At 46.2% G+C, this 142,443-nt stretch overlaps 4 protein-coding genes, 2 long non-coding RNA genes, 12 other non-coding genes and 1 pseudogene across 41 annotated transcripts; 4 read left to right on the forward strand and 15 right to left on the reverse strand.

Moving 5' to 3' along the window:
• Positions 1-1,888: 1,888 nt before the first annotated feature.
• LOC135256138 (uncharacterized) lies at positions 1,889-7,990 on the reverse strand. Its single transcript, XR_010330403.1, has 3 exons — positions 7,820-7,990; positions 6,824-6,901; positions 1,889-1,992 (listed from the first exon to the last, which is right to left on the reverse strand). It is a non-coding gene; the product is annotated as an uncharacterized LOC135256138 (long non-coding RNA).
• Positions 7,991-11,509: 3,519 nt separating this feature from the next.
• LOC135255869 (zinc finger protein 260-like) lies at positions 11,510-27,866 on the reverse strand. 6 transcript variants are annotated; one of them, XM_064337616.1, is made up of 7 exons: positions 27,490-27,866; positions 27,234-27,361; positions 19,157-19,277; positions 18,297-19,008; positions 15,091-15,218; positions 13,883-14,003; positions 11,510-13,732 (listed from the first exon to the last, which is right to left on the reverse strand). In XM_064337616.1, the coding sequence occupies exons 4-7, from the start codon at positions 18,781-18,783 to the stop codon at positions 12,378-12,380; spliced, it is 2,091 nt and encodes a 696-aa protein (XP_064193686.1). In that variant the 5' UTR covers positions 18,784-19,008; positions 19,157-19,277; positions 27,234-27,361; positions 27,490-27,866; the 3' UTR covers positions 11,510-12,377. The 6 variants fall into 6 exon arrangements, with proteins under 6 accessions (XP_064193686.1, XP_064193685.1, XP_064193687.1 ...); XM_064337615.1 differs by having other exon boundaries at positions 27,234-27,373; XM_064337617.1 differs by lacking the exons at positions 19,157-19,277; positions 27,234-27,361; positions 27,490-27,866 and adding an exon at positions 23,253-23,373.
• Positions 27,867-30,382: 2,516 nt separating this feature from the next.
• On the reverse strand, positions 30,383-65,624 carry LOC135255870 (zinc finger protein 391-like). Of its 4 annotated transcripts, none has more exons than XM_064337623.1 (5): positions 34,546-34,647; positions 33,237-34,373; positions 32,981-33,108; positions 31,885-32,005; positions 30,383-31,735 (listed from the first exon to the last, which is right to left on the reverse strand). In XM_064337623.1, the coding sequence occupies exons 2-5, from the start codon at positions 33,517-33,519 to the stop codon at positions 30,585-30,587; spliced, it is 1,683 nt and encodes a 560-aa protein (XP_064193693.1). In that variant the 5' UTR covers positions 33,520-34,373; positions 34,546-34,647; the 3' UTR covers positions 30,383-30,584. The 4 variants fall into 4 exon arrangements, with proteins under 4 accessions (XP_064193693.1, XP_064193692.1, XP_064193694.1 ...); XM_064337622.1 differs by having other exon boundaries at positions 32,981-33,120; XM_064337624.1 differs by lacking the exons at positions 32,981-33,108; positions 33,237-34,373; positions 34,546-34,647 and adding exons at positions 36,307-36,442; positions 64,912-65,624.
• trnaq-cug (transfer RNA glutamine (anticodon CUG)) lies at positions 35,919-35,990 on the reverse strand. The gene has a single exon. It is a non-coding gene; the product is annotated as a tRNA-Gln (tRNA).
• On the forward strand, positions 37,156-37,227 carry trnae-cuc (transfer RNA glutamic acid (anticodon CUC)). The gene has a single exon. It is a non-coding gene; the product is annotated as a tRNA-Glu (tRNA).
• trnaq-uug (transfer RNA glutamine (anticodon UUG)) lies at positions 37,967-38,038 on the reverse strand. The gene has a single exon. It is a non-coding gene; the product is annotated as a tRNA-Gln (tRNA).
• On the forward strand, positions 38,690-38,777 carry trnay-gua (transfer RNA tyrosine (anticodon GUA)). The gene is given in 2 exon segments: positions 38,690-38,726; positions 38,742-38,777. It is a non-coding gene; the product is annotated as a tRNA-Tyr (tRNA).
• trnaq-uug (transfer RNA glutamine (anticodon UUG)) lies at positions 39,460-39,531 on the reverse strand. The gene has a single exon. It is a non-coding gene; the product is annotated as a tRNA-Gln (tRNA).
• Positions 39,857-55,485, reverse strand: LOC135255867 (uncharacterized). Of its 10 annotated transcripts, none has more exons than XM_064337610.1 (7): positions 53,754-55,253; positions 53,498-53,625; positions 52,357-52,477; positions 44,614-45,116; positions 41,954-43,835; positions 41,612-41,725; positions 39,857-41,494 (listed from the first exon to the last, which is right to left on the reverse strand). In XM_064337610.1, exons 1-7 carry the CDS (start codon positions 54,034-54,036, stop codon positions 41,289-41,291), a joined length of 3,237 nt encoding a protein of 1,078 aa, XP_064193680.1. In that variant the 5' UTR covers positions 54,037-55,253; the 3' UTR covers positions 39,857-41,288. The 10 variants fall into 10 exon arrangements, with proteins under 10 accessions (XP_064193680.1, XP_064193676.1, XP_064193677.1 ...); XM_064337606.1 differs by having other exon boundaries at positions 53,498-53,637; positions 53,754-55,250; XM_064337607.1 differs by lacking the exons at positions 52,357-52,477; positions 53,498-53,625 and adding exons at positions 45,249-45,369; positions 47,523-47,662 and having other exon boundaries at positions 53,754-55,249.
• On the reverse strand, positions 50,146-52,201 carry LOC135255872 (gastrula zinc finger protein XlCGF57.1-like; annotated as a pseudogene).
• Positions 53,033-53,104, reverse strand: trnaq-cug (transfer RNA glutamine (anticodon CUG)). The gene has a single exon. It is a non-coding gene; the product is annotated as a tRNA-Gln (tRNA).
• Positions 65,625-65,880: 256 nt separating the features above from the next.
• On the forward strand, positions 65,881-65,968 carry trnay-gua (transfer RNA tyrosine (anticodon GUA)). Its single transcript is given in 2 exon segments — positions 65,881-65,917; positions 65,933-65,968. It is a non-coding gene; the product is annotated as a tRNA-Tyr (tRNA).
• A 251-nt stretch (positions 65,969-66,219) lies between these two features.
• trnaq-cug (transfer RNA glutamine (anticodon CUG)) lies at positions 66,220-66,291 on the reverse strand. Its single transcript has one exon. It is a non-coding gene; the product is annotated as a tRNA-Gln (tRNA).
• A 99-nt stretch (positions 66,292-66,390) lies between these two features.
• On the reverse strand, positions 66,391-66,462 carry trnaq-uug (transfer RNA glutamine (anticodon UUG)). The gene has a single exon. It is a non-coding gene; the product is annotated as a tRNA-Gln (tRNA).
• Positions 66,463-67,980: 1,518 nt separating this feature from the next.
• trnaq-cug (transfer RNA glutamine (anticodon CUG)) lies at positions 67,981-68,052 on the reverse strand. Its single transcript has one exon. It is a non-coding gene; the product is annotated as a tRNA-Gln (tRNA).
• A 411-nt stretch (positions 68,053-68,463) lies between these two features.
• On the reverse strand, positions 68,464-68,535 carry trnaq-uug (transfer RNA glutamine (anticodon UUG)). Its single transcript has one exon. It is a non-coding gene; the product is annotated as a tRNA-Gln (tRNA).
• A 1,063-nt stretch (positions 68,536-69,598) lies between these two features.
• Positions 69,599-81,986, reverse strand: LOC135255873 (uncharacterized). Of its 6 annotated transcripts, none has more exons than XM_064337630.1 (10): positions 81,826-81,985; positions 80,758-81,016; positions 80,433-80,545; positions 79,390-79,504; positions 78,707-78,963; positions 75,965-76,012; positions 75,093-75,305; positions 74,688-74,756; positions 71,115-71,212; positions 69,599-70,721 (listed from the first exon to the last, which is right to left on the reverse strand). In XM_064337630.1, the coding sequence occupies exons 2-10, from the start codon at positions 80,918-80,920 to the stop codon at positions 70,502-70,504; spliced, it is 1,296 nt and encodes a 431-aa protein (XP_064193700.1). In that variant the 5' UTR covers positions 80,921-81,016; positions 81,826-81,985; the 3' UTR covers positions 69,599-70,501. The 6 variants fall into 6 exon arrangements, with proteins under 6 accessions (XP_064193700.1, XP_064193697.1, XP_064193699.1 ...); XM_064337627.1 differs by lacking the exon at positions 81,826-81,985 and adding an exon at positions 81,164-81,190; XM_064337629.1 differs by lacking the exon at positions 80,758-81,016 and having other exon boundaries at positions 81,826-81,986.
• Positions 81,987-86,463: 4,477 nt separating this feature from the next.
• Positions 86,464-86,535, forward strand: trnaq-cug (transfer RNA glutamine (anticodon CUG)). Its single transcript has one exon. It is a non-coding gene; the product is annotated as a tRNA-Gln (tRNA).
• An 11,319-nt stretch (positions 86,536-97,854) lies between these two features.
• On the reverse strand, positions 97,855-103,178 carry LOC135255874 (uncharacterized). Of its 2 annotated transcripts, none has more exons than XR_010330304.1 (4): positions 102,991-103,178; positions 101,689-101,916; positions 99,249-99,371; positions 97,855-98,235 (listed from the first exon to the last, which is right to left on the reverse strand). It is a non-coding gene; the product is annotated as an uncharacterized LOC135255874 (long non-coding RNA). The 2 variants fall into 2 exon arrangements; XR_010330303.1 differs by having other exon boundaries at positions 99,320-99,371; positions 102,991-103,176.
• Positions 103,179-142,443: the final 39,265 nt, after the last annotated feature.

Consider the following 142,443-nt stretch of genomic DNA (forward strand, 5'->3'; position numbering starts at 1 on the left):
CGCAGCTGCTGGACCCAACCAGAGGAGCGGTGACATCCCCTCAGTCACAGGTCAAAGGGCAAAGGTCAGAAGGGAAAGCGAGCCTCGCTGTGGGAGGATGATGTCAGTCTTTATTTGTGCAAGTCTGTGTAAATAAGCCCCAAGCCCATGCCTGACTGGCCTGACGTCACTGGGTGTGGGCAGGCCAGCGGCGGAGGGCAGGAAGCGCTTAATTAAAGGGAAATAAATGAGAGAGCACTCTCAGTGCGTTTTTGGACCGTTCCAGGGGTCAGGGGGGGGAGGGACATTCTGAAGGGGAGAACTCAGACCGCGGACAGCCAGCCGGCAGGGAATAAGCCAATCAGCGGCTAACTCCTGGCTCTCCTGAATGTTGGAGTCCACAGCACAACGCCCGGCACTTCTTACACTGAGCCACAGAGCACCAGCAGCACTCATCACACTGCCCCATTCAAACTCCCCACAGACCATCGCCTCCCCCCGGCCCCCTCTCTCCCGCGCTGACACCCTTTCGCCAAAGATGTCGCCACGGGAGCACGCCAGCAACAGCCGCTCGTCCCTTTCGCCAGACATGTTTTTAAAAAAAACAACAACAACAAAGCGCTTGTGTGCTCTTTCCCCTTTCACCAAAAAAAAACCACGAGAGAAGCTGGAGGTCACAACAGACAAAGTGTTTTCAAATACAAGTGTGCCTATCATTAGAGGCAGAACACAACCTGAATCCATTTAACACCAGACCAGTGTCACACAATTGGAGTTATTCATGCCTGCTGTAACACTCCACTCAGGGTTGGAACCTGCAACCCTCTGATGTACAACTGACCTTTCTTAATCTAACCACTGTGGTGCTGGGGGTAATGGTGTCTGTCCGTACGATGTAGCAGAAACACTTTGAGAGTGTTACTGGTGACCTCTCTCTCTCTCCCTCCCTCCCTCTTCCCTCTCTCCCTCTCTCCCTCTCTCTCTCTCTCCCTCCCTCCCTCCCCCCTCTCCCTCTCTCTCTCTCTCCTTCTCCCTCCCTCCCTCCCTCCTCCTCCCTCCCTCCCTCTCCCTCCCCCCTCTCTCCCTCCCTCCCTCCCCCGGTCCTCCCTCCCTCCCTCCCTCCCTCCCCTGGTCCTCCCTCCCTCTCTCCCTCTCTCCAGACGTGGGGACATTCAGAGCTTCAGGACACTCCGGTCTCATGGGCTCGGGAGCTCAAGTCTGAGCTCTTCTTCTGGAATTCCGCTCCCTTGTTGGAGCGATTAGCGGGCCCAGATGCTCCAGCTGGGGTTTCCCGCCATCGGATACGCCTCGCAAAACGACCGCAACAGTGCATCAACTTCCCGGTATCTGGACAGTGTCATCACAGAGCTGCGAAGAGGTTATGCGTCAGGCAAAGACTCTCTACACTGCGAGGATGCTGGATGACTCACAGAGTTCCCACAGGCACAGTTCATTCAGTGCAGGTTTTTTATTTATTTTTTATTTTTTGGCGTGAAGAGGAGCAAAGCTGACATTCGAAACGAACCCTTGTGTTCATTTGCAGAAAAGCTAACAGTCTAATAGTGAAACTAAGAGACTCTTGAAACAGCAGAAACACTGCTTTGGGGGGGGGGGGTACAGCATGTACTCAAATCTGTAAAATACCTGGAACCCCCACCCCCCGATTAATATTTGTCCTCTGTGTGACCTTGCAGAGCAATCAAAAAAAAAGCTCTGCGTTAATACAACTCTAATAATGTTTAGCCCCCCCCGCCCAAAAAAGCCCAAAAAAAAGGACTCATCTGCAGTCCATCAGAGTTCATTTAAGCGCATAATCAGCCTTTTCTCTCGTCTCCATGCCTTATAAGAGGGCAAGCCACCCTGCAGAACAGTGTTCACCCCCCCCCCCCCGAAACGCGCGCCGCCCCCCCCCCCCTCTTTCATCTCGGGCGCTGCAGGCCAGGAGGGAGCCGGCCACATGTGCGGGGGAACATCTGGATGAACTCCCGGGCGCATCCTTCACGGAAACTTCTCCTAAAACAAGAAACGTAATCCCTTCCAATTACGTCCCCAATTAGTCAGAGCAGCAAAAAAAAAAAAGAAAAAGAAAAAAAAAGAAAGAAAGGAGAAAGCCGCAGCTCTGGCGGAAACATCTGCGGGCGCGCGGGGTGGGCAGGTCCGACCCCGCCGCTGAGGCAGATAAAGACGCGGTTATCTGTTATTGTTTTTAAAAGGGTCCGCGCCGCGAGTAATTGATGAGGATTCCAGCCGGGCCGGGGGGTTAATCCGCTCGGCCGGCCCCCACACGACGCCGCCAATTAGCGGCTGGCCACCGGCGGCGAGCGCCCCGCCCGGTCCGCGATGCGATGCGATGCGATGACGGGGTCGCGCGCTGGCACAGTCGGGACGCCGAAAATAACGGGTCCCAACGCGACTGTGGCTCGGTGGCGTGGCATATCGACTTCACACGGGGAGGGGGGGGGGCACTGATGGGCTTGGGGGGCGTGGGTAATTACCAAAGCCAATCGTATGAAGGAGAATCGACTGTGTGACTTTGTGTGCTGGTACACAACAAACGGAGGGGTCACTCTGTCGTCACGTCACTCCAGTGGTCACTTTTTTGGTTTGCAAAAATCAGTCCCGCTGGAGGCCACCCAAGGAAAACACACTCTATTATAGTCCTGTTACAACTTAAAATGCACGTCATTTTCTAAAAGACTCCTTAAATAATTAAACAAATAACTTCCTAACAAATTACATAAATATGTCACAGAAGAGCTTTATAAAAACATATTTTACTATTTGCTGGTGACTATAATTTGTAGTCGTAGTCCACATGCCCATATTTTATGCATGATCATTTTTTTCTGTATGTTGCTGTACATGGCATGCCTGAGACAGAAATGGAATCTAGTATAGTACTTACAACAGCGTGGCTTTGTAAAATTATTTAGAAATAATAAAAAATTATATATATATACCTAAAAAATAGGCTACACACATAAAACGAAATGGCCGAGTTGGCAAACAGCGAGGATTACGGAACCTCAGTCTATTTCCTGCCGTGGCCGTCCAATCAGGCGTGAGGAACAGAGAGGCAACGCGTTCGCTGTGAGTCCCCGCGTGCACCTCACCTCCGGAGAGCTGCGGGGCCGCGCGGGCCCTCTGCTGATCTCGCGGACGGGATTAGGGCCGCCGCGGTAATGCGGAGGGCGGGAGGGAGGGCTAACGCCCCCCGGAGCTTCAGGGCGAGCTTCACGCGGCCGTGCTGGCCGGGGAGTTACGCTCTCTCTCTCGCGAGCGGCTAGCGGGTTCGAGAGGGTCCGGAGGAGTAGCAGGATTATTGGCCCGGGACGGGCAGACGCTGGTGGACGTGGGCCAACGGCTTCCGGTTCCATCAGAGAGAGCCATCGCCAGCTCGAGGCCTGATCTGGTCCCCTGGTCCAACTCTCAGCGCACGGTGCACTTTGTGGAGCTCACAGTCCCTTGGGAGGATGCTGTGCGGGAAGCCTTCGAAAGAAAGAAGTTGCGATATTCAGAGCCTGCAGCGGAGGGAGAACAGTGGGGCTGGAGAGCAAAGATCTGCCCTGTAGAAGCTGGATGTCGGGGCTTCGTGGCAACATCAACTGTAAGACCGACGAGGGACCTGAGGATCAGCGGACAAGCCCTACGCCAGGCCATCAAGGAAACATCAGGGGTGGCAGAGCGGAGTAGCCAGTGGCTCTGGCTGAAGAGAAAAGACCCCAGCTGGTGTCCCAAATAAGCCGGCTAGGCAGATGCAGAGGGGGGTGGTTCTGGGACACCAGAACGCACCGCTGAGCCTACTGGAGACGTCGTGGGCCCAGTCAGCAAAACGTTGATGAAAGTAGGAGCCCACTTTACAACCCCAATGACGTGTCTGGACAGCCTCTCTCAACATCGGAGTAGCGTAGATCAGTGTTTAAGTCTTCCATCACCACCGGGAGCACAGGGGGTTTAAGAGGTGGCACTTTGGATTTCAACATCACGTCCTGTGTATTTGAAAACATTTGAAAACAATAATGCACAATATCAATGCGGATAGCTTTGCAGAAATAGTGCGATGGTTGAGGACAGTGTTTGGTTTGAGCGTTCGCAGTAGGCCTACGCTATTCTGCAGGTTGCAACCAGGTAGTGAATAGCCTAACTTTTCTTCATATTCAACACTTTCCAGCTCGACCATAAGTAAAATCCTAAAGTGACTACAAGCACTGTAGATTTGTCTGTTGTCTTATTAATAGGCTTGTAAGTCATCGTGGAATTTTATTTATTTTGCAGTTTATACAGCATGCAAGTGGCACTGATGGCTCATTATTATCAATCATCAGACAGCATTACATTGATTCATTTTCTGCTGGTGAGAGAGAGAGAGAGAGAGAGAGAGAGAGAGATGTTATGAATTTATTGCTGCTTCTTATGGCGAAAGTTCTTATACAAAAGCAGCGCATTGCCAGCTCCTGATTGGAGCGCGTCCTGGAGAGAGCCAGGAGAGATACGCGCAGCCGGTCACAGACACGCCCCCAGCTGCCAAGGCGCTAATCTCGCGCCTTACATACTCCACCGTTGCTGATATTCGAGGGCATTTACCTGCCAGTGAATCTCAAGGCGGTGTGACGGCGCCGACAGCCAGCCAGCTGTTCGCCTCGCTGGGGGCTTGTTAACAGAATATCACGATCCCGCAGACTCCCCGCGTGCAGACTCGCCATCCGCGCGGATCTGGGGATATTAGACGCGCGAGTTAAGCTTCTGCCGGCGCGCTGTTCAGGGAGCGCGGAGATAACGCCGCTATCTCGCCGGAGCAGACGCTGCACCCGCGCATTTCAATCCCGAGGTCCGCCTCGTCGCTCGTTCCCAAGCACAGCTGTGTCCTTATTAACGTGCGAGAAATCAAAACAAAGTAGGAAATAAAATAGTATAGGGTATTGTTTCATCGGTTTTAGTTATTTATTTATTATACATCAACGAGTTCTGGTCTTGCTGCACTGAACTGGCTTTAAGTCATCAAGGGTCCAAGGTTTCAAATGAACCTCAAATCACTGTGCTGCTGTGCAGTAGGTAGCATTGTTTCTCCTGAATATTTTTTCCATTGAGTTCAACAGGAAAATTAATCAGGAGAAACAATGCTTGTAGTATCTACTGCATATCCGGCAGCAGCACGGTGGTATGAGGCTCATTTCAAACCTTGGACCCTTGATTACTTAAAGCCAGTTCACTGCAGCAAAAGTAAATGAGAAAATGGTGGCACAGGGGGTCTCAGGAGTGCATTTGTTTAATTCTTGCTAATTTTCTGACCAATGTTTTGTTGTTAAGACCATTAAAAGCTTAATATTTGGGCTTGGCCCATTTTTTTTTTTGCCCAGGAGTGTACTGTACTATAGGTCATGCTTAAGATGCACTCAATGGATATTGTTTGATCTTGCATAAGTTACAGTTTTAATTGCCTGACTGAAAACAATTTTTTTTAAAACTGGGAATGAGCCATCGTTGTGTAACGGCTAATGGCGGGTTAATTGCCCATAGCGTCCCTGTGGGGCACTGCCGACAGATTCGCAAACAGGTTACGAACAACCGCACGTATCCTTCAACAATGAGAACCTCTCGTCTTTCCTTTTTTCCGACGTGTCAACGGGATACGAAACAGGTTATATCTGCGGTGGGATCATGAAGCGGACGCTTCCCCAGAAGGGAAGCAAATCATTGCTTTGATAAGACACAGCTAGGCTGCCTAGTGGAGGACACGGATTCTCCCACAGTCCTCTCTGTTCTCATAGCCGACGCCCCCCAAGCTATGAGGTCACACCTCACGGTTTGAGGTCACTATACTGCACTGCCACCCCGACCCCCTCAACATAAACCGTCCCCCCCCCCCCCTCCCCCCCCCCCAAGGCCGCCGCCATCACAAACAAAACAGTGCCGCCAAAAATAACAGCTGGACCCGCCGTCCCGTTAAAGCTGTCGGGTGTCTATTAAGGAGGGCGTGTCAAATGTCGAAAATTGAGCCTTTTCCACAGAGAGGCAACGTGGATTTGTCCCTGCCCGTGGTGCTTTAGAGGACAGACAGAGAAAGGCTGGTCCAGATTCAGGAGCAAAATCCCCCCCCCCCCCCCCCCGCACATCTCACTCACACACACACACACAAGAACCGACCTGTACAGGTGTCACGTTTCATAGCTTCCAGGTCCGGGAAGGCAGGTCATATCCTCTGTCAGACTACAAGGGCTGCATTCATGTCCTTTAAGAGCTTAATTATGTTATCCTGTTTCTTGGTCTCCCAGGCAACTACCCCTGAACCCTAAAGTGAGTGCACAGAATCCACCCCCATTTTTTAAATTTCTTTTTACCAGAGTAGCATCTTTTAAATTTTTACTTAAGTCCCACTGTGGTCTGGAATCTCTTTTTCAAGAGGGACCTGACCAATAGGGCAGCAAAGATTTAAAAGCATGTTAACTCTCAGAGAATGCACTCAAGTAATGAACACAGGCATTACAACATCTGGACCTGACAGTGTCCAGTCCAGAGTTCAGTTTGTGGAGAGATTTTGAACAAAAGAAAAGTATGAATCTGGCTTTCCACATTGTCTAAAACCCCTTGGGGGGATGAGGGGCTCTCTGTCCTGCTGATCTGGTCAGAGTCTCTCCTGATCCAATCCCATGTCTCTAATCGAGCCCCTGCCTGACATTCTTCAGAGAGGCAGGCATGGAACTCTTGGTACTCAAGGGTTCCAGAGTGACCCAAACCCCAGACTGCACTGTGACATCACAATCAAACTTGACTGACCTCAGATCAGCGGTGGGTGAGTATCCACCAATCACCTTCGGTGTTTATCCATTTGCTGTTAACAACATACCTTGTGATTGGTGGGGCTCCTCTAGCGTCTCTTCCAAAGGAGATAGCCACGACGTGTTCGATCCAAATGTTATCACCCCTGAGCAAAATACAAAATCAATCATGATCTCGCCTTACTGGTAGAAAATAGGAGCTCCACCAGTCAAGGAGCACATTGGTTACAACTAACAGAAAAACAATGATGGCAATTGGTAGATACTTTCCGTGACAGCATATGATTCCGGGCCAAATATGATTGAGTTTAGGCACTTTAGGCAAGTGTGCTTTGGGCCCAAACCCAGCGAATGTACTCAGAGCGCTCGGAGGAGGAGACGGGTGAGAGCCCTTCTCATTTATCTATGAGTCGTGTGTGGTAATGTGTGTGACCACACACTGTCTTATCCCAATTTAGTTGTCCCTGGTTTTAACATACACGCAGAAAGTGTATAGAATTGGAGAAGCAATTCACTTGTGATAAAGTAACGTTTAGGTCACTTATTTTAGTAATTGCATGACCAGTTGGTGAATGCGTTTTTAAGCTTTTGGTATCAGTATCGGGACTGCGGAAATGGGCAAAGGCATTTTCACAAGATCAAACACTTAAAGTCTTGGGTCCAAATTGGGGACAGCTGTCCCGCGGCAAATTGATTCATATGTACGGCTTTCAACCAGGCAAAACTCTGCCTGCTGTGTCTCTTGAAAATTGATATGAATGTTACGTTTTGTCGAGCAAAACGAGCATTTGAATTCACACATCACCCTCCACAACGTAAGTACAGGCTGCTAAATTTATTTATGAAGAACTTGCACCCTCTAGTGGAATATTATAGAAATGTGTTTAACAGATGGAACAGAACTTCAGAAATCTCGTGCGGCCTTCCCGAGGAATGCAACTGGGCTGTTAACATGTAGTGCAAATGTTTGTAAATATCAATGTGAAGTTACGTATTAAGGTGCAAGACCACCATATTTTTTAATTCAACTGCTCCCGCCACAAAGTTATAGTTACGGCACTTACCATTACGGATTTGCGGTTGATTGCCTGTTTTTTCCTTGGATTTAGTATTAACGTACGGACTCCATGATGCTGGAGAACACCCTTCCACTCTGTCAGCCCTTTGCTGATGACGTCTTTCCCCCGGAAATACGTCATGACTTGACTTCATATGTCAATTGCAGTGTGCTTACCTGCAGTTCAAACCTCTAGACCACAGAACTGCATGTCGGCGGAATAGCTAATCGTTATTCCACATCTTTGGACAGCCACTCCAGTTGTTACGCAGTTCTGTGGTCTGGAGGTTTAATTTCCTATCAGTACGCTGCAGCTGAACCCATTAGTTCACCTTGTCTGTGAAACAGCATGTTGAGTCGTCTTGGACAGATAAAACGCCTGGAAACATACCCCCAAAATTTCTCCTGTTCATAGACACTGAGCCTCTTTGAGCATTTCTAGCAATAAGTACAGGCAACCAGACGTGTCCCGCATTTAAAAACGTGACCTTACGCATGTTTTTTTTTACGCTTCATTATGAATTGAGCCTGTGTGGTGCTCTGTTTGCTCGTTGTCCTTATTGTGCAACCGCAGGATCAACCTACAAGTAAACAATCGGCAGCTCTGAGATTCTTGTTCTTTGTGAGGTCCCATGTTTCATTAACGACACCATGTTCTAATAATAATAATAATAGTTTTGTATAACGTTTTTCAAAAGCGAACTCAAAACACTGGACATCACGCTGGGGTGGGAAAGACAACATGGGAAATAACTGGGTTATGAAGCGAACGTAAGGAAAGTTGGCAAAGATCTGGTGCGTATTCGGTAACTGATTGTACGGGGCACCATTACATTACATTACAGGCATTTAGCAGACGCTCTTATCCAGAGCGACGTACAACAAGGGCATTAGTTCAAGGTGCAGAGGTGCAAAAGAAACACACTAGAGTGAAGTAAAGATCGTAGTGCCAGAAGTGACCACATAGATCAGGGCTCCAACCCTGTAGAGGGACCACTTCCACAACTTACCCAGTGGCTTACCCAACGACGTCAGTTGAAGAGAGGATAGGCCTATTTCACAAGATGGCTATCACAACCGGATGTAGGGATACTTTGTTTTCGGTTAGCGTTGCTGCCAGAGACTGTAAAAAATATGGACAAAGCTACTGTGACGTCACCCATTAACTCTCCGTGGGTCTCTAAAACACGTTTTGAAGCTCAATGGCGGGCGCGGCCATTTTCTCGATTTGGAGCCAAAACCATAGAGTTAAGCGGTCTTGTGTTTTTTACAATTTGATTGACAGTCCGGTGCGGAAAAGCCCATCAACCTGAATGAACGATTGCAGAACGAACTTGAAGCTAGCTGACTGTCTGCCGTTATGTTTTAAAATATATTTCCATCCGTGACTGTACTGTGTCATGTAATCACGTTATATGTATAACATAAAAAATACAACTAGGCTATGTTCAGTTATCTTCAATTTATGTTTCTCAGCAAAACGAATATGCTTAGCTAGCATATCAGCTTGACAGTGAGCTAGGTAGGCTATCCGTGGTTAGCTCACGCATTAGCAATATGAACCACAGGGGAAGAACATTGACTACACTGATGGTCAATCAATCAGAGATGTGTGGGCTACTGGTGATTTGACTAGGCTAATTTTCGTATAACTGTCTGGTAGACCTGCTGTTAACCGAGCAAGTTATCGTCGTAGGTTTTCGCCACAGTCAGTTAATGAGCCAGTAACTGCCACTAGCTACTCCATCGCCGTTTGTGGTGTTCACTTGCTGGGTGACGCAGGCTGACCGATCGTTCGCAAATCACTTTCTACCGAATAAAAATTAACACTTTCAGCGGTGATTAACAAATCTACCAAGTATTTTAATAACTGATCTGCAGGCGTGTAAATATGACAACGCACTTTGTACAGCAAGTTTTCCACGTTGTGCATGAAGACAAAAATAATGTAGCCTACATTGAATTTATAATTATTATTATATTAGGCTATTATTTTTTTCTTGTAAATCATCAAAACCAATGGAGAAAAACCAAAATACGCAAGGAGCCCCCAGGACCGATTCTGAGAACCACTGTCTTAAATGCCTAGCTTGTCGGTCTCTTAAATGCTAAAAACATGTTCCTTTCTAAATGCCAAGATGGTTAATTTCGTTAAATTCTGTGTGTGTGATTTCATCGTGTGTTGTATGTTATTCAGCAAATGAACCTTGAGACTCTTAATTCGCTTCGTGAAACTGAAAAAGTGTTTATCCCAAAATCGGGATTATAGTAGCTTTGTCACGCGTGAAGCATGGCCCAGGTAGACATTTACGGAATGTACACGACTGACAAGCCGTCAAACACGTCTGATAGATTGAATGTTTGCCGGTTAAGGTTAGCTAGCTAGTCAAATGGCTTGGTAGCCGAAGTTGCGAACTGTTTTAGCATAGGCTACTACTGGACTACCAAATATAGCAAGCTGATTACGCTTTCTGCCAAGTAATTATTTGGTTAAGTAGGCTAAAGGAAATAGTAAAAATGATTCGGCTACCGAAAAACTTGAGAGGAGGATTATTTTATGGTCGTCTAGTGCAGCTGTAAATAGCACACGCCATAATGAAATCACCACGAAATGGGATGCCTGCATTTTCAGACTTAGCACAGGCGGACCGTGGCCGGAGCCGCAATGTCAAGGCCAAGAGGCGCCACCGCCCACCCCAGTGACCATAGACTGTAGCCCCTACTGTAGCTCAGTCCTCTGCAGTGATCCGGAAGTGACGCAAACTGTACCTCATTGGTCCAGAACAAATATTGGCACTGTGCCCAAATGACGCAATAAATCATGAAATCTACCCATGGACAGTCATAAGACGAATAAAATACACATATTATGACTATTTGTTCTCGTGAGAAAAAGTTATTGACTTTGTATTTTGATCGCATTTGTACCGTAGACTTACATGGAAACCGGATATGAAAACACCTATACTGGAGCCATCCGTAGTGGCGCTAGTGAGCAACCAGGAACTACAACACTAGGAAATGAGCTTCAAAAACGAAGTCTGGTTTTGGCCGCTTGGTTGCTACGGACGCAAGTCCATTTCTGACAGCGAAAAATTGAGCCTAAACAGCGACGTGTTCTCACAGTCCCTAATAGCTCTGCCAAAGTTCACTATTGGCGAGAAAAATGTTCAAATGTACTTTAACACTACGCTCCTCTTCTGGGCCCCCGATCTAGTATCACTTTATGTGAAAACTATCGATTTTCTCGCACTCATGTTTCCATAGTATCATCGAGTACTTTCATGCTGCATTCGTATATCTTCATGCTGATGCTGTAGCTCTCATACAGTATCTCTTGCAGTCGTGCCGCAATTCTAGTTTACGATTTGCCAAATCTTTACGGAATTAGCCAGGGCTTACCCAGTGAACTAGACTTGATGCTCACGGCTATGGGTAGCTGATAAGCTGTACATTATGTGACCGGTGTTCCGTTCACCGGAATTTACTTCAACATAATGGGCAGTAGATGTCAGCGATAAGCAAATAGTGGAAGGGCACGCGACGGCCACATCGAGTTCCGTGGTTTTCTCCTCCAGACATGTAGGACTTCTTAACGTATGTAATTGCGACACCAGTAGCCTACGCAGGTCACAGTGCCCACAGTGAAGTGGCCTCTTTAACTTCACAATATCAGACGCAATTCTGAACGACAATGATCGTTATGAAAAAACACGTTTTATTTCTCATCCAAATGCAAAGACTTTTCATTTTGTTTAAAATCACTCCGTACACACAATAAACTGACCTTGAGAAATATATTTTCGCTGCATCCAGTTACAATGACAAAGAAAATGGACAAGGAAGATCTCAGTCAAAAGAAAAGTTAACATGTCATGCGTCATTACACTGGAATCCAACACGTTTGGCATTTAGTCCTCATCCGCATTTCTTTATAAATAAAACCAGCTAATGTCTACCAAAACAAGCTTATTTCCAATGAAAGCAAACAATATTGTTGGTCGTTCAATTCTCCCTTTGATTGAGCCCAAGAGTGGGCTTTGATTGACAGGTCACTCACAGGTCAGAACTGTAGTACTGGTTTTTGCTTCCTGGAAATGTACAGCAAGCTGCGGGGGCCCAGTCTGTACTATAGCAGAGCCCAAGCTGCCAGTTCTGGCTCACTGGGGAGAGTGATGCTTGCATGCCAGTTTTACTAAAACATAAAATCCAAATCCAATTTATTGATGGTCATTGGTAACAGAATTTTTTTTTTTAAAAAAAAGGTCAACAGTTATACAATAAAAATCCATGCCAAATATTATTTCTCAAAATACAGTGAGCTCTATAATACTTTTTGGGACAAATTGCCTCACAGGTGTGTCTGATTATGGAGGAGTGTGTTCAACTGCCTTCTCAGTGCAGGTATGTGGTTCTACGATTCCCTGAGCTGAGAAGGCCAGACTAAGTGAGCTCTGTGTAAAATGGGGTCCATGTGTTCTGCTCTGCGGCACATAAAGTGGAACTTGCTCGCCGAGGAGGAGAGGTTAAGATCTTTGATTTTCGCTCAAAGGTCCCATAATTTTTTACACCGCGCTGTGAGAAAGTATGTGTCTCTGAAGGCCGCGGTTTCGGGAGAAACGGCGGCCGCACAGCGAGCAACCGTACGGTCTCTCCCCGGTGTGGACCATTTGGTGAGTCTTGAGGGTGGACACTTGGGCAAAGCTCTTCCCACACTTGTCACAGCTGTGTGGTTTCTCTCCTGTGTGCACACTCTGGTGAGTCTTGAGGGTGTGCAGATGGGCAAAGCTCTTCCCACACTCATCACAGCTGTGTGGTTTCTCTCCTGTGTGCACACTCTGGTGAGACTTGAGGTTGGACAGATAGGCAAATCTCTTCCCACACTCGTTACAGCTGTACGGTTTCTCTCCTGTGTGCAACCTCTGGTGAGTCTTGAGGGTGGACAGTTGGGCAAAGCTCTTCCCACACTCGTTACAGCTGTACGGTTTCTCTCCTGTGTGGACCCTTTGGTGAGTCTTCAGTCTGCTCAGTTTGGCAAAGCTCTTCCCACACTCGTCACAGCTGTGTGGTTTCTTTCCTGTGTGGACACTCTGATGATGCTTAAGATCATAGAGATGGGCAAAGCTCTTACTGCACACCGTGCAGCGGAAGCATTTCTCTCTGGTGTGAGTAATCTGGTGAGTTTTAAGATTGCTGATCTGGGAGAAGCTTTTACCGCGCTTGCTGTGAATCCGCTGGTGCTTTTCCGGGACGCTGGAGCAAGCGAAAGCTTTGCCGCTCTCTGAACAGCCGAAACGTTTCCCTGTGCCGTGCTGCTCCTCTTCGTGCGTCTGCAGCTCGAGAGCATCCGGGAACGTCTTCCTGCAGCACGTGCAGATGAACTCCTCCCGTCCCTCGATTCCCCAGCGACTCTCTGCTTCTGCTGACGTGTTGAAACTCTCCTCGCACAGGGTGCTTCCAGCACGCTGTCCCGGAGAACCCAGAGGGACCGCCATCTCTGCCGAAATGGCATCAGGCGCCTCGCCGGGGCGGCCATTTTGTTTCTGCTCGAGGTGTGACGTTGGGCCCTCGTTCTTCTCAGAGCGCAGCCTCCGAGAAGCTCTGTAATGGCGAGGAGAGAATCGGTCGTTTGACCGTGCACCTCCGGGCTCCGAGCTTCCTCCGTGCTGTCGGAGCATTTCCTGAACCTTTCCCGATCTGGTGGCCTTGCTCCACGCGCACTGGACCTCCAGCCCCTCTCCAGATCCTGGCAGGGGGTGTCCAGGGGTGAGAGGCTCCCCGTCGGGCTCCTGCTTCAGTTCGGCTTGCAGCCCCTTCTCTGGGTCTCCTGCAGGGCAGGGCTGCATGTGCAGCTCCTCCTTCTCCTCACAGAGGGGTCCTTCACCACCGTTAGCAGCAGCTACGGCTGCCTCTGATGTGCCTGCGCAAAAATACAGCTATCTTGAAATCTAAACTGCTGTTAATTGGTAACATGACACAATAATATGACTGGATTAGCCATGATGGGCTTAGCGACTACAACCGGTGAAACCCAATTACAAATATATTATTAATCCCCACAGGAAATTACCACAGCTAGTCTCCTCAAAGATTTTCTGTTCTGCCTGTGATTGGCTCGTCTTTGGGTCCTCTTCCAGCCGATCCTTGCTGAGCGGCACAGATTCTGACCAATCCTGCTCCCCGTCTTCAGGCTGACAAACAGGAAGTGTGAAGAACACCAGCAAATCAAAGCCTTTAAGACCAGCATTTCTTCTTCTGAACCTGCCTCTCCCCCACCCAAACACCAACAGTAACCACTGTCTGTGGACAAATGCTTTCATCGCCTCACTTTACTACAGTGCCCACGCACATACACAAGGCTAAATACAACATGTGATGGGTGATTGGGCCTGGCTCACAGTTGGCTTTCCAACTGATCCTAAAGGTGCTGGTTGGGGTTGAGGTCAGGGCTCTGTGCTGACCAGTCAGGTTATACTACACTGTTCTCGACAAAACCATGTAATGTGAAACCACTTCTATATGGACTTTGCTGTGTGCCTGGGGGTAATGCCATGCTGAAACAGGAAAGGGCCTTCCCCAAACTGTCCAGAATGTGATTGTATAAGATAACCCTTTACTAACCTAGCCCAAACCAAGAAAAACAGCCCCAGACCAAGAATAGTCATGTAGTGCAATTAAGAACCATTGCTTCACAGTGCCAGAAATAAACAGGCAGGTTAAACAATTTCGCAGACATAAAGTTACAGGTTCCACCGAGATTTTAAATCGAATCGCTAGATTCAGAATCCAGAAAGCTAACCATTACACCTTGGAACCCTAAAAACTAAGTACACGGGTTTCGCGCACTGCAATTTGCATTATCATCAAAACAACGTATCCAAACTACAAAACCAGTGAAACATTAACGGGACAAAACGCTATTTTAACAACCTACGGGATTAGTCATTCCATTTATACATATAAGGAAAATTGATTACTGACAAGAACTACGTTTACTTAACTGTTCATTATATTGCACTGGGATGCCGGTGAATATAAACGGTGAAACTGCATTCAAGGACATAACTAAGTATAGAAACGTTGATATCTAACAGAATGTGCAACGAGACTGACTTAGGTCGTGCGGTCTTTATACCAACAATAAAAGGCCAACTACGTTATACAATTTAGCTAGGTAATGACCACGCCCATATTAATTATCGCATGTCCTGACCTGACCGATATCCCATAACATAAATGTAAACTCGTGCAGGGTCACTTAAACTCTGTTGCATTTACCTCGTACTTTATGTCCAAGGCATCCGCAACAGTCTTCATCTTCTCCACGGGTACGTACTGTTCATCTTCGGCCGGACTTGTGCTCAATAGCCCGTCAAAGACTCTCTCTACGGCGACATTTCCTTCCCCTGCAACCGTACATATTGGAGGCAAAATACACAATCAACTGCAGGTCGAAAACGATGTCATCTTGCCTCTACATTAGAAGTACGACCAAAATGTTGTGCATTTCCATGCAATAAGGTATGGAACTTACAGTTTCGTGCTTTTCTGAATTCATCGCAAACCTTAACTTCAAAAGCGATGTTTAGAGAACTGTTCGGCGTTCCCTCTTCACATCCTCGCGCAGCCCTGAGCTCTCCCTCCATAACCAGTAACTTATTTTTTAGCGCCTCGTTCTCGCTTTGGCTTCTGACCATTTCCAATCGTAATGCCGCAGACGCGTCGTCGACTAGTTTAGTAATCTCTGCGAGTGCCGTTTTAGTTAAAACCTCCATGATGGAGGCCATCTGAACCTGAAAAGGAGTACAAGTCGCCATGTCTTGCTAATTACGTGAACTACACACAGTAGACTCGGGTGAAATCCAGAGAATGTAAAAAAAAAAAAATGAAACCATGCAGCGTACCATAGAGTTCAGTGGATGAACCTAGAACGTTTCTTCTTCTTCTTCTTCTTATCAGTTTCCGGCAGTCTACATGCAACTAGGCCTATTACTGCCCTCCACAGGATAGAAATTTAACAATTGCAGCTCACTCTCATATACAGCCCTGACTCATGCAGGAACTGTAAAACCGTATTGGTGATTAGCTGGTGGTTCTCGCTTTGGCCAAAAAAAGATTTAATGGAGAATGCAACTACTCCTAGGTCTGACAATCTCTTATAGAAAGTTTCCCTCTCTGCTTTATACTTGCCACACTCCAGGAGAGCATGCTTGACTGTTTCTGGGTTTCCACACTCACATAGTCCTGTTGGATGTTTTCCTGCAATGCGCAAGTAATGATTTAACCCACAGTGTCCAAACCTCAGTCTGCTAATTTTAACCGAATCTCTTCGGGTTCCAGACCAACAACTGGGTTTTTTAATCTGAGGATGAAAATAAAAATAGTGTCTTCCTTTAGTCTCCTTTTCCCATAATCCCTGCCATTCTCTTTCAACACCCTCCTTGATTTTCCCTCTAAGTTCCACCCTTCTTTAGACTTGCCTTTGCTTTAGCTATAGCGTCAGCTATTTCATTTCCCTCAACTCCATTATGCCCAGGAACCCAGCAGAACTTGACTTCGCAACCAGATTTCCCAATTCTGAACAAAACAGATAAAATCTCATTAATAAGGTCAGGCCGAGCTTTTGATTTAAGTCCTCTTATAGCCATCAGAGCAGCTTCTGAGTCAGAGCAAATGAGGACTTTCTTTGGTCTTACGTCCTCTGTCCACCACAAAGCCCAAAGAATTGCCAGTAGTTCTGTTGTGAAGACAGAACTTCCATCAGTGACACGCCGCTCAATCCTAAGACCAAACTGAGCCAAATACAGTCCAAATCCTGCTTTCCCACTCTCTGGGTCCCTAGAACCAACTGTAAAAACTTTCAAATAAGACTCCATCTCTCTGCTGAGATAATGTTCTGTTTTTGAAACTATCACATTACTGTCCTTTTCTTGTAAAAAAATGAGGTCAATGTCTGGCGCTTGCATTACCCAAAAAGGTACGGGTAACCAGCCCGTATGATTTGCTATGCTTTCCTGCTCCATTCTCAATTTACTGGCCCACTGATTAACACTGTCAAAAAATGGTTTCCTTTTAATCTTGCCACCCGGATCCCATGACCCTTGTAAAAGACACCTGGCTGGGAGTGTTTTATTAGCTCCACTTAGTTTTACCCAGTACTGCAGCCCCAACTTAATACGCCTTAAGTATAAGGGCATTTCTCCCATTTCAATAAGCAGTGCAGGAATTGGGGAAGTTTTAAAAGCCCCACAGCAGAGTCTCAATGCCTTGCTCTGTAGAATGTCTAATTTCCCGAGCACCGACTTGGCAGCTGAGCCATAAACAAAACACCCATAGTCAAGTACAGATCTTATCATTGCCTGGTATATTAAATGCATAGTCTCTCTCTCTGCCCCCCAGTCACCTAGAACGTGTCCATAGGAGCTGGAGAAGTAACGGGAAACAGCCTCTACTGCGCTTGTTCACGGCAGGGCGAGTTATTTTGCGAACGTGAGGAATAATTTAATACATTAAAATGTGCCGGATGATTTGTGATGATTTTGCGTTCTAACCTCGATGCAGTAATATTATTTCTACCGCGCCACTACTACAAGGAGTACATTTTTATTTATTTATCACAAACTGTCTTTTTGCTTCATCGTATCTAGGCATCTTAGCATCAACCATTGAAGAAAACTAGCAACAGACACGTCGGATTCTCTTGAATATATCGAAAAAGACCCATTAGTCCATTGTGATACAAAAAATCATAAATACAAAGGACGAGGGTACAGCACACTCAAAATCAAATACGTTGGCATAAGTTTCACTTATTTATTGCCGAGCATGTGATGAGAATCTGTGATGATCCCAGAACAGAAAAGGCCTGATAAAGTAAGCACCATATAAAATGTGATCAAACTGTTCTACTCTGTGCCACGTAAGTGTAACTTAATTGCCCAGCAGGGGCAGTAAATTCAAAGATCTTGCTCAATGTTCCCCCCAGTTTTACTCCTCACTAGGAGTGAGTAAGTATGTGTTTCTGAAGAACACGATTCTGAGAGAAACTCTTGCCGCACAGCGTGCAACCATACGGTTTCTCCCCGGTGTGGACCCTTTGGTGAGTCTTGAGATTGCACAGATGGGCAAAGCTCTTCCCACACTCGTCACAGCTGTGCGGTTTCTCTCCTGTGTCTCTCCTGTGTGCACACTCTGGTGAGACTTGAGGTTGTACTTAGTGGCGAAATCCTTTCCGCACAGGGTGCAACTGAACCGTTTCCCCCCGTGATGGGTCACATGGTGTTGCTTAAGGGAGTCGGCGCCATCAAAGAGTTTCCCACAAAGTTTGCAAAGCAAGCGCTTCTCCCCAGCGTGGACTCTCTGGTGATGCTTAAGAACGCTGAGATAGGCAAAGCTCTTATTGCACACCGTGCAGCGGAAGCATTTCTCTCCGGTGTGAGTAATCTGGTGAGTTTTAAGATTGATGAACTGGGAGAAGCTTTTACCGCAATGTGCGCAAACGAACGGTTTCTTCCTCCTGTGAATCCGCTGGTGCTTTTCCAGGACGCTGGAGCAAGCGAAAGCTTTGCCGCTCTCCGAACAGCCGAAACGTTTCCCCGTGCCGTGCTGCTCCTCCTCGTGCGTCTGCAGTTCCAGAGCGTCCGGGAACGTCTTCCTGCAGCACGTGCAGATTAACTCCTCTCGTCCCTCGATTCTCCGGAAACTCTCTGCTTCTGCCGACGTGTTGAAACTCTCCTCGCACAGGGTGCTTCCAGCACGCTGTCCCGGAGAACCCAGAGGGACCGCCATCTCTGCCGAAATAGCATCAGGCGCCTCGCCGGGGCGGCCATTTTGTTTCTGCTCGAGGTGTGACGTTGGGCCCTCGTTCTTCTCAGAGCGCAGCCTCCGAGAAGCTCTGTAATGGCGAGGAGAGAATCGGTCGTTTGACCGTGCACCTCCGGGCTCCGAGCTTCCTCCGTGCTGTCTGAGCATTTCCTGAACCTTTCCCAATCTGGTGGCCTTGCTCCACGCGCACTGGACCTCCAGCCCCTCTCCAGATCCTGGCAGGGGGTGTCCAGGGGTGAGAGGCTCCCCGTCGGGCTCCTGCTTCAGTTCGGCTTGCAGCCCCTTCTCTGGGTCTCCTGCAGGGGGGCTGCTCCTCCCCCTCCTCACAGAGGGGTCCTACACCACTGTTAGTAGCAGCTGCCCCTGATGTGCCTGCACAAAAATAAACATATTGAAATCTAAACTGAAATCAATTACTAATTTCACACAACTTGATTGAATTTGGATGGATGAGCTTAGCAACTACAACCAGTAATTACCAATTACAATTATAACCTTATTAATCCCCACAGGAAATTACCACAGGCATTCTCCTCACTGATCTTCAGTTCCATCTGTGATTGGCTCGTCTTTGGGTCCTCTTCCAGCCAATCCTCGCTGAGTGGCACAGATTCAGACCAATCCTGCTCCTCGTCTACAGGCTGACAAACAGGAAGTGTGAAGATTTTGTGAATCTGAAGGTCTGAACACCAGCAAATCAAAACCTCTAAGACCAGCGTTTCTTCTTATGAACCTCCCAATCGCCACAAAAACACAGACTGGACCTGATTTAGACCACTGTCAGTGTACAATCTCTTTTCATCACACCATTTTACTCTGCCTAAACACACACACACACACACATTGAGGCTTAATCCAACATAAGGTCACATATTAACTTGCTCTTTGAGTACACATATTCAGTTGTGCTGAAAAATTCACATAACCATTATTTAATTATATAAAATACATAGCTAATTAACGTTGCGCTCAATCTGCGCCAGAGATGATGAGCAACTACTTTGCTGGAAACAGCATATCTAATCATTTTTCCCAGGCGCCATAAAGTTCAGGTTCCACCGAGATTTGAACTTGGATCGCTGGATTCAGAGTACAGTGCTAACCATTACACCATGGAACCCCCACGACTAATGAATTGTAACAACCGAACAGGATTTCTGCGTCAAAAACCACCGTGTCTGTGAAACAGCATGTTGAGTCGTCTTGGGACAGATAAAATGCCTGGAAACATACTCCCCAAAATTTCTCCTGTTCATAGACACTGACCCTCTTTCAGCCTTGCTAGCAATAAATACAGGCTACCAGGCATGTATCGCATTTAAAGACGTGACCTTACGCATGTTCTTTTTTGCGCTTCGTTATGAATTGAGTAACGGCTGTGCGGCGCTCTGCTTAGCTCGCTGTCCCTCTTGTGCAACCGCAGGATCAACATACAGGTAAACAATCGGCAGCTCTGAGATTCTTGTTCTTTGTGAGGCCCCATGTTTCATTAACGACACCATGTTCTAATAATAATAATAGTTTTGGATAACGTTTTTCAAAAGCGAACTCAAAACACTGGACATCACGCTGGGGTGGGAAAGACACCATGAAAAATAACTGGGTTATGAAGTGAACGTAAGGAAAGTTGGCAAAGATCTGGTGCGTATTCGGTAACTGATTGTACGGGGCACCATTACATTACAGGCATTATCCAGAGCGACGTACAACAAGTGCCTTAGTTCAAGGTGCAGAGGTGTAAAAGAAACACACTAGAGTGAAGTAAAGATCGTAGTGCCAGAAGTGACCACACAGATCAGGGCTCCAACCCTGTAGAGGCACCACTTTCACAACTTACCCAGTGGCTTACCCAACGATGTCAGTTGAAGAGAGGATAGGCATATTTCACAAGATGGCTATCACAACCGGATGTACGGATACTTTGTTTCCGGTTAGCGTTGCTACGGCCGCAAGTCCATTTCTGACAGCGAAAACTTGAGCCTAAACAGCGACTGTGAGAACACGTCCCTAACAGCTCTGCCAAAGTTCACTATGGGTGAGAAAAATGTTCAAGCAACGGAAAACAACGCAGTGAGACTACAGTCATAAGCCTACTTTAACACTATGCTCCTCTTCTGGGCCCCCGATCTAGTATCACTTTATGTGAAAACTATCGATTTTCTCACACTCATGTTTCAATAGTATCATTGAGTACTTTCATGCTGCATTCGTATATCTTCATGCTGATGCTGTAGCTCTTATCATACAGTATCTCTTGCAGTCGTGCCGCAATTCTAGTTTACGATTTGCCACATCTTTACCGAATTAGCCAGGGCTTACCCAGTGAACTAGACTTGATGCTCACGGCTATGGGTAGCTGATAAGCTGTACATTATGTGACCTGTGTTCTGTAGTTGTTCCAACGACCGTCGGTATGCACTTATAGTAGCTACGTCGCTTTGGGATAAAAGTGTCTGCCAAATTAAATGTAGTATAACGTAACACCGTTCACCGGAATTTACTTCAACGTAATGGGCAGTAGATGTCAGCGTTAAGCAAATAGTGGAAGGGCACGCGACGGCCACATCAAGTTCCGTGGTTTTCTCCTCTAGACATGTAGGACTTCTTAATGTATGTAATTGCGACACCAGTACGCAGGTCACAGTGCCCACAGTGAAGTGGCCTCTTTAACTTCACAATATCAGACACAATTCTGAACGACAATGATAGTTATGAAAAAACACGTTTTATTTCTCATCCAAATGCAAAGACTTTTCATTTTGTTTAAAATCACTCCGTACACACAATAGACTGACCTTCGCTGCATCCAGTTACAATGACAAAGAAAATGGACAAGGAAGATCTCAGTCAAAAGAAAAGTTAACATGTCATGCGTCATTATACTGGAATCCAACACGTTTGGCATGTAGTCCTCATCCACATTTCTTTATTAATAAAACCAGCTAATGTCTACCAAAACAAGCTTATTTCCAATGAAAGCAAACAATATTGTTGGTCGTTCAATTCTCCCTTTGATTGAGCCCAAGTGTGGGCTTTGATTGACAGGTCACTCACAGGTCAGAACTGTAGTATTGGGTTTTGCTTCCTGGAAATGTACAGCAAGCTGCGGGGGCCAGTCTGTACTATAGCAGAGCCCAAGCTGCCAGTTCTGGCTCACTGGGGAGGGTGATGCTTGCATGCCAGTTTTACTAAAACATAAAATCCAAATCCAATTCATTGATGGTGATTGGTAAGATTTTTTTTTTTTTTTTTTAAAAAGGTCAACAATTATACAATAAAAATCCATGCCAAATATTATTTCTCAAAATACAGTTAGCTCTATAATACTTTTTGGGACAAATTGCCTCACAGGTGTCTCTGATTATGGAGGAGTGTGTTCAACTGCCTTCTCAGAGCAGGTATGTGGTTCTACGATTCCCTGAGCTGAGAAGGCCAGACTAAGTGAGCTCTGTGTAAAATGGGGTCCATGTGTTCTGCTCTGCGGCACATAAAGTGGAACTGCTCGCCGAGGAGGACAGGTTAAGATCTTTGATTTTCGCTCAAAGGTCCCCTAATTTTTTACACCGCGCTGTGAGACAGTATGTGTCTCTGAAGGCCGCTGTTCCAGGAGAAACCGCGGCCGCACAGCGAGCAACCGTACGGTTTCTCCCCGGTGTGCACCCTCTGGTGAGTCTTGAGGGTGGACAGTTGGGAAAAGCTCTTCCCACACTCGTTACAGCTGTGCGGTTTCTCTCCTGTGTGGACCCTTTGATGAGTCTTGAGATTGCACAGTTGGGCAAACCTCTTCCCACACTCGTCACAGCTGTGCGGTTTCTCTCCTGTGTGGACACTCTGATGATACTTAAGGTCACAGAGACGGCCAAAGCTCTTACTGCACAACGTGCAGCGGAAGCATTTCTCTCTGGTGTGAGTAATCTGGTGAGTTTTAAGATTGCTGATCTGGGAGAAGCTTTTACCGCGCTTGCTGTGAATCCGCTGGTGCTTTTCCGCGCACAGGGTGCTTCCAGCACGCTGTCCCGGAGAACCCAGAGGGACCGCCATCTCTGCCGAAATGGCATCAGGCGCCCTGCCGGGGCGGCCATTTTGTTCCTGCTCGAGGTGTGACGTTGGGCCCTCGTTCTTCTCAGAGCGCAGCCTCCGAGAAGCTCTGTAATGGCGAGGAGAGAATCGGTCGTTTGACCGCGCACCTCCGGGCTCCGAGCTTCCTCTGCGCTGTCTGAGCATTTCCTGAACCTTTCCCGATCTGGTGGCCTTGCTCCACGCGCACTGGACCTCCAGCCCCTCTCCAGATCCTGGCAGGGGGTGTCCAGGGGTGAGAGGCTCCCCGTCGGGCTCCTGCTTCAGTTCGGCTTGCAGCCCCTTCTCTGGGTCTCCTGCAGGGCAGGGCTGCATGTGCAGCTCCTCCTTCTCCTCACAGAGGGGTCCTTCACCACCGTTAGCAGCAGCTACGGCTGCCTCTGATGTGCCTGCGCAAAAATACAGCTATCTTGAAATCTAAACTGCTGTTAATTGGTAACATGACACAATAATATGACTGGATTAGCCATGATGGCCTTAGCGACTACAACCGGCGAAACCTAATTACAAATATATTATTAATCCCCACAGGAAATTACCACAGCTAGTCTCCTCAAAGATTTTCTGTTCTGCCTGTGATTGGCTCATCTTTGGGTCCTCTTCCAGCCGATCCTTGCTGAGCGGCACAGATTCTGACCAATCCTGCTCCCCGTCTTCAGGCTGACAAACGGGAAGTGTGAAGAACACCAGCAAATCAAAGCCTTTAAGACCAGCATTTCTTCTTCTGAACCTGCCTCTCCCCCACCCAAACACCAACAGTAACCACTGTCTGTGGACAAATGTTTTAATCACCTCACTTTACTACAGTGCCCACACACACACAGACACGAAGCTAAATACAACATGTGATGGGTGATTGGGCCTGGCTCACAGTTGGCTTTCCAACTGATCCTAAAGGTGTTGGATGGGGTTGAGGTCAGGGCTCTGTGCTGACCAGTCAGGTTATTCTACACTGTTCTCGACAAAACCATGTAATGTAAAACCATTTCTATATGGACTTTGCTGTGTGCCTGGGGGTAATGCCATGCTGAAACAGGAAAGGGCCTTCCCCAAACTGTCCAGAATGTGATTGTGAAAGATAACCCTTTACTAACCTAGCCCAAACCAAGAAAAACAACCCCAGACCAAGAATTGTCATAAGCCGCGTTTCCACCAAAATTACCCGGAACTTGCAGTCCCAGGAACTACTTTACCAGGAACTAAAAGGTTCCTTCAGCCAATGGTTGTCTGCGTTTCCACCGGGGTCTAAAGTACCGCGAAGATTAGGCAAATTAGTCCACTGACGTTGTCGTCGGTCCATCTGTCATATGATTTCTTCTGTAACCCCATACTACCACCGAATATTTTCTAATAACCGGGACAGCCCGGAGGGGTTTATTCCACTTATATACAACTGGTTACCAACAATGACTATATATGGTTACTTTTGTATTTATTGATTTTCATATATCCTCTCAAACTCATTCATTAACAGCAGAAAACATGCACACGTTGTAAACAATTTGCTGTTTTATTACTTTCTCGTCGTCAATTCCATATAGGCTAATCGCAAAATGACAAGAATAGAACGAAAACTCGGACTTGCGTGAAAATGTAAATTAGTAGTGGTACAGCCACCGTTTGCTTTCCTTCGAAGTTACTGCTAGCCGAGCAGCGAAGTGTGCCCTCCAGATGCGAACCATGCACCATAAATTAGTCCATAGTCTTCCTGGTCTTTTCGTGGAATTGAAAAATGGCAGTAAAATTGAGTAAAATTACGGCAGTCTGAAAAAGCTAAAGGGAAGATTACTAGAATTAACCTGTTATTTTACCCGGATAAAAAGTGCGGAAGGTGATTTCCAGTTTGCTTGTACTGTATCACCAATGTTAATTATGCAGAACTACCGCATACCTCACATAACTGTATCAAACGTTTTGAGTCAATTACAACGGGCTAACAAAGAAAATCCGGAAGAAAATATTCAGCAACCGAATTAATCCGTTTGAATGTTTTGGTAGCCTACGTAATATGCTGTCCCAGAACGAATGCTTAGCATTTTATAAAACGAATACTAAAGCAAGAAAAGAACAGAAGAGCACACGTTATAATTCCAAGACGTTGACAGGCTATAACAAAAAGTAGGCTACTGCGCCGCATAACATACAAGTTTGATTTGAAGTTATTATGAAAATAAATTGGTTTGCCGCTGCATATTTTCAAACATGGCGGGTAATGGCGGAAAATAAATACAACACAAATGCTACGAGTACTCGACCAATCAGAAATGTTCAGCGCTGCAAGCTCCACCCAAAAGGTTCCTGTACTTTCGGAAAGTACTACCCCCCGAGCAGGAACGTTTTGGGGGGTAAAACAAAGCCCCCAGAACTAAATGTAGACCCTAGTTCCTGCGGTGGAAACGCACTGAGTTCCTCAAAAGGTTCCTAGTTCCGGGGTATAGTTCCTGCGGTGGAAACGCGGCTATATAGTGCACTTAAGAACCATTACTTCACTGTGCCAGAAATAAACAGGCAGACTAAACAATTTCGCAGACAAAGTTACAGGTTCCACCGAGATTTGAAATGGAATCGCTAGATTCAGAGTCCAGAGTGCTAATCATTACACCATGGAACCTTAAAAACAAAGTATACGAACACGGGTTTCGTGAGAAAAAATGCGAAACAATAAAAAAATAAAAAAATATTTTTTACCCATTTTTTATTCAATGCACGTTCTGTTTGTTTCATTCTCTCAGAGAGACTTCAGCCAAAGAGGCTGACTGGTCTTTGCTTTGGTGCTGTCATAGCCCCACATGACTCCGTTTCACCAATCAAACGTAGCCAGTCACAGCACACAGAAGGATGAGCGGGCGACAACAATGGCTGAAACAACGGCGGGTGATTCGTAGGAGGCAGAACACCCCTGGCCTCACGTTCAAACTATGTTTTACTTACAGACTACCAAAAACAGTAGTTACATTATGCGCTGCCTTCTTTGTCTGCCTAGAAATGTGGACAGTTCAGCCTACAAGAACTCAACTTCGAACTTGAGAAAATATGTGGCGGTAAGTTGTAGGTTAGTTTTGGCTGTGGATAGCTAACTATTTGACTGAGTGGTCATATATTGTCTTGGACAATCCGTTTGGGAAATATACGCGCATTCGTGACGCCTGGGTATCTTCCAAAATAGCTGCGCGTAATACCACACGCCTTGTTTACGGCGTTGTCGCCCTTTTTTAGTACAGTCTGGCTTGATTTACAATTCATTTATTCAGTAGGTGAGAGTATAAGCTTTCTAACGATGTATAACATGTCTAATTTTTCTTTTGGAATAGCGTTTTTTAGGTCAGCGTAACCGAAATTTTTCTTATCGCATTCACTTATGCGTTCACTCACGAAACGTGGTCAACTATTATTCGTAATTTCTTGGGAAATACTATTATTATTGAGGACTTCTGGACATAGCTAAGCCGCATGTTTGCTGATAGACCTAGCTGACATCATTTTCTGGAGCAAAACAGAAGCGGATTGAACTGTTGATTTACTGTTTCTGTCTCCATCTACTGAACACAGATAAGATTTCATCATTGCTATGTAAGTAGGCTATTACTGTTCAAAATACTTCGGTTATATACGTTATTTTTGAAATTGAGTGTGTTTAAATAGGTTACTGGTATTAATGTGGATATTTCACACTGTAATGTAAGCGTTAGTTAGTAGTGTAATAGTTTTTGTGAAGCACGTAACAGTCATGACGTGAGCGCTGGAACATTGCATAGCATTGCATTGCATTCTTAACGTTTGTTTACGCTAAACCGAAAGTTCTGCACATATTCCGCGCAAGGCATCATGGGACTTTGGAATATTATGGATAAGTGCATCATAAGGTACAATAATGGTGCGACAAAGCATTATGTTTTCCACATATAAAGTTTCTGTTTGAATTTGAGCAGGCTCCTCTTTGTGGTGATGATGAGTCTATTTTAATGGGTAAATCCCCTGTAGCCTCATTGATATTTTTTCTGTCAACGGAGGGTTCACCCCAACAAACTGATGAGGTATACAGACATAACAGAGTACAACAGAAAGCGAAAATCCTCCTCTTCTGACGAACCTCCTGTGTATTGTTTTATTTAAAGGGATATGATTTAGGCCATATTTGAATTTGCACATGGCTATTTTATATGTTGTTTATTTCTATTGGACAAGCATTTACAATTTTATATTTTGGATTTTTAAGTTCATCTTGCTCTGCTTATTTCAACATTAAATCAGATTATATGAAGTAACTCAGTACTTGAGTAGTCTTTTCACAAGATACTTTCTTACTCTTACTCAAGTAATTATTTGGATGACTATTTTTACCTCTACTTGAGTCATTATTATTTTAAAGTAACAATACTTTTACTTGAGTACAGTTTTTGGCTACTCTACCCACCTCTGGGTAATGACCACGCCCCATATTAATTATCGCATGTCCTTACCGAAATCCCATAACATAAATGGAAACTCGTTGGGGGTCACTTAACCTCTATTGAATTTACCTCGTACTTTATGTCCAAGGCATCCGTAACAGTCTTCATCTTCTCCACGGATACGTACTGTTCATCTTTGGCCGGACTTGTGCTCAATCGCGCATCAAAGACTCTCTCTACGGCGACATTTACTTTCCCTGCAACCGTACCTAATGGAGGCAAAATACACAATCAACTGCAGGTCGAAAACGATGTCATCTTGCGTCTACATTAGAAGTACGGCCGAAATGCTGTGCATTTCCATGCAATAAGGCGAGGAACTTACAGTTTTGTTCTTCTCTGAATTCGTCGCAAACCTTAACTTCAAATGCGATGTTTAGAGAACTGTCCGGCGTTCCCTCTTCGCATCCTCGCGCAGCCCTGAGCTCTCCCTCCATAACCAGTAACTTACTTTTTAGCGCCTCATTCTCTCTTTGGCTTCTGCACATTTCCAGTCGTAATGCCGCAGACGCGTCGTCGACTAGTTTAGTAATTTCTGCGAGTGCCGTTTTAGTTAAAACCTCCATGATGGAGACCATCTGAACCTGAAAAGAAGCACAAGTCGCCATGTTTTGCCAATTACGTGAACTACACACAGTGGACTCGGGTGAAAACATGGAGCGTACCATAGACTTCAGTGGCTTCTTCTTCTTCGGTTTTGTTACCGGCAGCCGGCATCCTTGAAAGTTGCATTACTGCCATCTTTCGGAGTAAGTTAACTCCTACAGCTTATTGACTGTCACACTTTAGCCGCGTTAGCCGCGTTTCCACCAAAAGTACCCGGAACTACTTTTCAAGGAACTAAAAGGTTCCTTCAGCCCATGGTTGTCTGCGTTTCCACCGCGGTCTAAAGTCCCGCGAATATTAGGCAAATTAGCCCACTGAAAATATTTAGCAACCGAATTAATCCGTTTGAATGTTTTGGTACGTAATATGCTGTCCCAGCATGAATGCTTTTTATTTTAAAAAAATTATAAAACGAATACTAAAGCAAGAAAAGAACAGAAGAGCACACGTTATAATTCCAAGATGTTGGCAGGCTATAACCAAAACTAGGCTACTGCGCCGCATAACATACAAGTTTGATTTTAAGTTATTATGAAAATTAATTGGTTTGCGGCTGCATATTTGTAAACATGGCGGCTGAAAATTAACACAAAAAAATGCTGTGAGTACTCGACCAATCAGAAATGTTCAGCGTTGCAAGCTCCACCCAAAAGGTTCCTGTACTTTCGGAAAGTACTACCCCCCGAGCAGGAACTTTTTCGGGGGGTAAAATAAAGCCCCCGGAACTAAATTTAGACCCTAGTTCCTGCGGTGGAAACGCGGCTAAGACCGGTTGGATGTTTACCTATAAGATGAAGCGTGCTGCGTAAATTGCTGTGTCCTATTCTTAATCTTGATATTACAACCTCCTCTCTTCTGTTTCCTCCCCTCTTTCTTACACTGCCTACTCTATTTTGTATCAGATGTAAATGTCTCCCCCTTCTCTCATGATCCCAGTGCTGCTGCCATTCTTTATTAATATTTCCCCACACAATGCCCTTTCCCTCTGATTTAGATAACTTGATATTGATTTCAACACTTCCCTTTTTGACTGCTTCTTTTGCCAACATATCTGCTCTCTCGTTTCCCGGGATATCTGAATGTGCTGGGACCCACATGAATGTAACACTTTTCCCTTGCCTAACCACTCTTGAATTGGCAAACAAGATTTTATACAGCAGATCCTGGTGATTTCTGACTGTACCTGCCTTAATACTTGCAATGGCCGACACAGAATCACTACATGTTACTATTTTGTTAACCCTACCCCGTTCAGCCCATTCTAATGCCATCAATATGGCAAACAATTCAACCGCATACACACTTAAACAATCCGATGTTCTCTTGCCAATTCCCACTTGGTAACTAGGCACAGCAACTGCAGCCCCTGTTGCATCTGTCTGCGGATCCTTTGATCCATCTGTAAAATTCTGAACACTGCCTTTATACTTACAGTCCCTATAGTTATAATATTCACTAAGTAAGTCAGCATTCTTATTACTATGCTTAATCTTAAGTAATTCCAGATCTACCCCCACACTTTCTAACTCCCAGACAGGTCTAACAGGCCACACCACAGTTTCGCCAAAAAGTATCATGTTCTCCCTTATCTGGTAAATGGATGGTAAATGGACTGCATTTATATAGCGCTTTTATTCAAAGCGCTTTACAATTGATGCCTCTCATTCGCCAGAGCAGTTAGGGGTTAGGTGTCTTGCTCAAGGACACTTCGACATGCCCAGGGCGGGGTTTGAACCGGCAACCCTCCGACTGCCAGACAATCGGTCTTACCTCCTGAGCTATGTCGCCCCTATCTCTTGCCACTTTATCTCCTGCCCATCCAAAACTTGATTTTTCCATCCTCTCCTTCTCCCAGCTTGTCTGCAGTACCCTTTTTGTTGGATGACTATCTCCATGCCCCCTTAGATTAACCCAGTAGTTAGCCACCAGCTGTTTCCGACGCAACCACAGTGGCATTTCACCTGCTTCCACGTGGGAGTGCACACACTGGGGAAGTTTTAACTGCTCCTAAACACACTCGTAAAGCCCGAGCTTGTATAACATCTAGGTCCGCCAGCACCGATTTTGCTGCTGATCCATATACGATACTTCCATAGTCTAATCTTGATCTAATTAAGGCTACATAAATATATTTCAGAAATGCTATATCAGCTCCCCACTCCAATCCTGCAAGACACCTGAGTTCAGTGGCTGAACCAAGAAAGTGTACTTAACTTAGGAGCTGGAGAGGAGCGCCCAGACGGTGAAGCCTGGGAAGTAACGGGAAACAGCCTCTACTGCACTTGTTCACGGCAGGGCGAGTTATTTTGAGAACAGGAGGAATCATTTAATACATTAAAATTTGTGATGATTTTGCGTTCTAACCTCGATGCAGTAATATTATTTTTACCGCACCACTACTACAAGAAGTACATTTTTATTTATTTATCACAAACTGTCTTTTTGCTTCATCGTATCTAGGCATCTTAGCATCAACCATTGAAGAAAACTAGCAACAGACACGTCGGATTCTCTTGAATATATCGAAAAAGACCCATTAGTCCATTGAGATACAAACCATCAGAAATACAAAGGACGAGGGTACAGCTCACTCAAAATCAAATACGTTGGCATAAGTTTCACTTATTTATTTATTGCTGAGCATGTGATGAGAATCTGTGATGATCCCAGAACAGAAAAGGCCTGACACAGTAAGCTGAGTATAAAATGTGATCAAACTGTTCTACTCTGTGCCACATAAGTGTAACTTAATTGCACAGCAGGGGCAGTAAATTCAATGATTTTGCTCAATGTTCCCCCCAGTTTTACTCCTCACTAGGAGTGAGTAAGTATGTGTTTCTGAAGAACATGATTCTGAGAGAAACTCTTGCCGCACAGCATGCATCCGTACGGTTTCTCCCCGGTGTGCACACTCTGGTGAGTCTTGAGATTGCACAGTTGGGCAAAGCTCTTCCCACACTCGTCACAGCTGTGCGGTTTCTCTCCTGTGTGGACCCTTCGGTGAGTCTTCAGGCTGCTCAGTTTGGCAAAGGTCTTCCCACACTCGTCACAGCCGTACGGTTTCTCCCCGGTGTGCACACTCTGGTGAGACTTGAGACTGCTTTTAGCGGTGAAACCCTTTCCGCACAGGGTGCAACTGAACCGTTTCCCCCCATGATGGGTCACATGGTGTTGCTTAAGGGAGTCGGCGCCATCAAAGAGTTTCCCACAAAGTTTGCAAAGCAAGCGCTTCTCCCCAGCGTGGACTCTCTGGTGATGCTTAAGAACGTGAAGATAGGCAAAGCTCTTATGCTGGATGCTGGAGTAAGCAAAAGCTTTGCCGCTCTCCGACCAGCCGAAACGTTTCCCCGTGCCGTGCTGCTTCTCCTCGTGCGTCTGCAGCTCGAGAGCATCCGGGAACGTCTTACCGCAGCACGTGCAGATTAACTCCTCCCGTCCCTCGATTCTCTGGCAACTCTCTGCTTCTGCCGACGTGTTGAAACTCTCCTCGCACAGGGTGCTTCCAGCACGCTGTCCCGGAGAACCCAGAGGGACCGCCATCTCTGCCGAAATGGCATCAGGCGCCCTGCCGGGGCGGCCATTTTGTTCCTGCTCGAGGTGTGACGTTGGGCCCACGTTCTTCTCAGAGCACAGCCTCCAAGAAGCTCTGTAATGGCGAGGAGAGAATCGGTCGTTTGACCGCGCACATCCGGGCTCCGAGCTTCCTCTGTGCTGTCGGAGCATTTCCTGAACCTTTCCCGATCTGGTGGCCTTGCTCCACGCGCACTGGACCTCCAGCCCCTCTCCAGATCCTGGCAGGGGGTGTCCAGGGGTGAGAGGCTCCCCGTCGGGCTCCTGCTTCAGTTCGGCTTGCAGCCCCTTCTCTGGGTCTCCTGCAGGGCAGGGCTGCATGTGTAGCTCCTCCTCCTCCTCACAGAGGGGTCCTTCACCACCATTAGCAGCAGCTACGGCTGTCTCTGATGTGCCTGCGCAAAATACAGCTATCTTGAAATCTAAACTGCTGTTAATTGGTAACATGACACAATAATATGACTGGATTAGCCATGATGGCCTTAGCGATTACAATCAGTGAAACCTAATTACAAATATATTATTAATCCCCACAGGAAATTACCACAGCTAGTCTCCTCAAAGATTTTCTGTTCTGCCTGTGATTGGCTCGTCTTTGGGTCCTCTTCCAGCCAATCCTTGCTGAGCGGCACAGATTCTGACCAATCCTGCTCCCCGTCTTCAGGCTGACAAACAGGAAGTGTGAAGAACACCAGCAAATCAAAGCCTTTAAGACCTCTTCTTCTGAACCTGCCTCTCCCCCACCCAAACACCAACAGCAACCACTGACTGTGGACAAATGTTTTCATCGTGTCACTTTACTACAGTGCCCACACACACACAGACACAAGGCTGAATACAACATGTGATGGGTGATTGGGCCTGGCTCACAGTTGGCTTTCCAACTATGGACTTTGCTGTGTTCCCGGGCGTAATGCCATGCTGAAACAGGAAAGGGCCTTCCCCAAACTGTCGAGAATGTGATTGTAAAATATAACCCTTTGCTAAACTAGCCCAAACCAAGAAAAACAGCCCCAGACCAAGAATTGTCATATAGTGCACTTAAGAACCATCACTTCACTGTGCCAGAAATAAACAGGCAGACTAAACGATTTCGCAGACATAGTTACAGGTTCCACCGAGATTTGAAATGGAATCGCTGGATTCAGAGTCCAGAGTGCTAATCATTACACCATGGAACCTTAAAAACAAAGTATACGAACACGGGTTTCGCGCAGTGCAATTTGCATTACTATCAAAACAACGTATCCAAACTACAAAACCAGTGAAACATTAACGGGACAAAACGCGATTTTTCCAACCTACGGGATTAGTCATTCCATTTATACATATAAGGAAAATTGATTACTGACAACAAGAACTACGTTTACTTAACTGTTCATTATATTGCATTGGGATGCCGGTGAATATAAACGGTGAAACTGCATTCAAGGACATAACTAAGTATAGAAACGTTGGTATCTAAAAGAATGTGCAACGAGACTGACTTAGGTCGTGTAGTCTTTATATAGACAACACGTTATACAATTCAGCGAGGTAATGAGCACGCCGATATTAATTATCGTATGTCCTGACCTGACCGAAATTCCATAACATAAATGGAAGCTCGTGCAGGGTCACTTAAACTCTATTGAATTTACCTCGTACTTTATGTCCAAGCCATCCGTAACAGTCTTCATCTTCTCCACGGGTACGTACTGTTCATCTTCGGCCGGACTTGTGCTCAATCGCGCGTAAAAGACTCTCTCTACGGCGACATTTCCTTTCCCTGCAACCGTACCTATTGGAGGCAAAATACACAATCAACTGCAGGTCGAAAACGATGTCATCTTGCGTCTACGTTAGAAGGACGACCGAAATGTTGTGCATTTCAATGCAATAAGGTGAGGAACTTACAGTTTTGTGCGTCTCTGAATTCGTCGCAAACCTTAACTTCAGAAGCGATGTTTAGAGAACTGTCCAGCGTTCCCTCTTCGCATCCTCGCGCAGCCCTGAGCTCTCCCTCCATAACCAGTAACTTACATTTTAGCGCCTCGTTCTCTCTTTGGCTTCTGCACATTTCCAATCGTAATGAGGCAGACGCGTCGTCGACTAGTTTACTAATTTCTGCGAGTGCCGTTTTAGTTAAAACCTCCATGATGGAGGCCATCTGAATCTGAAAAGAATCACAAGTCGCCATGTCTTGCTAATTACGTAAACTACACACAGTAGACACAGGTGAAACCATGCAGCGCACCATAGAGTTCAGTGGATGAACCTAGAACGTGTCCATAGGAGCTGGAGAAGTAACGGGAAATAACCTCTAATGCGCATGTTCACGGCAGGGCGAGTTATTTTGCGAACGTGAGGAATAATTTAATACATTAAAATGTGCCGGATGATTCGTGATGATTTTGCGTTCTAACCTCGATGCAGTAATATTATTTCTACCGCGCCACTACTACAAGGAGTACATTTTTATTTATTTATCACAAACTGTCTTTTTGCTTCATCGTATCTAGGCATCTTAGCATCAACCATTGAAGAAAACTAGCAACAAACACGTCGGATTCTCTTGAATATATCGAAAAAGACCCATTAGTCCATTGAGATACAAAAAATCATAAATACAAAGGACGAGGGTACAGCACACTCAAAATCAAATACGTTGGCATAAGTTTCACTTATTTATTTATTGCCGAGCATGTGATGAGAATCTGTGATGATCCCAGAACAGAAAAGGCCTGACAAAGTAAGCACCGTATAAAATGTGATCAAACTGTTCTACTCTGTGCCACGTAAGTGTAACTTAATTGCCCAGCAGGGGCAGTAAATTCAATGATTTTGCTCAATGTTCCCCCCAGTTTTACTCCTCACTAGGAGTGAGTAAGTATGTGTTTCTGAAGAACATGATTCTGAGAGAAACTCTTGCCGCACAGCGTGCAACCGTACGGTTTCTCCCCGGTGTGGACCCTTTGGTGAGTCTTGAGATTGCACAGATGAGCAAAGCTCTTCCCACACTCGTCACAGCTGTGCGGTTTCTCTCCTGTGTCTCTCCTGTGTGCACACTCTGGTGAGACTTGAGGTTGTAAAAATCCTTTCCGCACAGGGTACAACTGAACCGTTTCCCCCCGTGATGGGTCACATGGTGTTGCTTAAGGGAGTCGGCGCCATCAAAGAGTTTCCCACAAAGTTTGCAAAGCAAGCGCTTCTCCCCAGCGTGGACTCTCTGGTGATGCTTAAGAACTATGAGATAGGCAAAGCTCTTATTGCACACCGTGCAGCGGAAGCATTTCTCTCTGGTGTGAGTAATCTGGTGAGTTTTAAGATTGTGATCTGGAGACTCGAATGTGAGAAGCCGTTTTCCTGAATCCTGGTGCTTCCAGGACTGAGCGCGAAACTTTGCCCAACAGCAACGTTTCGTCGTGCTGCTCTCCTGCGTCGCAGTTCAGGCGTCGGACGTCTTCTGCAGCACGGCAGTACCTCGTCTCGATTCTCCGAACCTCTGCTTGCGAGTGTGCTTCCCAGGTGCTCAGCCGCGTCGGGCAGAGACGCATCTCTGCGAAATAGCATCAGCGCTCGCCGGCCATTGTTCTGCTCGAGTGTCGTTCTCGTTCTAGAGCCAGCCTCCAAGCTCTGTATGGCGGGAGATCGCTTGAGCCTCAGGCTCGTTCCTCGTGCTGTCGGAGCATTTCCTGAACCTTTCCCGATCTGGTGGCCTTGCTCCACGCGCACTGGACCTCCAGCCCCTCTCCAGATCCTGGCAGGGGGTGTCCAGGGGTGAGAGGCTCCCCGTCGGGCTCCTGCTTCAGTTCGGCTTGCAGCCCCTTCTCTGGGTCTCCTGCAGGGCAGGGCTGCTCCTCCCCCTCCTCACAGAGGGGTCCTACACCACTGTTAGTAGCAGCTGCCCCTGATGTGCCTGCACAAAAATAAACATATATTGAAATCTAAACTGAAATTAATTACTAATTTCACACAACTTGATTGAATTTGGATGGATGAGCTTAGCACCTACAACCAGTAATTACCAATTACAATTATAACCTTATTAATCCCCACAGGAAATTACCAAAGGCATTGTCCTCACTGATCTTCAGTTTCAACTGTGATTGGCTCGTCTTTGGGTCCTCTTTCAGCCAATCCTCGCTGAGTGGCACAGATTCAGACCAATCCTGCTCCCCGTCTACAGGCTGACAAACAGGAAGTGTGAAGATTTTGTGAATCTGAAGGTCTGAACACCAGCCAATCAAAACCTCTAAGACCAGCGTTCTTCTTATGAACCTCCCAATCGCCACAAAAACACAGACTGGACCTGATTTAGCCTACTGTCAGTGTACAATCTCTTTTCATCACGCCATTTTACTCTGCCTAAACACACACACACACACACACAGTGAGGCTTAAACCAACGTAAGGTCACATATTAATTTGCTTTTTGAGTACACGTATTCAGTTGTGCTGAAAAATTCACATAACCATTATTTAATTATATAAAATACATAGATAATTAACGTTGCGCTCAATCTGCGCCAGAGATGATGAGAAACTACTTTGCTGGAAACAGCATATCTAATCATTTTCCCAGGGGCCATAAAGTTCAGGTTCCACCGAGATTTGAACTCGGATCGCTGGATTCAGAGTCCAGAGTGCTAACCATTACACCATGGAACCCCCACAACTAACAAATTGTAACAAACGAACAGGATTTCTGCGTCAAACATACTGCCAGCAGTGCAATGCATGCAAATGAGACGGCGAATTTGCTTTAATGAAAATAAAAACAGCAACGTTGACCGCTAATAGAATGTAGACAGCTAGAACGACGACTTCTTCATAGTGCTTCTTGCTACATGACCACAATACGGTTAACCAGTGAATATTATCCAAGTGAGCTTGGTAATGACCACGCCGATATTCACGTCCTGACTGAAATCATGCAACATAAATAGAAACGAATGCAGGGTCCCTTTAATTCTACTGGTTTTACCTCGTACTTTATATCCAAGGCAACACGCGCGTCTTTTTTCATCTCCACGGGTACGTACTGCTCATCTTTGGCCGGACTTGTCGTTCGTCAAAGACTCTCTCTACGGCGGGAATAGTTGTTTTCCCTGCAACCTCAGCTATAGAATGCAAAACACACTATTATTAAACTGCACGTGAACACCACTTTGTCATCTTGCTTCTACATTAGACCTACAACGGAAATATTGCGCGGTACACGAACTGCATCCACCTCTCAACAAAAATAATAATAAAAAAAAACTGACGCCGAAACACATTTTGAAATGCACGCATGCAATAAGGTGCACAACTTAAGTCCTTGTGCTTCTCTGAATTCGTCGCAAACCTGAACTTCAAAAGAGAAGAATTCAATAAGAGAATTATCCGGCGTTCCCTCTCTGCACCCTCGCAGAGTCCTAAGCTCTCTCTCCATCAGAAGTAACTTAGCTTTTAGCGCCTCGTTCTCTCTCTGGCTTCTGCACATTTCCAGACGTAAGGCAGCAGACCCGTCCTCGACTAGTTTAGTAAGTTCTGCGACTGCCGTATCAGATAAAACCTCCATGATAGAAGCCACTTGAATCTGAAAAGAAGAACAAGTCGACATTTCTTTCAAATTACAGACACGGCGGTCGCGGTTGAAACTAGTCATGCTGGAACTCTGTGGTGTGAAGACAGCAGCCGCAGCAAGGAAACGACTTCCGGTGTACGTATCAATTGCGCAAAAATAAAAAATAAAAGACAGCTTTTTTTCATAACCGTATTTTTAGATGTTATCCCTAATTTTGCTTTACTGAAAAAATCAATAGATTGCACTGTAATGTGCCCTTACATATCCCTGGTGGTCTAGTGGTTAGGATTCGGCGCTCTCACCGCCGCGGCCCGGGTTCGATTCCCGGTCAGGGAATGTGTTTTTACCTATGTCACCTAACTTTGTCCTCAAGCTGACCTCAAGCTTGGTCTGACTAATAAGCTGACTGTTCCTCAGAATAAATCTCTACACTGACTATCCCAGCCATTTTAATAAACCTGCTCTTTCTCCTCATCTCCCAGCACTATGTTGCTTTCAGAACTTTAGTGTCCCTGGTGAACACCAATCAGATGAGCCACAGGACGGTGAGCCCTCTGCCAAACTGAGGCAAAGACTGTGGCGCATCCATTTACATCGTAATACGTTCTCAACATCCCAAATGTACTTTCCATTCAAATGACTCCTTCAACCCAGCTGCCTAAGGATTCGTAAAACATCCCACTACGATCCTGATGCTCATATCCAAGACAATGGTATGCATGGAGTCGCCGATGACCACGCAGAACACCGGAAACAAACTAGAATGAGAATCCGTTGGAACTGCCTGTACGCTGCCTTCTCAGTGTACTTACACTGGAGAAGGTGGTTTTACTCTGATAAACATGCACATTTCAGTTACGTCACAGTGTTACTCATGAAAACATTTAATTTGGGCATCAGCAAGTTCCTAAAGCCCAGGTTCCACTGAGATTTTACACCATGGAACCCCACACCTGCCTGAACTGATGACAGTAGCAGAGGAAGATCAATGAAACTATGATACCAACAAGAAACTATTTATTCTTAACTTGAGTTCAGGATGTTAAGGTTACTCTGCAGCAAGATTACAGTGCACAGGTTCCACCGAGATTTGAACTCGGATCACTGGATTCAAAGTCCAGAGTGCTAACCGTTACACCATGGAACCCCTACAATGAGTTTATGGTGAAACAGGTTTCCTGCACACAAGACTGGATTGGCTTTATTGCAGTATTATGAGTCCCTACCAGTGTGTCCCCACGGTGCGACTGGCAGGAATTCAGCGTATAGTTCAATGGTTATCCTCTAGGGGTCGCCATATGCACTGTCACAGTACAGTCAAGTGGTTATTCACACAACCGAGTTTCTAATGGAGACATTTACAACAATTAGTTCATCTAAAATGTGGGGAGAGACAGGATGGAAAGTGAAAATGCTACGAAAAGCGTGTCACAAGGTAAAAAGGAAAGGCATAAATGTGTGCCAAAAAATAAGAGTGTCCAAACTAACGTTGGCATGTTTTTGTAATGGTAGTTGATTGTAAGAATGTATTCACATGAAACTGGGTGTATGTGCAATTTAGAATTGTTGTAGATCAAAATCAAGAGTACTTTTTCCAAACGTGAACCAAATTAGAGCCATTATTAATTTACCATTTTGGGCTATAACCCATCTGCGTTGGGATTGATGCAAACACCATGGAACTGAAATGAGAAACATTTCATTACAGCAGAACAGAAATATAATAACGCCACATACCGTGCTGGGGAAGACTGATGGAGGGTGCTGTGAAACGTGGAGCCAAAACCCCTCTGTGTGCCCTTCGATAGCTCAGTTGGTAGAGCGGAGGACTGTAGTTGGACCTCGTTGAAATCCTTAGGTCGCTGGTTCGAATCCGGCTCGAAGGAGGGATCTTTTTAAAGTGCAGCATTTCCACGTTAAACGATATCCGGGACAACAGTATGCACGGAGGCGACGATGACCATGCAAGCTTGGTCTCACTATTAAGTGGACTGTTCCCCAGAACGAATCCCTACAAGGACGATCCCAGCCACTTTAAGAAACCTGCTCTTTCTCCTCACTACTGGAGGCCTTTTTACTGTGATAAACATGCACATTTCAGCTACGTCACAGAATTATTCAGGAAAACATTGCAGGTTCATAAAAACTTCTCCACAGTCACCCGACTAAAACGAATAATTTGAAATAAAAGTTGCATCTTCCAGAAAAGGTAACTGGCAAATGCAGTCTTACCAGGCTCTGCTAACACAGTAAACCGCCCGTGGTAAGGAATGAGGATTTCTGCTCCAGTGCAAACAGCTGAGAATCAGAATCAGAATCAGAATCAGAATCGGGTTTATTGCCAAGTAGGTTTACACATACAAGGAATTTGTTTTGGTCAGGTGGTGCGTAACAGTGAACATAAAATAAGATAAATAGAGTAAGATGAACATAGTGCAGTAAAAAACATAACAGACATAACATAACATAAACATAGTGCAAATGGAGAGACATAGTGCTGAGGGAGACAATGGAAAGTGATGGTACCCATCACTTCGGTTTATTCTGGAAGAATTCTTTACACTGCACAGGTTCCACCGAGATTTGAACTCGGATCACTGGATTCAAAGTCCAGAGTGCTAACCGTTACACCATGGAACCCCTACAATGAGTTTATGGTGAAACAGGTTTCCAAAAAGGTAATTGGCAAATGCAGTCTTACCAGGCTCTGCTAACACAATACCCCCCCGCGGTAAGGAATGAGGATTTCTGCTCCAGTGTGAACAGCTGAGGGAGAAGACAGCATAGACCCATGCACAGAACATACTGTGTACTCACTGATCATATTAAATTGCTCATTATCTCTGCCTCCACACAAACCAAGGACTTCTTCTGGAACACGAGTGCAATGGCAGAGGCACTGTTATCACTGAACAGATTTGTGAAACACTTTAGCATTAAAAAAAAAAAAAAAACCTTTCAGAAATACAGTTCAACAATGGTTATTTATTCTTGGGGCAACACAGGACTAATTAACAATGAAACAAACCAAGTAAGTCACATCAAGATGTACATTAGCTGTGCGTTGAAAGCCTTCTTATGGAAAAAAAACATCATAAAACAGGATTTTTCTTTACCAGTGCAGGTCAACTAAGAACTGCAAGGACAGAATGAAACTGGGTGGGCAATGCAAGGATTTGCTTTGCCAATAATTAGGTAGCCAAGTTTAAAGCGCTATTTTGTGAGAAAACAGAATTGGCAATACTTCTTATAAATACTAAATAGTTCTTTTGGAACATGAAAATAACAAATAGCGGTACTAGAAACAAGCACAGAATCTGCCACCGGCAATCCAACCTGCTTTTAAAATGACTGTCTCTGGCTGGGATTCATATCACCATTTGACCTTAACTTTGACCAAACCAAACAGGTGAAGCAATGAAAGCAATATGTTCACAAACACTGCTTGCCGATTTCAGCAATCACTACAACTGGCCAAACTGAGTTTGTGAAGGAAAAGTACGATGCTCGCCTTCACTCCTAAGCTGAATTTGAGGCCAAATGTTGATTAAATAGTAGTAGTAGATAAATAAATGAAGACCTGTGTATTCATTTTTATGCAAGGCTTAAAGCTGAAAACCATGTCATTTGTAGTTTATGGTTTATTTAACTACTTTAACTGATACTGGTCTTCTCACTTATAGGCTCCAGCACCCCACACGACCCTGCTCAGGATGAGCGGGTATAAATAATGGATGGATGGTCTTCTCACTTGCACTCCGTATAATGCCGATATGTATGCCTTACCCCTGGTTTTTAAAATTGAGTTCCGCAAATACACATTTTAACAAATAAACACCCAAAAACAATCTTGTTACTCCCTGAGAAGATTCCTTGTTTGCCAATGCTAGAGACAGTCATATATATTCCCATGAGGCTGCTGCCCACAGCTGCCACTGTACGGTACGGTCCGGTCCAGTCCGGTCCAGGTTTGATACTGACCGCGAGACCCACCCTCACACTCAAACAGTACTTTAACGGAAGAACCATCTCTGTTGCCCACAGCTGCCACTGTACGGTCCGGTCCGGTCCAGGTTTGATACAGACCATGCAATGGGTTTTTGTCAAAACAGTCTTCACACTGAAAGAAAAACGGTCCATTCCTTTTATACCATCTACATCAGCAGACGTCATCTGCAGCGGAAACATTAAAACGATAGCAAAGAGATTGTTAAAACAAAATAATAAATGAACGCAGTTAACCATTTCCCAGGCTTCCTAGGGTTGTAACAGTCTCTTCTTATTATTTTTATTTGTTTCCGTGTTTTGTATCGACGATTGAGAAGCACTTTATTTCCCGTAGTGAAAAGTGCTATACAAATAAAGCTATTATTATTATAATTTAAAAATGTAAAGAACTACTTTAGTTTCTTGGCCGCGGTGATCCTGTTTTTTATGTAGTACTTCACACTGGACCAGTTTCTGTCCTTCAGAGCACGAGGCTCGGACTGCAGACACCGGAGGCAGTCGTGCTTTCCTGGCAGTTTGCGCGTCCAGATGAACCCCATCATGTGCCTCTCCACAGCCTCCACCTCCGCTCTCTCCCACTTCCTCTTGGGAGCACCTGTTCAAAGCGCCGATATTACTGAAGGAGAACCCCCGGGCAGTACAGTCGCTACTTAATCTGCTGGTCCTCAGGTTAACTATTACTCATCATTTTGTTTGTATCACGTTACTGTACCTGGTTTAGGACAGTGAATCCTCAGTTTTGGACTCTGAGGGGAACCATCGTTATCAGCATCTTCAGGCGCTGGTGCTTCAACAAGTTCTTCCGCATTATTCTCACTTGAAGGTTCTAACAGAAGGGACGGAAGAACATTTTGTACGCGTCAGACACATGTGGATCTATCGCTGGCAAAATACTAGTATGAGCAAATTAAAACACACAAACTGTCCTAAAAACGCACGATCCGTATCACGGCTTGTCGAGCGATTTTAGATTTGAAAGCAAATTTGAATTTTCAACTCCGACAGGAGACATGGGACATGTGTTGCGCGTTCTGGCAGACGGTTACAACTTTACCTTTCGGATCAATCTCCTCGTCCTCGTCGTCGTCCACACCACTGAACTCCGAGCTCACTCTTTCATCCTCCGCCAATAACACCGCGGCCATTTCCGCCAGCCGCAAGTCATCTTCAGCGGTGTCGGCCGCGGCGGCGGCTTCCGCTAGCATCCCGCGCCGCCCGCTCGCCTCAGCGTCCCGGCCGAACAGGTCCGCCAGCGCCCCGCTCTCCCTCAGACCGATGACGTTCAAAATGGCGGCGACGTGCCTCCGGAGCCTGCCCGACGACAGGGCGGCGGGGTCCTCGGCGCCGCACTCCTGGGCGAGCCGGCGCACGGCGGCCCCGCCCCGGTAGCAGGACAGCGCCCCGGGCCGGGCGAACACGCGCCCGTTCTCCCGCGGCACCTCGCACGCCTCGCGGCTCAGCACCAGGAGCTCCAGGGCCGCCGCCGCCGCCGGCTTCAGCAGGACCAGCGCCCTCTCGCCGCCCCTCCCGGGGAGCTCCAGCCGGGCGAAGTGCCGGCACAGCCTCCTCTCCAGCCCGGAAACGGAGTCGTCCTCGGCGAGGGGTCCGCCCGGGGTCGCGTCCCGGGACGTGAACGCCGCCAGCGGCATCGCGGACACCGCCCCCCGCGGGCACCGGTTGAACAGCATGACTTGCGCCAGAACGGCCTGGGCGAGGCCCCCGTAGCTCCGCCGCGTCGGATCCCGCCGGAACCGGCTCTGCATCCCTTCCAGCTTCCTGTCCAGGTACGAGCTCAGCAACTTCACGTCCCGCACCAGCCTCAGCTGCAGCGGCGGGGCCGGCTCGTCCTCCCAAACGGGGCCCGGGGCGCCCGAGGGGACCAGCTCGCCCCACCTCTCGCGGAGCATCGCCCGGAAGCCGCGAGCGGACTGCGCCAGGTCCGAGTTTCCCGCGGCCAAGGCTTCGTCCTCCACCGCGCAGCAGATGCCCTGCAAGTCGCAGCTCAGCCGGCGGGCCAGAGAAGGGGTCCCGCACGACTTCATCTCCTCGTCGAAACCTGCCAGGCCTCTCACGGCCGACTCAACGTGAGGAAAGTTCGAGGGGGTCAAGAGGTCCTCCATCTTCCTCAGCGGCGTCCTCTTCCTCACCTCCACCAGCAGCTTGGCGACCGTCCTGAGCCTGTGTCTGATGTACTCGTACCTCCTGCCGTCGCCTCCCGATCTTCTCAGCACATCTTCCCCCAGCTTCAGAATACAGGTGTCCTCCTTCGCGGTGGCAAAAACGTCGTCCTCCATCATCCCGCTCACCAGCCTCTTCAGGTCCTCGCTGACGCTGGGGGTCGAGGGCGTCGGCAGGGCCCAGCAGGCCTGCGCGCGTGCCCGTCTGAACTTGGAGGCCTGGTCTCTGACCTCCTTCGGCTTCAGCTTGCAGTTCTTCATGTGCTTCCACAGGAGGAGCTTGGAGAAGAGCCCCTTGCAGTGCAGGCAGTACCTGAAGTCGCCGAGCTCCCGTTTAGGGCCAAACCTGCGACAGACGACCAGCTCCCCGGCCCCGGTCCGGGCCACTCGGGAGTTGTGGGTGAAGTCGCCCCTGTTTCGCAGCTGGTGCAGCCTCAGGCGCCTCTCTTTGGAGTTTTTGGGAAAGCGCACCGCGCTCGCCACCTCCGGCTCGCCGAGGTGGACGCCCTCCAGGTGCCGGGCGATTTTGCAGTAGCCCTTCTGGCAGTAGAGGCAGTAGTGCCGCTTGCCGCGAAGCCCCCCGCGGCCCCCCGGAACGGGCCCGTCGCCGGCCCGCGGCCCCTCCCGCCCCCGCAGGCCCGGCGGGAGACCGTCCGCCCCCGGGGGCGGGGCTCTGAAAGGGCGCGCGTCTTCGTCCGAGAGCCCGCCGCCTGGACTGCCGGCTTCGGAGTCTTCCTCTCCAGGATCTTCCCAAAGAGACTGTGTGAGGAGAACAAAACAAAATCCTGACACCAGAATCTAACAAAACCGACTAAAAACGTAACCCAAAAAACACAAAACTGTAACATGTGACTGTTTCCAAGGATACGCTGCATTTCTCATGCATGTATCTGAAGTATGCACGGCATTCATATTTCCAATATAACAGAGGCTGCTTGCATTTTATTTTGTGTAGTTTACACCTCCTCCACCTTCAGAGAAACACACCCCTGCAGAATTTTGAGTATTGATGCATCCATTTTGGGAGATAAACTGCATTTAGCATTTTGGAAGAGGATAAACCTTTTAGCACATTTTGGCCCATCCATGACCACTTCCTTCTCTTTCCACTATGGTTGAGATAAACGCTGGATCCCGATTGGTTGGTTGATGCCTGTAGCTCTAACCTACTGACATGGGGAAAACTGAATCTAATCACTAAATAAAGCTCAAATTGCATATTACTTGTAAGCCACTCAAAGCAAATGCACAAACAGGATTTCACAGACATTATAAAATAAGCAAAGGCGGAAAGACAGACACACACATTTGCATATTAAATACTTAAAAATGGTTAAAAAAAAACAAAAACAAAAAACAAGTGACTTTATAACTACAAGCCTGGCTAGCATCTTCTGCAGATTCTATAGACCCACCAGAAACTCCCGCTTTTTAAATACAGAAGGCATGGCATTTTCAGCACTACATAACAGAATGTAATTTCCCTACAGAACAGCCCACTGCATCAGGTGTACTTGAGATGGAACACATCAAATACCTGGGAGAAGGTTTTGTCGCTCCCTGAGCAGGCGAATGGTTTCTTCCTGCTGGAGCAAGCGAAAGCTTTGCCGCTCTCCGAACAGCCGAAACGTTTCCACGTGCCGCGCTGCTCCTCCTCGTGCGTCTGCAGCTCGAGAGCGTCCGGAAACGTCTTCCCACAGCACGTGCAGATGAACTCCTCCCGTCCCTCTATTCCCCAGCGACTCTCTGCTTCTGCTGACGCATCGGAACTCGCCTCGCACGGGGCTCTTCCTCCACGCCGTCCGCATCCTTCCGAAACCATTCCCGAGGGCAATTCCAGCCCCAAGTCTCCGGACCCCAAAAGGGGGACAGCGTGGTCGGGACGCTCCCGCTCCCGCTCCCCCTCCGGCTCCTGCCTCAGTTTGACTTGCAGCCCCTTCTCTGGGTCTCCTGCAGGGCAGGGCTGCATGTGCAGCTCCTCCTCCTCACAGAGGGGTCCTTCACCACCGTTAGCAGCAGCTACGGCTGCCCCTGATGTGCCTGCGCAAAAATGCAGCAATCTTGAAATCTAAACTGCTGTTAATTGGTAACATGACACAACTTGACTGGATTTGGCTTGATGACCTTCTATAATATAGTCTGTAACATACTATAATCCCCACAGGATATTACCACAGCTAGTCTCCTCGAAGATCTTCTGTTCTGCCTCTGATTGGCTTGTCCTTGGGTCCTCTTCCAGCCAATCCCCGCTGAGCAGCACAGATTCTGACCAATCCTGCTCCCCGTCTACAGGCTGACAAACGGGAAGTGATAAGATTCTGTGAATCTGAAGCTCTGAACAAGTTTAATAGCCACTAAATATACACATTCAATGGTGCCAAATTATTTTTTTTTCATTTTTGAATATTTATATGAACAGCAATATGCTACACTACATGAACAAAAGCATGTGGACACCTGACATCCAACATCTCACCCAAAATTATGGGCATTAATATGGAGCACCCTTTGCTGCAATAGCAACCTCCACTTTTCTGGGAAGGCGTTATACTAGATGCTGGAGCATTGCTGCAGGGATTTGCTTGCATTCAGCCAGAAGAGCATTATGGCACTTCTCCGTTGACCAGCACGGCGCGGTACAGGACGGCAAGCATTCGCATCCTACCCATGCCGTGCTGCCTGTTGCGCTTCTCCATTACACAACAGACCCGTGAAGGTAGGAGGAGTCATGGGAGGAGTAAAGTGGAGGAAAGCTTCTGAGGAGCACGCCATGGTGGTGATGTACATATTCAGGAGACACAACAACACAACACAACACAACACAACACAATGGAGGAACCCGAAGCTATGCTGTACGCTTTCGTCGCCATTTGGTTTTGGATTAACCGTAGTTATTTTGAAAAATGCAAAGAGAGTGGAAGCAACTGTCCAACCTGAGGAATTTTCTTTTTCCATCTTTAAATAACTCACAGAAGTAATTAGAATTTGCTAGTTAAGGTTACTCTATGTTTCCGTTGTGGTATTTAAAAATGGCGGTTGCTGCCGGTGAACAAACATGGGATGGCGTATTTGTGACTATTTCCATTGACCAATCAATGGTCTGCAGTATCGAATTGCAGCACGGATAGTACCTACCCCAGAGCTGTAGCTAAAATCTGCACGGGTCCTTGTGGCCCGGCACGGGTCAGGTGGCAGTGGAGAAAGCGAAACACAGCGGGAGCACGGATTCCGGCACGGCACGGCGGTGGAGAAGCGCCATTAGTGATGGTGGGCAGTGATTGGGTGATTAGGCCTGGCTCGCAATTGGCTTTCCAATTGATCCATAAGGTGTTTGAGGTCAGGGTTCTGCGCTGACCAGTCAGGTTAGTCTACAACAGTGGTCTCAAACTCAGTGCCATGGAGGGCCGTGTGTATGCAGGTTTTTATTCCAGCCTCATATCTTGATTATAAAATTAATTCACTTATTCGCTGAAATAGGGATACGGGTCTGCACATAATGGTGACCTGACGTCTATGGTGGCCCGCATTGTCTAAACAAAAACTCGCTTATATTCTGTGCTTCAATGCAGTTAAACGCATATGGCTGAATGAGTAATTGGGCTCAATTAAGGCAGCATTAATTGGTTGGAATGAAAACCTGCATGCACACGGCCCTCCATGGCAACGAGTTTGAGACCACTGATCTACACTGTTCTCAACAAAACCATTTCTCTGTGAACTTTGCTGTGTGCCCGGGACATTGTCATGCTGAAACAGGAAAGGGCCTTCCCCAAACCCTTCACTAACCTAACCCAAACCAAGAAAAACAGCCCCAGACCAAGAGTTGTAATTTAGTGCACTTAAGAAACATTGCATTCACTGTGCCAGAAATCAATAGGTAGACTTAACAATTTGGTAGATATAAAGATACAGGTCCCAACGAGATTTGAACTCGATTTCAGAGTCCAGTGCTAACCAACTACATCATAAAACCATACCAACAAGCTATGGGAAAACATGTTTCCCGCATTGCAATTTGCATTATTATCGAAAACAACGTATCCTAACTAGAAAACCAGTGAACCATTAACGTGACAAAACGGTATTTTAACAACCAACGGGATTAATCATTCTATACATTATATATACATATGGAAAACGGATTACGAAAAAAAAAGAACCAAGTTTATTTAAGTGTTCATTATATTGCATTGGATGCCGGTGAATATAAACGGTGAAACAGCTTCCAAGGATATAAGAACAGGAACATTGATATCTAACAGAATATCGAACGAGACCGATTCAGATAGTGCAGTCTTCTTACCAACACTGAAAGGCCAACTACGTTATACATTTTAGCTGGGTAATGACCACGCCGATATTAATTATCGTATGTCCTGACCTGACCGAAATTCCATAACGTAAATGGAAGCTCGTGCAGGGTCACTTAACCTCTGTTGCATTTACCTCGTACTTTATGTCCATGGCATCCGTAACAGTCTTCATCTTCTCCACAGGTACGTACTGTTCATCTTCCGCCGGACTTGTGCTCAATACCCCGTCAAAGACTCTCTCTACGGCGACATTTCCTTTCCCTGCAACCTTAGCTATTGGAGGCAAAATACACAATCAACTGCAGGTCGAAAACGATGTCATCTTGCGTCCACATTAGAAGTACGACTGAAATGTTGTGCATTTATATGCAATAAGGTGTGGAACTTACAGTTGTGTGCTTCTCTGAGTTCATCGCAAACCTTAACTTCTAAAGCGATGTTTAGAGAACTGTCCGGCGTTCCCTCTTCGCATCCTCGCGCAGCCCTGAGCTCTCCCTCCATAACCAGTAACTTACATTTTAGCGCCTCGTTCTCTCTTTGGCTTCTGCATATTTCCAATCGTAAAGCCGCAGACGCGTCGTTGACTAGTTTAGTAATCTCTGCGAGTGCTGTTTTAGTTAAAACCTCCATGATGGAGCCCATCTGAACCTGAAAAGAAGTACAAGTCGCCATGTCTTGCTAATTACGTGAACTACACACAGTAGACTCGGGTGAAACCATGGAGCATACCATAGAGTTCAGTGAAGCGAATATACTTCTTTTTCTTCTTTGGGGTTTAACGGCAGCTTGAATCCTTGGTGTTACATTACTGCCACCTTCTGGAATTAGTTAACTCCTACAGTGTCCGATTTGTCAGATTTTTCCTATAAATCCAGTTCTCTTAAGAAAGCTAACCAGATACTTCCTGCCTTGTCCACTTCCACCACACTCCAGAATGCCCTTAAAACCTGCTGCTGTCAGCCCTAACCTTTCCATTCCCTCCATCATGTCCTTTCTTTCAGATGTACATTTCCTGCAGTTAACAAGTACATGTTCTACAGTTTCTGGGTGCCTGACAATATTCACAAAGTCCATTTGGATGCTACCCTACAATGAGTCCCATTCAGGTTATGTCGTGTCTAGGATCCGACAGACTTCCACGCCAATCGCCAATTTGTAGAAAACAATTTCACGAGGGAAAAGACACAACAGCAGCAAGCTCTTCAGAAAGTTTAGACTTTATTGCACAGGTGCACAAAGCCGGATCAATTCAGCAGAATTGAACCCCGATTGTCAGTTTTGCACACATTTTATACACAAATTGCGCCCACAACCCCGCTTTAACATATTCCTAAAAAGGTTTTTTTTGGCACAGTATGGAGTTGTGGTTTCCTGTTCATAGGTCAACTTGACAAAAATGACATTGCTTTCTGTACTTTTTTTTTTTTTACTTTATTCAGGTTACACAGGGGTCACTGTAAAGTATTAGTTTTCTAGCATTTTCTATTAGGTAATAACGTTTTGTTAGTTTTTCTGGATTATATTTTTAGTAATATATGATTAGCTTTTGGTTAGTGTTATCTGCCGGAATTATTATTCGATTAGTGTTTTCTGCTGAGTGAGTAAGTATGATTTTTCTAAAACCTTCTGTGTTTGCCTTTTTTCTACAGTGGATACTGTGGTTTCTTGCGTTTCCATAAGCTTTGCTGCAACGACTGATATAGAGTTATTGGATTACATATGTGATATATGAGTGTATATAATTTTTATCATGAAGCATTGAGAGTTTGGAGGAAACAGTCTGATCAACATTGATGGGAATACCTTAACTTTAACATGTGACGTCATCACACTCATGGAGAGTCTCAAAATTCTCCTACAGTTACTTTGTCCTATTCTTAGTCTGGTCATTACTACCTCCTCTTTTCTACTCCCTCTGCTGTTTCTCTCCCTACCCACTGTGTTTTGAATTGCATGTAGATGTCTTCCTCATATCTCCCGATCCCAGAGCTGCTGCCACTCTTTATTGATTTCCTTCCATGCAATACCCTTTCCTTCCGATTTTGAAAGATTAATTATGGTGTCTATGTTCTCTTTTTTAACAGTTTTTTTTTGGCTAGTTTGTCCACTCTCTCATTTCCCACAATGCCCAAGTGCGCAGGAACCCAAATGAGTGTGACCACAGTTCCTTGTTTTATTACTTGTGAATGTATTTCCATTATTCCAAATATTAAGTCAAGTTGGCAATTACGGGATGTACCTAGCTTTAGGCTGTACAAAGCAGATGCTGAATCACTACAAATCAGTGCTCTGTTAGGTTTTACTTGTTCAACCCACTCTAAAGCCATCCAAATGGCATACAACTCAACCGTATATACACTTAGGAAGTTTGATGTCCGTTTGCATGATTCCATTCTATGGCTAGGAACTGCAACTGCAGAACCAGCGTTGTCTGTTTTTGGATCTTTCGATCCGACCGTAAACACCGGCACATACACTGTGTATCTACTTTCTGTGTAACTATAGAACTAATTTACTAAATCCACACTTTCCTTCTTTGCCTGAACATGGAGTAACTCCGGGTCTATCACCATCGGTTCTAGTGCCCACATAGGGGTTGTAGGCCACAACACCGTGGCGGAATGTCGGTACACAGGAGCTGGAGAGGAGCGCCCAGGCAGTGAAGCGTGGAAAGCAACAGGAAACAGCCTCTACTGAGCATGTTCACGGCAGGGCCTGGTCGCGTCACAAACATTACAATAATAGGCTATATCGAGTTATTTTGAGAACATGAGGAATAATTTAATACATTAAAATGTGCCGGATGATTTGTGATGATTTTGCGTTCTAACCTCGATGCAGTAATATTATTTCTACCGCACCACTACTACAAGGAGTACATCATTTTTTTATCACAAACTGTCCTTTTTGCTTTATTGTATCTACGCATCTTAGCATCAACCGTTGCAGCAAACTAGCAACAAACACGTCAGATTACAGTTTTACTCCTCACTAGGAGTGAGTAAGTATGTGTTTCTTAACAGCACGATTGTCAGAGAAACTCTTGCCGCACAGCGTGCAACCGTACGGTTTCTCCCTGGTGTGGACCCTTTGGTGAGTCCTGAGGTTGGTCAGTTGGGAAAAGCTCTTCCCACACTCGTCACAGCTGTGCGGTTTCTCTCCTGTGTGCACACTCTGGTGAGTCTTGAGGGTGTTCAGATGGGCAAAGCTCTTCCCACACTCGTCACAGCTGTGTGGTTTCTTTCCTGTGTGGACACACTGATGATGCTTAAGATCATAGAGACGGGCAAAGCTCTTACTGCACACCGTGCAGCGGAAGCATTTCTCTCTGGTGTGAGTAATCTGGTGAGTTTTAAGACTGATGAACTTGGAGAAGCTTTTACCGCACTGCGCGCAAACAAACGGTTTCTCCCTGGTGTGGACCCTTTGGTGAGTCCTGAGGTTGGTCAGTTGGGAAAGCTTTCCCTCACAGCGTTTTCTCCCTGTGTGACCCTTGTGAGCTTGAGGCAGTTGGCAAGCTCATCCCACACTCTCACAGCTGTGCGGTTTCTCTCCTGTGTGCACCCTTTGATGAGACTTGAGGGTGCACAGTTGGGCAAAGCTCTTCCCACATTCATCACAGCTGTGCGGTTTCTCTCCTGTGTGGACCCTTTGATGAGTCTTGAGGTTGCCCAGTTGGGCAAAGCTCTTCCCACATTCATCACAGCTGTGCGGTTTCTCTCCTGTGTGGACCCTTTGATGAGACTTGAGGGTGCACAGTTGGGCAAAGCTCTTCCCACATTCATCACAGCTGTGCGGTTTCTCTCCTGTGTGGACCCTTTGATGAGTCTTGAGGTTGCCCAGTTGGGCAAAGCTCTTCCCACATTTATCACAGCTGTGCGGTTTCTCTCCTGTGTGTACTCTCTGGTGAGACTTAAGGCCATGGAGACGGACAAAGCTCTTCCCACACTCGTCACAGCTGTGCGGTTTCCCTCCTGAGTGGCCACTCTGATGACGCTTAAGAACGCTGAGAGAGGCAAAGCTCTTATTGCACACCGTGCAGCGGAAGCATTTCTCTCTGGTGTGAGTAATCTGGTGAGTTTTCAGATTGCTGATCTGGGAGAAGCTTTTACCGCGCTTGCTGTTAATCCGCTGGTGCTTTTCCAGGATGCTGGAGCAAGCGAAAGCTTTGCTGCTCTCCGAACAGCCGAAACGTTTCCCCGTGCCGTGCTGCTCCTCCTCGTGCGTCTGCAGCTCGAGAGCATCCGGGAACGTCTTCCTGCAGCACGTGCAGATGAACTCCTCCCGTCCCTCGATTCTCTGGCGACTCTCTGCTTCTGCCGACGTGTTGAAACTCTCCTCGCACAGGGTGCTTCCAGCACGCTGTCCCGGAGAACCCAGAGGGACCGCCATCTCTGCCGAAATGGCATCAGGCGCCTCGCCGTGGCGGCCATTTTGTTCCTGCTCGAGGTGTGACGTTGGGCCCTCGTTCTTCTCAGAGCGCAGCCTCCGAGAAGCTCTGTAATGGCGAGGAGAGAATCGGTCGTTTGACCGTGCACCTCCGGGCTCCGAGCTTCCTCCGTGCTGTCGGAGCATTTCCTGAACCTTTCCCGATCTGGTGGCCTTGCTCCACGCGCACTGGACCTCCAGCCCCTCTCCAGATCCTGGCAGGGGGTGTCCAGGGGTGAGAGGCTCCCCGTCGGGCTCCTGCTTCAGTTCGGCTTGCAGCCCCTTCTCTGGGTCTCCTGCAGGGCAGGGCTGCATGTGCAGCTCCTCCTTCTCCTCACAGAGGGGTCCTTCACCACCGTTAGCAGCAGCTACGGCTGGCTCTGATGTGCCTGCGCAAAAATACAGCTATCTTGAAATCTAAACTGCTGTTAATTGGTAACATGACACAATAATATGACTGGATTAGCCATGATGGCCTTAGCGACTACAACCGGTGAAACCCAATTACAAAGATATTATTAATCCCCACAGGATATTACCACAGCTAGTCTCCTCAAAGATTTCCTGTTCTGCCTGTGATTGGCTCGTCTTTGGGTCCTCTTCCAGCCGATCCTTGCTGACTGGCACAGATTCTGACCAATCCTGCTCCCCGTCTTCAGGCTGACAAACAGGAAGTGTGAAGAACACAAGCAAATCAAAGCCTTTAAGACCAGCATTTCTTCTTCTGAACCTGCCTCTCCCCCACCCAAACACCAACAGGAACCACTGTCTGTGGACAAATGTTTTCATCACCTCACTTTACTACAGTGCCCACACACACACAGACACAAGGCTGAATACAACATGTGATGGGTGATTGGGCCTGGCTCACAGTTGGCTTTCCAACTGATCCTAAAGGTGCTGGTTGGGGTTGAGGTCAGGGCTCTGTGCTGACCAGTCAGGTTATTCTACACTGTTCTCGACAAAACCATATAATGTAAAACCATTTCTATATGGACTTTGCTGTGTGCCTGGGGGTAATGCCATGCTGAAACAGGAAAGGGCCTTCCCCAAACTGTCCAGAATGCGATTGTATAAGATAACCCTTTACTAACCTAGCCCAAACCAAGAAAAACAGCCCCAAACCAAGAATTGACATATAGTGCACTTAAGAACCACCACTTCACTGTTCCAGAAATAAACAGGCAGACTAAACAATTACGCAGACAAAGTTACAGGTTCCACCGAGATTTGAACTCGGATCACTGGATTCAGAGTCCAGAGTGCTAACCATTACACCATGAAACCCTAAAAACAAAGTATACAAACACGGGTTTCGCGCAGTGCTATTTGCATTATTATCAAAACAACGAATCATAACTACAAAATCAGTGAAACATTAACGAGACAAAACGCGATTTTAACAACCAACGGGATAAGTCATTCCATTTATACATAAGGAAAATTGATTACTGACAACAAGAACTAAGTTTACTTAACTGTTCATTATATTGTACTTGGATGCCGGTGAATATAAACGGTGGAACTGCTTTCAAGGACATACAAATAGAAACGCTGGTATCTAAAAGAATGTGCAACGAAACTAACTTAGGTCGTGTAGTCTTTATATCAACAATGAAAGTCCATGACATAGCCTAAATGGAAGCTCGTGCAGGGTCACTTAACCTCTATTGAATTTACCTCGTACTTTATGTCCAAGCCATCCGGAACAATCTTTTTCTTCTCCACGAGTACGTACTGTTCATCTTCGGCCGGACTTGTGCTCAATCGCCCGTCAAAGACTCTCTCTACGGCGACATTTCCTTTCCCTGCAACCGTAGCTATTGGAGGCAAAATACACAATCAACTGCAGGTCGAAAACGATGCAATCTTGCGTCTACATTAGAAGTACGGCCGAAATGTTGTGCATTTCCATGCAATAAGGTGTGGAACTTACAGTTGTGTGCTTCTCTGAATTCGTCGCAAACCTTAACTTCAAAATCGATGTTTAGAGAACTGTTCGGCGTTCCCTCTTCGCATCCTCGCGCAGCCCTGAGCTCTCCCTCCAAAACCAGTAACTTACATTTTAGCGCCTCGCTCTCTCTTTGGCTTCTGCATATTTCCAATCGTAAAGCCGCAGACGCGTCGTCGACTAGTTTAGTAATCTCTGTGAGTGCTGTTTTAGTTAAAACCTCCATGATGGAGCCCATCTGAACCTGAAAAGAAGCACTAGTCGTCATGTCTTGCTAATTACGTGAACTACAAACAGTAGACTCGGGTGAAACCATGGAGCATACCATAGAGTTCAGTGAAGGGAATGTATTACTTCTTCTTTGGGGTTTAACGGCAGATTGAATCCTTGGTGTTGCATTACTCCCATCTTCTGGAATTAGTTAACTCCTACAGTGTCCGATTTGTCAGATTTTTCCTATAAATCCAGTTCTCTTAAGAATGCTAACCAGATACTTCCTGCCTTGTCCACTTCCACCACACTCCAGAATGCCCTTAAAACCTGCTGCTGTCAGCCCTAACCTTTCCATTCCCTCCATCATGTCCTTTCTTTCAGATGTACATTTCCTGCAGTTAACAAGTACATGTTCTACAGTTTCTGGGTGCCTGACAATATTCACAAAGTCCTTTTGGATGCTTCCCTACAATGAGTCCCATTCAGGTTACTGTGTCCTATTCTTAGTCTGGTCATTACTACCTCCTCTTTTCTACTCCCTCTCCTGTTTCTCTCCCTACCCACTGTGTTTTGAATTGCATGTAGATGTCTTCCTCATATCTCCCGATCCCAGAGCTGCTGCCACTCTTTATTGATTTCCATCCATGCAATACCCTTTCCTTCCGATTTTGAAAGATTAATTATGGTGTCTATGTTCTCTTTTTTAACAGCTTTTTTTGGCTAGTTTGTCCACTCTCTCATTTCCCACAATGCCCAAGTGCGCAGGAACCCAAATGAGTGTGACCACAGTTCCTTGTTTTATTACTTGTGAATGTATTTCCATTATTCCAAATATTAAGTCAAGTTGGCAATTACGGGATGTACCTAGCTTTAGGCTGTACAAAGCAGATGCTGAATCACTACAAATCAGTGCTCTGTTAGGTTTTACTTGTTCAACCCACTCTAAAGCCATCCAAATGGCATACAACTCAACCGTATATACACTTAGGAAGTTTGATGTCCGTTTGCATGATTCCATTCTATGGCTAGGAACTGCAACTGCAGAACCAGCGTTGTCTGTTTTTGGATCTTTCGATCCGACCGTAAACACCGGCACATACTCTGTGTATCTACTTTCCTTGTAACTATAGAACTAATTTACTAAATCCACACTTTCCTTCTTTGCCTTAACATGGAGTAACTCCGGGTCTATCACCATTGGTTCTAGTGCCCACATAGGGGTTGTAGGCCACAACACCGTGGCGGAATGTCGGTACACAGGAGCTGGAGAGGAGCGCCCAGGCAGTGAAGCCTGGAAAGCAACAGGAAATTCAACAGGGTCACTGACCCTCTGTTGAATTTACCTCGTGCTTTATATCCAAGCCATCCGTAACAGTCTTCATCTTCTCCACGGGTACGTACTGTTCATCTTCGGCCGGACTTGTGCTCAATAGCCCGTCAAAGACTCTCTCTACGGCGACATTTCCTTCCCCTGCAACCTTAGCTATTGGAGGCAAAATACACAATCAACTGCAGGTCGAAAACGATGCCAAAACGAAGTTCTTCTTCTTCCTCTTCTTCGGTGTTGTTTACCGGCAGATGCAATCATTGAAAGTTGCATCACTGCCATCTCTCGGAGTAAGTTAACTCCTACAGCTTATTGACTGTCACACTTTCATTAACAGTCCCGTTCCCCGAAGGTAGTTAACCTCCTCCCCTGCCCACTAGCACCACACTCCAGTACATTCCTCAATCCTGCTCCTGTTATCCCCAATCCTCCCATCTCCTCAATCATATCCTTCCTTTCCGACCTATATTTATTGCAGTTAATGATAATGTGTTCTGAGGTTTCTGGTACCTGACAGATTTCACAAAGACCGGTTGGATGTTTACCTATAATATGAAGTGTGCTGCGTAAATTGCTGTGTCCTATTCTTAATCTTGATATTACAACCTCTTCTCTTCTGTTTCCTCCCCTCTTTCCATAAGAGTTCTTCTTCTTCTTTCTAGCTTTTTACGGCGGTCGGCATCCAGTATTGTTGCATTACGGCCACCTACTGTGTGTCTCTATCCCACCACTCCTACCATTTCTGTATCCCTTTCTTGATTATTACACCTTTTGCTTCTGCTTTACTTATTTGAATTGCTACCTGTATCTCCTCATTTGCTAAAGCCTCCAATATATCCATAGCTTCATTTCCCTTGATCCCAACATGTGCTGGAACCCACATACATTTTATTTCAATACCCTTCTGCACCACTCTATTGTGCACTTGGAGAACTTTAAACAATAAATCTTCTCAACACTTTGACTTGAAAGTTATTATACTTTTAAGGACTGAACTTGAATCAGAACATAATATTACCTTATCTGGTTTGATCTCTTCCACCCATTGTAATGCCATCAACAGCACATACATTTCCACTGTGTATACTCCCAGATCATCTGGTGTACATTTACATACTTCAATATTACTTTTAGGAACTACAAAGGCCGGCCCTGCTTTACCCGTTTCCGGATCCACTGACCCTGTGTATCTGTATATATCTGTAAGAAACCAGGATATTTATGTTCAACATAATTCACAAAAGCATTAGCCAAATCAATTTCACCTCCTTCCTTCCTTTTAAGCTCTAAAAGATAGTAATCAACCATTGGTGTCACTAGCAGCCAGAGCCACTGCAGGGATCAATACTGCTGGACTAAATTCTGCTCTATATACTCCTATCATCTCTGCTAAGGAATTTCCCACCCACCCAAAACTAGAATTCTGGACCCTTTCATGTCCCCAACAATGTTGCAGAACTCCCTTCGTAGGGTGGGTATTGTCATGTCCCCTCAAATAAGTCCAAAAATTTGCCAAGCGTTGTTTCCTTCTCAACTCTAACGACATTTCCCCTGTCTCAACCTGCAGCGCACATATGGGAGAGGTCTTGACAGCCCCACAACATATCCTGAGAGCTTGTGCTTGTACAACATCAAGCTTTACCAAGTGTGTTTTGGCTGCTGAGCCATATAGCAGTACAACCATAATCAAAAACAGAACGAACCAGGCCCACATACATAGTCCTTAGAGACGTTTTGTCAGTTCCCCACTTCAACCCTGTTAGACATCTCATAACATTTATCACTTCCTTACACTTTATTACCTTATTGATATGTTCTGACCATGTTAATCTGGAGTCAAAATGAACCCCCAAAAACCGAAATGCCCTCACTCTCTCAAGATTTCTATCATACAAATTCAACATCACATTTCCCTGGCGAAGAATACTGTATTTGTCTTCTCAACAGAAAACTTAAAACCCCATTTATACCCCCATTGCTGTACCTCATTAATTCCCTCCTGCACCTTTCTTACAATATGTTGCATATTCCCCCTTCTCTTCCATAAAGCTCCGCCATCTGCATAAAGGGATTTCCCCATATCTGGTCCTATTCGAGAGAACACATCATTAACATAATAGTAAACAGCAATGGGATAATCTCACTTCCTTGAGGCGTTCCATTATCGACTGCGTACTTGTTAGACATCTCTGATCCTATTCTCACTTGAATAGCTCTCCCAAAGAGGAAGTCTTTAATCCAATTAAAAACTCTCCCTTCAACCCCAACCATGTGTAACTGGATCAAAAGACCCTCTTTCCACATCGTATCATATGCTTTCTCTATGTCAAAAAACACTGCTACGACAGACTCCTTACTCGCTAGTGCATTCCTCACGTCACCCTCCAGACATGGAACAGGATCCATTGTGCCTCGCCCTCTCCTAAAACCACCTTGATAACTTGCTATTAATCCCTTACTCTCAAGATAGTAAGTTAGCCGTTCTGTTATCATTCGTTCCATTATTTTACACATATGTGAGGACAGTAACTTGTTGGCTTTGTTGGATCTTCACCTGGCTTTCTGACTGGTATCACTACCGCCTCCTTCCACCTTGCTGGCAACTTCCCCTCCTCCCACACTCCGTTATACAGATTCAGAATCTTGCCTAACCCAATATCTCCGAGAGGTTTCAACATGATATAACATCTGCTCTTTCCCTGGAGAGGTCACACCAGATTTATCTATTGCTCTCTTCATCTCCTGCAAAGTAAATGGAGCACTTCCTTCCTCGTACCCCAAGGTACTCCCCCATTGTTTGTTCTCTACCCCTCTTCCCTTCCTCTGAAAGGTCGTCTGAGCTGTGAACATTAACAAACTACTTTACCATCATCTCAGCCTTATCTTTGCCAGACACTGCTGTCTCGTCATTACCCTTCATTACAGGGTAATCCCACTCCCTCCTGCTTCCGCCCACCCTCTTAACCATCCCCCACACATCTCCTACCGGAGTTGTTCCCCCTATTTTATCACAAAATGATTGCCAACATGCCCTTTTTGCCCGCCTAACTGTCCTTCTAACAAGGACCTGCGCTTTTTTGTACTGAATTAAGTGCTGAAAATTATGTGTATTTTTGAGTATTCTGAATGCCTTATTTCTTGTCTTCACTGCCTTACTGCAGTCTTCTGTCCACCATGGAACTGCTTTCCTCCTCATTCTTCCTTTACTTCCAGGATTGACCCTGTTGCTGCTGTATATATCACTGAGCTTAATTCATCATTTAAATTATCCACATCCATTATCCATCCCCCTCAAATAAAACCATACTCTGTTCACTTAAATCTAGGAATTTATCCCATTCTGCCTTTCCAACGATCCATTTTCCCACTCCTATTCCTGACACTAGCTCTGTTCTCATATCTAACGTACATACTGTTGGACAGTGATCACTCCCTATAGTTGTTTCCTCCCATACCTCCCATTCACTACTTCCAGCCACTGCATCTGAGACAAGGGTAAGATCTATGGCAGACTGATTTCCTGTGCTCACATCAATTCTGGTTCCTCTCCCATCATTTAAACACATCAACCCTTTTTCTTCCATCAATTCCTCCTCCATCTGTCCCTTACTATTAGCCGTGTCCTATCAGTTTTTGACTTGACCGCCTCTATAGTATTGAACACCCCTGTAATGAAGGTCACCAACCTTTTCTTGTCCAGCCACATCTTTCCACTTCCTGGTTGCTCTGACCTCCCTACACCTGACCTTTCTCCTGCACATACAACTCCCTTTGATCCCCCTTCTGTTTGACCACCATCACTGCCTCTGCATAAGCAATCTTATTTTTCACTTTAACCTGCTGAACCTCTACCTCGCGCTTCATTATTGCACAACCCCCATATGCCACACCGGGAACCCCCTCAGTTGCAACATTATGGTTGTACCCCCTTCTCCACATTCTCCATACTCATGATCCCCTCCACACTGAGCACACCTCCTCCTTTCCTTACAAAACTCAGCTATGCGGCCAAACTTTTGGCTTTTGAAACATCTCAATGGTTTGGGAACATATGCCCTCACGAAATAGCTCAGGAATCCCAGATAGAGTCCATCTGGCAACACCTCACCTTCAAACTCCACCAGGACCGTTTCACTATTTTTCCTTTCCATTCCCTTTGTCATCCTTTTAACACTCAAGTTTTCCTGAAGCTCCTCCAACTCAAATACTCAGTGGAACACCTGTGATCACTCCTTTACACCCTCTTCTGGCTTTCTGTTCTCCAACTCTCACAATTTTTTCCACCTTGCACTTTCCAGTCATTTTTCATCTGCTTAACTTTGTTCATTTGCTTTTCATCTGCGCACCGTATCAGCAAATTACCATCATTGAGTACTCTTGCAGATTTTATTTCCCCAACCTGATCTTTTAACGATCTTGTCAATTTCAATGGACTAATTTTCGCAACTCCTCCCTCCTCAGCAAATCTTACCACAACATTGTACCTCTCTGAACTTTCATCTTTCTCACTTTCCGCTCCCTCACTGCCCGTCTCTCCTGACTCAGGTCCCGAGCTACCTCCCTTTCTGACTCGCTTCACACCTTGTTTCTTATCCCCCCCTTTTATCCAACTTCCCTTCCTTTCTCCGATCATCCCCCCCCCCCCATCTTCATTCTGTTCCATATCTGACACTGAGATATTTCCCAGCCCTTTACCTGCCATGGCAGAAACCTGCAGGAGTCTCCCTAAAAAGGAAAAGGAACAAAGGGCACCGTTGTGGACCCATCCAGGTCGTCGGTCAGGACCCTTTCAAAATAATCAAAAACCTACTTTCATATCCCGCAGTAATTCTGTGACAACAACCCCTATTCTACCGAAACAAAAACTCCAAAATACAGCGACGCTAGGATCACCGTCTTTTACGGAGATCCTGGATCGTAAAGTTTGGTCAAACTCTCCTCTTTCGACTGCTAATTTTTCCCAGCACTACTCGGGAAAAACCAAGAACTCGGTCGACGCAGCACCACGCACAACCCAGACAGAAACGTGCAAGCCAGGATTAGGCTACATCATAGAGCTCAGTGGGTTAATGTCGGTACACAGGAGCTGGAGAGGAGCGTCCAGGCAGTGAAGCCTGGAAAGCAACGGGAAACAGCCTCAACTGCGCATTTTCAGGGCAGGGCCTGGTCGCGTCACTAACGTTACAACAACATAGCCAGTTATTTTGAGAACAGGAGGAATAATTTAATACATTAAAATGTGCCGGATGATGTGTGATGATTTTGCGTTCTAACCTCGATGCAGTAATATTATTTCTACCGCGCCACTACTACAAGGAGTATATTTTTATTTATTTATCACAAACTGTCTTTTTGCTTCATCGTATCTAGGCATCTTAACATCAACCATTGAAGAAAACTAGCAACAAACACGTCGGATTCTCTTGAATATATCGAAAAAGACCCATTAGTGCATCGAGATACAAACAATCAGAAATACAAAGGACAAGGGTACAGCACACTCAAAATCAAAGACAAATTTCACTTATTTATTGCCGAGCATGTGATGAGAATCTGTGATGATCCCAGAACAGAAAAGGCCTGATAAAGTAAGCACCGTATAAAATGTGATCAAACTGTTCTACTCTGTGCCACGTAAGTGTAACTTAATTGCCCAGCAGGGGCAGTAAATTCAATGATTTTGCTCAATGTTCCCCCCAGTTTTACTCCTCACTAGGAGTGAGTAAGTATGTGTTTCTGAAGAACATGATTCTGAGAAAAACTCTTGCCGCACAGCGTGCAACCGTACGGTTTCTCTCCTGTGTGGACCCTTTGGTGAGTCCTGAGATTGCACAGATGGGCAAAGCTCTTCCCACACTCGTCACAGATGTGCGGTTTCTCTCCTGTGTGCACACTCTGGTGAGACTTGAGGGTGCACAGTTGGGCAAAGCTCTTCCCACACTCATCACAGCTGTGCGGTTTCTCTCCTGTGTGGACCCTTTGGTGAGTCTTCAGGCTGCTCAGTTTGGCAAAGGTCTTCCCACACTTGTCACAGCTGTGTGGTTTCTCTCCTGTATGGACACTCTGATGATACTTAAGATCATAGAGACGGGCAAATCTCTTATTGCACACTGTGCAGCAGAAGCCTTTCTCTCCCGTGTGAGTAATCTGGTGAGTTTTAAGATTGCTAATCTGGGAGAAGCTTTTACCGCACTGCGCGCAAACAAACGGTTTCTCCCTGGTGTGAACGCGCTGGTGGATCTTAAGGTAGCCTTTGTAGGGAAAGTGTTTTCCACAGTCCGTGCAGATGTGCGGTTTCTCCCCTGTGTGAATGCTCTGGTGAGCCTGGAGGACGTGCCACTGGGAGAAGGTTTTGTCGCACCCTGAGCAGGCGAACGGTTTCTTCCTGCTGTGAATCCGCTGGTGCTTTTCCAGGACGCTGGAGCAAGCGAAAGCTTTGCCGCTCTCCGAACAGCCGAAACGTTTCCCTGTGCCGTGCTGCTCCTCCTCGTGCGTCTGCAGCTCGAGAGCATCCGGGAACGTCTTCCTGCAGCACGTGCAGATGAACTCCTCCTGTCCCTCGATTCTCTGGCAACTCTCTGCTGCTGCCGACGTGTTGAAACTCTCCTCACACAGGGTGCTTCCAGCACGCTGTCCCGGAGAACCCAGAGGGACCGCCATCTCTGCCGAAATGGCATCAGGCGCCCTGCCGGGGCGGCCATTTTGTTTCTGCTCGAGGTGTGACGTTGGGCCCTCGTTCTTCTCAGAGCGCAGCCTCCGAGAAGCTCTGTAATGGCGAGGAGAGAATCGGTCGTTTGACCGCGCACCTCCGGGCTCCGAGCTTCCTCCGTGCTGTCTGAGCATTTCCTGAACCTTTCCCGATCTGGTGGCCTTGCTCCACGCGCACTGGACCTCCAGCCCCTCTCCAGATCCTGGCAGGGGGTGTCCAGGGGTGAGAGGCTCCCCATCGGGCTCCTGCTTCAGTTCGGCTTGCAGCCCCTTCTCTGGGTCTCCTGCAGGGCAGGGCTGCATGTGCAGCTCCCCCTCCTCAATGAGGGGTCCTACACCACTGTTAGTAGCAGCTGCCCCTGATGTGCCTGCACAAAAATAAACATATATTGAATTCAAAAACTGGATTTAATTACTAATTTGACACAACTTGACTGGATTTGGATGGATGACCTTAGCAACTACAACCAGTAATTACCAATTACAATTATAACCTTATTAATCCCCACAGGAAATTACCACAGGCATTCTCCTCACTGATCTTCTGTTCCAACTGTGATCGGCTCGTCTTTGGGTCCTCTTCCAGCCAATCCTCGCTGAGCAGCACAGATTCAGACCAACCCTGCTCCCCGTCTACAGGCTGACAAACAGGAAGTGTGAAGATTCTGTACACCTGTAGGTCTGAACACCAGCAAATCAAAACCTTTAAGAGCAGCGTTTCTTGTTCTGAACCTGCCAATCCCCACCAAAACCCCGACTGGAACTGATTTAGACCACTGTCAGTGGATAATCTCTTTTCATCAGGCCATTTTACTCTGCCTAAACACACACACACACACACAGTGAGGCTTAATCCAACATAAGGTTTCATATTCATTAGCTCTTTGAGTACACACATTCAGTTGTGCTGGAAAATTCACATAGATAACCATTATTTAGTTATATAAAATACATAGCTAATTAACGTTGCCCTCACTCTGCGCCCAAGATGATGAGAAACGACTTTGCTGCGATCATTTTCCCAGGTGTCATAAAGTTCAGGTTCCACCGAGATTTACACTGGACAGCTGGATTCAGAGTCCAGTGCTAACCATTAGGGGTGCAACGGATCACAAAACTCACGGTTCGGATCGTAAGGAACTTTTGGACATGGTCTTAAATAAAAACAACATTCAATACATCAAGTTTTCTGTCACACCCTCAATAAACGGCAAAAGTCCCAGTAGAACATTGAATTAAATATTTTAAAGTTATATATTTTCTGAAACTGTATCGATTCCGTTCGGCCACTGAGTGAAACCAGGCGACCGGAGCGTATAGTTGCTGTATTACGTCAGAAGGATTCAGCCTTGTTGTTTGCTACCTAAACTTCACAGCACACTCAATCCCGTTATCATGATTGTAGCACCGTGTTTTCAAAAATCTATTTTCAAAATCCATTTAAACCATTCACAAATGCGCGGCGTAAAATCAAGTAAGAGTATGATGTCACTGAATCAGAACCCCACAAATGTAAACAGTCGAATGTTCAGTGAAATCTATCGGTTTTCGGTGCCGTCGGAGTCCCGATCTTATCATTGATGGAATTTTAGGAAAGTGCGAGCTAAAATGCCACAAACAGCCAATATACCACATTAATGTTCCACATATGTACACTCGCTATTCAAAATACGTTAATTTAAGGAAACTGATATTTTAAATCACAGTACTTGTTGATGTTAATTTCCGGAAATACATTTTTGGATTGTAGAAGAAAGTTCTTGCCCGTTTGAGAAGTGAAACGTTGTTCACTAGCTAATTATGATTACTATCGCAAATGAGCAATTTTGTTCAATGTCTCCATACACGGGTACAGTTTGGGTTACATTAATCGGATTGACTAACGTTAGCTAAATGGCGTTATGCTAACGTTACTGCATAGCTAGCTTCATAATGGCCTATAACGTTAGATGGCAGAGTACATAAATATGGAAATATAAAGACATTGAATCCGCGGTTTACATGCGCTCCGGACCGTCGGGGTTGCGATCCGTACGGTTCACGGATCAGTTACGTTCCGTAACACCCCATACTAATCATTACACCATGGAGCCCCTACAATGGTCTTGAGGTGAGGATTTGTGCACCAAAATCTGCATTACTGTACGCCAGGCTACGGTAACTACGAATTTCGAAAAATTATGCCCCATAGCCCCTCATAACACCACCGATATATAATTAAAAGCTATTCTAAATCTATTTAACTGTCCATGATAGTAAATGGGAGGCCACCAGTGTAATGCATGCAAAATGAGACGGCGAATTTGCGTTAATGAAAATAAGAACAGCAACGTTGAACAGAATGCTAACAGAATGTAGATAGCTAGAACGACTGCTTCTCCGTAGTGCTGTGTTCTTGATACCTGACCACAATGCGGTTTACCAGTGAGGCAATGCAAGGCCAATAACAATAACATTATCCAAGTGAGCTTGGTAATGACCACGCCGATATGCACATATGTCCTGACTGAAATCATACAACATAAATAGAAACGAATGCAGGGTCTCTTGAGTTCTACTGGTTTTACCTCGTACTTTATATCCAAGGCAACGGGGGCGTCTTTTTTCATCTCCACGTGGACGTACTGCTCATCTTTGGCCGGACTTGAGCTCAACCGTTCGTCAAAGACTCTCTCTGCGGCGACATTTCCTTTCCCTGCAACCTTAGCTATAGAAGGAAAAACACACTATTAATAAACTGCACGTGAACACCACTTTGTCATCTTGCTTCTACATTAGACCTACAACTGAAATATTGCTCTGTACACGAACTGCTCCACCTCTCAACAAAAATAAAAAACACTGACTCCAAAACACATTTTCACATGCACGCATGCAATGAGGTGTACAACTTACGTATTTGTGCTTCGAGTTCGTCGCAAACGTGAACTTCAAAAGAGATGTTAAGAGAATTATCCGGCGTTCCCTCTTCGCATCCTCGCGCAGCCCTGAGCTCTCTCTCCATCAGCAGTAACTTAGCTTTTAGCGCCTCGTTCTCTCTTTGGCTTCTGCACATTTCCAGACGTAAGGCAGCAGACGCGTCGTCGACTAGTTTAGTCATTTCTGCGACTGCCGTTTTAGATAAAACCTCCATGACAGATGCCACTTGAATCTGAAAAGAAGAACAAGTCGACATTTCTCGCAAATTATAGACACGGCAGTCACGGTTGAAACTAGTCATGCTGGAACTCTGTGGTGTGAAGACAGCAGCCGCAGCAAGGAAACGACTTCCGGTGTACGTATCAAGTGGGCGCAAAAATAAAAAATAAAAGACGGATTTTTTTCGCAAGTGTAATGGAATTTCAGCCTTTACTACAAATCTTACTATACTAACAATAGATTACGTGCTTGAGAACCCCTTCACGTTCCTGGTGATCTAGTGGGTAGGAGAGCACCGTAGGCCGGGTTCGATTCCTGGTCAGGGAATGTGTTTTTACCTGTTACCTAACTTCATCCTCAAGCTGACCTCAAGCTTGGTCTCACTAATAAGCAGGCTGTTCCACAGAATGAATCTCTAGAATGACTATCCCAGCCAGTTTAATTAATGAGCCTGCTCTTTCTCCACATGTCCTGGCTCTACGCTGCTTTCAACACTCCAGTGTCCCCGATGAACACCAATTAGAGGAGCCACATGTGAGTCCTCTGCCAAGCTGAGGCAAAGACTGTAGCGCATCCATTTTCACTGAAATACTTTCTCAAGATCCCAAATGAACTTTTCACTCAAATGACGCCTTCAACCCAGCTGCCTAAGGATTTGTAAGACTTCCCACTACTGTCCTGATACTGATATCCAATAAAACATAGTGCCAAAACTCCTCTGTGTGCCCTTCGATAGCTCAGTTGGTAGAGCGGAGGACTGTAGTTGGACCTTGTTGAAATCCTTAGGTCGCTGGTTCGAATCCGGCTCGAAGGAGGATTGTTTTTAAAGACCAGTGATCATTTATGATCAGCGTTTCCACATTCAACGATATCCAAGAAGATGACCGTGCCAAACACCGGAAACAAACTAGAATGAGAACCCGTGGGAACTGCCTGTACGCTGCCTTCTCTGTGTACTTACACTGGAGAAGGTGGTTTTACTCTGATAAACATGCACGTTTCAGTTAGGTGACAGTATTATTCATGAAAACATTTCATTTGGGCATCAGTGAGTTCCTAAAGCCCAGGTTCCACCGAGATTTGAACTCAGATCGCTGGATTCAGAGTCCAGAGTGCTAACCATTACACCATGGAACCCCACATCTGCCTAAACAGATGACAGTGGCAGAGGGAGCATTACCCATCACTTTGGTTTAATCAGGACGAATCATTAATTTCAATTTCAAAGTTAATTTCAGGTTCCACCGAGATTTGAACTCGGATCACTGGATTCAAAGTCCAGAGTGCTAACCGTTACACCATGGAACCCCTACGATAGTCATATGGTAAAACAAGTTTTTTTGCACTGAGGACTGGATTGGCTTTAATGCAGCATTATGAGTCGCTATCAGAATGTCCCCACCGTGCAACTTGCAGGGATTCAACATGTAGTTCAATGGTTATCCTCAAGGGGTCCCCATAGGCACTCTCACGGTACAGTCAAGTGGCTATTCATACAACCAAGTTTCTAATGGAGACATTTACAACAACAATTAGGTCATCTAAAATGTGGGGAGAGACAGGAAGGAATGTGAAAATGGATGGAAGTTTAAATGGCTAGAAAAGTGTGTCATTGAGCCGGTGGTCCCGGAGAGCCTCAGGGTCTGCTGGCTTTCGTTGAGACTCAGCATTTTAGCAGCACAGCAGATGATCAGGTAAAGCAGTTGATTACACAGTTAAGTCAGCTTTCCCGGTTTCCTGGGTCAGTTCTCACCACTGTGGTTGAAGGCCGGCCCAAGCATGTGCCCCCACCGTGAGCGACCAGCTCCAGTTTCCCCTCTATGCAGGTCTCCATCAGAACAACCAGCTAGACCAGTGGTTCTCAACTCGAGCCAGAAAGGGCCGGTGTTGTTTCCAACCAAGCAGTTACACTGATTCTACAAATCAAGGTCCTTAGTAAAGACTCCAAAGGTTGATTAGTAGAATCAGGTGTGTAACTGCTTGGTTGGAACAACACCGGCCCTTTCTGGCCCAAGTTGAGAACCACTGAGCTAGACCCTCACCATGTGGGTTAATCTGATTAATATAAACAAAAGCAGCAACAAAGCAGTCTATGCAAATAATACACGCAATAATTAAGTAGGCATGACTTCAACATGACAAGACAGCACCACATCAACAGCCAACAATCCAGAAGGACAAGGTAAAAAGTAAAGACATAAATGTGTGCCAAAAAATATGCTTGTCGAAACTTTGGGGTGTTGTTGTAATGGTAGTTGATTGGTAAGAATGCATTCACATGAAACTAAGTGTATGTGCGATTTAGAATTGTTGTAGGTCAAAATCAAGAGTACTTTTTCCAAACGTGAACCAAATTAGAGCTATTGTTAATTTACCATTTTGGACTATAACACATCTGTGAAGGGATTAATGCTGCAAACACCATGGAATTGAAATGAGAAACATTTCATGCTTACCGTCATGCCAAACATGCCAAACCCCCCTCTGTGTGCCCTTCAATAGCTCAGTTGGTAGCGCGGAGGACTGTAGTTGGACCTCGTTGAAATCCTTAGGTTGCTGGTTTGAATCCGGCTCGAAGGAGGGTTGTTTTTAAAGAGCAGCGATCAGCGTTTCCACCTTCAATGATATACAAGACAAGGCATGGAGGTGGCGATGACCATGCAGAACACCGAAAACAAACTAGAATGAGAATCTGTTGGAACTGCCTTCTCTGTGTACTCATACTGGAGAAGGACTTTTCACTCTGACGAACATGCACATTTCAGTTAGGTGACAGTGTTATTCATGAAAAAATTTTATTTGGGCATCAGCAAGTTCCTAAAGCCCAGGTTCCACCGAGATTTGAACTCGGATCACTGGATTCAGAGTCCAGAGTGCTAACCATTACACCATGGAACCCCACATCTGCCTAAACAGATGACAATGGCAGAGGGAGATCAATAAAACTATTGATACCAATGGGAAACTATTTGATTTCTCATTTTAGTGTAATGTTTCGGGTTGATTTTTTTTTTTCAGTGGAGGTTCTCTTTAATATGTTTGTAAATCAACAAGTCTTAACTTTAAAACAACAACCCAGCAATCTAAGGGTTTGTAATATTTCCCACTACTGTCGTCCACGCTAGCTATTGAAGGTTGCAAAGGAATCGCATTGGTCATTTTTTCAAATAAATTATTCTGAGCCCACGATGCACAAGACAGAGCAAACTCACCCAGACGCTGCACAACGATGGAGCAGGAGTACCCATCACACTCATCACTCTGGTTTAATCAGGACGAATTGTTAATTTCAATTTCAAAGTTAATTTCAGGTTCCACCGAGATTTGAACTCGGATCACTGGATTCAAAGTCCAGAGTGCTAACCGTTACACCATGGAACCCCTACAATAGTCATATGGTAAAACAGGTTTTTTTTCCACTGAAGACTGGATTGGCTTTAATGCAGCATTATGAGTCGCTATCAGAATGTCCCCACCTTGCAACTTGCAGGGATTCAAAGTGTAGGTCTCCATCAGAACAACCAGCTAGCTCAGTGGTTCTCAACTCGGGCCAGAAAGGGCCGGTGTGGGTGCAGGCTTTTGTTCCAACCAAGCAGTTACACACCTGATTCCAGTAATCAAGGTCCTTAGTAAAGACTCCAAAGGTTGATTAGTAGAATCAGGTGTGTAACTGCTTGGTTGTAACAAAAGCCTGCACCCACACTGGCCCTTTCTTGAGAACCACTGAGCTAGACCCTTACCAGTCTGGCTTCCGATCTGGGCACTCAACAGAGACTGCGCTCCTGGCTGTGATGGAGGCACGCGCCACTGCAAGAGCCTCTCCTCTGTCCTGATTCTTAACCTGCCTGCAGCATTCGACACGGTCAACCACAAAATACTCCTCTCCACCTTGGCTGAGATGGGCATTGCTGGGACTGCTCTGTCTTGGTTCGCTTCCTATCTTGCAGATAGGTCCTACCAGGTCACCTGGAAGGGGTCTGCCTCTGCTTCTCATCCCCTTGTTACGGGAGTACCGCAGGGATCTGTACTGGGTCCTCTGCTGTTCTCCATATACACCAAATCTATTGGTTCGGTTATTAATTCACATGGCTTCTCCTATCATTGTTATGCAGATGGCACGCAACTCTTCTTTTCTTCCCCCCCTCGGCCTCACAGGTCAATAAGATATCTTCCTGCCTGGTTGACATCTCCACCTGGATGGCCAGCCACCACCTGAAGCTCAACCTCAACAAAACCGAGCTGCTCTTCTTCCCATACAAGACCTCCTTACTACGTGAGCTCTCAATCACTGCTCGTTCGGACTGCTGAACATGAATGGGATTACCCATTGTCATCATCCACACCATCGTCATGCAACCACAGAAATATAACCAATAACATTTTTAATAACAGCAGGCTATTAGTAGCAAAATAATGTAGTCAAAATAATAAACTGGAATCAGCATAATCTTCCTGTAAGAGTGACATATGCCAGCTTTATTACTTTTAATTATTTATTCATCAGATTAATCACCATTGAACAATGGACACAAGAACATTATAGTAAATAACATTATTGGCAATATTAATTGTAATATCAAAACGACAACATAATCAAAACAATAATGATGGTAGATTCATGTAATCCTAGGTGATGGTTTAATACTCAACGTATTCTGACAAATCGGTTGTGTGTTGGCAACCATCAGTTCAATCAGTTTCTGCATCGATGAGCCAATCACAGCCTCGTACTCGTTCATGCGCAGGTGTGCCCCTGTAAGCAGGTGCGTGCACTGGGACATAAAACCATGTGGACCAAACTGGAATGAAATTAATCTTATTATCTTCTTCTGTGGGAAACAGTAATTTGTTTAGTGTGTACAAATGTTAGAGTTTAAAAGTTCTGTCCAAAATAATTTAATTTGGCCAGGGTAAATTCATAGTTCAATTCAATGGGCTTCAACGGGGTAATTTGCTTTTTGGCACCAGAGGCTTACTAAACTGCAACACCTCGAGTAACCACTGAAGTTCATGAGCTTCACAGAGAATGGTGATCCCTGGTCCCCTGGGAAGCTCCAAAGCTGAATTTCTCTCCCCTTCCTGTGATGTCATTTCCTTGATGGCCTCGCGGCAGGAAGTCTGCTTGACGGCAAACTGCCCTCAACCCCTCCCGCTGTCCTTCCTAGCGGCTCGCCGAGCTCTTCAGTCCTCCCCGATCGCCCAACGGCGACGCCCTTACACACACACACACACACACACACACGTTCTCTCGATTTTAACGGTCAGCAGCGGTTTGGTCCCCCCCCTTTGCGAGCAGAGCGGCGCGTAGGGCGCCCCCCCCCGGGAGGCGACGTTAGCGGGAAGGCGCTCAGAACGCGGCGCATATGTACGTCCAGGCATCCGACGACTCGGCGCTCGTTTCCAGGGACGCCGGGGTCAGGTCGACGCCCTCCGCGCCCTTCCTGTTCCGTTCCCGCCTCCTCTTCTGAGCCAGTCGCCACTGGCTCCGCCTCCTCTCCCCCGCCTCGGCGCTCATTGCGCTGATCGGCTGGTGGTCCAGGAGCCCCTGGGCTCTCCTCACCTGATACCTAAAAACGGGGAAAAAGACAAGACGCGATCACAACAACGAGGCATGAAATTCAGATTTAGAGGCTGCAGACTTTGACACTATTTCCAAGGCGGTGGTTTCCACACTTTTTCTCCCCTGAGGCAACCCCAAAATGAACGTTCCCATATTCATGCGACACCAGCACCCCATCCGCACAGGCCTTGTGCCCAACAGCCTTCAGCTGTGACCATATCGGCAATATGCCATAACCTCTCATGCCTCATTATTATTATAGTTGGGCTGTGGTGATGTTCAGCATGTAGTAACCTACATTCACAATTTTAAAGAGTCAAATGACAATAATTATTCTTATTATGAATGAACAAAACAAAAAAAACCTCTCTCCCCCAAAATGTATCCATGGAAACAATACCTCTCCCTTCTTTTGGCCAATGTCTGTGCTCTGGCGATGGGATCGTTGTTAACCCGAGCTCTATAACGTGCAGTTTTCTCTCTGCTGGCTGAATGCATCTGTAAAAATGACAAACAAAAAAAAAAGAGAAAAATGCTGAAGTTAGACATGTTGTACAGTGATTAAAAACTAAGGGCAGTTTGGTCAAAAGGATCTTGCTCTGAAGATGGAATTTCCAGGGGACATCGAGCGACAAACCCTAGAAGGATGGGAACCATTTTTCCTGTCGCTTTGTAGCAGGCAGAGCACAAGACAGCGACGGACACACACAGAGCTCCACACATACTCAACTGCCCCAATAAGTCAGTTAGTCCCTACAGGACAATGTGCTCCAAAACAGCTGGCTTATTGCGGCAGCTGATTTAAGCCAACTACGGCCAAAGTAAGTTCTAAAAACCATACGATGACATTTGTTGTAGATTTTACAAATCATAGTAACTAAAGGTTACACTGAAATACTTTGAAAGTCATAAATTGCAGAAGATGCACATTCATCATTCAAATATTTCTTTCAAAGGGCGACGTAGCTCAGGAGGTAAGAGCGGTAGTCTAGCAGTTGGAGGGTTGCCGGTTCGATCCCCTGCCCTGGGTGTGTCGGAGTGTCCCCGAGCAAGACACCTAACCACTAATTGCTCCCAATGAGCCGATTGGTACCTTGCATGGCAGCCTTTCACCGTTGATGTGTGAGTATGTGAGGAATCAATTGTAAAGCGCTTTGGATAACATTTCCCATCTTTCCCAGCAATTACAGTATTTCAGGTACATGTTCAGTGTACAGTTGTGTGCACCATACATGGTACATGGTAAATGGTAAATGGACTGCATTTATATAGCGCTTTTATCCAAAGCGCTTTACAATTGATGCCTCTCATTCGCCAGAGCAGTAGGGTTAGGTGTCTTGCTCAGGACCTCGACATGCCAGGGGGTTGAACGGCAACCCTCGACTGCCAGACAATCGTCTACTCTGAGCTATATCGCCAGTGCAGTGATAATGTTGTGCATCAGGGGTAAAGCAAAGCATGCATTGGTAGTTTGGGGGGGGGGGGGGGGGGGGGTGTATATGAAACTGTGGAGCAAGGTTATCAGATTTGACAGAGAATTCTGGGAGATTGGGGGAGCCCTGCCTTGGAACAGACCAATAACTGCAGCAAACAGACTTCCCCAAATCCTGAAAAGACCCAAATAGTCCTGAATTGCTGGTCCTGGTGGGCCGCAGTTTGTAAAACGTTGTGCAAGTCACTCTGAACAAGAGCGTCTGCTAAATGCCTATGAGGTCATGTATTCTGGTTTTTGTCGTCTCGGCACACAAACTGGTCGATTACACGGTTAACTCGCATAAACAGGTTTTTTTTTTTTTTTTGGCGTCTGAACTGGTTGCCGATATGAAGGTGAAAACAAAAACCAGAGGACCCCATGGCCCACCAGGACCAGGAATGAAGACCAGTCCTAAAACACGTTAACACTGTCAGAAAAACCAAGCGCCTCACTGGTGAAAAACAGGCGCGGTGAAGCTGAAATTTCTAGTCGCATCAAAATTATAATTTTTGCTAAAAAATTTGACAGTTTAAATAACTTCAACTTTTACCCAACCCTTTGAACAGGGTTGGGTAAATATTTGAGAAATAATAACCTTTTGACTTGGTCAGAGGGTCCTTCGCTGCGGATCTGTACCCTGTCATGGGTACTGTTCCTGAGACAAGGTCCAAAAAAATGGCATTTTCGCACCGATGGAAAATTCAAAATTACAGACGAAAATGTATTTCCAATGAAGCTATCTTTTTGAAACTGAATGCATTAACCATATTAAAGCAATTTAAAAATATATATATTTTTATATTTCCATAAGCCACCAAGAGTAAATCCACAGCTGTGGGAAGCCCTGGTGCCAGTTTATTTTGGCAGGGGTATTGATTTTCGTTTTCAAAGGTTTTCCATGTTGTTTTAGTAATAATAGTTAATTTTAATTTTAGTCGTGTTTTAGAGAGGGGAACTTAGGTCTAATTTTAGTCGCATATTTGAGTTACAATTTAGTCAGCTGATGACTTAGGTCATGGTTTAAACCGTTTGCTCTGATTCGCTCTACTCTATAAGGAGGATCGCACAGTAAATGAACATCATTTTAACTATGCATTAACTCTCCACATAGCACACTGTAAAAGAAGTATCCATTCTATGCCATAAGCGTGTGCATAAAAGCAACTGGGTCAATCCAAAAATTATTTTTTGACTCGATTTATTTTTTGCACAATTTCTATGCACGCGACACAAAAAATAAAACACTGACTGACGCAGCTTTGAAATCAAACGGCAGTCGTTCTGTACCAGTCTGACAGACAGCTGAACTCTGAAACCTAAACATCGATGCCACTGTTCGCATTTACGTGCTGTGATGACATCCCATCCTTAGCTCCTGCTGAATAGATGCCCTGGACCACAACCACCAGGTTGTTGTTGGCTTGAGTCTGAGTCGCTTGCCAGGAAACGGTGTCTCGTCTACAGCCTCCTTCGTGTCATCTTCCTCATCATCCTTGTCCAGCTCTTTTTCCTAGTGTTGACGATTTGACAAATTCCCCCGATTTCAGAAAAAAAAGCTCTTGGATTTCGCCTTCACTGAGTTTCTGATAAGGGCTTCTCCCGCTACTGGTGGGTCAAGAAAACACAGGCGGCTGCCGCAAGCGTTGAGAACTCTCCATCACCGGGACTCAAATCTGACCTGGGGCAAACCTCAAACTCGCATCATCACCATCTCTCTAATTCTGGGCAGTCTTCCCTTTTGGAATGTTGTATCCATAACACTGTTCTATCCTGAATGAGGATGATCTTGCCCAGAATTTGAGAAACGCCAACTTTGGCCCCCGCGACCAGGTTGCTCCCGTCATCAGTGATCACAGTTAGAGAATCTTCTCTTTCGATATTCCCCATTATTCAACACAATGGTCAACACACACCATGACAGAGTTAGCAGTGTGTGGAGTTGTCATCTTCTCCAGACTCTGCTTTTGTTCAGCTCTGTAGCAAGCACTGACGGCGATGAAAGATGCAATCGGTCCCTTGGCTGTCCAAATGTCCAGACAAGCAGTTGGTTTACATAGTTTACAGGCATTCAGCAGATGCTCTTATCCAGAGCGACTTGCATTGTATACAGCTGGATATACTGTATACTGAAGCAATGCAGGTTAAGTACCTTGCTCAAGGGTACAACGGCAGTGTCCTACCGGGGAATCGAACCTTCGACAAGACCAACTCCTTAGCCGTTATACTACACTGCCGCAGTTACTTTGCTTGCTGCTGCAAGTTGGTCTTTAAATCTTTTGCTTTCGTCATCATAAAACCTCTCCACAAGCTTGTCGATTTCGGTTTTCTTCCTTATGGTTAGTCTTGTCAGCAGCCTCCATCATCTGTACATCATCTTTATCACCACCACCACCGTGGCAGCTGGCAGGCCAGTGCACCCTATCCACAGGGCTACAGCCCTTTTGTTAGCCTGCTGCTCTTTAGCGTCTGAGCGGTACTTTGATAACGCGCAAAACACACCTCGTTTGGCTGCTGGCTGCTTCTCCGTTGCAGGACTGATTTCGTTTTTGTGGTCGCCTTTTCTGGAATCTGAAAGATAAAAATATTTTAGATTACAATTTTACTGCCTATTCAATTGATGCCAGCCAGCAGCGAAGTACAAATTTATCACCAGCCAAACCATTATAACTGGATTTTCACTGCCGTACCAGATGACCAACCACCATTTAAGATTATTCCACAAAGTACTGCCGTAAATCTTAAGTTCACACGGCATAGCCAGCGTGTTAGCTGGTCTACAACCAATGTTACTTGTTCAATGTTTGAAGCAAGCAGAGCCAACAGTTTTACTGGCACAATGTCATAAGCTACCCTGATGGTAAGGCTCATCGGCACAAACTAATAAGTGTGAAAGTTGACATTTACCTTGGCGTAGACTTCTGGGTGACGTGTCCTGAGGTGTCTTTTTAAATTGGTGGTATTTTTCCCTCGTATCCGATGTCCGCACGGCTTCCCTCCCACGGTCACGAGACACTCGGTCTTCTGCTCAGTCGTGTCGAAACTGAAGTGCTTCCACACGTCGCCTCTCCTCTTCCTTCCGGCTGCTTGACTGTGCGGCAGCCGGGAGGCCATCTTCTTCTGTCCAGTGCGCGTGTGTGCAAAGCAACATTTGGCCATGAGTGAAGAAAAGCGAGAGTTCAAGATTCAGGAAGACCGTCGACTCCTGGCGAACGACAAGCTTGCATTGACACAGCAAGGACTGTGAGACAGACGCACAAAGTTGATTGGATAAACGGCGGAAAAATGTTTTGCAGAAAGCGCACCTCCAACTGGGGTTCTCGTGATTCAGATGGTCATTTGAACGTCACTGACGTTTTTACTCTGTTTTTACCCCGCCAGGACTAAGTAAAACGATTTGGGCACAGTGTTCATTGTTTATGAACCAGTTTTTTAACGTCACAAATCCTTGATCAAAACTTTATCAGAATGTTCGTGGAGAAATTTAACACGATAAATTGGAACCTTTCAACTTTAAGGGCAGGGAGGCTGGCCTCGCTAAGACCATGGAGCTGGGTATCTGGCAGGTCGACAGAATCTGTGCTCGGATCAAAAGATGCCCGTTTCCAGGGCTTACAATGAATGTCAGCAGAAAAGGCGTGTATAAGGTACATGCCAGAGCTCAACAGTCTGAGCTCACAGCTTCGTTTACATTCAATGACTGTCTGCACTACTTCCAGAAGCACTTCAGCGCTCCAACACCTGGAACAAAAACTGAGAAGACAGGCGTGTGAGCGTACCTTGTTTCCAGAAGCCCAGTGCAGCTCATCAGGGAAGTCCAGACCCACCTGTAATGAATTGCTGTTGATCAGAGGGAGGTCATACAGGGGGGGCTAGCTAATCCAATCAAATCAAACTCAGTCAATCAAACCACACCAGAGAACACTCTGGTCTCATTATTTTACGAAATGTACTTCAACTGAGAGGTTGAGATGTGGGTCAATGACAAATAAAGCTTCTAAAAAGGTATTTAAAAAAAATACTATCTAATGCATATTTTTGTGTTTGAACAAGTCTCGTTTCTTAAATAACATTTCAGAAGTGTTTAAATTCATTTTTGACTATTTTTAACTTCACCGCCCAAAAAGTGTCAGGTGGCGCAACCAAATATTTGTAAAAATATCTACATTTTCCTACTATTTATTCAAAGTGAAATCTTTGGCAAGTATCCCTTAGAGTGTCTACAGTGCCTAGCACGTTATTTTGTGGATATGTTTTGTATTTACAGTAATTTAAGATTATTGCGTTCTAGTGGCCAGGTATTTATTAGTATCTTTAGCTTCCGAATTTTACATTTAAAGACAGAAACATAATTATACTAATATACAAATTAATGCATTCAATACAATAGCTATTCACATCATAGTTATCAACCATTTGTTCACTTTAACCTATCATTTATTGGTTTAAATGAATATTTTACCTGGTCGCGCAACCTGACGATTATCAGTTGGGCCACTTGACAACATTAGTAATGACAGGAATTATGCTGAATAATTGCATTTTTATTTCAAATACAAAAAAGTGTTTTAGTCAGTCTCTATTGACGTAGTAAATTGATCAAAAACAGGATACATCACGAGATCCAGTCGCTATGTGCCGAATGTGAATAGGCTACAGTGCAATAGATTGATTAGATACACTGTAATGGATTGTGAGTGAACAACAACAAAGTCATGTTTTAGTTTGATACACTTAAAAAGAAACATCAGCTTAAGTCCATTGAAAAATGTAATTTCAAATATCCAAATGCAATTCATCAAAAGTATTCCAAGATTTTAAAACATTAAATGCATAGCAACTGGAATGCAACACTATATAATAACTACATACTGAATAAAATATTTGACAAAATATTTGAAAACATTTTGAAATGTTAGTTCAACACTGGTATGGGGCTAATACCCATTTCAGTATCCCATTTCATTGACTCAGGTGTGAAATTCAAGATTTCCTCCATAGTCCTTTTCCTTTCCCTGTGCTTTCTCTGGGCTTGCTTCCACTGCTGCCTCACTTTTTCCTTTTCTGTTCTGGACAACTGGCAGATGGGAGGTTTCACAATTTTTCCCTCTCTCTTCCTTCGCTGATAACTATAAAACATGAGAACAAATAAACTGGCACATTCTCATTTAAAAATCTGAAAGGTCTGACTTAATGTATAAAAGTAATAACTGCAAAATGAACCGTTATCCAGACTTGCATTATAGTTTATCAGGATGTATTACCTCTCTTTTCTTTTTGCAAGATATGCCTCTCTTGCAGCCGGATCATTTTTAATGCGCTCCCTGTGTCGTGCTGATTTTTCTTTACTTGATAGTGGCATCTAAAATTATTAAAAATTATAATCATGAAAAAGGTTTGAAAGTGTATAACGTCTTTAACTTAAAACTAATAAACATTTTATAAATGTAATAGATAATCTTGGAGCTTTAAATAACATTTTTTTAAATTTCATTTTTACTTTTTTAATAATATTTATTTCATATAGTGACATTCTTTGCAGTTGCGCCACCTGACTTTTGCAACTAATTTCAAATTAATACAGGCGTCTACTTGGACGCCTGTATTAGCTTTTGCCTTTGCTATCAAGTTCTCACATATACTTTTTAAATAGAATGAAGAGTTTTATGATAAAATAATATTTTCCTAGTTTTACATTGGTTGTACCGTCTGACATGGAAAGTGTACCAGCCTACCTACGAGTTGAAAGTAGCTATTTGTATCAATATTAAAGAGAGATCAACAAACCTTTTCACTCAGTCATAAAGGTCACTTTTGGTCCTCTTGATGATGCAATATTCTGTTTACTGTTATTACCTCTTCACTTCACAATAAATGTCCCATGTTTATGGTTGTGTCACCCTCACATTTGAGAACATACAAATTGCTGGGCAAAAGTCTTTCAATTATCTTAACAGCTTTAAAACTATTGGTTTATTTGAAAGGTTTCAGACATAAAATCATGCCATAGTATTTTATTTTGAATTCATTATAATTAAAATGCCATTTTTAATAGTTTTCTTAGCCTGTTCATTTGCATGCCTGACATTTTGGGGGTTTGAGATGCCAAAACATAAAATAATATATTATTTGAATGTACTGAAAATGTATTCAAACTAAATAGGTTTTATAGAATAGAGTGATACATGTCATGAATTAAATTATAAAAAAAAAAAATAATGCACTCGGACACAAAAATATGCATGTCATGTCATTGACCCATGTTTCAATCAGGTTCAGTTAAGTTGCATATATTTTTCAACAACATATAGTGACTCAAAACGTAGTCCACAAATTGGTAGTGAACACAATTGAAGAGTTTAAACAAGAGAGGAAGAAACTAAATTAAAATAACTGTTCTTATATTATTAATTTAAGCTGAAATCTGCTCAGGTGACTGAGCAGTCCATGGAGCTGAGTATCTGGTGGGTCTATAGGATCTGTGGTTGCATGTCTTGGCAAACTGACTGCCATCCACCTACCTGCATTTCTCTTTGCGTGCGCCCCCTGCCACGCCGTCCACGTTTCTCCCGAACCGCTCCCAGGCGGGACGCTTCGCTCCACACGCACTGCACCTTCATCAGGGGGGGAGGGGGGGTGAGAGGCTGGCCCTCCGGGTCCTGTTTGGGTTCGACCAGCAGCCCCTTCTCTGGGTCTCCCGCAGGCCAGGGCTCCTCCTCCTCCTCACAGAGGGGTCCTTCTCCACCATCAGCAACAGCTGCGGCTGCCCGCGATGTGCCTGTGCAAAACATTCCCATTAAATCAACCACAGCATTTACATTACAGCACATTTACATGATCCTCTGTCTATAGTAAAATGGCATCGGAAACTGGTCACCAAATCAAATGCTCCGTGGTTGAGAAGCAGAGAAAATGGAAGCAACACAGGAGCAGAGCATCTGTATTCACATTTTGCATTCATCATTACAATAAAGTATTAATAAGCTACCTGCACATTCCAACATAACAGGTACATGTAACTATGCTGTACTGCCATGATGACCAATACAAGGTGAAAGTTTTGAGAAGTCCAGAACAGGGGTTATTTCCTTGTCAATTCTGCCATCAATCACACCACTTAAGTGGACTGGCTTGATAGCCTTAGCAACTATAACCGATAATTACTCATTTCAAATTAACATTATTAATCCCTACAGGATATTACCACAGGCGTTCTCCTCACTGATCTTCTGTTCCGCCTGTGACTGGCTCCTCTCTGGGTCCACATTCAGCCAATCCCCGCCGAGAAGCACAGATTCAGACCAATCTCCGTCTACAGGCTGACAAACAGGAAGTGTGAAGATTCTGCGCATCTGAAGCTCTGAACGCTGGCAAATGGCCAGCTATCCAAGCCTTTAGCAAAGGTCTTACTTTACAGAAAGGAACAAGAAATGTGCTCATGCGCAGTGCTACCAATGTGGGAAATAAAACTTTTAAAAATGCATTTACTCTTCTTTCACAGCCAATTATGTGTTACCCTACAGAACCTTGGGCCAATCAGCCCACTGCCAAACTAGGAACTAGCTAGCTTCTCAGTGCAAACACTGGAACCTTTGGGGGTGGGGCGCAAGCGCTGAACATTTCTGATTGGTCGACTACTTGCAGTGTTTTATTTCAACCGCCATTTTAAAAAATATGCAGCCGCAAACCGATTTATTTTCATAATAACTTGAAATCAAACTTGTATGTTATGCGGCGCAGTAGACTACTTTTGGTTATACGTTGGCCTGCCAACGTCTTGGAATTATAACGTGTGCTCTTCTGTTCTTTTCTTGCTTTAGTATTCGTTTTATAAAATGCTAAGCATTCGTGCTGGGACAGCATATTAAGTACCAAAACATGCAAACGGTTTAATTCGGTTGCTGAATATTTTCTTCCGGATTTTCTTTGTTAGCCCGTTGTAATCGACTCAAAACGTTTGATACATTTATGTGAGGTATGTAGTAGTTCTGCGTAATTTACATTGGCGATACAGTAAAAGCAAACTGGAAATCACCTTCCGCACTTTTTCGTCAGGGTAAAATAACAGGTTAATTCTAGTAATCTTCCCTTTTGCTTTTTCAGACTGCCGTAATTTTACTCTGCCATTCTTCAATCCCCAAAACAGAATAGGACTAATTTAGGTTGCATTACAGGCTTAGAGACCTCTAATGCTTAATGTTGTGCATGGTTGAAACTGGCCCCTGGGTGGTGGATACCTGAACATACCTCGCGTTTGATGAGCGTAGACTGTAAACGAGCATCTTCCGTTTTCATTGAAACTGAACCACAGTTTTCAAACCGCTCCCTCGTGACTCTCTCGGTGGAAAGATTTGCATTCTCTGGAAAGACAACGGCGACAACACAAACCTTGAATTTCTGCAAAAGTATCGATACACTCCATTACCCAAGACAGAAGATTCATTTGTGGTGACGTCACTGAACTAACAACTTTAAACTACCTAGCACACACACATACCATTAAAAGTAGTGAAGGAATTCATATTTATATCCCCCAAACGCAACGGAACTGGTTTTCGGTAAAGAGACTTACGTCTTGGTACCTCCCTGAATTCGTCGCAAACCTGAACTTCAAAGGAGATGTTTAGAGAATTATCTGGCGTTCCCTCTCCGTATCCTCGCAGAGTCCTAAGCTCTCGCTCCATCAGCAGTAACTTCCTTTTTAGCGCCTCGTTCTCTCTTTGGCTTCTGCACATTTCCAGACGTAAGGCAGAAGACCCGTCGTCAACTAGTTTGGTGATTTCTGCTACGGCTGTTTTAGCCAAAACCTCCAGGATAGAGGCCAGCTGAGTCTGAAAAGAAGCGCAGTTCGACATCTTACAGATATGAAAATACTCCTTCGATATTGTCTCGGATATGACGCGGAGGTGACGACTCTACTGGCAATAAAACAAGCACGCTGGACCCGTCCAGAAAACTCCCATTCCACACGAACCGACCTCTTTCTGCATGCAAAAGCAGGACTCACACAACTGTTCCGTGAGGACGACGAATCGACGAGTTTCTTTTTCCGGTGGCTTTGAGAGTGACCAATTCAAAATAAAAGTCTGTAATTAGTATGATTTTATATTCTATTTTCGATTCGAAAGTAAAGTAAAAAATTAAATTAAAAAAGTGACCAAATTAGTCCTCTGATTACCTACAGACTAGATAATATCTAACACCGTATAAAACCTTGTCTTGAAAATCCCCAGAGTTTCTGCCTCGACTATGTGACCTGGCGGGCTATTCCACACATTGACTACTCTCTACATGAAAAAATCTTCCTAATGTCTGTATGGAATTTACCTTTTGCAAATTTCCTTTTATGTCCCCTCGTTCTACTAACAGAACTCAACCCGAATAATCTCTTGTAGTTCACTTTGTTGTTACATCTCAAAGGCTGTTTTTAATGAGCCACTTTTAATATATTGACGGATTACACTGAAATCACTTTGCAGATACATTTATAAATAATATGTGCTAAGTTTGCTGAACAAACCAACAATTCATATTGTAAACAAAATTAAATGGGGCTACACAACTAAACCTATCTGTACACAGCTATACCTATAACAGTAGTTTCTCAAAAGGAAATCCAAAGAGAAAGAGTGAAGGATACCTTCTGCTAAACTAAGGACCGGTTTCTGCTGTCTTAACCACCATGGGAATCTCCTTCCACAACCAGGGCTCCACAACAGACAGGAAAACTGCAGGGAACCTCCAAATGAATTTGGATTCAAAAGTGAACTAAGGGCTGTAAAACAGTGGTGACCAACACTGTTCCCATCTTGCATTTTTCATTTAAAGTTTAATTTGGCACACCTGAATCTCCTAATTAGCAACTCAACAAGATCTCAGGTGTGCTTTGTTAGGGCAAATGCACTTCAAAGAATGGTGGATAGGAATGCAGTCAAAGTCACATGGCACAGGGTGGGGTTCACAGTGTCACTGATGATGTAATGCTGTTTGGGTAGAAGCTGGATGGGAATGCAGCCATAAGACACATGGCACAGCATGAGGTTCTTTGTGTCACTGATGATGTAATGCTGTTTGGGTATTGGCTGGATGGGAATGCAGTCAAAGTCACATGGCACAGTGTGAGGTTCTTTGTGTCACTGATGATGTAATGCTGTTTGGGTATTGGCTGGATGGGAATGCAGTCAAAGTCACATGGCACAGTGTGAGGTTCTTTGTGTCACTGATGATGTAATGCTGTTTGGGTATTGGCTGGATGGGAATGTGGTCATAAGGCACATGGCACAGCGTGAGGTTCTTTGTGTCACTGATGATGTAATGCTGTTTGGGTATTGGCTGGATGGGAATGCAGTCAAAGTCACATGGCACAGTGTGAGGTTCTTTGTGTCACTGATGATTTAATGCTGTTTGGGTATTGGCTGGATGGGAATGTGGTCATAAGGCACATGGCACAGCGTGAGGTTCTTTGTGTCACTGATGATGTAATGCTGTTTGGGTAGTGGTTGGATGGGAATGTGGTCATAAGGCACATGGCACAGTGTGAGGTTCTTTGTGTCACTGATGATGTAATGCTGTTTGGGTAGTGGTTGGATGGGAATGCAGTCATAAGGCACAGTGTGGGGTTCACAGTGTCACTGATGATGTAATGCCATTTGAGCTGGACCTCCCAGAGTAGAGCTGTAGGACCAAAGCTAGTACACTATACCTGCCTGCCTTTAGGTCTTTAGACCTCGTCTTCTCCACACTGGACTTATTTTGCTTTTATGAGCCTGCTTGCTGAGAATCCATACTGTCATAAAGCACGCCAAAGCTCTTTAACTTCAACCCAGTTCTGTAGCAGCGAACATAATGTTTTTCACCTCGGAGAGTAAGTTCGCTACCTGTGATGTCAGTAAGTGCTGATATAATTACACGGACCCTTTAATGAGGAAGAAAAGAAAAGAGAGAAAGCCATACACCAATGAACGCGAGTGTAATTACATACTTTAAACTATTAGCCTTAATAACACAGGGATTTGGGCAGAGCCTTTTCTGCTGAATCCAACAGCCGTTTAGGAAATTAAGCCAGAACAACTGGTTGGAGCAAAAACCAGCACATGCACCTCCCGGAGTTATCCGCTAATAAACCGTCTATTGCAGTGAGTGCAGGCTACCACTAGAGGTCAGTATTTATCTGAGTATTACTCTCAGAGCCCACGGCAGCTGGTGGAGAGCTCCAGCTCTAAGTGTTTCCTTTCATTTGCTTTGCAGGAGACAGCTGAGGGTCGTGCAGGTCCCCACCTGAGCAAGCCGTTCTAAACGGACCATCTGTTCCTGTTAAACCCCACCTCTACGGCCAGAGAAAGACTACTTCTACCACTAAAAAAAGTTCAATAGGGGGAAAAAAATCACTGAAATGTCGGACTGCAGGTGGTGGCAAAAAGAGATTAAGTGTCTGCCAAGAACTACTATTCCAGACCACTGCAGCTCACAGTCCACTCCTGACACCTCGAGGATACTCAAAGGGAGAAGCCAGCGGTGAATAAAGCATGGAGCTTCTGAACAGGTGTTTTCAGAGCAGCTTCCTCACCAGCTCAGAGCCAGGATACTGAGCAATTGCAGCTCAGCAATACAGGATTACATAGTTATTGGTAAGATGATGATGATGATGATGATGAAGACACTGGTGAAGATTAAGTTTTTGGTGATGCTGACAAAGACTGCACTGATGAGGATAAATATGAGGAAGAGCCTGCAGCCCAATGTCGCTTTGGGGGGACAGTGCTACATGGACACCTACACTGCAGGGCTGCCCATCAGCTCAGCGTTTTACTGTTCCAGAGGTGGAGGCCATTCTGCGGCTCCAGTTAAATACAATTTATGTCCGATTTAAACTGAGCAATTACATAAACTGTAATAAAAAATTTAGAAGAGCGTTCACAAAAATAATTACAATTTTGAGCTTGAGCCACATGCACTTAACATAAAATAACTGCCCATGGGTTTTTGAATGGCTGTTGTGCCAGTTACAGGTAGGGAGAGTTCCACTTGTCAAAATATTTAAAATATATAAAAGACCAGTACGGTCTTTGTTGCAAAGTACGATTGTTTCTTCTTCCTCAAATGCAAGACAGGAGACCGGCTGACCAACACAACTGGTCATTTTTAATTCGTAAAATAATAAATTTCGGATGAAAATAAAAGAAGCAAAGAGACTATAATTCTTTTAAAATGCTGGTGTACATCCAGATTATTGACTAGGTGTTAAAAGTCCCTAAAGGTAGAGGCAAGCCCATAAAGTGCAGCTCTGGAGAATGAAAACCCCTGCGTCAGCACAATTCTGCACTGGATGATTGACGGTCACAGTGACAGGAGAGCAGTTGCAAGTTCAGTGTGTTTGACAGAAAGCACACAAGGTGACCTGGAACAAGTTTCCTTACACCTATATCTACAGTAACTTAAATAACTTTTTCAAGCCGTCTAGCGTGGACATGTAACTGACACCTAACAGGTATTTAACTGTAATAGTAGGTTTTTTGGAATGTTTTTTTGTTTTTTTTTTCAATTCCAAAAAAGTCAGCATTCTACAACTCCACTGTTTTCAGTTATCAGCGGCGATTGTGACATCAGCATTAGAATGTTCAGTAAAGAACATCGTAATCACACATACAGTATATGCTGCATGATAATATATCTCTACTTATTCTTTTTTTTCTTCCAGGCCAAATATATTTCAGAACGATGAGGCCCTTCATTTGCATAACTAAGAGTCACAGACAATCACAACACTTATCAGGGCTGAGCTGAGAAGGTAGAGTGAAAGGAGTTTTTTTTTCCAATTTTCTACTTCTTTTCAAACAATATTCCAATGAAAATCTGAAAAAATTATTTTAGACAGTCAGAAAATGCTGATGTCATCTTTACAGGTAACAGATGGTCCTGTAATGAAATTCTCCTAGCGAATAAAAAGTACAAAGCAAAATGTAAATTCAGCTCTGATAGAGTTGACTCACATAAACACCGCTAGTTGATGTAACACTGGCAGAGCTAAGTTAACCCTGTGAGTATGGCTGCATACCCTTAGCGCTGGAGCACTCCCATAAATTATCCGCACTGTGGAGAGCTGAAGAAAGGCTAGAAGAGGAATTTGATTTACATTTTTACATTACAGGAAAGGGAGCCGTTCACATTTTAGTGCGCTAATTAATTTTGCCTTTTGGCATCTGAACTGAGCGGAGGCGAACAGGATCCAATCTGACCTATCCCAGCATGCACTGGGAAAGCATCCCTCATCAGGAAGGAGTGCTGGCAGGCTGCTGCCATGGTTTCGTGGCTGGGGTAAATTACAGAAGAAGAGATGGAAACAGCACAAGCCTTCCAGGACACCAGCATTTTAAACAAAATCCAGCTGCAGGCTTTACACACACACACACACACACACACACGTGTGTGTGTGCTTCAGACATATCCCCGCAGATTGTAAACTGAAACTGGGCTGTGTGCTGCTTACTACTGAATGGAGTAAACATGCACAGAGTATCCTCACAGTCTCTCCAGCACAAGGAGACCAGTCAACGACCCATTCTCCAGTTCCTCCTTCTCATTGTTGCTTAAAATCCTGTGGAAGGAAAGAAAATGTAAAAAAAAAAAACACTGCAAGGGATTTTAAAATGTAAATGTGAAATTCTTGTGAAAGAAAACATGCAGAATAGCGCAGCTTTGATTACGTTGGTACAGAAGAGTGCTCCACAGCAGGCCCCAAATTAGCCCTGCGACAAAAGGGCCTGTCACTCACGCTTTTACCCAAACAACATCGCTGCCTAGCTTCTTTCATAACGCCAAACCCGCTATGCTTTTGTTAAGAAACAGAAAGAGAGCGAAGATATTTTTTGGGTATCACTGAAAAACGACAGTGTTGCTGCAGATACATCCCCCCCCAACCCCCTCCCCGCCATCCCCGCCCCCTCTCCCACAGAAACACCCCCCCCCCCTCCCACTGAGCTGTGATCACAAGAACGTGCCTCAATAGTCCACGTTCAAGTGACCTAACTACATGGCGTGGAGAGCACACCCTAACTAAACACTCAGACTCCAGTGCCTCGTCACCCTGAAGCCATTCCTGGTTCCCCACGACAACCTGGTGCGTCAGTTTGACAAGCTCTCAAGTTGCGCAAAACGCCAATGCAACATTTCTCACGTGACTGTCATGCTTCTGTGGGCCACATTCTTTGACTGGATCCAAATACCGCTGTATGCAGTAAAGTTTCCCTTCAGCGATATAACGTGTTGCACCTGTAACAATGGTTCCATGGTGTAATGGTTAGCACTCTGGACTCTGAATCCAGCGATCCGAGTTCAAATCTCGGTGGAACCTAAACTTTAAGGTACTTGCACAAACAGAGCCTCCAATTTAGCCAACTCACTGCCTGGGGGAAAAAAAAGTTCAATCACTGTAGTTATGACAACAGTCACCTAGACTGGCCAGAAGCATGTCTCAACAGACTCAGTAAATGATAAAGTTCTTGGCCGCTTCGCTGGCCAGGAGAAGTGACTGGGTGGAATAACATGGTTACGTGCCTGGCCAGGAGAAATCATTGGCTGAATTAAATGTCTCCAGTTAACCAAACCTGCATGTCTTTGGACTGTGGGACGCCTTCAGGATCGAAGGAACCAATGGGAAGGCTGATCTTACGGTGGGAAATTGCCAACCAACACCGACTCTCCAAGGAGGTCTGCATCTCATTGGGGGGAAGACGGACGTTTCCAGGGTATAATTATCTAATGGTGAGGAGCAGGACAGCTGAGCTATCCTGTCCAATGATTTTTTTTAAAATGTGAACTTCACAGCTCACAATGCTAAATAACCTCCATTCTTGCACGTGGCAACACTTTTCAAAGAAAAAAAATGAGTAGTCAAAAGGTTTTGACTTTTTTAAAAAACCAGAATCATTTATCATTCCAAATGCATGATGACAATTTCTTAATTAACAAAAAGCATGGTGAAAAGAAGAATTTGCCATTTTTTATTCTCAGAATTATTATAGAAACATTCTCAAGTGTGTAATTCCCAAGATCCTCGGGATTAATCTTCCTCTTATTTGCGATTACTTCAATGTTGTAGTAATGAAAGAGGCAGTCACGCAAGCATAATGCAGCTACAGGAACCTGCGAAGGGAAAAGCTGCTGACCTAATTTAGCCAAAGTAGACGATTCCAATTTTCTTAAATTACCGAGATCTAATTCTTTCAAAATATTTTTTTTTGAAAAGATACTCTTTTTGGTTCCAGTTACCAGTGTAACCAAGTTACCAACAAAAACATCCTTTCAGTTTGTGTATGTTACGATTGTGCACAGTAAGCAGAATCATATAGAGTATCAGAATGAGTATCAGAATATTAGGTAATTCTATGTTTCTTGTGTGAATTGTTTGTGTGTTGATTGGTGTGTGTTGGTTGTTGTTGATGTTTGTATTTACTGCTGACTGTGCAACAAATTGCCCCTCGGGGATGATAAAGATGACCTTACCTTACCTTACCTTACCTTATGTTGCCTTAATTCATCTGTACAGGGCACGTGGCCTTATGTGGCTTTTCAGCCTACATTAGTCCCTGACCCAGTTATTCTGTTCAGGATGTTTTTATCCATTTTCTGCCTCTTTGAAATATTTGCCTGGGACAGAAAATAGAATATTTTTTTAAATGGGTCACAGTCTTTGAAGTAGTGTGATTTAGGACCAGCCAAATACAAAATGATGATAATAATGAAAATAAATGCAAAATGAAAAAAACCCAATAATGGAATATTCAGAGCCATAGTGATTTACACAATTGACAGAAATTTGAATCTTTCCCATAAAATATTGAACCGAAAATCCGATAAGCTTTTGCGTCTGTGATTCTACGAGAGAGAGCGTTAACGGAGACATCACTGCGCACGATCAGTGACGCAGATTATCTGGTGGTTCCTGCCCACAGCCCGCGTGTACTCTGAACACGTCAGCAGAATTAGACGTCTGTAGCGCGTGCTACTCGGTTTTTTCTCTTCTCCGTAGAATAACCTGGATGGTATTCCCCCCGCTAAGACGGTTCACACTAGCAACAGGAGCCGGGTAAATTAAGCCGTGCATCAGAGGTTAAAACAGCTACGGGAAAATGACGGAGGAGGAGGAGGATGATGATGTAGTGGCGGTTTTGCGGACAGATGAAAACAGAGGAGTTGTGGCAGGGCGGGAGCTCAGGCAAGCAACATTCATCAAACGCTCCGGCGACCAGCGCCACCGCCGCCTACGGCCATTTCCGCGCGAAGCCTCCTAACGAAGACAAACCTCACCGCGAGGCCCTGGGGTAAAACAAAGGGCCTTATGCGACTGACCAGCCGTGGAAGAGCTGGCTAAAATAAATATCTCGCCAGCGGCGCGGAATACCGATTTTCCAGGAATGCGGAGCTATCTGCATTTGCAGAGGCACGACGGGCGATTTATTTTGTTTTAGTGAAGTGGCACAATCAATAAGATTAAGTTTGAGTAGATAAAGATAAAACTTAAGCCATCTTTTGGAAAAAAGGTAATTATTCTGAACCGATGGGGTGCCGATACAAAAGCCTTCTGCTTGCAGTGTTATTTGAAGGTTCTACGAGAAAAAAAAACAGTAGTTTCATTTTCAATTGCCGTAGTTGGAGCATGAAATGAACTTGTGGTTTTGTGGAAAAAGGAAATTACTTTGTGAAAAAGAAGAGCGGGAGATTCCTGATTGATTCACCGGGTAAAGGCACACGCTGGCAGGACCTTGGATTACGATGCGTTGCATTACATTAGCCTACCTTGCTTACACTTGTGCTCTCATCCACAGCAACTCTCATATGTGAGAACATAAGTTACCATGAGCAATACCAAAGTGCTGTAATACCACGGAGATGCGGGGAAGCTCAAACATAGCCACTAAGCTGTACGAAGCTGTGCAGAGCCCCCCTTTAGTTCAACCGTACTGCCCTCTTGTGGTGCACTAATGTACTGCAGCCGCTCGTCATATCGGGCCAGATTCAGAACTTCAGGAAGTTTACACCGGCCATACACCACACAATCGTTGCTGTGATTTTGCTGTTATATATAAATTTTCAGTGTGGACGAGAAATATTTATGGCCATACCTTAATTTAGGCTCAGAACGACCAGTGATTTAGAAAAGACGATAAATGTGAGAGGACATTCGACTTGAAGTCTTCAGAAACAAGCGCATTTCATAAACTCTCAATTATGGAAATCATGCACATGAGAGGTATTTATATTCTGACCTGATATATGCACTCGCAAAACTCTGAAATAGGTCATCTGTCCTGGGTTACAATTAGCCGAACCTGACACACTTCCACAAATGGAAAATATGAATTTGCCCAAAGTTTGCTGTTTCTCAAAGGTAGCACAGTTAGCATACAGCCCGTAGATATTGTATAATATTTATGTACTGGATGCACAACAATGAAATTGGTATCAATCTTATCATCTAACTATGAATAAGATTTCCCAAAACGCTGGACTATCCCTTTAACAGATACCAGACCATGGGGCCCATCCACACACTGGAACAGAGCCTTAACAGATACCAGACCATGGGGCCCATCCACACACTGGAACAGAGCCTTAACAGATACCAGAGCACGGGGCCCATCCACACACTGGAACAGAGCCTTAACAGATACCAGACCATGGGGCCCATCCACACACTGGAACAGAGCCTTAACAGATACCAGACCATGGGGCCCATCCACACACTGGAACAGAGCCTTAACAGATACCAGACCATGGGGCCCATCCACACACTGGAACAGAGCCTTAACAGATACCAGACCATGGGGCCAACCACACACTGGAACAGAGCCTTAACAGATACCAGACCATGGGGCCCATCCACACACTGGAACTGTGCCTTAACAGGAGCCCCAAAAAAACATTCTTTTTGAAGACATTTTGTCTTTTGCTCATTATACACTTCTATGAAAAGATACTTCATGGACCCCAATGTCTAATAATCTAAAGTTAAACACATTAGTGCTGCAATATGCTTTACCTTGTTGCTCACAAAGCAACCTGTGTTAGACCAGACATATAGTCGACATGTTATCATACTGCATCAGTTAAAATTGTGGGGGGAAAAAAGGCACAAGTGGCTGTTTTAATGACGCAGAACAATATGTGCCGGTCGCGAGCTGTTCCAACAGAACACTAATTAACATTTTAATCGCCCACCAGAGGCTTTTTAATAACCCGAGGAATATTACACTTTAATTAATTACGGGACTTTATTCTGATTGTGCCGGGGTGTTCAATATAAGAGTTGAGAAGCACTTTTGACAGTGCTTCCCAATTAAATGGCAGATATATCATGCAGGTAGATAAGTTGGTTCTGACAATGAATTAGTAAGTTTAATTAGAGCGCTCAATCACCCTCACTCCAGGGGACCAGCAGGGACGAACCTGCTCGCACTTTTTTTGGCGGCAGGAGCACATTCGCCACTGACCAGACTTAACTTAGCTACGATTTGACAAGCCCTCACAAAAATATTCGAGACAAGTCGGGAGAACCAATTTAAACAATGTAAATTAATTCAACAAAGTAGCCAGTAATTAACTGTCTCCATTATAAATGATAAAAATCTAAGCTGGGATTTTGACGGAGTGCTTACAGGTACAGATCCACTGTCTTGGCAGATAATTACCTTTGCTATTTACCGATTACTCTCATATGCAAATTACTGGAAGACAGGGGTGTAATTAAAGGTTTTTCCCCCCCCCAAAGTAGCCGATCTTATTAATACGAACACTCTGGACGTGTCCTCAGTTCTTTTCTTATTCTCAGTCGTGTCCAATACCACCCAGGCATTAGGCATTAGCCCCTGCAGTGTCCCCTGGTCCCCAGCACACAGGAACAGGCGCTTTACTCTGACGGAGTTCAGGTGTCCACAGCAGAGCTGTTCCACCCCACGCATGCACGCTGCAAGCGCCTTGACACTGCAGCTAATCTGTGCTTTAGCATCGTTTGTCACACAATCATTTTTCTTTTTTTTTTTCATCATGATAAGGCACACCCCTGGGAATGGCTCAGCAATGAGTTTATAGAGCTGACCGAGCAGCTCCACCCAACCTCCCTCCCTCCCACCAGCAGATGGCGCTCAACCAAAACAGCCCCGGTTTTTAAGCTCTGGAAGGAACGACAGAAGAAGATCCGAGATCCTCGCGCTGGTTATGACTGGTGTTATGTGGGCGTTCTGAAAGGTGTTACGCACCATGTTCAGTCCGAGATGCCTCACCGAACTTTTTCAGCGCCGCTGTTCGCACACTTTCTCTTAACGCCTCAATAAGGCTTCGGGCTGGTTTATGAATTTGAAAACGATGAAAATATTCCCAAGCCGTTATCCCCCCCGCCCCCCCGTTAAGAGGAGGACAGAGATGGCGGGACGACACTCTGCATCCGTCTCGTCCGAGCCGAACGGCGAACCACCGACTCTGCCGCTAAGTTCATTACGCCCCCCCCCTGCCCCCCCCGCCCCCCCAGCAACCCGCCGAGCCGCTTATCCCTAATCCAATCCCGGTCACACGCGGGCTGTGGGAATAAGCAGCAGATCAGAGTTCGCCGCCGTCTCAAAATTGCTTTTTTTTTTTCCTTCCTGCTTTCAGTCCTTTTATCAGCCTGATCCTGTGAGTGAGTAGAACGGCGTTTGCATTAGAAATGTGTTAAGGGCCTCAGAAAGAACAGCACCGCCCCCCCCCCCCCCCCCAGGGGTGCTGCTCTCCAAAATAAATAACTAACCTTCCTGCCTTACCGATTACACTTAACACGAATACCTACTTGGATCCTGAAGTTCATTTTTACTTCTCTGAAACAGAAGGAGGTTGAGATGGGAGGCAGGTGAACAATGTGGAGCACACCACAGGTGAATGAGTGAATCACAACACAGGCCAGTGAATCAGGTGAATGAGTGAATCACACCGCTGGCCAGTGAATCAGGTGAATGAGTGAATCACACCGCAGGCCAGTGAATCAGGTGAATGAGTGAATCACACTGCAGGCCAACGAATCAGGTGAATGAGTGAATCACACTGCAGGCCAACGAATCAGGTGAACGAGTGAATCACACCACAGGCCAGTGAATCAGGTGAATGAGTGAATCACACTGCAGGCAAGAGTGAAGTCAGCGTAAGACAGTGAAATCACTGCAGAGGTTCCAGTGGAATGCAGGTGAATGGTGAATCAACTGCGGCTCTATGGTGAGACTGTCAGCATGCAGGGGACTGACCTACAGGTGCCTGAGACTGACTACAGGTGTGTGGGACTGACCTACAGGTGTGGGACTGACCTACAGGTGCGTGGGACTGATCTACAGGTGCGTGGGACTGACCTACAGGTGCCTGAGACTGACCTACAGGTGCGTGGGACTGATCTACAGGTGCCTGAGACTGACCTACAGGTGCGTGAGACTGATCTACAGGTGCGTGGGACTGACCTACAGGTGCCTGAGACTGATCTACAGGTGTGTGGGACTGATCTACAGGTGCCTGAGACTGATCTACAGGTGCGTGGGACTGATCTACAGGTGCGTGGGACTGACCTACAGGTGCCTGAGTCTGACCTACAGGTGTGTGGACTGATCTACAGGTGTGTGGGACTGATCTACAGGTGCGTGGGACTGACCTACAGGTGCCTGAGACTGACCTACAGGTGCGTGGGACTGATCTACAGGTGCGTGGGACTGACCTACAGGTGTGTGGGACTGACCTACAGGTGCCTGAGACTGACCTACAGGTGTGTGGGACTGACCTACAGGTGTGTGGGACTGACCTACAGGTGCGTGGGACTGATCTACAGGTGCGTGGGACTGACCTACAGGTGCGTGGGACTGACCTACAGGTGTGTGGGACTGACCTACAGGTGTGTGGGACTGACCTACAGGTGTGTGGGACTGACTTACAGGTGCCTGAGACTGACCTACAGGTGCCCCCACGTGCACATACACCAGCCTGCCCTACCGTCCACACGTGCACATACACGCGCACTGCATGCATGAACGCACGTCCACCTGCACACACACACACACAGGCGCACAGGCGCACACACGCACACGCACACACACACACACACACACACAATCACACTCAGACACACACACTCACGCTTGCACACACTTTGTGACCCTTCTGTTTCTCAAAGCTTTGACTGCCTCCAAATGGATTAAACATGATGAATTCTCCTGGTGGGGTGGTTCTGGGGGGGGGGGTGGGGGGGCTCTGGGGTCAGGGGGTACTGCTTTTCAGACTCTCCACTTGAATAAATACAGCTGCTGCCCACTGGCAGGAGATTCTTAAATCTCAGAGATTAATTTACCTTTTTTCACCACATACAGGAGGGAGATGGATTGCATCTTTTTGCATGAGAGAAAGAGAGAGTGAGGATAAAGGGAAAGTAAGAGAGTAGAGAGACTCGAGAGAGAGAGAGGGAGACAGAGACAAAAATAGAGAAAGAGAGAAAAATAGAGAGAGAGAGAGATAGAAAGAGAAAAACAAAGACAGAAAGAGGGAGAGAGAGTAGAGTCAGGAGAGAGAGACAGTGAGACAGAAAGACAGAAAAAGAAAGAGAGAGAGAAAGGTTAAAGGGGAGCTGGGACATCGGGGTGTGCAGAGAACCACAGCAGTCAGGCAGCTGGGTTTGTGCCTCTCAGGTTAAAGTCTGGATGCCCTGGCACTGTACTGTTGATCAGGGCAACAGTACAGGGCAATTACACCCTGTCTTCCAACAAGGGCTAACGTGGCTAGCCAGCTGTGTAGATGGATTGTATGTAAAAGGATGTCAGCTGTGTGAGTCGCTGTGGCCTCCCTATCCATCAGTGGTGAAGCTGAGGATCCTATAACCACATTTCGGATTGCACCTACGGATTTCCACACCTGAGTCACACACATATTTTAAGCACCTCAACTCTCCAGATACTGGAGAAAACACACAGGCAGATCATTAACAAAATATGTTACTGGCCTCAAAGTCAAGGAATACAGGTAAATAGATGCTCCTTTTAAACTTCCAGCAACCAGCAGGAGGTTTAATAATGTCTAAAGGGTTTTAACATATTTCGCATAATTGCTTGACCAAAGTGCAATATGCTTTCAACTATATTTATAGCAAACACTGCAAGACATGTATACAGCTGGTTATAGGCAAGATGTCACGCTCAAGAGTACAACAGCAGTGTCCTCCATGGGAATAAAGCCTTCAACCTCAGAGTTACGCCATGCACTATACCATACCATACCATACCATACCATACCATACCACACTACACTACACTACACTACACTACACTACACTACACTACACTATACTACACTACACTATACAATATTATACTATACTATACTATACTACACTATACTACACTACACTACACTACACTACACTACACTATTATACTATACTTCACTGCCAACCACACCTACTTCTGTTAAATCTGTAAAACGCTCTGATTTTATTTTAATTTTACTGAGTGTGTAATCTGAAGCCGTGTTGTGTACAGGGCAGGAGCTGACACAATGAACTGTGGGATTTTTAGGCACGAGACGTGGCCCCGCACGAGTTCCTGGTCCACCCCAAAATGCAGCTGCTGCCCCATCCAAGGGCAGGGTTACCGCCAGACCACGCCCCCCCCGGTCATGTGACCACCGGGTCCCTCTAACCTTGCGATCGCCAGGACTGTCCCCTTCCAGATATCGTCTCGCTCGTTAATGTGCCAGTATGAGAATAGCGACTGTACAATGCGATAAGTTCACACAGGCTCACAGGCCGGGGATCTCCGGCGATGGTGTCCCTGTTAGAAGCAGAAAGGGCACTTATGTAGGGCTGGCTTGGCTGGACTCACACAACGGTGTTGGTTTCATATGACACGCAGTTTCCAGGAGGACAGGAGCTTTCGAGAAGCATTAAAGTGACCATAACCAAGCGCTATGCCTCAAATCTGTGCAAACTCAGGCTCCTAGAACACGATCAAAGCATCGCACAGTACTGTATCGAGCCACGGTTGCGTGGAACTCGCTTCCAGCTCAGATTGCTAAAGCACACAATAGAGCAAGCTTTAAAAAACAAGTGAAGAAACACCTAATGACCCTACGCCTGTAACCACATTTTGTACACTTTTTTAATGTATAGGAATATCAATATGTATATGTCGTAAGGTTTCACTTTGTATGTATATTCAGTGTTTATGAATTCAGTGTATATTAATATATATAAGTGTATATGAATAAGAATATGTATAGTAATTTGTTTGCGAGAAAGAATATTGTTAGTTATACTTTTTTGATTTTTATTTCATGCGGTTGTTTTGTCTGTAAGTGTCTTATCTGTTGTGATGTTTTTGTGTGGACCCCAGGAAGACTATCTGATGTTCTGCATTAGCTAATGGGGATCCTAATAAAATCCTAAATCCTGTTAGGTGTGCACATAATGGGAAAACCACTAGACACCTGAATAGGTTGGAAAGATGGGGGGGGGGGGGGTGTTATGAGTGTTATCTCTCACATGCAATCCTGGCCATAGTAGGTCATTCTCCTTTCTGTACTGGCAGCTAGACAAGACAAAAAAAAGAAAAGAAAAAGTTATATATTGTTTAGCATGATAGGTCATGGTTATCTGATGTCCCGACTGGCCAAAACAAGATGCTGCATACCATGCTACAGCCGTTGTTTGTTTGTTGTTTGGCTGTTATGTAGTTATGAATAGAGCACTCATCACACCGTTAAGACCCACCTAATAATAAACAAGCAGCATAATCATATCGTATCTAATAAGGGGGTCTAACTTTTGGGTCTGATCTATACCTCTGTGCCAGTGGCATTGCAGCATATTGCCCCTGCTGTTTTGGTGATACTCAGCATGGTTGGCCCATGGCCTGCGATGTTGAGAGAAGGGCTCATACACTGTGGGGCCTAATGGAAGCTTGGGGGGGGGGGGGGGGGGTGTCAGCCAATCTGCTGCAGTCCTATTAAAAGTCATGGCCAATATTCACAGATACACTTGAGAATTCTGCCCTTTGCCAGAGGCCTGTTCATAACCCAGGTCCGCAGTGACTTTGAGCAGAGGGAGCCAAGTCCATAGCTTTGGCAGCCACAGCGGGGTCTACTTTTAATGTGAATCCTCGCACTGTAATTGATAGCTGTCCACAGAACAGTGGGGCAGGGCTGTAAACTGGGAGAGACTCTGTCTCGGACACCGTGTCCCAGGCTGCAACGGCTTGGCAGCAAGCGCTCGCCCAGCAGAGGTGCAGAGGGTGCTCGTTAAAAGTTTCAATCGTCTTGGCATATCCCAAGAAACACCCGGTCGCCAGGCCAACACAGGGCCATATTTTTTCCACAAGGGCATTTGCGTCATATAACAGTAGCCATAAAACAGACCCAAGCAAATGAGGACAGAGGCAATGGCTTCCAATCAGTGACATCACAATAGTGTAGAATCCTTACTGAATTATCAAAAAGAATTCACAACTATTGTGATGTCACCAGCTGGAAACCATTGCCTTTGGGCTTCCATTTGAGAGCCTTTGTCTGGGACTGACTGTGACATCACAGATTCAATTTAGCCAAGGACAGAAATACACACTGTAACAAAAGATTATCTCACCTCCCAAATAAATGTATCTATAAATTGCAATAAAAATGGTGGAGGCGTAGGTTGCTCTGATGGGGGCACTAAAGTACAAATTACACAAGGGGCATGCAACGCATATTATATTTGAAATACAAACAAGCAATTATATTTTTCAAAAAAAACGATTTACCATTCTCACCAACCCTGAGCTTAATAAGGAGATCTGGACTCCCTGCAAGCTAGCCTAAGTGCTGAAATCAGTGGTCAAGGTCACTCTTTGAAAGACACGTTAATGCAGAACTAAAGTGGCAGCTGAGACACACACACACACACACACACACACGCAAGGAAACCCAACAGTAAATGCAAACACAGTGAGAATGTTCCAGGGTTAAAAACAATGGAGTGAACCAGCATCAGTGTATACCACTACTTAGCTGATTGAAGCAAGATGAATGGTGGAAACCCTCACCTCCACTTTACACAAATCACGAACAAGGCTGCACACCTGGACATTTCTGAGATGACATTTGTTCAGTGCATTTACCTTCTCATGTGACAGTCTGCATCTCCTCTACTGTTGGAGTATGGGACTTAAACCATACTTAAACACGCCTGTAGCTTCTGAAGCATTACGGACCAGGTGTAGCTCACTAAGAGCAGCCTGAACAGAATTAAAGGCTACCAGGCCTTGTTTGAGTTCAGCACTGCTACGTCTTGATAGCTTTGAAATGGGACGGCAGTTACTGGGTCCAGAACAGTGCCCAACTCCTGAAAAGAGGAAGCACACAAAGCTGATTTCCAATCAGTGGGGAGAGAGTTTGACAACAAAGACAAATGACACGTATGAGTGACAGGTCTGGCAGTCTGATCTGCAGCAAGCTGAAGGAGACATGGGCCCAAAACAGCAGAAACCACAGGTGTCCTCAGGTAAACATCTCTTAAATATTTAAACACATATCAGCAGCCAAAATGCAATTAAACTGAAAGGACCCATGTAAACAGGTGGCAGTGCAGAGACAGACCTAGCAGTGCTTGAAGCTACTTTATTTAAACCATTAAAAAGATTACTGGTGGGCATAAAAAGTTTATTTAAAAGATTTAATGTTACCCATATGTGTAATAGGCTGAAATAATGTAATATAATTTGTTGGGGGACAGAAGTGAGGATGTCAGTGAATAATAAAGATTTAATTGTTTTGCAGAATTTTTCAGGGTTTTAAAAAGTTTTTTTCTAGAAGAGGCTGTTGGTAATTCTCTTAGATTTCCGAACAAGGGAAGTGCAGTGCGTCTGTAGTGCAGGTATCTAAAAGGGGCCCAATCAGCTGGAGAATCTCACGTCTTGTGCGTCTTGCTTTGGAAAAGGCGGCGTTTCTTTGATGGAAGAGATCAGTAGAGTTCAGTCGTCTCCCTGCTTCACTCCACACGTTTTAACTGAACAGTGTTCATTTGTAACTGAAAAGAGAAAAAGCAGATTTAAAGTGTTACCAGGCAGTATCAACGCTGGGAATAAGATCAATAGAACCAGGATGACATGAATACAGATCATGGGGGAGAAAAAAAACGCTTGTTCATTTTTTAAAATAAGTTTCTTTTGAAAATGCAACAGGGCTTAGATTAGATTTACATCTCACACACAGGCAACAGGACAAAGATCGCTTACACCATTTGAGGACAGACCAACAGCCTAAATCTGATCCGATCGAGTGTAGCGCTTATTTGGGTAATCAGGGTGAGATCAGGACAGCTGTGTGAGATTCAGAGGATCACCAACACTTCTGAAAAGATGAGAAACCTTTTACATCCAGTTTAATCTCTGATTAAAAGAAGCTCGGTGTCACTAAACGTGTCCAATAAAGCTGACGGCAGCCCGACAGCCCCGCAGGACCACAGACGGAGTCCTGCGACGCCGATCAGACCCGTGAGTTATTACTCAGTTTTAGGTCAGCGCTTAATCCACTTTCTTCGAAAGAATCGCACGTTGTTATGCGGGTTCACTGCAGAATCATGTTCAGTTAGTAAAACTAACAGCTGATGTTCGCATGCAAAAAAAAAAAACTGAAAAACATATTTCTCATTTTAAAGTCGGGGGGAGTAGGCAGAATATCAAATACTGATTCTGGCCCAGGATTTGGAACATTAAAGGTGAGGCAACAAACAGGTTTATTGTATTTTTAACTATATATTATTACCAGCATGCCCTATTTCATTTTATTTGACTCTAAGGTGGGTCGGGGGGGAAGAGGAAGTGGCCTGGGCAGGTGACTGAGGGCCTGGAATCTGCTCGATGGGGGCAGGCAGAGGTGCCCCAACCTGTGTCAGGACCCCACCTGGGGCTCCTGCTCCAGAACTCCCCAACCTGTGTCAGGACCCCACCTGGGACTCCTGCTCCAGAACTCCCCAACCTGTGTCAGGACCCCACCTGGGACTCCTGCTGCAGAACTCCCCAACCTGTGTCAGGACCCCACCTGGGACTCCTGCTCCAGGAATCTGGCACGCTGTGCAGCTGGGCCGTTTCACCAGGGAACTCTTCACTCACCTGCAGAAGCCAGGTAGCGCTGAGCTCACAGGAGCCGGACTCGTCCCGGTGCCTGATGGGACATCACACAGAAAACGGCGGCAGGATTAATATGATTCTCAGCACTGCAGCAGAAGCCATGTTTCAGTGTGCAGCGGCAGCGTACGTCGGTACGACCCTGCAGACGAAGCGGAGAGCAAACACAGCGCAGTGCGATGGAGAGCCAGCAGACGGCTCCTTTAACGATCACCATACATTACAGGCATTTGGCATACACCACAGAACAGCGGACATGCTTGTGTTAGCACGACGCTATCCCACTGTCAGTGCTGCATCACAGACCAGCGGACATGCTTGTGTTAGCACGGTGCAATCCCACTGTCAGTGCTGCATCACAGACCAGCGGACATGCTTGTGTTAGCATGGAGCCGTATCCACGCAGTGCTGCATCACAGACCGCGGACATGCTGTGTAGCACAGAGCGACCCGTCAGTGCGTGACATCACAGACAGCGGGCAGGCTTGTGTTAGAGCGCTAGACCACTGTCAGTGTGCATCCAGCAGCGGACATGCTTGGTAGCACGCGCATCCACGTACAGTGGATCAAGACACGGACATGCTGTGTTAGCCACGACGCATCCTTTACTGTCAGTGCTGCATCACAGACCAGCGGACATGCTTGTGTTAGCACGACGCTATCCCACCGTCAGTGCTGCATCACAGACCAGTGGACATGCTTGTGTTAGCACGCCGCTATACCACTGTCAGTCCTGCATCACAGACCAGCGGACATGCTTGAGTTAGCACGCCGCTATACCACTGTCAGTGCTGCATCACAGACCGGCGGACATGCTTGTGTTAGCACGCCGCTATCCTGTCAGTGCTGCATCACAGACCAGCGGACATGCTTGTGTTAGCACGGCGCTATCCCACCGTCAGTGCTGCATCACAGACCGGCGGACATGCTTGTGTTAGCACGGCGCTATCCCACCGTCAGTGCTGCATCACAGACCAGCGGACATGCTTGTGTTAGCACGGCGCTATCCCACCGTCAGTGCTGCATCACAGACCGGCGGACATGCTTGTGTTAGCACGGCGCTATCCCACTGTCAGTGCTGCATCACAGACCAGCGGACATGCTTGTGTTAGCACGCCGCTATACCACTGTCAGTGCTGCATCACAGACCAGCGGACATGCTTGTGTTAGCACAGCGCTATCCCACTGTCAGTGCTGCATCACAGACCAGCGGACATGCTTGTGTTAGCACGCCGCTATCCCACTGTCAGTGCTGCATCACAGACCAGCGGACATGCTTGTGTTAGCATGGCGCTATCCCACCGTCAGTGCTGCATCACAGACCAGCGGACATGCTTGAGTTAGCACGCCGCTATCCCACTGTCAGTGCTGCATCACAGACCAGCGGACATGCTTGTGTTAGCACGGTGCTATCCCACTGTCAGTGCTGCATCACAGACCGGCGGACATGCTTGTGGTAGCACGCCGCTATCCCACTGTCAGTGCTGCATCACAGACCGGCGGACATGCTTGTGGTAGCACGCCGCTATCCCACTGTCAGTGCTGCATCACAGACCGGCGGACATGCTTGTGGTAGCACGCCGCTATCCTGTCAGTGCAGAACACGGAGCGCGTGTTTGAACAGCAGCTGAGGCACACAGAGACCCTGCACGTCCACGGGACCCCCCCCCCCCCAGCTCTCTCTACTGTCACAGCTTCATAACTCAGCAGCTAATAAAACGGCTCAAAACCTTACATGACCCTGTAATCCAACAGTTCCAGTGCCCCTCCGTGTTCAGGCATCATGTGTCAGGCTGACTGTCTGCCCTACACCAAGTCTGATCCACCCAACAGGTTTGCATTCTTCTGCAGTCGATCAAGTCATCATCGTTAAGTGTGTACTGATCGACACAGCTATTACATAGCATGACATAGCAACGCTGAGAACAGGCCATGCAGCCCAACAGTGCCCGACAACGAGCACTGACTAAATTAGTGCTCTGATTACCTGCAGGCTACACAGTATCTAACAGCATATCAGGCCTGGTTTTGAAAATCCCCAGAGTTTCTACCTCCACTACGTGACCTGGCAGGCTATCCCACACACTGATGCTGCGTATGTATGTATGTATGTATGTATGTATTGGGGCGACATAGCTCAGGAGGTAAGACCGATTGTCTGGCAGTCGGAGAGTTGCCAGTTCAAACCCTGGCCTGGGCGTGTCAAAGTGTCGTTGACAAGACACCTAATCCCTAACTGCTCTGGCGAATGAGAGGCATCAATTGTAAAGCGCTTTGGATAAAAGTGCTATATAAATGCAGTCCATTTACCATTTAACAATCCTCCACATTGAGCAGATCGTGTGTTCACACACCTGTGAGCTGGTCTTCACAGCACCGTTGGGACAGTCAGAACTGAACGGGTGGGTGCGGGTACACACCCTAACGACGGGACTCTCCTCAAACACCGTAACAGCAGTGTGACACCACCTTGCATGGTTTCCCCTCACCCTCCCTAAAACCAACGCCATCGGTCGCGGTGTCATTCTGATGTCATGATGACCACCTCAGCACCACTCCATCACAGCATCGGGGGGAGGAAGCTGGGGATGCGGTACAGGCGAAAAAAACAGGGAGGTGAGATATGCACGATCGTCGTCCCGTTACTGAAGTTTACAAAGGAAGCCTGCAAAGTACGGACGGAATGTTCTTGCAAATGCTGCTTGTGTATCAATTACAGAAGGGCAGTGAATGTACTCTGGGATTACTGATACCCTTGGGCTGTAATTCCAACAGTTTCCCCTCATTGTCTCCTTGTACTGTACAGTAGTGCAATAATAAAGCCATTTCCTTCATTTAACCCCAGGCATATTTCACAACGGGAGATAAAGGAGTTAGCCGGCTAACTTTTGGAAGTATTTTCAGTTGGACGAAATCTGATTGGACGAAGGCCAGAGTTATTTCAGAACACTCACGAAAGTTAGCCAGCTAAATCCTTAATCCCGCTTTGTGAAATACCCCTAAGGTAGTCTCAACGGGGTTGAAGAATTTAATTTAGACAAAGACTGCCAGCTCATTTCCAGAAGTGAAAATGGACCGCACCTTACGTCAAAGCAAAACAACAGATAAGCACACTTATATGTGAGTTTCCCAGAACTTTAAATGTGTGTATTCATTACATCCATGAATCAGAATAGTTACATTTTCCAAAGAACATGAACAGTTATTCGCAGGTGCTTCTTTATATTAAGTACGTCTGACGTTTCTAAATTTGTTTCTATCACAACATACATTTGCAAATAACCCACCATCAAATAAAATAAGCATCAGTATGTAAAGAATTTAGAATATTTTGTTTTATAATAGTTTTTAGTTTATTCTAAAAATAAAACAGTAATTCATCATGTTCACAAAGTTTCGGAAAATTATGTTTTTTTTCAAAAAGAGTACTGATAACACACACACATTTTCATCTGCTGTAGCCGTATTATGTTGTTTAATTGAGCAAGCGGCAATCCACAGATTTACAAACACACGTTTTTTGTATTTAGCATCACACAGTAAGTGGATACACTCCAAATTCTAAATTCCGGAAATCGCCGGAATTCTAATCGTCTCACACATCACAATAAGGACTTGCTTTTTGTTTTGGTAGGAAGAAGTTTGTAAATACAAACCGGCGACCAAAGACATCTTGCTGCGGCGTAGATGTCATAAGCTTCACAGTGTCTTACAGCAGCACAGTCGTCATCGCCTTGACTGAGAGGTGTATTAATAGTTCTGCTCTTACATGTTCAAATGTCAGTAATCGGGCGCGTGCTTTTGAACGCTTTTGAAACGGGCTTTATTACTGCCGACGCCGGTCACTTTTTTGTCAGTGTGGCGCGGAAAATTATCGAGGCGGCCACTCCGGAATGACCTACGCAGGAAAAACCCTGCAAATATAGAAATATGCAGCTGCATAAATCATGCAGAACACCCACATAAAACATGCATAAGCACAACATAATTTCTAAACAGATCATTTATAAAACGGTGCTAATTTCCCCTATACATTTCTATAATTCATTTATTTTTTATATTTGAACCTTTTAGTTTGCTTATGAATAATTTGTTTTTTTTTGAGCTGCAATATACATAAGTGCCATAGACAGGTCAGGAGTACTGCGCCCTGACACGGTCTAAATTTCCCCATTATATCAGACTTCCCTGATCACCGACTTAACCTTAAAATAGGAAACTAACCGCGATTTCAAACTACTGCCTGATAACTTCGTATCCCGGGAGGAACAGAGAGCTGTTGCAGTTCCGTTAGCGGCCACTAGAGAGCCACATTCCCACAGAAGCACTAACCGCGGCCGCCAGCCAGGCTAATCCCCCGCCACTCAGCTGTGAAGTCGCTATCCTCAGATCGAGGGCGGGATTTTGGGTCAGTTCTTCCCCGCTCTAAAGCCCGGCTCTAAGCGGTCTGGATAATAAAGTGTGACGGTCTCTTCTCCCTCACCGGCCAGCAGTAATCTGCACTCAATGACACAGCCTCCGTGAAAAGATAGAATTTTTAAAAATGTATTTTATTTATTTTATTTTTTTGGGTGGGGGGGTGGGGGGGGTGGGTTTGGACAGCCCCCCAGAAATGAGAATCAAAGTTTTCTCCATGTGGGTGAGAGGGGGAAAAACATAATAAAAAATTGCAGCAAAACCTTAAATGACTCGGCCAATGTGGAGGGCACTTATCTCCCTCTCGGAAACAGAGCAATGTGAATGACATCACCCGCAGCGCGCCACCCTGACGGCGCTGACGCTAGCGGTAGCCGCTAACGGTAGCAGGCGTGCGCGTCGCGTCGGGTCCCCGTGCTCCAACCCCTCGTGAAGCAGAAAGCGCTGGACGTGAATCGCTTTTCACTGTCGGCCGCCAGGGGAAAGAGTGCGTGCTGCTCGACTCCCCGAAACGATATGCAAATTCAGCATCTTTAGCATGCTAACGTTTCGGGCACTTATTTACTCGCTAACTGTTAAATCGTGAAGGCGACTCACACAGGGCGCGGTACAGTGACACAGTACCCTTGGCCCCCGCTGGACTCAGATAAACCCTGCCCCTGGCGGAGGGGCGCGTGGATGATGTCATGGCGTCCGGTCGGGGGCCAGCCCCGGAGCAGCGTGTGTGTGTGTGTGCGTGTGTGTGTGTGCGTGTGTGTGTACGTGTGTGTGTGGTGCGTGCGTGGTGGTGGTGGTGTGTGGGGTGGCGTGTGAGAGGGAGCAGGTACGGAATGTGAACGGTGGGGCATGCGTACCCTTTTCAGCGAGAGCCCAGCGGGGAATGTGTCACCCGCGACAGGCCGCTATTCTTAGCTGCAGCGATATGGGGGGGGGGGGGGGGCATGTGATGTCCCGCGGCCCTGGAGGGACGGCATCCCGTTCGCCCGCCGGTCCGGCCCTCGCTGGGGAGAGAGGCGAGGCCACGTCCGCTGACCGTCTGTCCATGACGCCGCACTTCACACGCACACACACACACACGCGCACACACACACACGCGCACACACACACACACCACACACACACACGCGCACACACACACACACAAAAACACGCGCTACACCACACACCCACGCACATACACACCACAACATGCTCACTCCATGCACGCACACGCTTATCATCATTCGCAATGGACAGTACGACACAGTCAGACACACACACACACACACACACAGCAGCTGTGCTTTCAGCCCATTCCTGTACAAATTCAATCCTCACAGGTTTCTTTCCATTGGGGTTTTTAACATCATAATTTAAAATAAAAATGTATGAGGATCTGATACATTACTGAACCACACACATATTAAATAATCCATAATTAGGGGAGGATTTCTGCACACTGTTGATTCAGCGCTCTCAGACACGTGTACGCGGGACTGTACGTATTTAACATTCCCCTGCCGTGGCCCTGTTATTATTTGCACGAGTGAACAGGAAGAGGCTCAGCAGCGGCAGATATTATTATGAATATTCATCGAACGGTGAGCCTGCTCCTTGTCTGGATCAGATGCTCATCCCTGCTGACACGTGTTGAGCCACTCCTACCGGCAGTCATTCAGCACGCCGGCACCTCACGGGGCCCCGCTGCCTGCTGAATATTCATGAGCACAGCGACGCGCCCGGGTTCTCTGCCAGAAACCCATCTTTCGGGGGGTGGGGGAGCAGCAGCGCTCGTTCCAGTTTCCAAAAAAAAAAAAAGTTACTTTCCTGTGATTTCGCTGTGGAAGACTTGAAAAGCGGCTTGGGATTGGCCCAGCCTCTGTGACCTCACAAAGGGCAGAAAGGACGGACCAGCCACTGTGACATCACAAAGGGCAGAAAGGACAGGCCCAGCCTCTGTGACATCACAAAGGGCAGAAAGGACAGGCCCAGCCTCTGTGACATCACAAAGGGCAGAAAGGACAGGCCCAGCCTCTGTGACCTCACAAAGGTCCAGAAAGGACAGGCCCAGCCTCTGTGACATCACAAAGGGCAGAAAGGACAGGCCCAGCCTCTGTGACATCACAAAGGGCAGAAAGGACAGCCAGCCTCTGTGACTCAAAGTCAAAGACAGGCCTCTCCGGAAGGCGGAGTTCTGAGGGACGTATGGCGGTGCTGGTGAGCTTAACCGCGGTTCTCTGCCGGGCCAAGCAAGTGCACGAGGGCATGTGAGTGCACGTGAAGAGCCGCGTCTGAGTCTGGAGTTTCGACTTCCTCCCGGGATGTGGCCTCAAACGCACTTCAAACAGGGGGGGGGGGCGTGGCGAGGCAGCACCGATCTGCTCTGGAGCGGGGTACGGAGATTATAGCACTGCCATCATTGCCATCCACTGCCAAAAGCATCTCAGAATTACGGTTCTGTATTATTTCTTATTTTTATCTGACTTGTAGAAACATAATGCTCAAGAGTGCAGCGACACCGCTAATGCAGTGTAAGACCATTAGCATCAGCTGAACCCGGTCATGCTAACAGGGCTGGCCACAGTCGCGTATCAGCCTGGATTTCCCACATTTCAGCCGAAAGTGGCTAGTGCCATGCCGGTCCCCCTGTATCCCGTACCTCCCCACAGCCGGTGAACTGCACCTGCTGTGCATTCATTACCGCCACACGTTAAAAATGAAGCAAAGGCTGCTGGGAAGCCAACCCGCTAAACAGCACTCCTGCGAATAAACTTCTGAATTTGCGCTGCCATATGGTCACCGTGTGGCACAAATGAGATCAATTTATTAAATAATAACCCCCCCCCCCACCCCACCCCCTCACACAAATGTGCTCTGCTCTGTATCTTCTACATATGAGGCAGGCAATGCAGGCAACCTGAGGTGCTGGAGAGAGATATCCCATCATGCACTCTGAACACACACAGTCCATCCCACAGGCAGCACAGGGAAAAGCCATTTTCAAACACACGCACATGCACACACGCACGCACGCACGCTCGTACGCACACACACACACACACACACACACGCATGCATGCACACACACACACACACACACACTCCTCCTTCAGACAGCTCTCCAATAAAACCGGAGGAGAACATAACAGTTGAAAACCTCCACAGAGAATAATGGTCAATTAATGCATGCAAGATTGAAAAAGTGACTTGAGGTCAAGTGTTCAGTCCCAGCAGCTCACTTCAGCAATCCAAGCTACTGACCATGTGACTGTGAACGGCCGCATACGCACCCCTCTAGCATTCGACAGCACTTACCTTCATAAACATCCCCGCACTTCATACATTAAGCATGCCACAGCACTCAACCATTTATAGCAGCCACACATACCATTCATAAGCATGCACAGCAACTTCATAGCCATTCATAAGCATGCCACAGCAACTTCATAGCCTTCATAAGCATTCGACAGCAACTTCATAACCATTCATAAGCATGCCACAGCAACTTCATAACCATTCATAAGCATGCCACAGCAACTTCATAGCCATTCATAAGCATGCCACAGCAACTTCATAGCCATTCATAAGCATGCCACAGCAACTTCATAACCATTCATAAGCATGCCACAGCAACTTCATAACCATTCATACATGCCACAGCACTTCAGCTCAAAGCATGCCACAGCAACTTCATAGCCATTCATAAGCATGCCACAGCAACTTCATAACCATTCATAAGCATGCCACAGCAACTTCATAACCATTCATAAGCATGCCACAGCAACTTCATAGCCATTCATAAGCATGCCACAGCAACTTCATAACCATTCATAAGCACGTTGAACATAACGTACATAAACATTCATGAAGGTTTATTACAAAAACAAAAATAAGCATATGATTGTGGTTATTTTAAAAAAGATATTTTTTATTTTCAGGACAGTTTAGAGAGACATGACGAAGGAGGAGCGAGAGAGAGGTAGAGAGGTGCCACAAAACATCGCACGGCCGGATTCAAACTCGCAGCTCGTAATGAGTATGCAGTCAGCGTTCCACAGACTACACCACGAGACACCAACTCTATGGCGTGGTCATTGACATAAGAACTTATAAACATCTATGTAGTGCTTGATGGTGCTATGAAGTCCTTATGAAGGACTTATACCTTTCATATGAAGAACCTATTCACAGACAGTGCCATCGCAAATTCTTTTATTTGTCAAAATGCGATTTGTTACATTTATAGGTCAGTATCTGCAAAGGAGCCAAGTAGTACAAAATAATGTCCCTCTTCATCTTGGGCATAGTGACATGCTGAGCGATGCTTTGGGTAGAGGTTACTCACTGCGACAAGCCTGCGATTTGTGGATTTTTATGAAGACACTCAAAGCAGTGCTCAGCGAACGACTTCAGAAAATCATAAACAAGCCCTCTCACAGCTGCACAGTCACTGGGAAGACTCCACAGTTCAGGGGGCGGGGCATTCATCTTCAGTATCTTCATCGCTTCCCTTAAAAAAGTTTCTTTTTCTCCCAGTTCTGAAGGGCAAATCATGTTCTGCATCTCTGCGCATGCACACACACCCGCACACACACACCCAGAGGCAGGTACGCAAACATGTGCACACACACAGACACACGTGCGCATGCACGCACGTAGACACACACGCACACACACACGCACGCGCACACACACACACCCACAGTGACACACACACAGACACACGCGTGCACGCGCACACAGAGGCGCGCACGCAAATGTGCACACACACACACACATTAACTTTTGCACCTGCTGGCCATGGTGGCTTGTGGATCCTAAAAACCCACGTGAGCCATTTTCACACCTTTTTACAGTCCAACACAACCTGGCTGGCTACCTGTGAAAGTGGCAGCTAGAGAAGAAAATCTTTCCAGCCACAATTAAAATGTTACCATCGTTCGGCTGGTGGCGGGTCTTAATTTCACGCCCTGGTAATGAGACGCGGTCACCCCCCCGGCGACTGGATCCCCCCCCCGATGGCGGTACTACCGCTAACTCTGCACCGAATCGCGGGACGGTGGGGCCAAGGTCAGCGATGGGAATTCTGGGCTACATTACCATAGCAACGACACAAATATAAAAAGCGCTTCACGCCCCTGCTGGAGTCGCTAGCAGCTACGCTGAGGCCTAATCAGCTGGCGAACGGGGCGTGTGGATGTGAAGCAGCCTGGCGTGCCCGGGCCCGTAATCAGCTGGCGAACGGGGCGTGTGGATGTGAAGCAGCCTGGCGTGCCCGGGCCCGTAATCAGCTGGCGAACGGGGCGTGTGGATGTGAAGCAGCCTGGCGTACCCGGGCCCGTAATCAGCTGGCGAACGAGGTGTGTGGATGTGAAGCAGCCTGGCGTGCCCGGGCCCTTCGCGGGCCAGGGTGTACTGTACAGGCCGTGTTTCTCCAGTGAAATGTCACCGCGCCCCAGCCAGAGCGTAGCCGAGCGGCCCCGCTGGCCAGGGACCAATCAGACGACCCCTTAATGAACATCGCCAGCCTCCTCCGGCGCTAAAAATAGCCGCCAGGACAGCCAATCAGAGAGTGTTTACTGACAACACGGGGAAGTAAGGCAGGCGGAGGCTGGGAGAGATTAGCTGTCTGTGACAAACGCACGCGAGAGAAAAAAAAAAAAGAAAGATAAAACGGCACAGCTGTTCGTAAGTGTGACCTGCGAGCTGGACTGCTGACTGCTTTCTAAAGGTCCGGTAAATTCCTTGAATACACCATCATCCCCCCCCCCCCCGCCATCCTCTGCCCCCCCATACCCCCCGCTCGTGCCAACCACCACTCCAGTGCGAAAAGGAGGGTGGTGGTGGTGGTGGCGGGGGACATGTGTTGATGTTGTCATTCTCAGATAGAAAAAGTCAGCGGGACAGAAAAAGTTCGCGGAGCGCGAAGGAGACAGAGTCACGTTTACGACCTCTGAAAAATTCAGGCTGGCGTCCAGGGCACGGGGCGGGGGCGGGGGGCCCGGGGGTCTGGACAGCATGGGACGAGTTTGGGGCGAGGATGACATTTGGGTGTAACCGACCAGAGCCTTCTCCCTCCTTCCTGCTATGACCCCCTGTCCAGTTCTACCCATGCCAGGGGGGTCAGGAAGGGGGGGTTGGCGGTGGTCATTAATAGATGCATTCAGAAAATGTGTTTTGCAGGCATATATACTTCATAAGCAACATCGGTTTGCTGGCCTCTCTGGTTTCCTCCTGAACTCTGCGCCATGTTGGGTTGTTTGTGTCACTGTGGTTTTGCACCTCTAATTCAGACTAGCATTTAGACTAACAGGTGATGGGTCTTGAACTTCTCATTAAAACTATGGGATGGCCATCATTTCAAAAACGCAGATGTGAAATATGCACTTGTATGCGCATACTTCATATGTAACGCAGATTGCTTTGCTGTTCTTTGCAAAAGCAATATTGACGGGGAGGTTTTTTTTTTTCAATTTTGCACTGAGATAAACGTTCATCTTGTTTTTCGTCCATCCAATGTTACTGAAGAGGTGGGATTCACAGAGACGGGAAAATAATAACGCAAAACGAAAGCAGTCATTGGCACCGAACGAACTTTCCGATAAAACTAAGCCACTCATCTACAAACTTTCAGCCAAGGAGCATTTAACCTGACCTCCCAGTAGACAGTTAAGGCAGGAAGTCTTTGTTCTGGATGTGGAGCGCGCAGCCCGATTTGTGCCAGACAGATGAACAGACATGCGGGATGAATAAAAAAGCACCCTGGGTTTGAGCTTCAGAAACCATCCTCTCTGTCCATTATTCCCCGCTCCCCAGGGAGAGCCAATAGTGACCATAAGCACTCTGGTAGAGTTTATCTAACACTTTGCTTTCAACGAAAGGATCCGCGCTGGCTTGTCAGCGCCTTAGATGGCAGAATTTGCATTTTTTAAAGCAGAAATGTGTCCCATCATATCTGAAATCTACGCTGATACGCGCCTGTGCTTTGATGAAGGTCTACAGACAGAAACACAATCATTTCCTCAGTGCAGCAATAACTACCACAGAAAAATCCTGCTGGTTTTTTTTTTTTTTTTTTCCAATCTCTAGGGGGTAATAAAACTAAATAACCAAACCTCTTTGCTTTGGTACCTTACCCCATCCTTCTTCAATTCAGGATTTCAAATTCCATTCCAACAACGCACTCATATTTGGGTTTTAGTTTAGTTCACAGGCATTTAGCAGACGCTCTTATCCAGAGCGACTTACATTGTATCCAATTACACAGCTGGATATATATACTGGAGCAATGCAGGTTAAGTACCTCTAGCACATGGGTACAACGACAGTGTCCTAGCAGGGACTCAAACCTGTGACCTTTAGGTTACAAGACCAACTCCTTGGCCATTATACTACACTGCCGCCTAACAGCAGCACAATAAGCAAAGTAAAGTATGTGTGTGCAGAGATAAATCAGGGACCAGGAGCTTGTGTTATTCCTGCTACTCAAGCTCCCTCAGAGACAAGGCACAGATCAGTGAGACAAGGCCAGTTGTCTATGAAGCAACTTCCCCATACATATGCATCATAGGATTATGTGATTTATTGCCCTGAAGTCACCCCCCCCCCCCCAGGACAGAATGCCCAGGGGGGGGCGGGGGAGGAAATTGCTTTCATATACCAGAGTGCTATTATTGGTGTGTAATAAATTAGACTGTGATAGGTGTTCATTGGCTATGGGTTCCAAGACGCCTGTGCATTACCTTGTGAATCGTATCATAGCAGCAACAGGATGTATGGCATGTGTTATTGCACTTAGTGTGCTGTTGCTTGTTGTCTCTATACGTGACCTATCAGGACGTATCTTTCCAGGAACGGTGGCGTATTGCATTACATTACATTAGATTGTAGGCATTTAGCAGATGCTCTTATCCAGAGCGCCTTGCACAACCTTTCCCATACGTCGCATCCATTTATACAGCCAGAAATATACTGAGGCAATGCAGGTTAAGTACCTTGCTCAAGGGTTACAAGATCAGCTCCTTACCCATTATACTACACTAGGCGTGTGTGTGCAGTACTGTGCAAAAGTCAGATACCATTCTTTCTTCTATTTATTTCCCTGTGAAATTGGCCATTAAGTGCAAGTTATTTACAGAAAATACAGAATACAACATATCCTACATTTCCAAAAGTATGTGGACACCTAAACATCACACCCATATATGCGTGTTGAACATCTCATTCCAAAACCATGGGCATTAACATGGAGTTGGATCCCCCCTTTGCTGCTGTTCCAACCTCCACTCTTCTGGGAAGGCTTTCCACTAGATTTTGGAACATGGCTGTGGAAATTCACTTCCATTCAGCCACAAGAGCATTAGTGAGGTTGGGCACTGATGTTGGGCTTAAGTCCTGGCTTGCAATCAGTATTCCAATTCATCCAAAAGGAGTTTGATGGGACAGAGGTCAGGGCTCTGTGCAGGCCAGTCAAGTTCTTCCCGACCAAACTCCCCAGCAAACCATTTCTTTATGGACCTTGCTTTGTGCACAGGGGCATTGTCATGCTGAAACAGGAAAGGGCCTTCCCCAAACTGTTGCCACATAGTTGGAAGCACACAGTTCTCTGGAATGTCATTGTACGCTGTAGCATTAAGATGGAACTAAAGAACTAATGGGCCAAGCCCAGTCCGTAGAAAAACAGCCCCAGACCATTATTCCTTCTCCACCAAGCTTTACAGTTGGCAATGTTCGGGCCAGTACAGTTGGCACTAAGCATTCTGCCAAATCCAGATTCGTCCGTCTGACTGCCAGATAGCGAAGCGTGATTCATCACTCCAGAGAACGCTTGGCATTGTGCACGGTGATCTTAGACCTGTGCATGGCTGCTCGGCCACGGAAAATCATTTCATTACGCTCTTGACGAACAGTTCTTGTGCTGATGTTTCCAGATGTAGTTTGAAACTCTGTAGCGTGCGTTGCAACCGAGGAAGGATGATTTTTACGTGCCACATGCTTCAGCACTTGGCCTTCCCAATCTGTGAGTTTGTGCGGCCTACCGCTTTGTGGCTGTTGCCCGTTTACGCCAAAGTCTGACCCTATTACCTGCATGTCACAGCAGAAATCGCAATTTGTGAGAACAGGTGATGTTTTTCTTCTATGGTCCAGTTTTGGTGATCTCTCATCTTCTCGTAGCCTCATCTTCCTGTTCTTGATTGACAGGAGTAGAGCACAGTCTGGTCTTCTTCTGCTGCTGTAGCCCATCCACTTCCAGGTTCGACGTGTTGTGTGTTCAGAGATGCCCTTCTGCACACCAGTGTAGTAAACAGCTGTCATTTGAGCATTTGTGGCCTTCGTTATCTTGAAAAAGTCTGCACATCCTCCTCTTAGTTTTTTCCAGCCACAGAACCACTGCTCATTGGATGCTGTTAGTTTACTGCTCAGTAAACTCCAGAGACTGCAGTGTGTGAAAATCCCAGGAGGGCAGCTGTTTCTGGGATCGTGGAACCACCAAGTCTGGCACCAGCAATCACACCACGACCAAAGTCACTTAGATAATTTCCCATTAAAATTTTTGGTCAAATAATTAAACCCCTTCATCATGTTCGCATGCTTCAGATATTGGGTTGCAGCCACATGACTCGCTGTTTGGAGGAGCAGGATATTTGCGTTAATGAACAGATGTACCCAATAAAGTGGCTGGTGTATATATATATATATATATATATATATAATGAGATATGTTATGAAACACTAGAGAAGTCCACACAGTAGAGTAGTAGTAGCAAAAGGATAGCACACAAGCACTGACAACAGAGCTGCCCGTAATTCTGACAAATATCTTTTTGGGAAAGAAAATTATTACCAACTTAAAAACTAACCTTTTCTCTTAATAATAATATTAGGATAAAAGAACATAATTTCCCCATTTTTTTGGCGAAAACAAAAGACCTCCCAACCAGTGTGTATTTCACTTTATAGCATGCAGTATTTTTGGTCATCTCTATGAAGGGGTCCCCAATAATTCTGGATCAGCATGCTATTTGTCTATTAAACTCCCCCTTAAGGTAAAGGAGGAGTAATGAGCTAATTAGAGCTCTGGAGATGAATAAAGTCGCCGTGGAGACCGGTGGCGAGATGAATGACGTCGCCGTGGAGACGGGTGGCGCGGGGCGGGCGGCGCGGGACGGGCGTGAGGGCGAGGGAACCGCACCTGCCCGCAGCGTTACGGGAGGTCACGTTAAGGCGCGGTCGGAAGGCGGTGATTGACAGGAGGGTGAGCAGCGCTGCCTTTTGAAGGCGGCATCAGTCAGCACCGTGGGGGCCGCACACCCGCCCCCACCGCCTTACACCCAGCTTCCGCCCGCCCGCTCCCCACACCAGCGTCTCCGGGGTCCGTCCCGCACCCCCTGTCCCCAGCCCGCTCCAGCCTGCCAGTCAGGGTCCCGGCTCATTCTGGGCTAAATAACAGAGTCCGGTAAAATACGTACAGGCGTGCGGAGGATGCTTTACAAATGGCACAGGGGTACAAATCATTTACATAAACAAAATACAGTAAAAGAGAGAAACTTTCTTAAAGACAGACAGTACAGCAGGGTTGCCCAATGCTGTTCCTAGAGATCCATCATCCTGTGGGTTTTCATTTCGACCCTAGTTCACTCACTCACTCACTCACATGCGCACACACACTCACAGACACACACACACAAACACTCTCTCTTCACACACATTCACACACACACTCTCTCTCTCACACACACACACACACACACACAAGCTCTCTCTCTCTCTCTCTCACACACACACACACACACAAGCTCTCTCTCTCTCTCCACACACACACACACACACACACACACTCTCTCTCACACACACACACACACACTCTCTCTCACACACACACACACACACTCTCTCACACACACACACACACACACACACACACACTCACACTCACTCTCACACACACACACACACACACACACACACACACACAGGACCGTTTTGCGAGCGGCCCAGACTTCGGGGGCGGTAGCCAAGGTGACGGGTTCGATCGAGACATCGCTGCATCAGAGCAGAGGCAGCGCCGCTTTGATGTGAGATAAAAGTCACACAGGAAGGACGGAGCGGGGGGGTGGGGGTGGGGGTGGGGGGGGGGAATCAAACAGGACAGCGCATGTATCGTGACAGAGGCAGTCCTGTGGGAGAGAGCCTTAATTTCCCCCCGGGCCAGACGCCATCTCCCCCAGAATTTATTCCGACCCGGCCCAGAGGCCAGGTCCCCTCTCCAGCCTCTCACCCCTCTGCCTGCGAGGATTTATTTACCGCGCTCATCAAACTCCTCCCAACACAACCAGAAGCAGTCCTGTCTGCCGTCTCTCTCATCCTCTGTTTCCAACGCTTCAGAACCGCTGTCAGTACACTCCGACTGCCGGGGAAATTAAACACAACTCCACCGGAACGGTTCATGTACTGCATTATAGTACATCAGTAATGTACATGCTGTATTACTATGCAATAAAGCAACGTTTATTACCATATTTTAGTTATTAGCGCGAGCTCACCTGGCCGTCGTCTCAGTGTTCAGCAGCACGTGCTGCAGAGAGTGCGTTCTATGAAAAGCCCCCCAGCAGTCAGAGCACTGTGGTTTACAGACCATTAAGGCTGATGAAACCCAGCCGTACTCAGAGGGAGGCGTCTGGGCTTCTGAACTTTTAACCCAACTTTATTGGCTGTCGAGTTATGAAACACTGACAGTACATACGGCCAGATGAGATCTTATTTGCGTAAAACCAAAATGTAGACGGAAGGCTGTGCTGTAAGAAAGCGAACATTCACATTATACTTACTAACGGACACGCTCATCCAGAGCCACTAATACTGTGAGCGCTAACAGCACTCTCATATCAGAGACAGTCTGTGTATAAAATGCTAAAGCAGGTTAACTACACCAAGCCAGAACAATGACACGATTGTGAACACAAACTAGCATAAGTGACACTACCATAACATTACATTAAAGGCATTTAGCAGACGCCCTTATCCAGAGCAACTTACGCAACCTTTCAGAGAGCACTTATGTTGCATCCCACTTAAGTACCTTGCTCATGGGTAAAGTGGAGGTGTCCCACTTAGGAAGCCAACCGGTGACCTTTAGGTTACCAGACCTGCTCCATACCCTTTATACTACACTGCCGCCCAACCATCACCACATCATAAGCCCTATTTGCACGGGACTAGTATTTCCTGGGGACCTCATGTGATTTAGAAATGACCCCCCCCACGTCTGTGTTTCGTGCGGCGCATTCGCATGGGATGAGCAAAGTCTGTATTTTACTCTCAGACTTACTGACATTATCCCCCCGGATATGATTGAAAATGTCAAGGCTCTGCTCTGCGTAACAGTAAAATACCCCAAATCACCGAGATGCCGATTCGCACGGGACTAAATCCACAGAGATTTCCGGAATTCGCACGGGATTAAGATCACAGACGACCTCCGCAATTATTACAAGTTACTAGAGGTCCCCAGGTAATACCAGTCCCGTGCGAATAGGGCTTTAGTAACACGCAATTGGGAGAATGAGTCAGACCCAGAGGAGGAGAGCCAGCGGAGGCAGAGTTTGCGAACACGGAAGAACGACGCGGCTCTTCGGCGAAACTTTCCGTTATGTTGACACCCCCCCCTCCTCCGGCCTGCGCCACTCACGGTGAGAGTCGACCGCTTTTTTTGGGCGCCTCCCAAGTTCCCGCTGACTCGCCGCGCGCACCTCCGGAGACAGAGATCCGTCAAATCTCCCCCAAACAGAGGACACCTTCGGCCAGACTGAGAGCAGAGCCTCGGAGCGTCTGCTGAGCTGAGAGCGGGGGGGGGAGAGTGTGTGCGGAAGATAAGAGGTAACACCCGACCCCAAAGCCTCCATCATTACGGCGGTTACTCTGTGAGCTCTCTATAGAGCCCTGTCCAGGCACGGATGCCAAGTTTAAAAAAAGCTCCCTTTGCCATAAGCTTGTACCATTTAGCGAACCTTTCCGTCCCATCATCACGATACGCTGACACTGAGGGATGAGCCTTGTCATATCACAGAACTCAGGAAATCTTACTGTATTCCGTAAAAAGAATCCAAATGCATTATGGACAGACACAGAGTTCTTGGGCAATGCAGCGTATAAGAATGTGACAGTGGGGGGAAAGGGGAGTTGGGGATTGCTACTAAGTGTTTTGTCCTGCTAAGTCACTGTTTATTGGTGTGGATGGGCCTCATGGTCTGGTACCTGTTAAGTCACTGTTTATTGGTGTGGATGGGCCCCATGGTCTGGTATCTGTTAAGGCTCTGTTCCAGTGTGTGGATGAGCCCCATGGTCTGGTATCTGTTAAGGCTCTGTTCCAGTGTGTGGATGAGCCCCATGGTCTGGTATCTGTTAAGGCTCTGTTCCAGTGTGTGGATGGCCCCAGTCTGGTATCGTGTTTATAGGCCTCATGTTACTCCCAGTGTGTGGATGGGCCCCACGGTCTGGTATCTGTTAAGGTTCTGTTCCATTGTGTGGATGAGCCAACCAAGAGGTGGGCATCAACCAATCAGAGCGGATCTCCCAGTAACCCCGTACACTCCCACAGAAAGAGCTAGAAAAACTCAGCTGCTCCATTGCAGGGCCTCCTGTTCCGGCCAATCAGCTCTGGCGCAGATCCTGCTCTCACTGCGGACAGTGAATCAGAAGGCCTTCTCTGTAATAAGATGTCAGGGCTGGGTATTGTGGCACTAAAGCGAACGCGATGGCTTCCAGATAAAAGGCTGTACCCGCGTTCTCTTAAGAGATGAGGAAACGCACGGTAAATCTGTCATGTGATCTGGGCGGTGCAGAGTGCTGATATGAGGCTGATCAGGGTTGCCTGGGTTACCGGGCCTTAGCCATGAGCAAATCAAGTCCAATGTCCAATCAGAACTGCCCTAGGACAGTACAAGCAATGCGCCACAAAGCCAAAAACACCGAAAGCCAAATCCAAAACAGTCTTAACTTCTGCACTTCATTAACCACATTACAACAACAGCCAACACGGGTTTGCAAAACAATACATCAGTAGGACATCACAAAAGAGTACACACTGCCCCCAGACTTCCAACAAAGATGAACAGGGATGGATGATACAGGAGGAAGCGGCTTTCACTCACCTGTTCCTCAGACGCACAGCTGCCAACCGCCGTATGAAAGTTACACGACCTTCAGAGGACGACCTTTTGACCCCTACGTGCCCGCAGAGCCCCTTTGGGACGGGGGAGAGGGCTGGCACGGACCCCCCCCCCCCGCATGCCACGTGTGACCCCGCGGGCAACTGCAGCCACCCAGGCCAGTTACTCCACACCCCAATGAAACTCGAGCAGCCCGCATGCCGAGCGCTTCCTGTGGCTGAAGCTGGGTGGTAAAGGAAGGGATTTTATAGCCCGCAGAAAAAATGGGCTCATTACCTCTTTTTGAGTTTCTTGTCCTCTTTCACTCTCTTTTTATTTTGTGTCCCCCCTGGTGTCCCGAATGTGAAAAGCCCAACTGAGTGTATATCAGTGCTCGGAGTGGCAAACTCTAAATCTAAATCCAAATCGAATCAGTTTTATCTGTATAGTGTTTTCTTACAGAAAACTAGACGCTTTGCAGAGTGGCAGAAAATAGCAAAAACAGAGCAAGAGCAGAGCGAACACCAGGCTTGAACCCCAAAATACGCAGCAAGCACATGAGGGGGGGGCAGGAAACTCCAAGTGGGGAGAGAAGCCCTCGAACGGGGGTTCAGAGAAAAGTGCAGACGAGCGCGTGGTCTCCCCAAAAGCACCTGAAGCCACCGCCGTGGCCCAGAAGTCAGGCTTCACACAGACGCCAGTCAGAGAAAGACTCTTCACATGCACAGGCTTTAGAGCACCTTTTCCCCCAAGCGGGGGCTGCTGGGGTGCAAGGAAATGCTGTCCCTCATTACATTACCACCCTCTATGATCCAGCCAACAGAAATCCTCCCGTCCCCAGGCGATACTGGAGTTGGCTGTGCCTCCCCCTGCAGGGCTGCTGGCCAGTCACCACTGGCCGTGCGATCCGGACCGAGCTGGTGGTGACCGGCCTGGCGGTCTGGACCGTGCTGGTGGTGACCGGCCCGGCGGTCCGGATCATATAGCCCGGGCTGTGGGGCTCCCCCAGTCCTAGAGCACAGTGCCTTAATGGGGTGAGCCACCCAGCAGCCTGCACCTTTCTCTCCGGGCAGCTCATCGCGTGTTCCGTCAGCACGCGTTCTACGCCCGGAGCAAAAGCTCGGTAAGAGCTCTGGGGTAAACCAGACAGTGAAACTGACAGGAGTGTGCGCGAGCGGGCGCCATTACGAAACGCGATGCGTATGGCGGATGATCACTCATGTGGCTCGCTGCTGTCTGGCGAAAAGTCCTCTTCACATCAGAACTGCATCAGCGGACAAGATAAGAACGGCACATTTTCATTATTTTAAAAAGGTCCAGGCTACTCGGTCCACATCAAACGACTGAAATAACGGCGTTCTTACAGGCCAGCCAGGAGGAGGAATAAACCCATCTCTCCTCTAAACTCGGGTCTGGAGACTTTGACAGACTGAATCTCAGAGACCTCGGCAGCTGTCAGCAGGAGCTCTGAAACTCAATAGTTCACAAACCCAACAAAATTCCTTCTGAAAACACTTTAAAACTGTCTTGTTGGCTGATGACTTTTTGATCTGAGCCAGCGACAGTCTCACAGCTATTCCTCCACACACACACACTGATGAAGACAAACACACACACACACACAGACACAGATGAAGACAGATGAAGACAGAAACACGCACGCACACACACACACAGATGAAGACAAAAACATGCACGCACACACACGCACACACTGATGAAGACAGAAACACGCACGCGCACACACACACGCACACACTGATGAAGACAAAAACCCACACACACACACACACTGATGAAGACAAAACACACACACACACACACACACACACTCTCCCTCGCAGAGAAAGCAATCTATTGTCTGAGCGCGCTACTGTTCCATGCACATAGCCAGCGAAGGAGAAAATGAGCCCATTTACCTGCCGCTAGGTGTTCCTCTCCGTGCGACGAGCCCGACTTCCTCAGAATAACGTCTCTGTCGCGGCTCATTCCGCCTCCCGTCTCACATCTTACTGACGTTTTTGTGTGCCCTCCTAATACGAGCAAACAAGAAAAGAAATGATACGTTTAAGGGACATTTGTACATTTACTACTCTTGGGTAAATCTACATTCACAAGAGACTGACAGTGCAGCTCCCAGGCAACAGGGCGGGAGCAGTCTGGAGCAGACTGTGAGAAGGGAAAAGACCGAAAAAAAAACAGCTTTTATAAAAATAAAAAAAACAAACCCCAATATACATTTAAAAAATACCTGGATGACAACCCTGTCCTCTTCCATCTCAAGCACATCTCCCTCATCTCCAGAGAAGACTATTTTCTTCCTCTCTACCCACAAATGAGTCTCGTGTGTCAGCGCAGCTGGGAGTGACAGGACAGTGGCAGGCCCGTGAGAGCCAGAGAAAGCATCGGCCGCAGACATCGAAACGCAGACCCTCATGAAGACCCTCACTGGTTCCTCAAGACGCCGGGATCGAACCGCAGACCCTCCTGGTTTATCAGGAGGCCCGGATCGAAACTCAGACCCTCATGGTTCATCAGGAGGCCCGGCGATCGCGTGCGGGATGAGACGTTAAACCGAGGTCCTGACTCACTGTGGTCATTAAAGACCTCATGACACTTTTCACACAGAGTAGGGGGTTCCCCAGTGTCCTGGCCAATTCCCAACCTGGCTCTCTCAAATTTGCTACCTAATCATCCCGATTTAATTGGCTGAAACTGTTCTCTCCCTCTTCACTTTCGCTAATGTGTGGTGAGCGTTCTGGCACAAAATGGCAGCCATGCATCACCCAGGTGGGTGCTACGCAATGGTGGTGGGTGTGGTGAGTTCCCACTCATCACTGTATATATAAATGCAATGATTCATTCATTCATTCATTCATTCATTCAAACCTCCCCACCTTGGCTCGTGCGTTCAGAGCGTTCTGGCACAAAATGGCCGCCGTGCTTCACCCAGGTGGGGGCTGCACAGTGGTGGGGGCTGAGCTGAGCTCCACTGTAAAAGCGCTTTGAAACCATGACATGGAAGGAGCTGGGTAAACAGTCACTCAGACTGAATATGCTGCGATGCTGTCTGGGCGTAATGGAAAATAAAATGATAGTATATTTTTTCCAGCAGTGCAGTATCAATATTTTAAAACTGCAATGATTTGTGTATTTGACCATGTGTTGTGAAGCAGCACAGTATATTAAGATATGCCATCTATTTCAATATATTTTGAAATACATTCCAGTTCTGTATGGGAATGCAATCTCACTATCATGATGACTATTATTAGAGGAACTATTGATTTTCCTACATTTACATTTAAACATTTAGCAGTAGAGGGAGAGCCAGGTGACTGTATTTCAACACGAAGATCTAATTCAGCTTGATGTTCTTCCAGGAAAATGCTAGAGTATCATTTGAAAGTGCCACGAAGCATTCAAATGAACACAGTAGCCATTTAGTGCTAACCCAGCCTCTGATGAAGCACATTTTACTCTCTCAAGATCACTCTCTCTCGGGGGCATTTATTTTTTTGCAACTTGTGGACTCTCACAAGAGCAAGAGTCTGAGCTTAATTCCCACGATACTGTGTGCGAGGCCTAATGGAATCAGGGAATAACACGTTTAGCCGCGAGAGCGCACTGCGGAAAAGCGTAGAGGTTAAAATGCAGGGAAGGCCGGGGGGCTGGGAGGCAGAAACGGCAGGCAGGCACTGAAACGCATTCGCAGCAGCAGCAGAGGGGCGTCCGGCCCAGAGATCCCGTCCGGGGGTAAGTGGAGGTGGCAGCGGTGCTTGGGCAGCAGTTCATGGTGCAAATCCTGGGGTCCCTGCGGAAAACAGGGAGCCCTTAAATACGCAGACGGGCAGAAGGGCCAGGACTCCGAGGGCGGGCATTACTGGGGGGGGGGGGGGGGCAGCCTGACACTGCTGCTCAGCTCAGCGCTGACAGGGAAAGGTCAGAGCTGATGAGTGACAGGTGTCAGAGAGGGAATCAGCCGCTGCATCTCCTCACTGCAAGGCCCATACACACACAGAGACCCTGGGTGAGGGGGGGCCCTGAGAGATTGGGGGGGAGTGTTCTGAGCGAGTTGGGCCCATACACAGAGAGACCCTGGGCCCATATGGGGGGTCCTGAGTGAGGGGGGTGCCCTGAGAGATTGGGGGGAGTGTTCTGAGCGAGTTGGGCCCATACACAGAGAGACCCTGGGCCCATATGGGGGGGGTCCTGAGTGATGTGGGCCCAATACAACGGGAGAGGCCCATGGGCCACAGGGGGGGGTCCTGAGCTGAGCGGGGGGAGGCCTGAGAGTGGGCGTAGAGAGGTCTGCGCTGATTCTTGCAGGCCCATACACAAGAGACCCTGGGCCCAGGGGGGTCCTGAGTGAGGGGGGGCCCTGAGAGATTGGGGGGGAGTGTTCGAGCGAGTTGGGCCCATACACAGAGAGACCCTGGGCCCATATGGGGGGGTCCTGAGTGAGGGGGGTGCCCTGAGAGTTGGGGGGGGAGTGTCCTGAGTGAGGTCAGCCCATACACAGAGAGACCCTGGGCCCACAGGGGGGGTCCTGAGTGGGGTGAGGTTGGGGGGGTTCTGAGGAGGTACCCATACACAGAGGAGACCCTGGGCCCAAGGGGGGTCCTGAGTGAGGGGGGGGTGCCCTGAGAGATTGGGGGGGTGTTCTGAGCGAGTTGGGCCCATACACAGAGAGACCCTGGGCCCATTGGGGGGGGTCCTGAGTGATTGAGGGGGGTGTTCTGAGCGAGGTGGGGCGGGGGGGTGAGGCATCACTCAGTGAGGTTAGGTGACCCTTACGTGACCCTTGGTTACTGACTCCTGGTAATGGCCCTCCCTTCGGAGATCTCTGGGATGACTGGCAGCTCTCTCTCAGAGCCGGAATGGCGCCATCTTCCAGGGAGACGCTCCTACGAGCGGAGAGGAGAGGAGCCGGCCCTCGGCTCCAGTTTCCACATCAGGGGTCTCCCCCGGCTCGCTGGGACAGAGCTCCAGGAACACCTCGGAGGGCCGTCCCCGCTCCACCACTGAGGGGGCCGAGAATAATCCCAAACCCAACATCCAGAGAGGGTCGTGCCCAAGCACCCGAGCCAAGGGGGCTGCCTCGAAAACTTATGCAAGTACGTAAGGAGTAAAGGTGTGACCGTCATTCATAGGAAAATACACATCTGCCTAATTCCTGTATTAATAAGAGCATGATGTTTGGGCCAGCCAGGCATTCATCAGAGAAGAGCCAGACGAGCGCACATTAACCTGCACACCTCCACCGCCAATAATTAGCCTTTTATTTGTTTCCTGCAACCGTAAAAAGACTGAAAGCGAGTCATATCGCTGTTCAGGTGACAAGCGGCACGGAGTGGAAATGTCCCTCCGGCTAATTGGCTGTGAAGAGAGGCCCAGCAGGTGTTAATGGTGTTATGGCGATTAGCGCGGGAGAGGAGGCGCGTCGGGTCTCCGGAGTATCCACTCGGTCTTCCCTCCAAATCCAAAAAAGAAAAAAAAGTGAAGGTAAAAAACTCCAGCGCTATCGACTGTGAGGAGACAGAGCGGTGAGCGTAAAATGGCCGCCTGCAAGCCGGCTCACGGCTGCCCCTCCAGGCGCTCCGCTTTCCCAGCGCTTCAGTCTCGTTAGCTTTAGCTGCGCCCGATTGGCTGCGATGCGGCTTCCCCCGGGCCTGCTTGGAAATGCTGTGATTTCTGAAAGCAGGTCATTGTCCCTGAAAGATGATCTACACTCCGAGTTTCACCTGCTCCTTCATTCGTCCAGACCTCCACAAACCAAACTTAAACAGCACCGTCCTGGGAACAAATAACCCTACGGTCTGCATCTGTACACCCAGCCACCGGTGATAACCTGGTTCCTCATTCGTCCAGACCTCCACAAACCAAACTTAAACAACACCGTCCTGGGAACAAGTAACCCTTATGGTCTGTATCTGTACACCCAGCCACCGGTGATAACCTGGTCCCCCATTCATCCAGACCTCCACAAACCAAACTAAAACAGCACCGTCCTGGGAACAAGTAACCCTTATGGTCTGTATCTGTAAACGCTTGCGGTCTGATAACCTGCCTCTTGACCTTGACCTCGGTTTGTAATCCTCCCTCTTCTCCACAAAACCTCTGTTCTGATCACCGATACGCAAAGCCTTGTCAGCCTGACCCACTGCATGCTAAATGGCTTCAGCTCCCCTAATGTGTGGTATGAGCCTTATTTAAAGTTTTAATAAAATTTGATGGACATTCTGGTAAACAGAGTGAGCTGCATATTCTTAGACAAGTACTGCATAAGCAAGGACAATTTGTATACTGCATTTGTCCATGATTTCTGTGCTTTGAATGTGTCACACTATTAATCATTAAGACAACCGAGAAACGGACATTTTACATTGGTGTTTCACTGACAAATACTTACAGTGTCACTGGGAATCCACGGAAGCAGTGAAGTGTAATGCTGTTCTGGGACATTTATCTTAAATCTCTCATGGATGAAAGAACACCTTTCATTTTTCCCTGAGTGGAAATTAAAAGCCTGCTTTGAGGCTTTGTTATGAACCACCACCCCCCCCCCCCCCCCCCCCCCCCCCAGAAGAACCATTACAGTTCCCAGCAGTCTGAGTTACAGGCTAATTACGCTGATGCACATTGTGTTGAACACAACCTCCAAAGTGTTCAGGTTAAGTGGAAAAGAGAGGAAAAAAAAAAAAAAATTTCTGAGATCAACAAAGCAGAGGACAGGATTGAGCTGGGCTCATCCGTCCCTCAAAAGCCAAGCAATCACTGCAGCCAGCGGTCAGGAGACGAGGCTTACCGCTGGCGGGGATCTGCAGGCGCACTGAACACAGCCTCTCCCAACAGCTTATGTGGATCTGAGCTGACGGGAGGTCAGACCTGTGGAAATAACCATCCTGAACTACGCTGCTTATGAACTCCTCTCTTATGATATCACACCGTGGAAAAAAAAACAGGATGTAGCCCATGACTCCACTGTTCTTTTACTGTAGTATCTATGCCATTATATATATATATATATATATATCTACTTTTTCATTGTCTCCCCTTTCAATATCCATAAGGGAATTTTTTTTTCGTTCTGTCAGTCAGATAAAGACTGCGTTTGTCAACCAAACCCACCTCAGCAGAGAGAGAGCACATTTAGCTTAAAATTCACCCCATCTCCCTCCTCAACCTGTCAGAGGAGAGGAGATTCTGAGCGGCTCTTCAGAGGTTTTGCCTGCGCGAGGATTCCCCATTTTTATTTTATTTTATTTTCCCATGAAGCTTATGACCAACTAACCTTTTCCAAAAATGAAAGGGACACGGATCGGGTTAATCGGCCTGTACCAGCTAATCAACCTCGCGTCCTCTTGAAACTCTTTGGTTTCTACTCAATCATGAAAAAACTGAAAATTTATGTAATAAATTGAATAGACACACAGTACTGATAAATGTTTAGAATTAGCTATAACTTGTTAAACTTCTTGAGCAATTGTAGAAATAATGAATTTACCTTGGTGCAAATACTTGTCAGTATTGTCTGTTTTACACAACATTCTTATCTCTCCTGCCCACGGGTGAGAATCATTTTGGAGGGGACTGCATACATGTCTATCGTATTACACAAGAAACATACCTGGAAACAAAATGCTCATATAAATGAGATATGAATGCTAGGCATAGTATCAACACTCAGTGCACATTACTGTCATCTGTCACTCGAAAGGGGAATTTGTCAGAGTGCTAGAGAGGACACTGATGGACGAAGGCGAGTCACACCTTTGGCTACAAGCGTGTGAGATCTAATTTATGAGAGTGGCACTAATGAGCAGGAATAAGGAGGATAAGGAGTGCAAATGGCTGCATGCAAGCTGCAGAGGGAGCAGAGATGCTGCTCCACCCTTTGAAGTGCAGGTCAGACATGAGGAGGAGCGTAATGACCTGTCATTAGGCGAAAAACAAGGAGAGACAGAAACGGTGTCTAATGCAGGGGAAATAAAAGGCCCAGAATGCCTCTCTTCCACGCTCCACACAGATGAAAGGGGCAAATACTGGAGTGATCTGTGTATTCCCGCAGCACCTCTCAAAGGTGCGACCGACACAAGGGCCTATCTTTAGCTTCGATAATGAGGGGGGTGGGGGGTTAGGGGGTGGGGGAGGGCAGGTTGAAATGCACAAACCATGAGTGCAATCTTGTACAGGGGTCCTGGGACATGCCCCTCTGGAATAATTAAAAAAAAAGAATAGCTGTGAAATGATAATTTCTTGCAAATTCTAAGGGGAAATACTTTAAGCTACTGATCAGTGCATCCCAATTGCAACATGAAATCACCATCTTTATATTTCTCATCACCATGCTATATTATTGGGGGGTTATTTGGCCTGTTTTGTAATATTGGGGGGGGGGGTTGGAATTCACAATTCCCCCCATAAATGACACCCTCATACCCAATCATTCCACTGGATTAGGCCATCTCTCAACACTAGTCTCAGTGCACATCTGGTTCAAATACTTCATCCGTTTAGACACCTGCAGATAATCAGCTCTAAAGAAACATCTACTTTCACCATTACACACAACACAATGATTCATTTAAGTGCATGTCTTCTCTAGCAACACGTTGAGTAGGACATTGGGTCAGGTGCTTGCAGTGTTGCCAGCATCTTAAGAGTTAAAGAATTTCGATGGCAGACATGTAGTTGGCACGAGCAGGTCCGTGCTGTGTACTAGAAAAAAGGAATTGGCCCAATCTAAAAATGCGTATCCTTGCAAGTGCTCAGAGTATAAAATTTGATGGAAAAATTGAAATTTTTCAAATATTTTTTAAGAATACATATGAATTATCTTTCTCACTCTTTTTGTCTCCCCGTTTCTCTCCGGTACCCTAACCCTAACTCTGAACACGAAAAAAAAAAACTATATTGAAATAAATTTTTTTAAATTACCAAATATTTCATCCCAAAAGGTATTATTTGCCTGCAATACAGAATAGTAATTTCATTTTCATTAAAAACATTAAAAAAAAAAAAAAAAAGTTCTCTTATTTATTCACCTGACACGTCTGATATATACTAGAGAAAAGTATATATTGGCTGAAGAAAAGAAACACGCATTTTCAACAATAGAGGAAATCCATTATTGTTCTTCCAGACGTGAAAATCAATTCTGGAATGATTGCGAGGGGAGGATCCCATAATTCATGCACCTTCGGCTGGCGAAACAGACAGGAAAAAAAAAAAATCACTACACTTTCTTCTTTTTTTTCTGACCCTGTTTGCAGACCTGTAGGTATTCGAACGTTCTCCTACTCAAAAAAACGGGACGGCACAAACAAAACGACAACAGCCACAGGACGCTCTCAGAGTCTTCCAGCCTTTTTCATTTGCATTTTAAGTGCTGAAATAATGACGCCGGCTTATTGAATATTTAATTGTGCTGCTGTGGTTAAGCGAAGCGTCCAGTGCTTCTTCTGCTGTGACTGAGAGTAAGGGCTGGAAACAGACCACATCATTTCGCCGTGTGTTGCGCATTATCTGGTATCCTTTTGTGCCATTTTGGTTTTTCCAACATGTTGAAAGTTCTTGTCCAGCTCTATGTACTTTCATAGAATTTCCCATCTCAGCAACTAATGAAGTTGGTTCAGAGCCCTAAATGATAAAAACCACCATAATTAATAGGTGGGAAACAGGAGCAGTTTATTTATGCAGTTTTGATTTTATTTTCTTATTTTCTTTTACATCTAAAATGTTTATGCACAGTATAGATGTGGCGCCGCCCCACACACGTAATAACCAGTAGGTGAGGCTGCGGGGAGATGACTTCCTTGTTGTGGTCAGAGCGACGCAGAGACCCCGCCTTTCGAGAGAGACCGGGAGACAGCCACGCTCTGAGCTCCTCTGTTACGTGACCCACAGATACAGTTTCAGAGGCCCAGTCCTCTTCCTGTAGGGCCCATAAATTCAGCCAGCTAAAATAAGAGAGCATCTGACGCGCCCGGGGACGCCTCGACCTCTCCCCCCCCCCCCCCCCCCCCCGGCCCCACACAAATCACGCCCTAATCACCTTCCTTCAGGAAGCAGACGTGTGGAAGACCTGCCCTTCCTCAACCCAAACACACCTGCGACCACGAGGATGTAAAGGGTTATTAAAGTGCGCATGAAACACCTCATGCAGTCGGCTGTGATCGTTAAACCAACCTAGACGAAGGCTACGTTTACACCGCAGGTCTTTTGCCTTTTTTTCCCCGATTGTTTTGACCACCTGTTTACATCTAAGTTTATAAGTGGCCCATATCCAATACCTTACACTCAAAACAACCCGCATGCACACACAAGGGTTTGGTTACCGATAGGAACGTAAACAACCACACAGCCACGGCTATATCGCCATCCACAATGGACACAAAACGAGAGAGAAATAATAATTCAAGCTACTGCTTGTAAAAGCGTCTTAGGACCGCAACGAACAGACCCCCTGTATTTTGCGTGTAAATAGATGACGGTCGCTTATGGTTGGCAGATATCCGATTCCTATCAGATTTATTTCCACATATGAATGTGGCCCAAAACGGATCTGAAAATATCCGATCCCACATGCTTTTTTCCTGTTTGCACGTTCATAACACATTTCCGATCCGTGCCACACGTGAGCATCAAAACTGGGTCAGTTTTACCAGGCGGTGTAGATGTAGCCAAAGATGTAACCCTTCTTCGAAATTCATAAACAGGAAAATAATAACATTAGCTATATCGGATATGGCGGTCCAGCATTTTGGCATTCTGCCAGACTGGTATGAGTGCAGCTCTTTCTGTATATTTGAAAGCGACGTGATTCCAACAAAGTCTGCAACTATGATGTTATAAAGCTACCGACATAACTAGTCATAACCAAAATCACATCAAATCCTCCTGTAGTCAGCAATATAGGAGACGTGTTGCCATTGGAATTGAAAAAATAGCCTATATAATTAAAAATCTCAGCTGAATAAAATAAATAGCTGAATAACATAGTTTATATATAATAATAATTCCATTTGGCTCTTCCCACTGGGGTGCAACGGTTCACAAACTCGCAGTTTGGCTCGGTTCAGTTTTGGTGTCACAATTTCTGTTCGGTTCGGCTATGTGCATTTTTAGTAAAGCATAGAAAGAAAAGCGTCATAGCCAATGCCAAAAATATTTTCATTTCCTTGAATAAAAAAATTTCACAAAAAATGTGTCAAATAATTTTCAAAAGCTTGATAACAAACTGGTTTTCACAGGTCTGCCTCTTTGTTACTTTCAAAGAGAAAATAATACCTGCATATTAAGCTAAGGACATCAGCACAAAGTTCAGCATAAACACAACCAGCACTAGACTACGTCAACTACACAAGAAAGGGAACATTCATCATTTGAATCTCAGATTAAAGACTTAAAGTCAATTCAGTGTCAGCATGGCCATGGGTGGCAAGCCCAACAGTTTGGGCTTTTTTTATTTTATTTTTACATGAACTGCTGCATCCTTGCTTTACACACAACATTACCATTTAAATAAATGATCGTTTTGACTGCACAAGGTCTGCACGGGTCAGGACATGCCAGTTTGTGTTTCCTGTGAAGCTCGGTGACCCGTGTAAACTGACCCTGCCAGTGTTTGCCCCCCCCCCAGCCCCCCCCCTCCCCGCACATGCATCAGAGATTTATGAGCGGCGGCAGTTTTATTCGCCGCCCCCCTGACACACAGAGCCCTCCCCGCGTCCTGCACACGTCAGGTCGCATTACACATTTTATTTTCAGATTACTTCAAGGTCACCACCTCTTCCGAAGGTCGCTTGTGAATCACTGGAAAGACTGACTTGAGGTCTGTTCTTTTATTCTGTTTATTTCTATTTATTTCTTTATTTATTTTTTTTACTTTTTGGTAAACTTAAGACAAGCAAACATTTATTATTGGTGGGAGCCAGTGGATGGGAAGGAACACCGTTTGAAACACTGAAAATGTAGGTTTTTTTCCTGCTGTTTCTTTCTGACTTAAAAAAGACCTTTTCCCAGGGAATGAGCCGTGTTCTACGGTATTACACAATAAACAGAGAACCGTACGATCAGGAGGGAACATCTCCTAACCTGAGAGAGCTCAGAACGCTTTTAAACTCAAACAGGGGTCTGGAGAGCCACAGGCAATGTGGTTTCATGTTTATCCGAAATGTTAACTTGGTTGAAATGAAATAAGCATATTGTTCCATTGTCTACAAAGCAACCTAGTATTCCACCATTTCTAATGCTGCCATTTTCATACAGTATTTGCTGTACAGACTGTGCTGCTCACAGTATTTGCTGTACACTGTGCTGCTCACAGTATTGGCTGTACAGACTGTGCTGCTCACAGTATTGGCTGTACAGACTGTGCTGCTCACAGTATTGGCTGTACAGACTGTGCTGCTCACAGTATTGGCTGTACAGACTGTGCTGCTCACAGTATTTGCTGTACAGACTGTGCTGCTCACAATATTTGCTGTACAGACTGTGCTGCTCACAGTATTTGCTGTACACTGTGCTGCTCACAGTATTTGCTGTACAGACTGTGCTGCTCACAGTATTTGCTGTACAGACTGTGCTGCTCACAGTATTTGCTGTACAGACTGTGCTGCTCACAGTATTTGCTGTACAGACTGTGCTGCTCACACAGTATTTGTCCTTACTGAGATGCTCAGTAGAAAGTTATCTTTTCCCTGCACACATATGTGAAGGACACCAGGACTCTGCTCTGAAGTTGTACTGTAAATAGCTCAGTCTGAAGTTACTATTTAATAAAGATATCTAATTGGAGCTTGAAATTAAAATTACATTATCTGAGGGAACAAAAGTTGCCCCCACCTCCGGGGAAAAGTGTTTAATTTTACATACCAATCACACACCAACGCGGACGCCCAACCAAACTGTTCCTCTGGTTTTGGCTTTCTAAGCCTCTTAAAACCGCACTGCGATAGCCTCGTCTGAAAGTGCCAAGCCATCTGCAAAAATGTGATATTTTCCTATCAGTTTCAGGCAGTATTCTGACGAACACAGTATCAGTTTAAGCCATGGGACCTTCTCTTTGCGAATGCATAGTAGCCTACCCCAGTGAAAGAATCTGTAATAAGATATTGACCTTGCAGCTCCATACTTTCCTCTTGTAATGAAGTATATAGCACCGCTGCCCGATAAATTTATATAGACGAGCACATCCCTTCACATAATGCAACATAACTTGCATGTTCTCTCCTAGGACGTCCATTGTTCAGGGGTGTGTGGTCAGGGTAGGCATGGGCGGCCCAGCTTGTGAAAATATTACAAGGCCTTATAATTCCCTCCTTTTCTTTTATCACCCGGGCTTTCTTTTATGAGGCCATGCTGCCACTGCAGCACCTTGATGCAGTGTCACCAGGCTACACACAAATTATCCAAACAATCGTTTTTTCTTTCCACATAATCCACAACAATTATACTACTTTCAACTATTTCACTGCTTTCCACAAAATTCACAACTGTTTATGCTGCATGTTTTATTTATTCTCCAGTTTGGAATGCCTTATTAGAACTGCAAATTTGCTCCCTCCGAGCAACTTGTGACCAATCAGGCACTGCCCTGCGTGGCTCCTCCCTGAAGCAGTTATGACCAATCAGGTACTGCCCTGCATGGCTCCACCCCAGGGCAGTACCAGGGCCTTTGCCCTCTTGTTCCAAACACATGTGGTCTACAGGGAACAATGGACAGAGTACCTTAAACAGCCTAGGTGGTGACAAATGCCCAGCATAATGTCACATATGAATAATAATATAAATATGAATATCAATAAAAAAACAATAATCATAATAACAACAATATTAATAATAATGTTTATATCAATGATAGCAATCCTCCCTTAATCACGTGGAGTAATGTATCCCAGCAGCCCACAGCATCCCCTGCATGTAGTTTAATCACACCATGACCTTGCACACAAGCCACAAACTTACAGGACCCTGGAACCCTGGCTAACGAGCAATTAGACTGATTATCCCCACCAGCATCGCTACACAACTCTCTGAACTTCCACCGCCAACAAGACTCTTTTCGTACACATACGGAGAGTCATTACCACAGATTTTTAAAAGATTTCGGAGTTCTCTCACCTTTAATTATGACCTCACAGTAACGGACACTTCATTTGCATGTGCATCATTAACGACCACGTCGACAGACACACAGAGGATCATCGCACGGTCTGCGAAACGCAACATGAACACACGGGTGCTTTGTTTAAATGTGTGGAGCCTGCAGCACCATACAGCACTCTATGCATCTTCAGCCTGGCACACAAAGGGAATGAGGCACAAAGTGCTCTTCATTGCAGTTTCAATTCTCACTGCTCTTGCGTCACACTAGTGACTGATGCTGGACGAGGAAAGGAAAAAATGTGAATTTCCAGAGGACTGGAGTTGAATCTGGAGTCACTGCAGACCTCCAGGACTGGAGTTAAACCTGCAGCCCCTCAGGACTAGAGTTTGAGATCTCTGCTGTACAGGCGTGTTCTCCATTGGTGTTGAGATGAATGGGAAGAAAAATCATGTGGATTGAGGAGAAAAGAACCAATAAGACAGACTGTATTGAATCAGGAAGTATGAAAAATGAATACACACTGCACATACACAGCCTCTGATTCAGTCTAGAGATCAGAAACTAACATAAATGAAACACACCAAACATTACAAATAAAAAAAACAATTATACAAACAGAAATAAAAGCCGACCCAGGACAACTTTGTGAACAGCAGATCTGGCGGACGTCGGAAACGGACGTCGGACGCGTACGCGGCACGTTCGTGGCACGCCAGTTAATTGAGGTCTGAGGGAAATGCGGAGCGCAGGGAGGAGGAATGAAAACGTAATGAGTTTGGCATTCTTGACACAGTTTGCTAATTTGCTGTCACAGCAGTAATGAAGATTGCGCGAGAGAGAGAGAGAGAGAGAGAGAGAGAGAGAGAGTGTGTGTGTGTGTGTGAGAGAGAGAGAGAGAGAGAGAGAGAGAGAGAGAGAGAGAGAGCCGCATTTTCCGACGTGGGGAAACTGCACAAGCTAAACACAGAGACCGTTTCGATAAGTCGCAGTACACGCAAATCAGTATGTGTGTGTGTGTGTGTGTGTGTGTTTGTGTGTGTGTGTGTGTGTGCGTGTGTGAGTGTGTGTTTGTGTTTGTGGAGTCAGTCATCTGCTGGCCAACTGAAACAGTGCACAGACAGGACAGGGGTTGTCTCTGACACGGTCTTCCTTTTCCTCACGCCCCCCCCCCAACAAGCCTGAACCATCTTCAGCCCTTTGCATTCACTGTATCTCCGAGGTGGTCTTCTCTCTGGGGAGCGTTCATGCGCCTCCCCCTGTGTGGTTTGATGGAGGGCGCCCTTCTGTCTGTGAGCAGCAGTGGCCTCAGGCCGCACGCTTCATAGGAAACAGTTCCCAGCAAAAAAAATAAGATTCAACAATTAGAGCAAATAAATAAATAAAAATCAGGTAATATATACACACACACACACACACACAGCCTGCGGTGGTGCAGCATCACTATATAAGCAGCTTTGGAGTTGGCTGAAGTGCATGTTTTTACTTTAAACTCTCTAAACGGAGAATGCCCTTACAGCAGCTATCCGCACGCTGACAGGACTTCAGACACTTCTGCAAATATCGAAAACATCCCTCATCGCTCACAAGCAGTCCGGGGCTAATCTGAGTTACTAACTTACACTAAAGACTGAAATAAGGCCCAAAACTGCAGACGGAAAAGGATCCCCCTCAGTCTGCCTGCTCGCCCTGTTCAAGAGAACCCGTTTCCCCAAACCATCGACCAGTGAGCTGAACTCCCTGGTTTTCTACCACGCAGGGACTTTTGCTGTGAGAAGTTAATCAAACAACGTACTTGAAGAGCACAAAAGCTCTTGGACTTGTTTTCAGGTGACAGGTTGCACAGGTACACTTCTCTCACTGGAACATCAGCTGAATCGTCGCCCCCCCTTGCCCCCCCCCCCCCCCCCCCCCCACCACAGAGCAGGACATTTTTATTAGCAGCCTGTTATCTTCTAGCCCCCCCCCGCATTCCCGCCACGCTCAGATAACCCCTCTGTCATCCCGTCCGCATCAACAACATCGAGAGCTAATTTCTGTTTATGGGAAAGAAGCTCCTCCAACAAATTACCTGATATTTTGCATGCACGTTTTTTTTTGTTTATTTATTTATTTATTTATCTTTCCCCTCCCGCCCCCCATTAAATGTGTTTCTGACTGATAACGGCGATTTATCAAACGCTAAATCAAAGTTTGGCGAAAAAGAGGAAATGTTTTATAATCTCGCAGTCAGGAGAGGCGGGGGGCGGGGTGCGGAGCCCGTGGCTGGGGACATGATTTGATGACAGTGCTGTCAGCATCTTATCTCGAAGTCTTCCAATCCGGCGCACGGGAGCGTTTATGCAGCAAACACGGATAATCCTGTGGAGGACTCAGCCTAGTTTTTCTTTCCAAAAAAGCGCGTTTTCTTCTCCGTACAGCGCGACCGGGTTTGTAGTAAAGGCAGACTGAACTTCAGGCCGGCCCCAATGTCCCTCCCACCTCACCGAGCGTCTAAAGAAAGTTCACCTCCGCTCCCTCACATCCCTCCTTCACACACCCTTAAAGGACAGAACATTCCCTACTCAAACACCCATCCCCGCACCCCAGATTTCTCTGTGCGGTTCAGTCAGGATTTAAATGCGATTCACACACGAGGAGCCATTTACAAGAAAAGCACGCTGTAATGATTATGTATCTGAGCCTAGCCACTCGCACATCTTCCTGTTAGAACGCCTTTTACACGGATAAGAGTACATCTTCCGCAGCATGGAACTCTGCTAGAGAACACTGCACACTGGTAAGTGCACTATTTTACCAGTGTGGGTGGAGTTTGTTCTAAAAATCTTTTTCTTTAAAAAAAAAAAACAAACAAAAAAACGTTCTGTTATTCAAAATGTGTATCCATACATCTGAAATGGTCTAGGACACTTCAATGAACAAGTTCAATCAATCAATCAATCAATCAACCAATCAACCAATCAACCAACCATGTGCTCACTTCTAAAGCATGTCACGAGCACAGGGGTGCTGCCACACCTCCAGCATTAGCTCTGGAGCAGGCAGAGCAAGCAGCCACGTTGGCTGGGGCGCAATTTAACACCCCCATATTTCAGTCTTCCAGGTGACCTGGGAACTTAATAAAACTATACAGCTTCTTCACAATCATGGCAGCCTATAACATCTCAAGATTCTGAATTCCGTGGTCTCCTAGCAACGGGAGCACCCACAGGTACAGACTCAGTGAAGTCAGGAAGAACAACAAAAAGTGTACACAATTCTGGGCAGTGAATCTTTAAATGCTCAGCTGTACAATCAAAGAGGTGGTTGATATATATTTTTAAAAGCTAGCGATAAAATAGCCAGCAGTAAAAAATCTTCAGGATTAATTAAACTCCAACAAGTCAAGATAAAGTTGTCGTCTCTCAAGAGTAGAATGCACTTCATCAGGCTACTCTCTCAGAGTTGATTTAACCCCGAGCATTTTACCGTGTGATCGTTTCTAAACCGTGGCATTTAAAGGGCCCTGTTGATCTCGTGTGATTATTCATGAGCTGGGGGTCACTGATGGCCGAGATCACAGAGGTACAAAAGGGACAGTCCAGATGAGGGCTTGGCCAGCCCTCTCTCCAGGTGTCCGTGTGAATGGAACATTGTGCTCTCTCTCTTCACACCTGTGTGCCTTTCTACCACAGCACCTGGCGGTTCCACACACCCCAGCAGGGTAAAGCCTGGGAAGGGAAGCCTGCCCCAAAATCATTCATCTTACCCTCTGAATAACCGGCACCATTCAAACCCAATCTTGCCTCCACGTTTGCACAAAGCCATCCGAAGTGCTGACGTCATTGGGCTTTGACTCCTGCTCTCAGTGCCGTGAATGGAGCCGTCCATTGAATTGCAGAATAACTGTGCAATGGTGGCAACTCTACAGCCTTCTCCCTATTTCAAGAACCGGTCACGATATTGCAGACGCAGTGAAAAGTTTTGAGGCTCATTTTTACTTAAATCTGAAATCCGGTCTCCAAGTGAGTCACCTGAATCCAGTCCCATTTCCATTTTGTTTAGCGCCTTTTACAGGGGCAACAGTCACAAAGCTGTCACGCTTTGCAGAAAAAACAGGAAATGAGGAAAAACTGGGAGAGGACTGGAGCCTCAACCCCCAAAACAAAACAGCAAATAAGGTGAAAACGAAATTCCTCAGTGGGCGAAGAAACACTCAGACGGGGGGGGGTTTGAAACAACTCCCAGGTGGGAAGAAATCTTGGGTTGAACTTTAGACTGTAGAGGAGGAGACTATCCTCTGCTGGCCTACCTAGCGTCAGTAGTACAAGGCTGCACTTTTACGCTACACATGAATCCAGCCCCTAAAATGGGGAAAGGGGGGTGTTACACCTGAGTGACATCATCGCCTGGGGGTGGAGCTCTGTACATTCACTGTGGGCCAAAATACGAAATTTGACACACTAGATACGAGATGGTTTTGGTGACCGTGATCTTGCTTTCCAGCACCAGAGTTAAGGCAAGTGAGGCCAACACCTTAATTTAGACTAATAAAACAACGCTAACTGAGCAAGTGATGTTAGTATCATTACGTTTATGTACTTTTAGCACGTCTTAAGGCCACCTGTGAGGTTTGAGTGATGTCACAATTAATGTAGACATTGCAATGCATAAACTCAATTACTGAGGCATTAAACTAATCCAAAAATACTCAGATACCTTCACATGTGCAAGTTCCATGCGCAAACCTATACAGTCACCTAGACAAAACCCAATGAATATGTTGCGTGTGTTCGTGTGTGTGTACGCGTGAACATAATCCTCTTACCGAGTCTCTAAGAATTCATTTAAAACACTTGAAGTCCATGAATAATGGATTCCTAAATCATTACAAAACGAGCGTGGCAGTTATTTAAACAAAACGTGTTTACGAGGAACAGATGATGACCCAGTGGATGTTTACAAACCGATATTATTAACACAAATATTGATCTAGCGCTGATGCATCTAAAATTAATTCGGAGGGCTCTGTCAGGACGCCGTATGAATATTTGATCAGTGGATAATATTACATTCCGTCAGGTGGAGAGCGATGCAGGTAAACTTAAGCTAAGGAAGACTAAAGGCCAGTTCAGACCAAATATTTACGTCCCTGTTTACGGCTGCAACATGCATCCAGGTCGTTATGGTGAAAATGGAGGAGAGTAGCAATAGCGAGATTCTGGCTGTAGCGAGCAGCATTACTAATAAAAGCGAGGCTTTGTTTGAGACTAAAGATCCATGTTTTAGAGCCGGCCCGCCTGGCACACGGAGCTGTACGCCCAGCTGCGCAAATAATTCTGTACCAGGCGCACTACATCGTCATCACTGTGTGACGTGTAAGCATTTTACTAGCATTTATTTATTAATATTCCATTAGCAACCAAAAACACTGATTGGGCCTTTAAGCCTTCTGATCATGAGGCCCGCCCCCCCCCACCACCCCCCCCCAGGAGTACCAGGGTTTGTGGAGAACAGGGAGGCCCCTCAGGTGCCGGGACACTTTAAATATCTGATTTATGGGCGCTGTAGCCAAATTACGACTGTGCAAGGAGCTACAGGTGACTTGGCGAGGGACACCATGTACTGCGTTACTTATTTATTTATTACTTTATTACTTTATAAATATGCGGCCATAAATCAGGCGCTGCTTTGATTTTTATTGTATTTTCCCGATGCGTCTGACTGCTAACCGGGTTGATAAATCGACATAATTAATTCCCGTTTGTATAAGAAAAAAAAGCGTCTTGTTGCCATGGTGACGTGGACCCCCCCTCGTGTGACAGCAATGTGTAGAGACAGGTGTTTTGCGGTGTGATGGTGCATGCCATGGGCCTCCATGGAAGGGCTGATACGCAGGCCATCACACTGAGAGCTACAACCGACTGGGCACCCCTGAACAAGCCTGCAGTACAACCATGGCCTCAACACGAACAAACTTCATACCACCTGGGCATCACACACAGGACAGCCTTAAGTCAGACTGGGCCATCACCGACGAGCTGACAGACCATGGGGCCCATCCATACACGGAACAGCTAGCAGATACCCGACAGGGCCCTCACTGACAAGCCTTACTGAAGTAAAATTTTAATATTTGTGGTCAGCGTTAGAATAAGTGGAAAATGCCCTTGGCTTTGCCTTGGGCTGAATCCACCCACCCCAGTCTACATGATCATCAGGAGAATGCTAAAGCTTAAACAATTCCTTACGTGCTACCCTGAAAGACTGACAGCGAACCACGGTAGACTTGCTTGGAACCCCACTGGGACCAGACAATGCAGGAGAAGCAAGTCAACCAATTATTTCTCCACAAGTCAGAAGGCCAAAGCGATGGCAATCGTGTGGTGTCAAACACACGGGTGGTCATTTTGTTCTTTTTTTGGTCGCTTAAAATTGGCCCAAGGCACCAAGCCACACCAAAAGCGGGGTTTTATAGGGCTGTTAATTCTGTGCGCGATTGTTAAACTGCCTTGAGGTAGCCATCAATCACACTCCCAGACTTTTTTTCTCCAGAAGTGTCTTTTTGCTGTAATTAGCCACTAAAATATTCATACAATATTTGAGCTCTGATCAAAGGGCACTTTTTATATAGCGACCTTTTCAAAGGTTTTGGCATTCTCATAGCTCACACGATTGGCCCGCGAAATAGAGTCAGCCTCTTTCTGCGGAGTGAATTAATATAAAACGATAAACGTTCCCCTATAGCCAAAGGAAAATGGAAACGGGAGCTCTTTGGAATGGATCAGCACAAAAAGCCAACAAAGTCAAACTTTACAGGAAGTGCAACAAGAGGTAAAAGTGCTGGGGGGGGGGGGGGGCACATACTTATTCATTACAGGGTGTCCGGGTCTCCAGGGGAAAGAATGGAAGAACTGTTTGGAAAAAACAAAAACAAAATATAATTAAAAATATTACCATTACTTCAACGACTATATAATAATGAAGGAAAACAAAACGAGGAGATGAAAGAGATGGAGGAGAAGGATTATCATTTATTTCCTCAAGGTATTTTTCCCTTGCCAGGCTCATCCATGGCTCGCTCACGTGGACCTGGGCCCAGAATGTCTATGAGATGCAAAGAGACCTGGGGGTGCTGTTACAAGCTCTATGTGCAGGAAAACAAATTGAAGTGAATAGGAGAGGCTGGGCGGGGCCATGGGGCCATGGGGGAGGGGGGGGGGGGTAACGAAAGGGACAGTGTGTCAACGTACGATCCCTGCATCACCGTCTCTTCAGCCACGGGCCACTCACCACACAGCAGGGTTTTTCCCACATCGACAAATCGACAAGGGCGGCCCGCCTCGATCATTTCCCGCGCAGCTTTACCGAAAGTGACCGGCGTCGGCAGTGATAAAGCCCGTTTTAAACAGCGCTGCGCACAGCCGATCGCTCTTGTTTGAACACGTAAGGGCAGCGCTGCTCCGGAGAGGCGCTGCAGAAAAATCGACACAATAAGACTTCCGGCTTTAGCCTCGCGGCTTGTATTTGCGAAACCTTTTTCCACCAAAAATAAAAAGCACGTGCTTGTCGAGCCCTTTAAGACACTCGGAATTCTGACCACAGCTTCGAAGGCTCCCTTTACATTCACGGAATTTAGAACTTTGAGCGTGTCCACTTCCGAATTCCGATGCTAATCTAACACCTGAAACAACTCAAAGGCCCTGGTGAACAAGAAGCACAAACACCGATTATAAAATTTAGAAATGAAGCTCCTTCCCAGAGGCACAGCAACTTAGGAGTGCTGGAAGTTCTTTTTTTTTTCCAGCCCAGATACAGTCGCCTTAATTCATTAGATGAAACAAAGTGGGGAAACTGGGTAAATTAAGTTTCAAGTCTTGTTGCTGCAGATTATGAACCTCATGACACAGCACTTTAAGTATTCCATTACTGCGTCGGTTGTCCTGCAGACTTTTAAGCAGTAAATTGTTACTTCAACCGCCTGTGCATTCAATGCACTGCTCCCCCCCCCACCCTCTGTTCTCCAAATTAACCAACATATCACATTTTCAATTAAGCAATTAAATAAACACAACTGTTGGAGGATGAAGTCTTTTCTCTTAGTATACACACAAAGAAGTCACTGCTACTGCTAAACTGTATTTTAATTTATATTAGTGCATTAAGCCTATTAGCCAAAGCAGCTATTTCCCCCAGTGGGCAAAAAAAATGCAATTACTGCAAAAAGAGAAATGTGAAGCCTACTTCGTATTTGTGATTTTAGCATTCTTTCTTTTGCTGAGTCAGAGCCAACGTTTCAATGGCAAAAAGCGAAGCAATTGGTAATTAGCTAAATTTGAGCCATTTTCCGATGCAGAAGACAGAAGAATGAGAGCAAGACAATTTGGCTGGAAATTCAGTAAGGAAATCCTGGAGACGGGTGTGGCTTTGGACCACCGACTCTCCCTCCCTATTACGGCAAGAGTAGACCAGCTCAGGCTGGATGTTTACCCTCTGAAGCAATGCAGGATAAATTTAAACATGTTAGCCTGTTAGTTTTGTTATAGGCGGCTGCAGTATGTTCTATGTGCAAAGTCTTCATATTTGTGCAAGAACTGTTGAGAGGACAGATTCAGGAGAAATATTTATTTAGAAAACTGCGGCAGAAATGGAAGGTGTAAGAATGCCCTAAGCTTTATGCGTGCTTTATCCGGGAACGTCGCTGCTCTTGTCCATAATCGAGCCACAGAGAAAGATTTCCATAGCTCTTACTCTGGTCCTGATCTGGCAAACTGGAGGAAGGCCATACGAGGAAAGTCAACTCCTGCTCCTGTTCACACATGGTGCCAACACGGAAAATTGCTGGTAAAGGTTAAGACTTCACGTGTGAAAAGGGTTTAGGTGTACTTGCAGCACGGAAGCGTGTGGCTTGAGACACAGCCTTGCTCCCTGAACTCCCGAAAATCCAGGAACATTCTGGTCAGGGTGTGAAGATGAAACTGCAAGTCCTGGTGAAAAAAATTCATCATGTGGCGTGAAGAGACAGAATCATCCTCAAAACTCATCAACTATTCAGGCCCCAGAAATCAGGTGAGGCTAATTAAACACACAATTAACTACTTCAATTAGTTCATTAAACTGTGAGAAAGAACAAAAATAAAAAGTGCACACCCTGAGTTTTCAAGAGCACTGCAGTAAGCCTTCTTCTCAAGGACTTCAGTGTACAGAGCAGAAATCCCTAAAACGCTGACTCAGCTCAGTAAACATACACTCATTTGCTCATTCAGATAAACATATTTACAAATCTGAAGTTTCGTGACAGCGGTGAAAAATAAGCTGTCAGTCTGATAATGAAATCATTCTGAAGCGGGAGGATCTGGCTTTGCAATAGCCAGGGAAGGACAGCCTTATTTTTATTTTTTTTAATGGAGAAGACTTGAAACTCTACGGTAGGAGTGTCAAACTCCAGTCATGGAGGGCTGCAGCGTCTGCTGGTTTAACTCCAGTCCTGGAGGGCCGCAGTGTCTGCAGGTTTAACTCCAGTCCTGGAGGGCCGCAGCGTCTGCAGGTTTAACTCCAGTCCTGGAGGGCCGCAGAGTCTGCAGGTTTAACTCCAGTCCTGGAGGGGCCGCAGTGTCTGCAGGTTTAACTCCAGTCCTGGAGGGCAGCAGTGTCTGCAGGTTTAACTCCAGTCCTGGAGGGCCACAGCGTCTGCAGGCTTAACTCCAGTCCTGGAGGGCCGCAGCGTCTGCAGGTTTAACTCCAGTCCTGGAGGGCCGCAGCGTCTGCAGGTTTAACTCCAGTCCTGGAGGGCCGCAGCGTCTGTCGGTATTTGTGGTTTACTTCCAATCAGCTGGCAGTAAAAACCTTGAGAGCAAGGTGTGTGCACTCTAGCCAATCAATGAAACACACCAAAAACCTGCAGACACAGCGCCCCCTCCAGGACTGGAGTTTGACGCCCCTGCAGTACGACATCAATGTCTGCCAGTATACTCCTGTGTGCGCACAGAAATTTTTTAAGAGGATTAAGAACTACGACCGGGAGATGACTCATACTGCTCTGTGTGTCTGAGCATTCCGGATTCTCCTCCTGCTTTATTTATCTTCCACAAATGCACAGAAAAACTACACACACACACACACACACACACAATGCACATGCACACATGCACGCATGCAGGCAAGTACGTACGTACGTACGTACGTACACACGCACGCACGCACGCACACACGCACACAAAAAATGCTTATGCAAAGAACAGCTAAACATGAACAACATGGAGGAGGGAGGGGGACAGAACCCAGACTGTAATAAAGAAGCACAAAGCTGCCTAAACTAAACGATCTACGCAGATGAAGCAGTGCTTCCTGTCAGCACACCTGTGCTTCCTGTCAGCACACCTGTGCTTCCTGTCAGCACACCTGTGTCAGACGTACACAGGTACGCCGCAGACGACCCTCGTACTGCGGCCGAATCAGACCCTTCCCAAAAGGCCCGC

This window comes from Anguilla rostrata, chromosome 5, assembly GCF_018555375.3.
Source record: "Anguilla rostrata isolate EN2019 chromosome 5, ASM1855537v3, whole genome shotgun sequence".
Classification (NCBI taxonomy): domain Eukaryota; kingdom Metazoa; phylum Chordata; class Actinopteri; order Anguilliformes; family Anguillidae; genus Anguilla; species Anguilla rostrata.

Coding starts and splice junctions, on each gene's coding strand:
- LOC135255869 (XM_064337616.1), bottom strand. CDS start 18,783: ATGCTCAGACAGCACGGAGGAAGCTCGGAGCCCGGAGGTGCACGGTCA. Junction 15,219..18,296: donor GTTCGTTTGCGCACATTGCG/GTAAAAGCTTCT, acceptor GTACGGTTGCAG/GGGAAGGAAATGTCGCCGTA. Junction 13,733..13,882: donor CTTTGAGGAGACTAGCTGTG/GTAATTTCCTGT, acceptor ATTTTTGCGCAG/GCACATCAGAGGCAGCCGTA.
- LOC135255867 (XM_064337606.1), bottom strand. CDS start 54,036: ATGACGACTAGTGCTTCTTTTCAGGTTCAGATGGGCTCCATCATGGAG. Junction 41,726..41,953: donor CGAGGAGATTGATCCGAAAG/GTAAAGTTGTAA, acceptor CCCTTCTGTTAG/AACCTTCAAGTGAGAATAAT. Junction 41,495..41,611: donor GATTCACTGTCCTAAACCAG/GTACAGTAACGT, acceptor CGCTTTGAACAG/GTGCTCCCAAGAGGAAGTGG.
- LOC135255870 (XM_064337621.1), bottom strand. CDS start 65,236: ATGACTAGTTTCAACCGTGACTGCCGTGTCTATAATTTGCGAGAAATG. Junction 62,657..64,583: donor CCTTGGATATAAAGTACGAG/GTAAAACCAGTA, acceptor CCTGTTTGTCAG/CCTGTAGACGGGGAGCAGGG. Junction 62,385..62,535: donor CAGTGAGGAGAATGCCTGTG/GTAATTTCCTGT, acceptor ATTTTTGTGCAG/GCACATCAGGGGCAGCTGCT.
- LOC135255873 (XM_064337626.1), bottom strand. CDS start 81,040: ATGTCGAACTGCGCTTCTTTTCAGACTCAGCTGGCCTCTATCCTGGAG. Junction 76,013..78,706: donor GCACGCAAAGAGAAATGCAG/GTAGGTGGATGG, acceptor AATTCATTACAG/GTGGGTCTGGACTTCCCTGA. Junction 71,213..74,687: donor GCAGCCAGCAGCCAAACGAG/GTGTGTTTTGCG, acceptor TCATTTTTACAG/ATGCATTCAGCCAGCAGAGA.